Source organism: Adiantum capillus-veneris, chromosome 11, assembly GCF_014529385.1.
Source record: "Adiantum capillus-veneris isolate H3 chromosome 11, ASM1452938v2, whole genome shotgun sequence".
NCBI classification, from domain to species: Eukaryota; Viridiplantae; Streptophyta; class Polypodiopsida; order Polypodiales; family Pteridaceae; genus Adiantum; species Adiantum capillus-veneris.
Window position 1 is genome coordinate 111,032,215 of NC_140941.1, and position 144,179 is coordinate 111,176,393.

General features: G+C 41.3%; 3 protein-coding genes across 11 annotated transcripts; 1 reads left to right on the top strand and 2 right to left on the bottom strand.

The window, feature by feature from the left end:
• The first annotated feature begins 24,794 nt into the window (after positions 1-24,794).
• LOC147447821 (guard cell S-type anion channel SLAC1-like) lies at positions 24,795-29,111 on the top strand. 2 transcript variants are annotated; one of them, XM_086524415.1, is made up of 6 exons: positions 24,795-24,862; positions 25,032-25,095; positions 26,028-26,318; positions 27,126-27,896; positions 28,394-28,425; positions 28,541-29,109. In XM_086524415.1, the coding sequence occupies exons 3-6, from the start codon at positions 26,073-26,075 to the stop codon at positions 28,821-28,823; spliced, it is 1,332 nt and encodes a 443-aa protein (XP_086380541.1). In that variant the 5' UTR covers positions 24,795-24,862; positions 25,032-25,095; positions 26,028-26,072; the 3' UTR covers positions 28,824-29,109. The 2 variants fall into 2 exon arrangements, with proteins under 2 accessions (XP_086380541.1, XP_086380542.1); XM_086524416.1 differs by lacking the exons at positions 24,795-24,862; positions 25,032-25,095 and adding an exon at positions 26,426-26,546 and having other exon boundaries at positions 26,182-26,318; positions 28,541-29,111.
• A 1,119-nt stretch (positions 29,112-30,230) lies between these two features.
• On the bottom strand, positions 30,231-30,646 carry LOC147447822 (putative lysophospholipase BODYGUARD 4). Its single transcript, XM_086523537.1, has one exon. The coding sequence runs from the start codon at positions 30,644-30,646 to the stop codon at positions 30,356-30,358; it is 291 nt and encodes a 96-aa protein (XP_086379663.1). The 3' UTR covers positions 30,231-30,355.
• LOC147447823 (uncharacterized) lies at positions 30,539-78,769 on the bottom strand. Of its 8 annotated transcripts, none has more exons than XM_086523529.1 (4): positions 77,577-78,768; positions 77,096-77,418; positions 76,778-76,979; positions 30,539-30,674 (listed from the first exon to the last, which is right to left on the bottom strand). In XM_086523529.1, exons 1-3 carry the CDS (start codon positions 78,562-78,564, stop codon positions 76,800-76,802), a joined length of 1,491 nt encoding a protein of 496 aa, XP_086379655.1. In that variant the 5' UTR covers positions 78,565-78,768; the 3' UTR covers positions 30,539-30,674; positions 76,778-76,799. The 8 variants fall into 8 exon arrangements, with proteins under 8 accessions (XP_086379655.1, XP_086379656.1, XP_086379659.1 ...); XM_086523530.1 differs by having other exon boundaries at positions 30,544-30,679; positions 77,577-78,769; XM_086523533.1 differs by lacking the exon at positions 30,539-30,674 and adding an exon at positions 30,940-30,962 and having other exon boundaries at positions 77,577-78,769.
• Between the last annotated feature and the right edge of the window lie 65,410 nt (positions 78,770-144,179).

A 144,179-nucleotide genomic window follows, 5' to 3' on the forward strand; every position in this document is an offset into this window, starting at 1 on the left:
TTTACAACTCAAGAAAGAAATAGGGGGGGGGGGCAATCCCCGAGAGGGGAGAAAAAGCTTCTTGTTACAAGGACACACCTGTTCAAAGACCCTCTCTTCAGAAGCATCACCAAGAAAGTGTTGGGAAAGCTCAAGAAAGATGTGGGGATGAATAAACCTAGTGCTTGGAATGTATTTGTTCGGAGTGTACAAAAAGCTATCAAAACTTTGGGTCCTCGGGTAAAAAAAGCCAATGAGGCACATATCAAACATCTCACAGAGGAGGTAGCGCAATTAGCCTCTATGAAGGCTGCCAGACTGGCTACCGAAGATGAGCACAAGCGATGGCTTGAAGATAAATCTCACCTGGTCAACGAACAGCTGGATGAAATCAAGAAGGTGAGATTGCTATCTTGGGAAACTTTCTTGCAACCAGAGCCTTCTCACCAAGCACATTTTTTTAGGGCTCTGAAAGTGAGGAAAAGTCGAGGCCGCGTGCAAGTGCTCGATGATGAGAAAGGGAATACAATTCAAAACCAAGATGAGATGGCTGCACTTATGCTCAAGTATCTCACCCAGATTATCGGCCAACCAGAGACCCAATTTTAGGAAGTGGAAGAAGCCCGGTGTCTTCACTTGGAAGTGTTGAAAAGAAGGTTCCCTAGGAGGAAGCCAACCGCATGGAAAAGGCCTTCTCTGAGGAGGAATGCTTAGCGGCACTTAAAGCTCTTGGCAATAAAAAGTCCCCCGGCTGGGATGGACTGACGGCTGAATTCTTCAGGGATTTCTGGGATGATCTCAAGGGTCCAGTCACACGGATGGCCAATCTAGCTATTTCCGAAGAGTCATTGGATGCATGTGTTAAGAGAGGTCTTATCAAGCCCATCCCCAAACAGATTTGTTGCTCTCAACTTAAACATTGGTGTCCCATTACGATGATGTCAGTAGCATACAAAATTATTGCGAAGGCGATAGCTCTTAGACTTGCCCCCTCCTGAGTCGGATCATCTCTCCCCATCAACACGGGTTCATTAAAGGGAGATCTATAGATGACAATATCTTGGCAGCAATGGTAGGAATAGAGTATGCATCCTTCTCCAAGCAAGAGTGCATCTTGCTGCTGTTGGACCTATATAGAAGAAGTCATGGGAGCTCTGGGCTTTGGGCCTCGCCTTTGTTGCCTTATACGCACACTAGGTGGTGGCAGCCAATCAGAGCTCCTGTTTGATGACAGAATTGTGGGATCTTTTGAGGTTAAAAGGTCTATTAAGCAAGGATGTCCCCTAGCCCCCTTGCTGTTCGCCATCGGGTCGCATCCTCTCATTACAATGCTCAAAGCCAGTGCAGCGCGGGGAGATATTCAAGGTCTCACATTTCCGGAAAATGACGAGCTACTACTGGCCAAAATGTTCGCAGATGATTCGCTCCTATTCTTGAAGGCGTGCCCTCAAGTTGTCAAGAGAGCTCTGGATATTGTGCAAACATTTTCGTGGCCTTGGGATCCAAGTGCAATATAGAGAAGTCAAGACTAATATCCCTGTCGGAGAACGACTCTTTTGACCCTGCAGTCTAGACAGGAGAGATTATCTCAAAAGGGTGTATATTTAGCCACCAGGGAGCCCCCATAGGGGTGGACGTAACCCACAGTCAAAGATTTCAATGGGTCATTGAAAAAATAAGCGCCAAAATGAGAAGGTGTGAGTTTGTTCTCCTACCCTTCCAAAGCCAGATTAGAGTGATCTATGCTTTTATGGTCCCGTATATTGCTTTTCTCAGTCTCGTGCTCAAGATGGCTAAGTGTAACTGGAAAGAATTCTTAAAACCATTGAAAAGGTTTCTTTGGAAGAACAACACAAAAACCTCCCGGCCATGGCAGTGGGCTAGATGGGAGGTAGTTGCTCGCCGGGTAGACCAAGTTAACCATGTATCTCATGCTGAGGCCCTTTGTGCCAAATTTATGGTCTCATTGGCTAAATAGGACCAAGCTTGGGCTATCATGACCAAGGAAATGCTTGATGCAGCAAAACTGGGATCGAAAGGGGGAAAGTGGAAGGGGGTTGTGATGCACGACAAACTTCTCACCCTGAAGTGGTCTTATCTTAGATCTGGTGGACTCTCAAGGGAGCTGATGAGGAAGTGCAGAAGTGCTGCTGAGGTTTTGGAATGGGGGGAAGTAACCAAATACTTTAAGAACTCCATATTGAATTGGTCCCCTTGGCTCTCTAAAATATTGGGGCCGCCGCAAATCCCTTACTAGATAGAAATGGCCAGGAAGGTGAATAATAAGGGGCTCGTTCGACTAGAGAAATTTTGGGATGGCAACAGGAAGTGCTGAAAAACTGTTGACTCTTTAGCCATCCAATTTCAATCGAATGGCTTTGAGATCTTACTAGTCTATAGGGTGATTAAAGAGCTTGATAAGGTGGTGATGCCAATTTGCGAATCCAACTTTGAATGGGATGCTTGGAGATGGACCGGGAGTAGCCTCTTTTGGGAACCACACTCTAAAGGCATTTACCATGCATTAATGCACGAGGCTAATTGGTGTAGCCCCCTCAACAAATTATGGAAGAGGCACTGGATGGAAAAACGGTGGGAGGGAGTCATGGAGAACATCTGGAAGCCAAGATTGCCTCAATATATGAAGATATTTCTGTGGAAAGTGATGTGGGGTGCTCTGCCGACGGGCGTAAAGATACAAGAAAGGGGCATCAGGTCCGATTGTTGCTCGGGGTGCAGAATAGCCAGTGAAGACCTAGCCCAACTTTTCATGGGATGCCAGACAATCAGGGGCATGGCTGGGAAAATATGCAAGTGGATTCAAAAGACATGACAAATTAAGTTCTTCAAGAATGATCTGTTCTTTGGTAATAACAGGATGGGAAATCCTTCTCTTCTTGTTTGCACTCAAATAATCAAGTACTACTTCTTGCACCATACTTGGCAAGCAAGGAACAGCCGCGTGTTTGAGGGGGATCTAGCTGGGCAAGCTTTTGTGAAATCATGCAAGAGAGAAGAGTAATGATCCACATGATCATAGGCAAACAAGCCTCAAAGGACTGGTCTAGAACAATACATAACATCTTGTAATAAGTAAAGCCGAAGAGTAAGAGTGGTTGCTCTACCAAGCAGATAACTTATAATCCTTTGACTCTCAAGGCTCGGTCTAAGCTCGAGGATTGATGTATATTCCTGTTCTTAATACTATCCACTTACAATTGTGAGTTTTGCAAAAGAAAAAGAGATTGAATAAAAGGTGAAATAAAAAAAACTAATTAATATATGTGTGTAGAGAATTTATTGGAATTATGTAAGGTGAAGCTTCACTTTAGCTTCTAAAATAATAGAATGCAAAAAAAAAAACATATATGTGATGTCAAATTTATTGAAATTATGCAAAGTGAAGCTTCACTTTAGCATTCTAAAACAATAGAATGAAAAAAAAACATACATGTGTGTGTGTCAAATTTACAGAAATTATGCAAGGTGAAGCTTCACTTTAACATTTTAAAACAATAGAATGCACGAAAAGTAAAGACATGTAAAGATGTGAAATGAAAGGTGAAGCTTCACTTTAACATTTTAAAACAATAGAATGCAAGAAAAGTAAAGACATGTAAAGATGTGAAATGAAAGGTAAGTCTATGTTATGCATTGAAATAATGAAAGTCTCCCAAACCCAACACAACACCAAGGGTTTTTTTTAGAAAACCAACAAGTATACTAGAAAAGGACATATGCATGTCTTGTTTGGCACCAATTTAAATTGGTCTAAAGAGTTTCGTTTAGGCCTCATTATTCTTTCATAAGCTCACGGTACCCAATCCTTGAAAAGCAACCCAATCCTTGAAAAGCATGTCGTGCAACTCTGAGAGTATTATTAAAAGGGTTTGAGTAGGGTTAAGGCGCCAATAATGAACCAAGGTCCAAAACAAGGCCACCTTCAAAGTAAATAAAAAATAACCCAAAAAAATGAGAATTATGATTGTGAATGGCAAGAGCATAATATGAGCTATCTTTTTGTATCAATTTCATTGAAGGGTCCGAGTAAGAGAAAGGGGCCAATAACAAACCGCACCTTCAAAGTAAAAGAAAAATACCACAAAAAAAAATGAGAATTATGATGAGGATGGCATTGTGAATGGCAAGAGCTTAATATGAGCTATTTTTTTGTACCAATTTCATTGAAAACTGTCCATCCTATTAAATAATTCATATTATTCAAGATTGAATATCCCTCTATTGGGCCCCATGTTTTAAGTGGCCTTATATTGGTCCCTTTACCTTAGGGAAGTACCCACTTCTTTTGTTGTATGGGAATCTGTCGGAGATCCTCACCTTGCTTTGAATTGAAAAAGGGGAGAAGGACACGTGGAGGAGAGAGAGTTGCGGCAGGGCGGGGGGGGGGGGGAGATGGCAAAGAGATGGTATGCGTGAGTCGTGTTGCTTTGTTGGAATGCCGTACGATAACAGCACGGCATGGTGCCAGTGAAAAGTGCAGGTGAGAGACGAGCAGAAGTCGTGATAATCATGGGTGGACACTAGAGCGTTGGTGATGTCCAACGGCTATTAAGATGTCTAAACAAAAAACCCTCTGAGGGAAATACGCCCAACACATAGTATCTATACTATTATAAAAGGGGGAGGGATCCCCACCCCAACCCCCACACACACACACACGTGGCGGAAGCTCCTTTTCACTATTGCCTATGCACTCACAGAGAGAGAGAGAGAGAGAGAGAGAGAGAGAGAGAGAGAGAGAACAGAAAAAAAAAGAGGGAGAGGCGGCCAAAGGCCACCGGCCACACAAGTGATTTGATAAAAAATGTTGAGAAGATAAATCAAGGGTTGAAGTTGTCTTTGCATGGCCATCTCTAAGGACTGATTTGGTAAAATGCGTATACTTTTACTTAATTGACTTAATGGTAGACCAATTTTCTTTTGAACGACTCAAACTTCTTTGAAAATCCATCACTCTTCTATGTTGTTACATAAAGATTGACAACATTTACTACTCGCACAAATTAAGTAGTAAATTATAACTTTACGCAAAAAAGACTCTTTTAAAAGAAAAATTAGTTTTAACCTTTTTAACTCAAATATGACTCTCAGAATCTTAGACACGTCTTAATAGAATACTCAAGAAGTTTCATGAAATTTTGATGTCATATGCAAGCCACTTTAGTGGCTCCAGGCACTTTTGTAGCCCATTACAAGACTAGTGTTAAAAACATTGAGAGTGCCTTTGATATGAGATCATCAACACATGATCTTTGTGGTTTACTTGTTGATTTGATCTTTTTGAGAGCACTATTTAGATGATTTGCTCCCGATATTAGATCTACGACATCCTTTTTTTTGTAGAACTCACAATATGTGAGTATATTGTATTAAAGTCATCCAAAAAAATTTAAATCGATCCCTGATTATGCTCACGGAGCCATGGCCACCACCAAACCTAACATAAAACAAAAAGAAAATGTTCCAAGCAGTACTGAAACAATACTACAACATCCTACATAGTATTGGAGCTACTTCATTCTATGTATTGTTTCAAACACTCCTCAAAAAGAACCTTACTGTTTCACCTTTTATCCTTCAAGGCAACGTTTTTCTTTTTCCCCCAAAACTTACAATGGTGAGTGGATTATATTAATAGATCCAAAAAATTACATATACTTGCCATGCTCGTGCCGAGCCATGGCCATTTTAACAGATTATAAATACAATCGACTGGTAGGAGAGCCACTCCATGACCATGGATAAACCCATACTTTTACCTTTGCATATCCGTTAATGTGATGCCTAAGGTCCTGTTCCACTCCTCTGAGTTCCTTTGCCATCCAATGGTGATGATCGTTACCCTGTTTTCTTGGACTATCTCGGTGTGTCCTTTCAAGGCAACCTTCTTATAGAAACAAGATATATGCAAAAATCCACACTACTTATATTTCCAATGCCATAGTTTTGAGCTTGAAAATTAAGATCCACTAAAATTAAAACTAGGATTTTTCATTTTCGATTGGGAAATGTACACTCCAAAGGGGGCATATAAGCACTAGTTTAAATAAATATGAATGCTTTTGCAGTACTTCTAAGTACATAAATGCATAATGAATCCCACTAGTACAACAACAAGCAAAGTGTAATTGACTTGTATGAGTTTAAAACAAATGTGGCTAAGGTGGCCCCCTACCCCTCACCCTCTTTTAATCCTCTTGAGCTAGTGATGGAGACTCGAGCTCCCCCGATTTGCGATAGTATGATCTCTTTCTCAGTCTACGCTTCGTATGGCTACTGTTTTATCGTGCTGGTACTAATGGATCCTTGCCGTATGTTGTAATACTTTTTTATGGCTTCGTGTAATTCTTTTTTATAGTATGATCTATTGTTGTGGGGAGCTTGTAATGTTGTGTTTATGGTAATATATTGTCCACTCACATATGTGAGAGTATGGAAAAATTAAATAAATGTGGCTAAGGGCACGCTTTACTTAGATGCTCAAAAGAAACATGGGTGATGTGGTTCAAAAGAAATGTTATTCTGATTGTGCATTAGCATCTTCTACAATCTAAAGCCTCTCTGAGCTGTTCCTTTACCCATTAGATTCTGTATTGTAATCAAGGTTGGGCCATCAAGGATCAATAAGCTTTTAATACTTAGACTGAACTCAATTGGTATCTCGAAGGGTGCACCTCTAAAAAAATATAAGGGTATCTTATTTGAAATTTTTTGCAAAATTTATAGTATTACATTTACAAAAGGGGTTTTTTCTTCTTTTCTGAACAATAGTCCGTAAGTTTCTTAAGAAAAAGGCGTCATTCTATCACCTCACAAGTTGTAAGTATAGGGATTTTTTAAATATCCTTTGAACGCACATTATATAGATGTTTTCTTATAGGTGGACCACGCAAGGTTGGCATTTGTTGTACGTTCAGCTTTCTTGTGACCATTTTTTTAGTTCAATGAAAAGATGTGAGTGGATGCCCAAAAGATTACTTTTTCGGTGTGGTGATGTTAAACCCTGTAGCTAAATTGAGTTAAAGTCGCTCTTGCAGACATTCTTGGAAGGCAAAGTGAAAAAGAGAGCAACAAAGTAATTTTATAAAATTAAAAGAACCTTTAAAAGATTCATTAATACATGTGATTCTCATTTCAAAACTTTTGCCCATTGCAAATTCTCTGTAGAAGGCATACAGTTGAAATTCCTGCAACATTTTGCATTTTGCATATGGATCAACTTGAGATCATGAGCAAAAAGTTGTCCATTTTGAATAATCTAACTCCTTAAATTCCCATCAACAATTGCTTAAAATTGAAAGCATGCTATCCTAGACCTCGCATTGAAGTAGCTATTGCATAGTCACTTGCATATTGTTGCAATTTTCCTGCATTTTGCATATGGATAGTTAAACAACAGCTTGAGAGCATGAGCAAAAGGTCCATTAACTCCTTAAATTTCCATCACCAATTGCCCAAAAGTGAAAGCATGCTATCCAAAACTTCTCATTAAAGTAGCAATTGCACAGACAGCTATCATATTGGATAACCTCGAGGGTTACTACCGCGAAAGAGCATATCAATAACCAAATGCTAGCTTGCGAGCATGTGCAAAAAGGCATCAATTTTAAATAATCTATTGGCTATGAATCCCATTATCAATTTGCCTAACTGAAAAAGCATGTTGTAATGGACCTCAAAAACCCATTATGGATTTCCTGATTAAGAAAGCATGATGTCATGGACCTCTCAATTAAAATTATTCCTTACAAACACAATTTGCAATTTTGGATAACTCCAAGGGTTGCTACCTCGAAAGAGCATCATAAAGACAATCTAAACACTAAGATGCTCCCAACTTTTTGCCACTATGGTCATTCTCTTTCCGTATTATAGATAGAAAGTCACCTTTTCAATGTTCTAATTGTAGAAAAATAGATATATAGAAAAAAAAACTCTCAACTTTAAGGTCTAATTAGAATGGAAAACATCTTTTTCTTAAGTTTTAGTGTTATGTACATTCTTTTTGGTACGTTGAGGATAAATTGTAGAGCTTTAGCTCCTCATCAAAGACAATGGGGGCTATTCAACATATGATAATATGAAGAGGCAACCAAAAGCCCATAGAACTTGTTCGCGGGGCACACTGTTTGTTTGTCTTCGAAGTGAACGCCTCAAAAATTATTCTCAAACATGGAGTCCGTAAACCTCTTGATACAAATAAAGTTTCTCTACCTCCAAATTATCCCCAAAAGTTCAAAACATGCTATATTGAGATTCATGCTTTTATGGCAGAGAAAAGCTCAATGGTCAATAGAGCTTAATGGTTTGCCCCTTCTAAATATTGTTATGGGTAAAACAATGTGAAGGGTCACATTGGGATTTTAAGACAAACAAGTGATAAAATCATAAAGCCCCACCTTGGATGAAAACAATTCCAAGATTCATTGCAAACTTCTCAAGAAGGAGCAGTTGTGGAAGTAAGGCCCCTCGATGTATTTTTTATGGAGTTCCCTGTGCAAAGGATATTCCAAGGCTGCTTGTAACTTTGTTGATTAATACAATTCAAGTTCAATTGGCACATTTTAAATATATAAAAAAAGGACCCATATGAATGTAATGTAAAATTACTATGCTAGCCATTTTACATTTTTGACATAACTTATAGCCTAGTTATATGACCAAAAGCTTAAATGCACATGGAAGAAATGAACATGCTTACAATGAAAATAAATGTAGATTTTTTTATTTGAACTATATGCAATAATGCTAATGAGAACAAATAAGAAATTCACAAGGCTTTCTCACCCATGGATGCTATGTAAGAGTTATAGAAGAATTTTCATATGTGATTATGAAGTCAAAAAAGAAATTATCAAGACTTGCAATAGCAATGGCACTAATAAACTTGGCAAGAGTGAAAAGAAAAAATAACAGGTCAACTATCAACCCACAATGTTTAATAAAGTAATGACTAGTTAATCACATCCTTAAGTGAAAATGAAGAAGAAAGAATTTTCATCATTGACTTTGCCATGTGACAATACCAACAAGTGGTATCCAATGGCTTCTAATAAGGCTATCCAAGAAGGGGTCACTTTTATGTTGTGTAAGGCCACTTTACCTTTGGAATCTTGTGAGGAAGCTGTTATGATAGTTGTTTACTTGATAAATTGGCCACCTAGTACACTATTGAAGTATAAGATTTTTTAGGAGATGTGGACGGGCAAACGGCCTAATTATTCTAAATTACGTGTATTTGGGTGTGAGACATTCTCAAATGCTCCAAAGAACTTAGGAAAAATTTCGATCCCAAATCATATGAGTGTATCTTCATTGGATATGGTGTGGATGAAGAGATTGGATATCTCTTTTGGCACCCGGAATCTAAGAAGTTCATACATAGCTCACAGGTGATATTCAATGAGTCTAAGATACATAGATAGCTAGTGAAAGAGTTTGAATATCGCAAAGTAAGGTTTGAGGATATTGCCTCACCATCGATTACGCAAAATGTTGGACGTGCTAGTGATGCACGTTTCACTAGTACACAAACAAACGTTTCTCTAGAGAGAGTGAAATTCGGCAAAAGCACTCAAAAGATCTACTAGTGTATCTCGTGCACATGAGTGTTTTCAACCAGGATTGGACTATTTGTTAGTTGCTGACTGCAGTGAGCCCACTTCTTACAAACAATCTATTCAGATGGAAGATAGCGTGAAGTGGGAGTAGGCTATGTAATCTGACTATAATTCGATCTTAGACAATGAGACTTGGGAATTAACAAAGTTCCCATACGATAAACAAGGATTGCCTTGCAAATGGGTGTACAAGAAGAAGTACACGACAAAAGATCCCAAACCTAAATGTAAGGCTAGATTGGTTGCTAATGGATTCTAGCAAAAGAAAGGCATAGATTTCAATTCTATTTTCTCTCCATAGGTCAAGATGACTACACTGCATCTTATGCTTGGTTTAGTAGCCATAGAGGACATGGAATTGGTCCAAATGGATGTGAAGACGGCATTTCTTCACAGGGATGCGAAGAAGATGTCTACGTGATGCAGCCAAAAGGTTCTGAGATAAATCCAGAGAAGCCAACAAGGGTAGAACTGATGTGTAGACTCAAGAAATCCATGTATGGACTGAGGCAAAGCTCAAGTCAATGGTACATCAAGTTTTATAAGTACATTCAATCCCAAGGCTATGTACGGAGCCAAGAGAATCACTGCTTGTATACAAGGAGGTTGAATGATGGTTCCGTCATTCTAACCTTGTACGTGAATGATATGCTTATAGCCCTCAAGTCAAAAAATGAGATTTCACTTCTCAAAGATGCCTTAAGCAAGCAGTTTTCTATGACAAAGTTGGGCAATGCACATCACTTTCTTAGTATGCATAATAAGAGAGATTGTAAGCGTGGAAACTTGAACTATTACAGAAAGAGTATATTTACAAGGTCTTGCAACATTTTAACATGCAAGGGGAGAAAGCATTGAGTACCCCAATGGCTGCATATGTAAAATTTAGCAAGAATGATTGCCCCAAAACGGATGTTGAAAAGGCAAAGATGGAAAAGGTGCCATATTCTTTGGTAGTTGGTAGTCTCATGTTCACCATGGTTAGCACGCGACCAGACATTACATTTGCAATGGGAGGTATATGGAAAACTCGGGTAGAAAGCATTGGGAAGCAGGGAAGCATATCTTGAGATACATCAAGGATTCAACTAGCAAGTGTTTACATTTTGGGAACAATGATGCATCCATAGTTGGATACATTGATTCTGATTATGCGGGTTGTGTGGATATTAGGAGATCCACATTTGGATACGTTTTCTTGTTTGCTAGAGTAGTAGTCTCTTGGAGATCATGTTTTCAAAATTTCACTTTGTCTTCCACTAAGAAGACTGAGTATGTTTTAGTTTCTAGTGCCAGCAAGGAAGCTGTGTGGTTATCTCGTCTAGTTGGAGACCTTGGTATACACCAGAATCCATGTTACATTGTGACACCCAGAGAGCAATTGCATTAGCAAAGAACCCTGTGTTTCATTCCAAATCAAACACATCAAGATCAGGTATCATATGATACAAGATAATTTGGCTAGCAAATGCATTGAGTTAGCCAAAGTCCACACAAATGAGAACCCAGCAGCGGCGGATGCTCTAACAAAGGACCTATCTTTAGAGTGGTTTTCACATTGCATCAAGATGGTCATGCTTCACACTTGTATCCTTGTGCATACTAATCGTTATAGCCACTTGGGCCACGTTGGCCTTCAATTTGGAGATTGTTAGGGTTCAGACCAATTAAGAGCTCCACCATATCGTGTCTCTTGCTATTGTGGTAGGACGTTTCTGCTCGTGGTAGCACCTTGGCCTGGTGTTTTAGTTGATGCATAACTCCTCCTTAAAAGCCTGCTTTCTTCTTGTTGTATTGGTGTTTAGGATTGTTGGATCTATCTCCACGTTGAGCTTGCATTGATGGATCACATTGGATGATGATGGAGGTTTTGACTCCCCACTTACTCTATGGTATGCTACCTATATGCAGGTACCTAGTTTTTGAATCTATGAAGGTTCTCAACTTGGAAGATGGGAAGTTTATTGCAAGGTCGGCAACCTATGGCAGCCATGCAGGGTCATGGTTTGCTTAGAGTATCTTTGTATTTGATGATATTGATGGATTTCATGCTTGGTAGTGATGGGTGGCTGCCATGGAATCCTTTGTAATTTTTTTGACTACTTTTGGCCTTCATGGCTCATTGTGAGTATGGAGTGATTGTAGGGTTTTTTGTTTTCAATTTAATCTATTTAACTCTCTCCTTTTGGAGAAAGTATTCTTTAAAAAATATATATATAAGTGCATAGATGAGTGTGATATTTTTTCTTCTTAGGAATGCCATTCCTAGATTTTTATATTTGAATTGCTAGTTTTCTTGATGTGGAAGGAAGGTTTTTGTGACGAGCAATTAAGATTTGTTCTCATATTGCCTCCATTTTGTTATCATGATAGTGTTGTACAGTGTAGTAGATACTATCGCCCATAACTATCACAATGTGGTCAAGCTGTTTGCATGCATGGGATGCACTTATTTTCCAAGATTTGAATGATCTCTATACTTTCATGGAAAATGAAAAGAGCCTTATGGACCCAATCCTTTTCCACATGACCCATATCTTTCAGATGCAATAAGGGATCACATTTGTATTGCTTTTTTTCTGCTAATATAATCTATTCACCATTGTGAGTTTGGGAAAAAAAAAAGATTTGTATTCCCTTTTTTTTCCAGAACTCACAATTGTGAGTGATTGTATTAGAATTCCATCAAAAAAAATGTACAAATCCACCTCAAGCTCACACCGAGCCTTGAGTGATAAAAAGTTACATCAGCCCAGTCAATCGTACCATGTACCAAACAATTAACAAACCTTCACACATGATGGCTCTACTGGATGGCAAGAGTCGCCCTAATCCAGTCATCCGAGCTCCATCCGAGCTTTTCCCTTTTCCTACCACAAATATAATCTCCTTACTTTCCTGTACTATCTCTGAAAAGCTAGCCACAAATAGGTCGCTGTCAAAAACCTGACAATTCCTATCCGTCCAAAGATTACTGAAGAATTAGTATCTAACAATTTGAGTACATACTAGAAGCACAAGATTTCAAGATTGTTTCCCACCAAGGCACAGATCCTTCTTAAAGAATCCTATCTTCCACGTTCTTTGCATCCATTTGCACACCTTTCCTACCAGGCCTCTGGTTGCCAAGCATTCTATGAACAGGTGGGTGAGGTCTTCGCTAGCCAAACTGCACCTTGAACATTCATCAAACCCGATACCACGTGCCTGAATCTTGACATTTGTCGGAAGAGCCCCCCACATCACCTTCCACAGAAAAACCTTCATGAATTGAGGCCACTTTGGACTCCAAAGATTTGTATTCCTATAACCTATATCTTTCACAAAATTTCATCAATTTCACTGCATTTTGAAAAGACAATCTCTAATAAGAAATCAAATAAAATGACTTCCCTAGTCTTTGTTGGCATAGCTGAAATTATAAACTGCTCTCAACTGTCACCTAATGGAAAATCTAGGTTTAGTACAACCATCTATGGACAATATCTAGAGGGCTTCCTAACTCCTTATCTAAAGGCATTGAGGTCAACATAGCCTGTTTTCCATAAATGTAGAGCTCACATAAAGCAAAATCAAAGTAATTTAACACGGGGATATAGCCTGAACACTATAGTACCTTCATTCCTTTCTCACTCATATGTCCCAATCGGCTATGCCACAACTCTAGATAGAAGCTCGCCTACACAAATAGAATTCTCTTTTACTGAAGAGACATAGAGTGAATACAATGAGCCAGACTTCTAGCCTTCAAGCATGACCATGTTTCCTTTCTTATCCAAGGACCATGTGTGAAAATAGTAGTGTAACCCAAATCGTCTAAATGCCCTACAAACATCAAACTCTTTGTCAATTTGGATACGTGTTTGACACTCTACAGCATAAACTCGATGGCATTATGCATACAATCGCACATTTTGAGCTCATAAGAATTACCCACCAGCTTCATATAGCATGTGTAGTAGTATATGTGGAGAACCACTCCTTATGTTTGTCGTTTCATCTCCTTCCATCCAAGGATCAAATTGTTCTTGAAGAACTCTATCTTCCAAATTATTTGGATCCAAGCACTCTATCTTCCAAGTCTTTGGATCCATTTACATACCTTACAAGTTAGCCCTCTAATCGTCGGGCATTCCTTGAACAAATGGGAGAGGTCCTCACTAGTTGTTTTGCAACCTGAACACCTATCTAGGCTAATACCACAAGCTTGGATCTTGACATCGGTCGACAAGGCTCCCCAAAGCACCTTCCACAAGAATATCTTTATAGTTAGAGGCCGTTGAGGGTTCCAAATGTTTCTTGACACTATCTCCCATCTATCTTCAAACCATTGTTTAGCCCATTGCTTGTTGAAGGGGCCAAACCAATCAACCCTATGCATTAGCGTGTGGTAGATGTCCTTGGTTTGTGGTTTATAGAAATGGCTGATGTTGGGCAAACACCATGCTTTTCAATCAAACATGGATTTGCAAAGAGGCATCAAGATATTTGCCATCCCTTCTATAGCTCTATTGACAAGCAGCCTCTCAGTGCCATTGTGGTGATATTGGGTAGCCAAAAGGTCTGTCTCTTTCTAGCTCTTACTGTTGTTGTCCCAAAAATGGATCAATTGTTGGAGTCCTTTATTATTTACCTTTTTGGCATTCTCTCTCCAAAAAGGGTTCAATAATATGCCACCACTAGCTTTAGAGAGCCAAGGGAACCAATGTATGCATTCGTCCATGTTGGAGCACAAAAATTGCACACAATGTAAGAGCGATCTTTCTCTCAAAAAACAAGTTAAATTGGAATTTAAAATAGCTTGCCTTTTACATTTTAGTAAGAGAGAGTTAGGGAATGGGGAGAGAGAAATACTATAAAAACTACACCATTGAAAAATAAATTTTTATAGACTGTAGTTTTTGTTGAAGATGATGAAACAGGAAACAAGGAAGACAGCAACTCAGAGTAGGAAGAAGATGAAGAAGGAGAAGACACAGAGCTTGTGTACGAGATCTCTGTAGTCTATCTCTCTGTATTAGAATAATAGTGTGTACAAACTCAGAGCTACAAAGCTTATATGAAACCCTAAGAGATAAGGTGTCCTTTCACACCAAGTGTCCAGGGGGAAAAACCCAGAGGGAGAAAAGTGCCCCTGGTGAAGCGCGTATACACACTAACACTACTACATGTCTACAAATCCCCCCTGTAGTGATAGTGTGAATCCGTACAAGGTAGCAGATCATCATGTGTATGAGAGTAAGCCCAAAGCTTTTCGGAAAGCTTCAAACTTTTCTCGTGATAACGCCTTCGTAAATAGATCTGCAATGTTATCCTGTGTAGGACAGTAAGTTAGTGTGATCTCCTCTGCATGTAGCCTTTCCCTAACATAGTGGTAGTGAGCCTCTATGTGCTTTGTTCTTGCATGAAATACTGGATTCCTTGCAACTGCCATAGCACTCTGACTGTCAATGAAAATGGTAGTGGGTGTCTGTTGACACTCACAAAGATCTGCCAATAACCTGCGTATCCATACACAATCAACTGTTGCCGTGAAAGCTGCCCTGTACTCAGCTTCACAAGTTGATGTAGCCACTGTGGGTTGCTTCTTGCTTAGCCAAAATATACATGCATTTCCCAAGAAAAAACAATTGCCACTTGTGGAATGTCGTGTGTCAAAATCACCAGCCCAATCTGAATCGCTGTAACCAAGAAGCTGCATAGAACTGTGCTTTCCATACATATCCCCCCTTGGAAAGAACATGGCAAGATTAGGGGTACCTGAAAGGTAACGAAGTATGCGCTTCACAGCCTGCCAATGATGCATACCTGGGCTGTGCATAAATCTGCTTGCTTGTGAAACCCCAAATTGAATGTCTGGACGAGTGTTGCCTGCCAAATATATCAAGCAACCAACCGCTGCTGCATAAGTATGTACATCAAAAGGTTCTCCACAATCGTGCATGCTCAACTTTGATCCAGTTTCTACGGGTGTAGAGATTGGCTTACAATTTTGCATACCAAACTTTTCCAAAATTTTATGCAAATATTTTGCCTACAACATGTATATGCCATCCTCTGATTGCACAAACTAAATACCCAAGTAATAATGTAGCAAACCAAGATCAGACATCTCAAAGGTTTTTCTCAAAGTATCTTTAAACGCTTCAATTTCATTTGCATTATTGCCTGTAAGAAGCATATCATCCACATAAAGTGTTAGCATAATGAGAACTCCATCTCTCTTTTTGACATACAAAGTACTTTCTGTTGGACTATTCTAAAATCCCTGGCCAATCAAATAAGTATGTATCTTCTCATACCATGCTCTTGGAGCCTGTTTGAGACCATACAAAGCTTTACGCAATCTACATACCTTTTGCTCTTGACCTTTTACAACAAAACCACTTGGTTGACTTACATAAACTTCTTCCTGCAAATCACCATTCAAAAAAGCAGTTTTGATATCCAACTGATGCACTTTCCAACCATGATGAGCAGCAATTGCAACTAGTGATCTAACTGTGGACGTACGAGAAGTAGGAGCAAAGGTTTCATCATAATCTATGCCTTTCTATTGCGCATAGCCTTTTGCCACAAGCCTTGCTTTGTACCTGTCAACAGTACCATCTTGTTTCCTTTTTAACTTAAAAACCCACTTTGTACCAATAGGCTTTTTACCTGTAGGCAAGTCCACTAGATCCCATGTATGATTCTTCTGAATAGAATCAATTTCTTGCTGCATAGCATCTTTCCACTGAACACACTCTAAAGCTTGTTCAAATGAATCAGGCTCATCTGCATCACAAAGAGTGCTAAAGCAATCCAAATCTACTTGCTCTCTGCCAAAAGTAGTACCAGCACGTGTTTTTCGTGGCAACGGTGCATCCAACTTGCTATCCTGCAAAGTTTTCTGAACCCATTTAGGCAAGGTTCTTTCTTCCCTGAGAACTTCTTGCTCTTCACGCACAATTTCCTCTACATCATGAGGTGTCACATGCTGATCAAAAGATTGATCAAGATTATCAACCTGTTGTGATTCTTGATTCTCCACAAAAGAAGGAAGCAAACCTTCAAATACATCATGTGTCTGCATATGAGGTACATCAAAAGCAACCATAGGTTGAGCAGCAGTTTCTGCAAAAATTACATCACGACTTTCAAAAATCTTGTTTGTAGCAGGATTGTAAAGTCTATAACCTTTACTTCCACTACTGTACCCCACAAATATACATTTGATTGCCTTATCATCAAGCTTCCCACGTAACTGCTGAGGGATGTGAGCATAAGCAAGACAACCAAAAACACGAAGATAACTGACTGAAGTTTTTCTTTCATACCAAGCTTCATATGGAGTAATGTTCTTCAAGGCACGAGTAGGACACCTGTTCAAAACATGTGCTGCACAAGCAACTGCCTCCATCCATAGCTTATGAGGCAAACTCTTAGCCTTGAGCATACATCTAGTCGTCTCCATTAAAGACCTGTTCTTCCTTTCTGCAACACCATTCTGTTGTGGTGTGTATGGCATAGTGCATTGGTGTTTAATGCCTTTCTTTCCCAAAAAATCCTTAAATGCACCTGACATGTATTCACCTCCTCGATCGGTACGAAGAGTCTGTACTTTGCAACCTGTTTCATTTTCAACCATGGCGACATAATGTTGAAAAACTGCAAACACATCTGAGTTTGCTTTGAGTGGATACACCCAACAAAACCTGGAAAAGTCATCAATGAAGGTCACAAAATAAAGGCTGTTTCCTATAGATGGCGTCCTCATAGGACCACATACATCACTGTGTACAAGCTGCAACTTTCGTGTCGCTCTAACTGAACCATCCTACGAAAATGCAAATCTGTGCATCTTTCCAAGAACGCAATTTTCACATACATGTCTTGGTGGCATCTCCAATAAAGACAAATCATGCACCATATTATGACGTTGTAAAGTCATCAAACTGCCATAACTAACATGCCCAAATCTAGCATGCCACAACTCAGCATCCTGCATGGCCTGAGTCTTTGTTTCTGCAATACATACCTGAATCTGCTTTTCATAACGATCTAGCACAAATAGTCCATTTTCCAGCGTACCTGTAGTGATAAGAGAATAACCATTCTCTCGATCTCGTACAACACATCTGTCATCCTCAAAAATGACCCGAAGACCATTTTTTGCAAGAGAGGATACAGACAACAAATTCTTCTTGATCCCTGGAACATATAAGACATCTGGCAAGCATAAATCTGAACCATCTGAAATGGTAATCAAAATCTTACCAACGCCTTTGATTGGATAAGAAGCATTATTTGCACATGTCACCTTCTTTCCTGCTGGAGCTGCATCCAATGAACAAAACAAATCCTTCCTTGAAGTAATATGCCTAGATGCACCACTATCAAAGTACCAAATCATTTGTGTCTTGTCAACACTGTAAGCAGAAAAATCTGAACATACTACAAAGGATAAGAATCCTGCACAAAGTTTGCAGACTCTTCTTTAGCTGTAGAAGAATCACCAGAAGCTGAAACAACCAAACTTGACTCTTTCTTCTTTTCTTTAGCAATTCGCTTTTTACACTCACTAATGTAGTGACCAGGTTTCTTACAGTAGTGACATTTACCTTTCTTCTTGGACTTGTCGGAATCACCTTTAGACTTCTCTGAAGACTGTCCTGCACCAGACTTGGAGTAATGAGCACTCTCTTTACCCTTGTTTTTGTTTTGTACAACAAGAGCATGATCCATACCATCCACCTGTAAAGACTTGTTCTTACGTGATTGATCCTCCTGCAATAGCAAAGCCACTAACTCTTCAAAATGAAGAGGCTCAGGATTAGCTCGCAAAGACAGAGTCAAAGAAGTTTAAAAAGTCAGATAAGATGGTGGTAGTGAATTGAGTGTTTTGGAAACCAAGTCCTTCTCTAGAATCACTTCATCAATGCTAAGCAATTGCTCTTTAAGATCCCTGATTTTTGTAAGATGCTCGACAATATCGTCACCTTCGTCCATCTGTATTTTGTCAAGTTGTTTCTTCAAAAACTCTATTCTGGCAGCGTTTCTTCCTCCAAACATAGCTTGCAGAGTGTTCCAAGCATCCTCAGAAGTTCTGCAAGATCTGATATGTGGTGTGATTGTCCTCTTTATGGTTAAGGCAATCACAGCCATAGCCTGTGCATCTTTAGTATCCCATCTCTTTTGCTCTGGAGTGACTTGTGAGGGTCCTGCACCAACAGCTGCACCACGACCAGGCGTGGCAGGTGCAATGCTACCTGGACGAACTTCATCTCCAGATACATAATCCCACAATCCTTTACCAACCAAAACATTTTTGGCCATAAAAGACCAAAGAGAATAGTTGGTACCATCCAATTTGTCTTCGGATGTAAACGCACCAAAAATCTCTTTCTCCGTAGATTGAGCCATACTGTGGATGCACACAAGAGAGCAAAAGAACCTCCAAGAGATTCACAAATCTCCTCTCCAATCCAAGCAAAACTCTACACAAAATCTCAGCACAAAGCTAAGACAGGCTGCTTCCCAAAAGAACTGTTTACCTGAAGAAAATTTGTCAAAAAGCACACCCTCTTGATCTAAACACCTCCGAAAAGTAACTTCTGCTACGCTGCTCAGAACAAAATTCTGAGGGCTCGAACGGCTTCCAAAGGGGGGTAAAACCCCAGGACGCCTATTCAGAATACTTTCGGAACGTCGAGGATGCTCCCATGAGCAAATTTTCCGAAAACTGCCTGAAAACTGCGATTGCGCACGCGGACGCGAAAACGCAAGTAGAGGCTCTAGAAATCACCTTGCTCTGATACCAATTGTTGAAGATGATGAAACAGGAAACAGAAGGAAGACAGCAACTCAAAGTAGGAAGAAGATGAAGAAGGAGAAGACAGAGAGCTTGTGTACGAGATCTCTGTAGTCTATCTCTCTGTATTAGAATAATAGTGTGTACAAACTCAGAGCTACAAAGCTTATATGAAACCCTAAGAGATAAGGTGTCCTTTCACACCAGGTGTCCAGGGGGAAAAACCCAGTGGGAGAAAAGTGCCCCTGGTGAAGCGCGTATACACACTAACACTACTACATGTCTACAGTTTTTAGTAGTTTGACTCTCTTATACTAAAAAAAGAAAAATAGTATAGAATGTAGTCTTTTACTCTCTTTTCTCTCTCTCTCTCTCTCTCTCTCTCTCTCTCTCTCTCTCTCTCTCTGTGCGCATGAGTTCTCTATTGTGTGTGTGTGTGTGTGTGTGTGTGTGTGTGTGTGTGTGTGTGTGTGTGTGTGTGTTCCAATTTCAGTATAACATATACACCAAAGAATCCTTACAAATTACAAAAGACACTAGAATCTATGTCAATGAAAAGGTGGTATAATTCCCATTCATAGTACAAAATAGTCTTTATACACAAGTACAAGAGAATCAAGAGGCTGAAGATATATAAGTCTGCCATCTTCAAGCCAAGGAACTTTGAAAACCATATTGAGAAGGTAACCATCACCTGCACCCATGGAAACAACACAACATATAGTTAGCATTGGCATCGTATGCAGGTGATGCATGGGTATCCCACATGTTATAGATGTCACCCAACTAGATTGCTTTCAAAGACAAATAATAATAAAGGTAAAGCTAACCATAAGATATATTCAGAGATGGTTTCATTTACAAGGGGTTGCAGGGAAACCATGTGGAGCCCCTTTTGCTTTGCAAGCTCTCATGAGATAAAGTCGGAGACGAGTTTTATGAGGCAATTTAGCCCCGAAGTGGGCTACATATACCTGTTTCTTAACTTTACAGAGTTTGGCATTAATTGCTGCTATTTTTATGGGTCAGTAATAGTGCTCATACGTGCAGTCAATCTATACTTTGGAGTCGCCTGTAACACAAAGAGATGTTACTACACCTTCCTAGATGGAGTCGACAAAACCACATGAAAGGTATTAAGTATGAGTGCTCAATTCCCCTTAATCATAACACGTAGAGGTGGAATATTCCAAATTCTCTCGATTGTTCCAAAGGCCAAGGAGTGTGCCGCCAAGGCCCATTAAGTAACATAAAATTGATGCAATAAGCAACCATATACAGCCACATGAGCAGCCATAAGGTAACCATTTACAACCATATTCGGCCATATTTTACAACCCTTCACAACCATATTTGGCCACATGAGAAGCTTTGTCAAAGATCTATCACACAACAATCATCAACAGTCTTAGACCGTATTTGAGCAAGAAAGGCAAGCTCATGAATAACAAACCCCAGAGGCACCTCATCAGAAAAATAACCGCAACAGCAACCCCAGTAAAATAGATCAAGCCGCTTATCTTAAACCTAAGCCAATACCTACCATATAATATAGGGTCATTCACCAAGCTGTAAGAAAAAACTTCTACAATTACTTTTTTAGCTTAAAAAATTTCAAGGCAACCATTATCCAGTATTGAAGGAAAGGTACAACATTCAATGTATTTCACTTCTCATATACACGCCTACGAACAGGTCAGTGACATATAATGAAAGAATTTCCTAAACTCAAAAGGAGAGTAAAAAACCAGTGCCATAGATACCAAAGGGTGCTCATATACACGCATATGACAAGTCAGTCATATATTGAAAGCATTCCCTAAACTCGAAAGGAGAGTAAAAAACCAGTGCCGCAGATAACAAAGGGTCATTGGAAGTTGTCAACCATATAAAATTCATATTTTGACTTAGTATAGCGAAGACATGCATGAGGTCTTTAAAAAAAGTGAATCACAACACATCCAAGCAGCTCGGACAGTAGTCCCATATCAGTGTCTTAAGTCACATGAGATTCAGTCGGAGCAGCCAGCTCCACAATAGCCTGCTTGTCTTTGCCTTTTTCCATAGAGCCAACCACTCTAACAATACACACCCTTGTGGGCAAAACCCTCGCAATCCCAAGGTACAGACAACCCTTCACTAGTACACACACACACACCACAGAAGCACATAGGTACCAATGCTAAGGGAGCATGGAAGCTCACCGTTTTATAGGGTTCGGTGCCAGTAGCCACATTCCTTCCACATCAGTATGGCGGGTCTGACTTCATGAAGGAGAAGAACCATCAGCGCCGCCTCGTACACACACACACATACACACACACACAGAGCATTGTAGAGCACATGCCACCAAGAGGGAGTCATTGCGTTATCAAACAGATGAGGACAAGGTATACAAAGTCAGGCCAGCCCGCCCAAAACCCCATTATCCCACTTAACTCTTAAAGTGTTAGGTACCATACATTAAGAATCCACCCACTGATTTCCCATTTAGAAATTCACCTAGTAAATTCAAACCATTATTACAAGAAATTTCTTAGACCAATAATAGTTCCTTAGACCAGTCCCCAGCTAATTATACCTAAGAAGTGACAACAAGCCACTCGTATATATCAGAAAGAGTTAAACTCGTATAAGCAGTGGTGTGTGTGTGTGTGTGTGTGTGTGTGTGTGTGTGTGTGTGTGTGTGTGTGTGTGTGTGTGTGTGTGTGTGTGTGTGTGAGAGAGAGAGAGAGAGAGAGAGAGAGAGAGAGAGAGATGTGAACTTGAGGGCGTAAGAAAAGGGGTTTATACGAGAGAGAGAGAGAGAGAGAGAGAGAGAGAGAGAGAGAGAACTTGAGGGGGTAAGAAAAGAGGTTTATACAAGGCAAAAAGGTGCATTCTACAAAGAGGTTAATTAAAAATTAAAATGGTCATTCTTTTACATTAAAAAAGAATAAATGAATGAATTATAAATTATAAAAAACGCAAACATAAAATCAAAGCAAATAACCTCTCTCTCGTCATTGTCGTTGTCGCTCGCTCTCTCTCTCTCACACACACACACACCACAAAGAAAAGGCAACTCATGAACAAATGACAGAGAGGTAAAGCTTAATCTCAAAAGAGATTGAATAAGATCTTTTAAAAAATGTTATCAATTTTTTTAATCAAAAAGGAGTCAATTGAAAAAAGTAAGTCATTGTTATACAGCCATTTAAACTTAATCAGTAATTTGAGCCAAGAGTAGAATCTCAAAAGGTACGATATGAAGCTAACTTAATCATTAATTTGAAGCCATTAAGAGTAAATTCCTTTGAAGAGTTGGAGAAAAAGGAAGCGATGTTATTCAATGAATCTAGGCCCTATATTTTCTTGTTTAGTTTTCAAATTTTATTTGGGCTCTTTTGAATGCGTTATCAAAACAAAAAAAAGGAAATTTTCCAAGTGTCAAAATTCATATAGGAAATTAAGATTTGACCATCTGCCTCAATCTTGATCAATCTTCTGTAAGTGGGACTCGAAAGCGTCTCCTATTGCAACCTTTAAGGAGGTTCCCGTCCTCATAAAAAGGATTTAGATTTGACCAAATCCTTTTTTTTTTTTTACACGCTCACTGTGTTAATTGAGAATAAACCAAAAAAATTTACATACCAAGCCATGCTCCAACCGAGCCATCGCATCCGTAACAATAGACATCCCAACATAAAATAACCGACAACAACCATACAGCTAACACAGGAGCCACCCCAACAACATCATCCAATCCTTATTATGGATTTATAAGTTAATTGCAAATTTCCAAACTATCTAAATATCGATGTTTGATAGCTTTCTTAGCACTAAAGGATTTGATTCTTCTAATTTCCAAATAGGATGTCTCTTCTAGAGCCCATTCTTCCTCTAATGCATGAAAGGAAAGGTTCTACAAATAGGATTTCCCTTGTAGAGCCCATTCTTCCTCTGATGCATGAAAGCATAGGTTCTACAAACAATGGATTTGTGTAGAATCCATTGTCACCTCTTTGTCCATTTAAGAAAGCTACTATCGGTCCCACGTTCCACCGCGTGTAAAAGGAAACCCACTCGTGGATCTCCTTGTCTATGAGTGACACATGGACAAACTTGCCTTGCATAGGGGCCAACAAATAGATGAGGCTTAGAGCAATGTGTGTTAGTTAAAGCAATGTCGGTCTCCCTTGATTAGATGAGCATGATACAATAAATGTCATATTTGGCCAACAAATAAAATGAGGTTGATGTAATAAACAAGTGTTTGTCTCCTTTAATAAGATGAGCATGATACCATGTCCACCTTTAAGCATGCATGTTGTCCCTCTTTTTCATTGTGATGATTAATACAGGAAAATGCTCTCCCCTAAATTTTGAATGAGCATGCCCCAAAGAAGCTTACACTAATCCAATTGACTCCGGTGGATAATCTAGCTTCTTTCTACAATTTAGCACTAAAAGAGGAGTTGGGATTTGAAGTCCATAAGGCTTTCGGGAGGGAAAGGGGAACGATTTCCGGGGGGGGTGTAGCTGGGATCTCTTTCTAGAATAGTAGCCCAAAACATCGCCTGGCCTAGCTCAAAACATCGCCTGCCCTACTGAAGGCCAGGCGATGTTTTGTTTGATGGCACATGGCCTACTGAAGGCCATGTGCCATCAAACAAGAGCCAACTTTAGGGGAGTAGGCCAAGCGATGTTTTGTTTGATGGCACATGGCCTTACTGAAGGCCATGTGCCATCAAACAAGAGCCAACTTCAGTAAGGCCATGTGCCATCAAACAAGAGCCAACTTTAGGGGACAACATCCTTGTATATGCAAACATGTCTAATAAGTGACTAGTTGAGTAAACTCGAGAAGATTTGAGTGGTTATGAGGCAAAGTGCTACCATTTGGTCAACTTGGGGATGAGCATGGAAGTGGAGGCGTAGGATCCACTATGCTTTGTCAATTCGACTAGAGGCCTTTACGACGAGATGGACAAATCTAGTTCCCTAGGGGAAGCTAGTTGGCTTTACAAAATGGTGTGTGAATGGGCTTCACATTGAAGTCAAAAAGGTCAAGCTGAAGTGGATCAATGGGGAATATGCATGACATGCAAAAGAGAGCACCTAGGCCTATTGGTTAATTTAGGAGTAGTGTATTGCTTTTGAGGGTTTGTGGCGCATATTCTAACATTTTTAATTTTCAAAAAAGGTAAGGACAAGCTTATCCCGAAGGTTAGGAGATACGTTTATGTACGGTGGGTGGGTGGGTGGGTGGGTGTGTGTGTGTGTGTGTGTGTGTGTGAGAGAGAGAGAGAGAGAGAGAGAGAGAGAGAGAAGGGGACTTTACAGTGTACACGTCATTGGAGAGGGGGCCAATAAAAGGCTTCGCAATGACCACTCATTTTCCAAAGCTTCTTCTTGTTTTTACTCTCTCGGGTTTTTACTCTCTCTCACACATACACACACTAATAAGGTAAGCAAATTTACACACTCTCTCTCTCTCTCTCTCTCTCTCACACACACACACACACACACACACACACGTACACACGCACTCTTGAGGTAAGCAAATTTTGCTCTATTCTGGCACTAGTAATCTTAGATTTACTCAATACAATGAATGAATTTCTCTTGTATAACAGGACTTGAGTTCAACTCTCCTCCTCGGATAAATCTTTAAGGTCTCTTGGGATAGTTTCCTACGAGGTTTAAATTCTCTTCTTCTTCTTCTCATACAGCTATACACACACACACACACAGAGAGAGAGAGAGAGAGAGAGAGAGAGAGAGAGAGCTTTGATTTGAGAGCCTTACTGTAGAGTTCAGTGTATGGGCGGGCCTTCATCGGACTTTCGAACTCGGGCGGGCCGCCGCCATCGAAAGCCAATAGTTGGTAGCTTCCAAATTTCGATCCCGGGTAAGCCCGAGCCAAAAGCCTGGTAGCATGACCAATCGACCATATCCCATTTGATCTCGTTGGTCAATAGTGGGCAAAGTAAACACAAGTTTCAACATTGTCTAGACCTACATGAAGAATGTACCTACTACATTCTCTTCAAACTGGGAGGCTTGCCACTCTCATCAACAAAATTGCTGGTTTTCATCTATTTTCCCGTCTGTGCTATTCGGAGCTTTGTACTTCGCTAGAGTGATTCTAACACAGGGAAATGCTGAGAGCTTGCCTTTGGTGAAAAAATCTTGACCATTGCTAGCCAGCATTGAGTACAAATCATGCTATCATGTTTACCATAGACAAAGGCTTTCTCTATTATGCAAAGCCATGCAAGGATGACTTCAAATTTGCTGCCTTTGAGAGTACATGGTCTTTCTGTTACATATAGAGCCAAGTAGAGTGATCTTTCAAGTATCTAATGGACATAGTGATCCACCCAAGGAGTAGGAATTAATGCAAACCACCAATCAAGACTCAAGAAGAGTGACTTTCAAGTATCCATTGGGAACAAATGATCCACCAAGGAGTAGGAATTAATACAAACCACCAATCAAGACCCATTTAATGCGAACTAGCACGACTAATGATAGCAACTTAATCATTTTTGTAAAGATAATCTCAAATTTTAGCAAAATTCTCATAGTTTAGTATGCATAATCATTTCTCCTTCCTTTGATGTGGTTAGCTTTTGGCAAGCATACACTCAAGCTTTGACCTCATCAAACTCACAATGGAGACTACGACATGCCCCCGGGGCAACGGAGCCCAAAATGATACTATTGAGAGCTTACATCATACTCAACCACCCCAAAGTAAGTCAATTTTTATCGAGCTAAAGGATCAGCAAGAGGTAGCAACTATGCATGAAGAAAGCTACCAACTCTTTAGAACAACGGGCAATGGAGCTAAAGGAGAGACTTTGAATGCCAATAGATATCTCAATTCTCTCAAAGGACCCGAACTAGAAATACTGAAGGTAAGGGAGTTTCTTGTATTCCATCTGTTGATTTCTACTTTATAAGAATCTTAACAAGTATTAAATGATGATTAGTGTACTTATGTGTAAATTACATTTATACATAGGGACCAATACAGACAGTATGACAGCATCAAAACTGTCATCAAGTATGTAAATGTCATGATGATGGATATTGAATATATTTAAGCATACATACCAATGATGGAAAACATTAGTAACATACAAGTATGTCTCTTTCCTTCTTTTCTTGAAAATTTTCATACTCTTTTAATGCTGAGGTTATAGTCAATGTAACTTCTTGAACTTTTTTCGATTATGTAGCTTCATTATCAGCATAAGCAGATAAAACCAATTGATAATTCCTAGAAAAAGGAAAGTGTTCACTCAAGAAAGCGGTCATGACAACTTAATGGGCTCCTCAAAAAGAGACTTGTCATATCATATAATGAAAATTCCATGTTAATGAGACATTTGACCTTGAGCTTGTCCAATATAAGCATTAGGCAAAATAGAGCCCCCAACAATGCTTTGAGGTTGCTAAACAATATCTACAATGTCCTCATGCAAACCTTCTATCATGATCAAAAAGTCAAAGCCATCTATTTGTTGAGCATCGAAAAAATATCTCTAGCAAAATGCACTATACAATTCATATCCTTCGATAACATCACTCAAAAGTTTCACTCTATATGGCCATGAGAGAAACATGATGGTGAGGCTTACCAAAGGATTATAAATCTAAATTTTATCATGCATCTTTCACATGATTGGGAATTTTTTGAAAATAGGACTTTTTTGGTGCAGAATCCAAAATGCAGTGTTTTACCTATAGATAAACAATGGCCATTTCTCCTCCGATTTCCAGTTAATAGCTTCGGCATCAATCTAGGGCTTGGGAGCCAAGCCATTTTGTGGAAGATTTTGGCAAGTGGAGGGCACATTTGGTGGATGCAAGTGCCAATCATTATTAATATTGTAGTATGGAGTGTGGCAGTATTGGCACTTATTCTAACAGCTACCACCTACACTTTGAAAATCATTTTCTATTTTGAAGCCGTGCGACGAGAATTCAATCATCCTATTCGAATCAATTATTTCTTTGTACCATGGGTTGCATGCATCCTTTTGGCACTTGGGGTTCCCCCATTTCTTGGCACCCCTATACCTCAAAACATATGGATCTTATTTGTGGCACCAATCTTCGCTTTAAATCTCAAAGTCTATGGAGAGTGGATATCCGGTGGAGAAGGACGCCTTTGCAAGATTGCAAACCCCTCTACACACCTCTCTCTTTTAGGCAACTTCGTGGGTGCTTTCCTCATTGCAACAATGGGCTACAATGAGCTTGCCCTCTTCTTTTGGTCAGTTGGGTTTTTCCACTATCTTATTCTCTTGGTGACATTATATCAACGGCTAATTAGCGCAGCAATGCTTCCCAAAGAGCTTCATCCAATATACTTCTTATTTGTTGCTTTACCAAGCAATGCAAGTGTATCATGGGCTAGGATTATGGGAAGATTTGATTTAGTAGCAAAGATCATCTACTTCTTTGCAGTTTTCCTATTCTTCGCCTTGGTAAGTCTAAAAAATCTTTTTGGGTTCTCTCACATGCTTTATCTCTTTCCCGATGAATTCTTCATTGAGGAAGATCACCCCTCCTTTTCTTCCAAAGCTCTCCCCTCCTTGTACTCAACTCATTGAAATTTTGTGTACTTTTGACCACACATACACTAAATATCCAAAGTCATCACCAATTTACAAGATTACGTGTATCTTACTTTTCCTCTCCTATGTCTCAAAGACAACAAGTATATGCCTAAAGGATAGCACATTTACATACTTTATCCAACCACATAGACACACACATCATCTCTCTCTCTCTCTCTCTCTCTCTCTCTCTCTCTCTCTCTCTCTCTCTCTCTCTCTCTCTCTCTCTCTCTCTCTCTCTCATATTTGTGTATTTCTACATACATACATAAGTTGAAAGGTGGGGGAGAAAGGAAGGGAGGAGGAGAGAAAAGTAAGATGCATTACAACTTTATCACTAACATTCCCTCTTTTTTTTTTTGAAGGTAGCAAGAGCTAAGATTTTTTATGGCTTTCGGTAAGTGTTCAATTGAGATCAGCATAACTAATCATGCTTATTTAACTATTGAGTTTTCTAATCAAATAGCCGAAGCACATGTTCTTATTGTTACCTTTGTTTTGGTCATTATCAGGTTCAACATTGCATGGTGGTCATATACACTTCCTTTGACAATTTTCACCATGGCAACAATCCAATACTCCCTTGAAGTGAAGCACCCTTTGACACAAATCTTCGCAAGGTTGCTCACGATATTATCATCTATGATTGTTTTATCACTTGGTGTCATGACGATATTACATACATTTGTGTGGAAGTCCATGTTCCCGAATGACATGGCCATTGCATTACAAAGTAGTGGGATTAAAGCAAAAAGAAGAATAAAGGAGTTAAAAGAAGATATCTTACCATTATAGGGTCTCGCCCAAAAAAGAAAGTTGCCTGTGTACCCAACTTCCGAAACTCCATCTTCTGTTTGCAAACGGAAGACCCTTGTAACGGGTTGTTGAAATAGACTAAGTAATGTAGCCTATCAAAGCTAGCACTTTCTTCCACTCTGTGGATTGCATACGTTGTGAATTCTCTTTCATATTATTAGAACTTCTTGAAAATCGATACTATCAAAGCAACACATTGCCTAACAAAAACCATGATAACAACTTGTAGTTTAGAATGAGGTTAAAATACAACCTTTCAAAACAATAGAATTTTTCTCTCGCAAAGCAACATCATGTGTTCTATTATAATTGACTTACTTTGGTCATGATTTACCTACTTAGCAAGGCGTGCTAAGAATGAAATCGACCAAGCTTAAAGAAAAGGAGCCCACAAACCATTGCACCAACAATACCTTCAATCAATTATTGTCAATGGGGCAGCAAGTAGTGTTACCATTTCTTTCCCAAATGAAAGGACTCTAAAAGACAGTATGAAAGTAGGCTAACCATAGTTAAGGTGAGGCCACACTTTCAAAGACAATTCACCAGCCAAGAGGACCTCTATCCAACTTGTCAATACAAGAACTAATATGCCAACAATGTCTTCAAACAGCATGCTTGCGCTTGACACAAGTCCTCACGAGCTCACAGATGGGTGCTCTAATGAATATATTCTTCATTGCATTTCACTACTTAATTATTCTATGTCCTTTTCTCCATATGCAAAGGCAACCGAGAGAGCATAAAAAGAGTTCATGTATGGAATAACACAAATAGACAGAGCTCAACAAAATGTCCTACATTTTATGATGCTGTAAGTAGACTGACACTTGCGGTTAGACGCTTTGACTGCAGCATTCAGGCTCCTGTAATTACTCTCTTGAAGATTTATTAAATACCGAAAAAATGTACATTAGAGAACCTTCAAAGCAATCAGTAAATTCACATCGAATTTTATCAAATTGTTCACACGTGATACAATCTTCCTTCAACTGTTTGTTACAATATCTCAAACTACTAATCGTTTCTGGCAATGCAAAATGAGCTGGACTGCTGATGAAAATTTACTCCCCATTACCACATTATGCTGTAGAATTTCTGGCCTGTGGTTGCTTCTTACACCAAGGAAATCTCTCTACTACCAGACTACTGTTGAAGGAGCCATGCAACTGAATAATTTCTTTTGGAGTCGGTATTTTACCCGCAGGGAACTTTTATTTTCTTCACCTCCGTCAGTCCTAGCTTTGCTCTGGCCTTCTCTCTCCACCTGAACAATGTACAACAATGTGGCACTGTAAGAGAGAGAGAGAGAGAGAGAGAGAGAAGAAGAAGAAGAAGAAGAGAGTTTTAATGTCGTAGGGGAGAGAGAGAGAGAGATTGCAGACCTCCTGATTCTCAATGTGTGTACTTGGTTGCCTATGTCAGCATTTCTGCAACGGTAAAAACGTCTGCCCGATTGCCAAACGATAATTATGGACTTTCCATCACATCTTCCTGCTGCTTTTTGTGGATCAACCTTCATCCCTCCAAATCGTGTCTAATGTGCAAGAAAATGAAATCTCTCGGCCATAAATCATGGTGAAATGGTTCGCCCCATTCAAAACCTGTAGCTTTAAATTAGGATACCGCTTCTGCAACTGGTAGCTACAATGTACGGGTACAACCTCATCATCCTCTCCATGGAGTACATGTAGGATGCAGCCTGCTCTTTCCAATTTATTGAGATAGCCATCCATTGCGTGCGCCTCACCACATATCACGTTATGGAAAATGTGCCAAGCTGAATGATGCGTGTGTTGCATGAAGTCACGAACAGCCGCTCTTGAAATCCTGCACTAATGGCAGATAGTGAAGATACTGCCGAGTCCCAACATTACTGAACTTAAAGAAGCACCTCCATGTGATGCAAAAAATTCATACACAGGAACACTTGAAGACGAAGAAGAAATTTAAAAATTCAATTGATACGTCAACAATTGCAAGTAGTTGCAAGTAAACCTACCCTCAGGAACTTTCAAGTTGGGACCAGTCTACAAGAGGCATAGGTTGTTTAAACTATGGAAGTAGCTTCCAAGCAGGCTTTCATGATGACATTTGCTCAAGCCAAACTATTGCATCCTATAGACAAACTTTAGACAGTCATAACTTTAGAAGACACACTCCCCATTACTATAGTGGCACATACAGGAACATGCAATTTAAAGACCACAAGAGTAGCCAGAATAGACAAATGGTGATAATCATCCAAAGATGAACCTTATTACAAAAAATAACCTATGAGAGCAGAAGCATGGAATCACAAAAATTAGCATTTTCGCAGTAATGTTAGGGGTTGATTCTGCATATTGAGAGTCATGGCAATCACATGGTAGATTGCCCACCCAGTAAAAATGGCATCCCATGTGGGCAGGGCTCTACAGAGAGTAGCTAAGGCCTGTCTTTTGGATGAGGATGCCCACTTTTCTTCGGTCAGGATCAGGAGCCAACTATACACTTTGTAGGCACTGTTACAACTCAAGCTGGTAAGAGAGCCCCTGTCAAGTCACCGTGCATGAAACCAGGAAGTCACCTGAAACAGCAGTAAAACAGTGCAAAACTGACAGAAAAATAGCAAATTTGAACTGAAACAGAACACTTGAGACGAGACACAATGGAGCGGAGTTCCCCATTCAGAGATATTGGCCCCTCCAATAGGCACCCCTTGCGGTACTTCCATATCAATTCAAGCTACCGGTACAACTGCTCATGTGAGCCCACTCACACTTATCTGAGTCCTAATGGAACCCTGGCCCTCAAGTTCTTGACGCTTGGCCCCAAAAGCAACTCGCTTTAGAAGATATTTTTACAAGAGAGCTTAAAAAGCACATAAAAGTCATCTGCTAAGGATAACTGATACCAAAAAGCAAACAAGGGCAAAAAGAGTCACGTTACACTCCCATGTCAGCACGTCCATGCAATCCCACGATTCATGCCCGCGAATCATGGACCTTTCAAGCTAGGCTTTGGCTTCTCAGCTCTCCACTCCTCCAGTCATGTTTGGTAGTGACCTGTCATCCTTTTGTGACAAAAACTTGTATTGTAGCATCTTTCTGTAGGGAAACGGCCTTGCACGGTGTTGGCAAGAGAAGGCTGTGGTAATGGAGGTTTGTAACAAAGGGGATGTTACGGTATGAGCTCAAGTTCACCTCAAGGGGCTACCAATGAGGTGGTTCAAATAAATGGGAAGTTCACTCTCTCATGGAGTGGTACCTAATGTCAGATTGTGCAATGGAAGAGAGAGAGAGAGAGAGAGAGAGAGAGAGAGAGAGAGAGAGAATGTAATGTAATATTAACCTCTTCAAAAGGCCAAAATGACCTATGAGACCAAAAGGTTACATGTGGTGAATCTAATACCAGGTCTGGGTACAAAAAATACAAAGAACTGAAAAGAAAATAGTGGGTAGTGGTGGGGTGAAAGCTAATACAAAGGGAATACAAAGGGTGAGTTGATATGATGGAGCTCTCTGACAGTCGAGGCATCATATACATATACATCAATATCCAAAAGGCTATAGAGATTCAATGTCCTCCCAAGTAGGCACTCTGTCGGGACGGCTCCTAGGTCGCGCCAGTATGGTATTTGTCACAAGACGGGCACCACGTGCCAATAGAAAAGAACAGACTGAACAGACTTTTAGCACTTCAATAACAACTGAACTGAAAGAGAGAGACAACACGCGACACGGAGTGGCGGAATTCCACCCCAGAGAGTATTGGCCCCAAACCTTGGCACCCCTTTCGGTATTTCTTTATATTGCATCAACACAGTACAAGCCGGTACTCCATACTCTACACCTTCTCCAGGAAGCATGCCAGAGAATGAGCCCTAACCTCATATTTGAAGGCCCTTGGCCTGAAAAGCAGTTACAGTAAAAAGCCTTTAAAACTCAAAAGCTTCTGGTCCAAAAGCAATGCCAAAAAGCTGCCAACGCAATTTTCGGAAATCCGTACAGCCTGCCACGTCATCAGCCAGCGCAAAACGCAAAAATCCGTACAGTCTGGCACGTCACCATGTTAGCGCAATTTTCGAAAACTGCCAGCTTTTTTTCCTATGTGTGGGTTCTTCTTTATTTTAATCCTTTATGTCACTTGGGGCCCCATTGGACAGGGTCCCCATAAGTTGGTAGGACTTGTTCTTCTGTTACTTGTTCTTCTTAGGGTTTAGGCCCCTCGGCCGGCATCTTCAAGTTGCCTCCCTTCTTCAGGGCTTTGACACGTTAGCAATTTGTTACATCTTCCCTTCTTGAAAGAAAGTAATCGTTCGCAATTACAGCATATCTGCAAAACAACTCAAGTTAGCTAAAATTCCGAGGGACAATCAGTTTGTAAGGTGCAGCGGAATGAATGTTGAACTTTGCTCAAGATGAGTGCTTCAAACTGTGCTCAAGGTTCCTTTTACTTACAGAAGGGAGAGACTTCCGTTCCTTTAGTGAGAGAGTGCAATGGACACAAACAAAGTGAATGGACACTGTGAATGGAAGTGCATGAGACTGAGAGATAGAGAGAGAAGAGAATACGACACCAGAGATGTTGTCAAACCCTCCTCCGAAGGCCCCACTCACTATGGCGAGAGCGGTCTACTATTGATTGCACAAATCTCTACAATGCTTGGACTTGCCGACGATGTCGACGATGATGAGGACGACGACGAGACGGGCTGAAAACTGAAAACGCTAAGGGTTGAAATCTGCAAATCTTTATCTGCTGAATTCTGATTCTATGTCGATGACGACGATGCGACGATGACACGCTGAAAACGCAGATGCTGAAATCTGCGTTTTCTGGGCTGAATCTGCAAACTTCGATGTATCCCACCGTGCGGCAAGGACCTGTTGTGGGAAGGTGAGATCTGCGAGGTTCGGGACTTCTTCTGCGATGTCTGACTGCTGAAAACTGAAATCGCTGATGCTTGTGGGGATTCCGTCGCGAAGATCTGCAAAAAAACGCTGAAGTGTCTTGCAGATGCAAAAACGCTAGGGCTGAAAATGGTCTTGCTATGGAGAATCTGCTAACGTTGGGGCTTCTGCTTGGTCTGCTGTCACCAAGGATGTGCAAGAGCAAAAACGCTGGCTGATCTCGTCCAAAAACGCTAGCTTTCTAATGTGAAGCAAAAACGCTAGGGCATCTGGGGGTTCTGCTGAGAAGTTGTCTGTTGAGCGAGTGCTCCTGTTGCCTCTTCTGCCAGAAAGTGCTAGCTCTAGGTTTTCTTATATACAAACTTAGTAAATTTGCCCGACCTACTTTCCAACAAAAGTCACTTAAAAATAATAAGTGAAAAATGTCAAAAATAGGAAAAATATATCTATGCACAGTAAAAATGCTCCCGATGGGTTCTAATGGAAATCTCATGGTCATGTTGTGTGCAACCAGAGGATATGCATCTAATCTAAGTGTTTGGACATGCACGGTCTGCGAGCAGACTCACAAAAGTACCAGATCACTTCCTATTCTAGACTGACTTGACTGCACTGAACCCTAGTCGTGTTGTAGCTTGTCCACGGACACATTGGGTTGGATGTATCACGTGACATCCCCTCCTTTTCAAAGTGAGGATAGATACCGAACTGTATGGCGTTGAGGGAGATCGCCAATAACATCCGGAATCTTGGGAAGGACTCTTTGCCGGCCCACTCTGATGCGTGGGTCAGGCGATACTTGAACTTCAAAAAGGTCTGCAACGCTTGCTTCTATGGGCCGCGCCGAAAGCGACACAAAGTCTTATGTGGCTCCTTCGATGCTTCAACTTCGTCTAGAGTCATGCTTCTTTCTTCTTCAAGAATCTCCATGGCTGAAAATTCCTGAAACCACTTCCAACACAAAAACATGACCATACCTATTCCATGTAAAGCGACTGGAAAAAATCTTGTCTTCCTCAAAGACTGTGCATGCAATGTAGATGAACAAAGAGACGGAGTGCCAAACAGTTCACCACACACACGCAAACAATGAGATCGAATCTTTCTCTTCTGATCTAAAGCAATGAACTGTGGCAATTCACACAGAAATGCCCATGCTTGGTGCTCATACTTTCTTGTGCTCTTTCTACGAATGTGTCATGCCAAGGAAGAGACATGGAATGTGACTTCCTTGAATGCATACCTTTCAGCTTTTCATGAACAATCCGTATACATCCGTGCTCATTCATGAGTGAATGAGCACGGATGTACAATATGTCATGCCTAGGAAAAGGGATCACATAAAGACGTTGACTAAAATACAAGAAACGATCACGAATGAAACACTCGAACAATGCGTGCTGACTAATCATGCGAACACATGGTACTTCTTGTGAGGGTTCTTTGGACCTAGGCTCGAGAGCCAAGATCGGTTCTTCGTGATCAACGTACAATATGTCATGCCTAGGAAAAGGGATCACATAAAGACGTTGACTAAAATACAGGAAACGATCACGAATGAAACACTCGAACAATGCGTGCTAACTAATCATGCGAACACATAGTACTTCCTCTGACGGTTCTTTGGACCTAGGCTCGAGAGCCAAGATCGGTTCTTCCTGAGGGGGTTCTTTGGACCTAGGCTCGAGAGCCAAGATCGGTTCTTCGTGATTGATCGAATCTGCAATGAGGTTAGCTTCACTAGAAACAGTATCAACTAACCCATCATTCTTGTGAACAATCACATCGTGGTCATACAAATCATCATGCTCGTGAGAAATCACATCTTGATCATGCAAATCATCATGCTTGTCATTGTCATGCAATTCTTCATGCTTGTCATTATCATTCAAATCATCATGCAAATCTTGTGTGTCATGCTTTGGAGAAGAAGAGACTGAGAGAGTCTCCTTTTTCCGAATCTCTTGCATCTGTGCCTGCACTTGAGAAAAGAGTCGCAACATCTCTTGCATTCTTGCTTTGTTCTCGCGATCAAAATAGTCTTTCTTCGTTCTCGCACTCGTGCTCACGCTCTATGGCTTCCATTTTTGCATTGTATTCACGATCTATGGCTGCCATACTTTCTTCGTAGGCCTTTCTTTCTGCTTCTCTTGCTTCGCGTTCGAACTTGTTGTCCATCACCAACTGCGTCAAATTCTTTATAGGAGTTAGTGCAATCCTTGGCGTAGATGAGAAAGGGGGAGGGTCGGAAAAACCTCCTGGTGGGGAAAATCTTCTCGCCTCTCTCATGCTCATCACCTCCAAGCGAAGTATCCATTCCGCCTCGAGTGATGACCATCCACTAAAGTCTTGGGTTCTTGTGGTCTTGGGTTCTTAAGTTCACAAGGAACTTGGGTTCTTGGGGGTCTTGGTTCTTGGGCTTCTTGAGTTCTTGAGGTTCTTGCGGTTCTTCTTTCGCTTGCAATCTGTGTTAGAGAAGGATCTTCTCTTCACCCGAGCTCTGCTCTTTTCCGCGGGCGCACCCCTTGGCGGCCTTGCCCTCACACCAAGGTTGCTTTTTCCCACCTCACGTCGATTGGCCAGCCGCTAAGTGCACGGTCCGCTCTCAATGAGTGAAAAGAGGCACAAGGGGAGGCTGGGCAAGCCCTTCTTTCTTGGGATTCCTGTCACTCTTCAAAAACACCATTAGGAATCGACACGCCCAAGAGGTCTTGGGTTACGTGCGACCAAACAAGCAAAAAAAAATAATGTGGTTCTTTCCTTGAGTGATACAGAACACTGCCAAAGCTCTGATACCAATGTAAGGTGCAACGGAATGAATGTTGAACTTTGCTCAAGATGAGTGCTCCGAACTGTGCTCAAGGTTCCTTTTACTTACGAAGGGAGAGCCTTCCGTTCCTTTAGTGAGAGAGTGCAATGGACACAAACAAAGTGAATGGACACTGTGAATGGAAGTGCATGAGACTGAGAGATAGAGAGAGAAGAGAATACGACACCAGAAATGTCCTCTTTTCAAGTTCTGTTCAGTTGTTTGCAGTTTCTCACGTGTGTTTTTGTAGATCTTCATCTTGGAGTGTCCAAATCTATTACAATGCTATTAAAGCTCGAACGATTAATCTTCTACAAAGGATCTGATTCCCTTTTCGCAACACACGTGGATTCCAGCAATGAATCTAGCAACTAGAGTGCTTCGTTAGCTGCAGAGTCCGAGGGTAAGAGAAAACAAGAACCTCTAGAAGACAAACTTGGGGGGCAAGGAGAGACCCATATTGAAATCCTAGCAAGCTCTTTCAAACCAAAAGGCAGCTGTCGATATTTGGTAATCACAAGGTACCTCATAGCGATCCATAGTTACATGCATACGTCCCCCTCCAGATGCCAGTGAGGCATCCTCTCCTTGTTGCCGTAACTCTTCTAAATCTTTCTCGAGCAAAATATTGAAAACTATATATGCCATTTCAGAATTTCTCGAGTAAAAAAATTTATGAAAGGATGAGAGAGAGAGAGAGAGAGAGGCCACCAATTGCCGTCGTTCAAAGGTGTACCTCGAAAGAACGAGATACCGATCGTATTGCTTCAGAGGGGTACCTTGCAGAAAACCACGAGGAGGGTTAGAGGTTTGTCAAGCTCAATGTTCGTAAGCATACAAGATGTCAATGTTATTAATTGTTTGTTGTTCCAGTTTTTATGTTTCAAAAAAAAAAAAAAACATGCAAGTTTCCTTGCACGGGGGAGTTTGCACAGTCCTCCCCAATTTTTATAATGCGAGGGAATGTGCCATTCCCACGGCAGCGTGCAATTCTCAGTGTGTTCATTAACTGCATTCGCAGTGTCAAAAATGTCAAAAACCACAGAACGATAATGCTTACTCACCGCGCGATTGAATGTCTGTCGTCAATGCACCTTGCATCAACAATGCTTGGTATCTCCTGCTCTTAACCCGCTGCAAGAGACGACAATGGAGGATGAAGGAGATAAGCTTGTGACTATTTGGGTGGAGGAACTTTAGGAAGAAGCGGGAATTTTTATATTTCAGCTTGTGTCAATTCAAAGCCTATCAAAGTTCACTCGTCGCTTTATACGTCCAAATATGGTGGAAGCAAGAACGATGGTGCTCAATTGTGAAAGGCACTTTGCATCTGATGAAAACAGCCAAGCACTTCCTGGCCCTAATCTTGTTGGGCATATCCTGCAGTCAATGCATTCCAAGAGACTGCATCCCAGACATAAAGCTCGTCAAGAACTTGTTGTGCTTCGAAAAGTACCCTACACTTGGCATACATGTCAACCAAAGCATTACCAAGCACGACATTTTTGTTGAGCAGTCCCCGACTAACAAGCTCATCATGAATTTGTTTTCCTGTGTCGACGTCTTTCAAAGTGCCACATGCCTTCAAAATGCAAGCATAGGTGACTGCATCTGGAGAGAAGCCCTCGCTTGGCATCCGTTGGGAACATCCCAATGCTTCATGGTCCTGCCCCTGTTGGGCATAACCTGTAATCAATGCATTCCAAGAGACTGGATCTCGATCAGGAAGCTCGTCAAGAACTTGTTGAGCTTTCAAAAGTACACCACACTTGGCATACATGTCAACCAAATCATTGCCAAGCATGACAGTTCTTTACAACAGCCCTTGATTGACAATCTCCATTCTAAAGAGAAAGCCCTTCACGAACTTTCCATGCTTTCGTGAGACAATACCACATTTGGCATACATGTCAACCAAAGAATTGCCAAGCATGACATCCTTCACCAAGCGTGCTGGATCAGATATCCTCTCGTTAATACGCTCACCTATGTCAACGGCTCGTGGAAGGCCACTGGCCTTCAAGGTGCAAGCATTTGCATTCAGATTGAATTTGAAGAGATGCATCCGTGAAAATGGCATAGAGCTTTCTGGCCCTGCTCCTATCGCGTGTATCCCACAATCAAGGCATTCGAAGACTTGCATTTTAAATAGGAAGCGCCTCAAGCACTTGGTGTGCTTTCTTAAGCGCACCACATTTGGCATACATATCGACCAAGGCAGTGCCAAGCACGATATCTTTTTTCAACATCAGCATCTTTGTGAATTTTTGTGCCCACATCAGCATCTTGGCGTAGATCCACATGCCTTCAAGATGCATGCATATGTGATTGCCAACTGGAGAGATACACTTGCTTTGCATCCATTGAAAAGAGCCTAGAACGTTTTGGTCCCGCTCTTGTTAATCATGTCCCGCAATCATTGTACTCCAAGAGGCGACATTTTGGACAAGAACTTCCTCAAGAACTTTTTGTGCTTTCTCAACTGCATCACATTTGGTATACATATCGACCAAGACAATGGCAAGCACGACATCTTTTTTCAACATCAGCATCTTTGTGAATTTTTGTGTCCATATCAGCATCTTGTGTAGAGCCACATGCCTTCAAGATGCATGTGTAGGTGATTGCAACTGGAGAGACACCCTCGTTTTGCATCTGTTAGAGCTTTTTGGCCTTGTTCCTATGCGGCATATCTTGCAATCAATGCATTCCAAGAGTCCACACTCTGGATGAGAAGCTCCTCAAGCACTTGCGTAGAGCCACATGCCTTCAAGATGTAAGCATAGCCTTCAAGACCAAAGTATAGGTGACTAATCTTGCTTTGCATCCACTAAAAACGGCCTAGAGCTTTCTGGCCTTGCTGTTGTTGTGCACATCCCGCAATCAGTGTATTCCAAGGAGGCGACATTCTCGATAGGAAGCTCCTCAAGCACTTTCTGTTCTTTCTCAATCGCACCACATCTGGCATACATATTGACCAAGACAGTTCCAAGCACGACATCTTTTTTCAACATCAGAATCTTTGTGAATTTTTGTGCCCATATCAGCATCTTGCATAGAGCCACATGCCTTCAAGATGCACGGCATTGTGGCAAGGGAGGTTTGTTATTACAGAAGGTTCTTGATGGGTACATCATGCAATCAATGCGCTCCAATATTTTGGACAAGGAGCTTTTTGTGCTTTCATGAGGACATCAAGCAAAGCACTACCAAGCTGTTTCCAATAGCCCTTGACTAGTACTCTTATCATGAATTCTCTCACCCATGTCAACGTCTTGCATAAGACCATACACCTTCAAGGTGCAAGCATAAGTGATTGCATTTGAACAATTGGAAAGAGGCCTTCATTTCTCATGCGGTGAGAACAACATAGTGCTTTCTTGCAACAACCATATTGGGCTTATCTGTAATAGTGAAGACAGTTCGGACATGAAGCCGATCAAGAACTCCTTATGCTTTCGTGAGTATACCTTGGCTGGGGTGCTCATGAGCTTGACAAGCTTGAAAGTTTGTGATGTGTCCAAGATGTGTGCTTGAGGAATTGAGGCTGCAAGAGGATTTAGAAGTAGATTGTTGTTCAATGCTGCATACCAGCACTTGTACTCTCATTTGTTTGCTTTGCTTGGAAGATCTCAGTACATGTATGCCAAATGTGGTAGGCTAGGAAAACCTGGGTTGAGGATTTAGAAGTAGATTGTTGTTCAATGCTGCATACCAGCACTTGTACTCTCATTGGTTTGCTTTGCTTGGAAGATCTCAGTACATGTATGCCAAATGTGGTAGGCTAGGAAAACCTGGGCTGTTCTCAGGAGATGCAAAGCCAGGAATCGCTCCAGATGGAATAGCCCATGCTTTCATCTTTAAGGCATGTTGCACTACGCAAGAAGATGATAGGGGCAAAAAATTTCACGAGAACATTGTTAGTTAGGGACTGCTGACAAAAGGAGTTGTGCATTCATCGGCCTCTGCCGCCTGCATCGCCAACAACCTAATAGCATCAGCTAAAAAATGTGTTGATGAACGGTCCTTGCTCATCACGTCGGCAAGCATCCAAAGTACCCTCCAGCTTGATGATCTGTAGAATATAACCAGGGTTTGAAAGGTGTTCTCAGGAGATACAAAGCGAGGAATCGCTCCAGATGGAATCGCCCATGCTTTCATCTTTAAGGCATGTTGCACTACGCAAGAAGCTGATAGGGGCAAAAAAATTCACGAGGATATTGTTAGTTATGGACTGTTGACAAAAGAAGTTGTGCATTCATCGGCCTCTTCCGTCTGATCGCCAACAACCTAATAGCATCAGCTAAAAGATGTGTTGAACGGTCTGTGCTGATCATGTCGGCAAGCATTCGAAGTATCCTCCAGCTTGAAGTTCTGCAGAATATAACCAGGGTTCGAAAGGTCTCCAGTACTGGTTACTTCATTAGTTTCTGGTTCTTCCCGGCTTGCTGCTGCAAGAGCGAACTACGCGGGAATCCCGACCTGCTCACGGCCCTCCGTCCCTGCTGCATCGCGTTTCCCTGCGCGTCTGAGTCTCTCGCTCTTTAAATTGGTCGTCCATTTGCTTTTCTACGAACGACCCAGATTTTGATTATGGGCTTGATGCCAGGTGGACGAACCTGGAGCCAGAACTGAAAATTTGCCTTCTACGCTAACGAAGTAACAAGGAAACTGTCCTACCTACTCGCACAAGTAAGGAGACCAACGGAGGTTCTATGTTGCTAAATAAGCTTCATTTTAAGGAAATAAGATTCACTGGATGTCACAAATTGATGACGTGGCAGTGCCCAGACACAAGCACACTCAAAAACTGATGATGTAGCTGACAGTACGGACGCCTGGATTATGCGTTGGCAGCCAGTATGGACGCCCGCAATTCACGCTGAATGGCTGGCTGACGTGGCAGCGCATGAACCTCCGCATTTTACGCTGACAGTACGGATTTCCACAGTCTACGCTGACTTACTATCGTGACAGTGCGTACAGATTTCTGCAATTATCCCTCGCTGCTTTTGCTAGCAGATTTTGAGAGAAGATGCTTTTGGAGCTCATTGCTTTTGAAGTTTAATGCTTTTGGGGCTCTGCTTTTAGCATCCCTTGTAACTTATAAATTGAACCCAAGGGACTCACTCTGTAGAGCATCTGGACGCAAAGTCAAGAGCGAGCACCCGCGGGCTATTGTACTTTGCTCAAAGATTAATATAAAAGAAATATCGAAAGGGGCGCCAGCCTTTGGGGCCAGTACCTCTTGGCACGGAACTACGTCGGGCCGTGTCGGCTTTCTTTTGATTTTGTGAAGTGTTTTGAAGTGAATCACTGCCGTGCCGCGGTAAAATCTTGACTTGGGGTGTCCAAGTTTGTTACAGTGGTATCCGAGCACGACTGATTTCTCTTCTACCAGGAAATCCGATCCCTTTTCTCGCGACACTTATGGATCCAAAAAAGAACCAATCGACTTCCTCTGCAACCATTGAGACGGGAGGAGACAACGCAGAAGATTTAAGACTTAACAGAAGATGAGTACGGGCCACCTCGACCTACATAATATGAACTTTTGGAGATGCAACGTTGACAACAGGTTGACGACTGCGGAAAACAGATGCTTCAGTTTGCTAAAGATCCCCAGTTTGCAAAATTTTTGTCTCAACAGTCCATGGCTGAACTCGAGCGAGGAGGATAGAAAGGGCAAAAAGCAAAGCCTCGGAAAGAGCAAGAAAAAGGCAAAGAAACTCAGATTCCGACCAGTTTCTGATAGCTCTACGGCGGAGTCATCCTCTGACAGTTTGGACTCCGATGACCACATGTTTTATGCGAAGAAGAAGCACTTCTACAGAGCCAACCAATATGACTTCCTCGAAGACAAGAGCAAGAAGACAAAGGTATTTAAAGGTGGACAGTCAATAAAATTTGAATCCTTTTCTGGATTCCAAGATGCTCCGAGGGCTTTGGCCTTCATCCAACAGTTTGACATAGCCTTCTCTGGAGGGCATTACTCAGAGCACTCCAAGATCAAGAGGGCTGCATCTTTTCTAAAGAGAAATGCTCGAACTTGGTGGTCCACTCTTCTTCTGAGGAAAGAAGCTCCAATCAAGTGGTTGAAATTCAAACGGCTCTTTATTTCTTCTTGGCTGACCCAAGTGTACGAATGGGATGTAAGAACCGCTTGGAACCATCTTCGGATGACCAAGGGATATTCTTTGGACGCTTATTGCAAGAGGTTTTGTGACTCTTTTCCACCAACCTCTTTATTTAAGATGGTCACCTTTAAGGAATAGATTGAGCGGTTTTGTTGCGGACTCCCTACAAAGATCCGAGATTACTGCCTTGAATAGAAGTCAGATTCTATTCAAGAATTAATGGGTCATGCGAAATGGGATTTCTCGATACATTCGGGGAATTTGACTTACCCCACTAATGAAATTTGACTTACCCCACTGATGAAATCTTGACTCAAAGGACCAAACAAACCTCCAACAATGAAAGTAGAAAGAAAAAGAGTTCCCAGGAAAAGAAAACGACCCTGACTGACTCTAAGAGAAAGGGCTAACTATCTCAAAGAGGGAAAGTGTTTTGGTGGCGGGGAACAAGGGCACATCTCCGCAAAGTGCCCCAAAAAGGCACAGCAAGGACAGACTAAAGACAAGCCAAAGAGTTCTAGAGCAACAGAGGAACATGGCAGAAAAGGTAAGATGAAAGCAGGACTGGTACCGGATTGCACGGGAATCGACCCAAGCCAGATAGATGAAAGTACAGAACTTTGCTGAGATTGGGGCAAAGTGAAAGGTCAAGAAGCCCTAATCTTTTTCCATGGAGGAGCCAAGGCCAACTTCATTTCACCTGAATTGGCGGCACGGCTCGAGATTACGCCCGACAGGATGGGACCACCAGCAGAGGCAGTTCTAGCGGCACCCAGATGGGATGTAGCCATTACGCTTGTCATTCGTTTGCATTGTCAAGGGTATTTAGGGCACGAGGCCTTTTACATCATGCCTTTGGAAGGGTGTGACGTCCTCCTAGGACTCCCTTGGTACCATAAGAACAATGTTGTGGTCGACGTCGGGCCAAGAAAGCAACTTTGACAAATAAAAAGGGTAGAAAAATTTTTACTAGACGTAAAACTGAAGAGCGGTCCGTCCTTATTGTATCGGCTTCGGCCATTTCAAAATTAATGAAATCCACTCTTTTTTGTTTACTCGATCTATTTGAAAGAGTTGAATGATGAACACAGAACGAACATGTCTGAACTTGGCAAAGAACGCTCCACACACGTGCTGATTGTTTCTCTGAAGGCCTGTCAGACGAGTTACCCCCATCTCGTCCTGAAGATCATACTATTGATCTGATTCTTGGAAGCACACCATGGAACCGGCCACCTTACTGTGTAAGCCGAGCCCAGCATGAAGAAATCATGAACCAAGTGAAAGACCTTGAAAAGGGTCTTCCAACCGAGTACTTCACCCCACTGCTCTCCGCTTTTGTTGATATTAAAGAAAGACGGATCTTGGAGAATGTGCATTGATTATAGAGCTCTCAATAAAATCACTATCAAGAACAGATTTCCGATTCCAAGGATCGATGATATTCTTGACCGACTTCAGGGATCCTCGTGTTTCAGCAAGATTGATTTGAAAAGCGGATATCATCACATTAGAAATGCTCCAAGAGATGTCTACATGAATTTTTGGTGATACCTTTTGGAGTAACCAATGCTCCAGCGACTTTCAACCGAAAGATCGACAGAATTTTTCGAGAGCATCGATCTTTTGTCGGCACTTTCTGTAATGATATTGTAGTTTTCTCCAAGGATGAACCATCTGCTACACGTCTTTCAGGCATTGCATGATCACAGATTAGTTATCAATGCCAAAAAGAGTGAATTTTTCTTGCCGGAGACACTTTCTGAGACACATCATCTCGGCAGCAAGAGTATAGATGGACCCGGCCAAGATTGAGACTATCCGCGATTGGCGGATTTGAAGAATGTTCATGAAGTTAGAAGCTTCTTGAGCTTGTGTTCTTACTACCGGCGGTTCATTCGAAAGTTAGCAGAGGTAGCTTCCCCTTTGCACATATTGACTTAGAAAGGAGTTCCTTTCTCGTGGGATCCGACAAAGGTAACTGCCTTTCAAACACTTCATGAAAAACTGACTATTGGACGAGTGTTGGCTTTGCCAGACTTGCAAAAGCCATTTGAAGTATATTGTGATCATGAAGTTAAAAGCTTCTTGGGCTTGTGTTCTTACTACCGGCGGTTCATTCGAAAGTTTGCAGAGGTAGCTTCCCCTTTGCACATATTGACTCAAAAAGGAGTCTCTTTCTCATGGGGATCGACAGAGCTGACTGCCTTTCAAACACTTCAGAAAAAATTGACTACTGGACCAGTGTTGGCTTTGCTAGACTTGCAAAATCCATTCGAAGTATATTGTGATGCTTGTGGTCGTAGTCTAGGAGCGGTCTTAATGCAAGAAGGCCATGTGATTGCCTATGAAAGATGATTATTTTCAAGGCCAGAATTGACAGCACAGATTTATGAGAAAGAGCGATTGGCAATAATCCATGCTCTTACTCAATGGCGACATTACCTACTCGAAGTCGATTCCATGGTCTTTACTGATCATCAGAGTTTACGCTACTTCTTGTCATAGAAGCACCTTCCGGAAAAGAAGATGCGGTGGGCTAATATCTTGTCACAATTTCACTTCCAGATTGTCCATGTGCAACGACAAAAAAACTTGGTGCCAAATGCATTGTCTCGGAAGCCCTTAGTCTTGGCTATTTCCGCAATTCATCATAGAAGCTTCGAGGATATGATTGATCAATACGCCACCAATCCGGATTTTTCCGATGTATTCACTAAGATACAGAATGGGGAGATAGTAGCAGGATATTCCATACGGGATGGCTACTTGATGAAGAAGACAATGTTGTGTGTCACACAGCTGTTGAGGGAAAAGGTTTTGATTGAGTGCCATTGTTCACCTTTTACGGGTCGCCGCAACATCGTGGAGCGTTATTTCTTTTGGCCAAGACTCAAGAAGGATGTGGACGACTTTGTTCGCAGTTGCTTAGTATGCCACAAGGTCAAGTTTGACAAGCATAAGGCACAGGGAATACTACAACCTTTACCCATTTCCACCCGCCCTTGGGAAAGCATTTCCATGGACTTCATCTTTGATCTCCCGAAGCCACAGAGTGGGCACAATGGCATTTGGACTTCATCGACAGATTTAGCAAGCAAGCTCACTTCATTCCAGTGAAGACTTTTTTACTTTAGCGAGCCGGGTGGCCGGGTAAAATGCCCGACCCACTCTCGCAAGGTGAAGCTTTTGTCACTGATTTCAGTCCCAAGTTGAGACCTTAGACACCGCATTGGGGATGGAGAGCCCGTTCAATCTTTTAGAACTTGTGTCCTTGTTAGTTTATCCAAGGGATCCTTGGCAGACCTACGTGAGAGCGCCCAAAAGTCCCGTAGGGCCCCAAATACTGCGGGACTTGGTTTCCCTCACCCGCCAAAACCTAGAATTACCCCGACAGGTTTTCAAAAGAAATTGCCATACCCAACTTGGGCGTGGACTCATAGGTGGAGTCCCGATCCGGCAACAATTAGAGTCTCCAACACTCCGGATCATTTAGCGAGATTGTTCATTGCACAGATATTTCAATTACATGGCATGACAAAGACAATAGTCTCCGACAGAGATCCCCGATTCACAAGTTTGTTTTGGAGGGCTATTTGGGAGAACATTGGCACACGGTTGCAGTTCTCGTCATCATTCCACCGGCAGACAGATGGGCAATCTGAGATTGCAAATTCAATTGTTCTGGATTTATTGAAGTCTTACATCTCTGATCAAAAGACTCAATGGGAAAAAAATTTGCCTTTAGGGTTGCTGCTGCCCGCATCGACGTTTCTCCGCCTCTTCTCCACAGCAGCAGACACAGATGGAGGCTCAAGCTCAACCACACAGGAACTCCACTGAAGTCCCCTCGCCCGACCCCGTTGAGCCCACCATTCGACTTGCTCTTTCACCGACAGAGCAAGCGAGCCTAGCCGCAGAGGTGGAACGCCTACAGGCAACCTCCATCATCTGCAAGATTCTCGGCACCAGACCCAGCAGAGGAGAGCTGCGTGATCAGCACCAAGCCCGCCTTCTCGTAGAGGTGGGCAAAAGATCTTGGACATTCAGTTCCTCGGACCCGGCTACTATCAGATAGAGTTTGAGACCTCCGAGATGGCGTCCAAGGTCATCGCACTCTGACACAAAAGGATAGAAGGTGTCACGGGGACGTGGCAACTGTTAACTATGTCACGAGGACGTGGCAACTGCTAACTTTAGTTGTTAGTTTCTTTCCAAGGGGTTTTGTTTTATTTTTGAGACCCTCTTCTTGAAGTAGCAAACGGTCGGACATTGCATGGCCAATCTGAACGGTAGTTTCACCCGCAGATGGGTAGTGGTCGGCACTGGAATTCGTATGGTAAGAGGATGTCTAGGCTCAGAGCAAGATCATATAGGTCCCTCCGTCGCACTTAGCAAGTTGGTGGATACTAGAAAGCGAACTCAATAAAGGCCTAAAGTCAAGGTGTGACTACCAACTAAAAGTATCCGATAGTTGGGCCACATTGCATTTTTGGATGCGGTCCCAATGAGGATAGATGGTCAGAAGACAAGTGGGAGCCCAACGAAAGCATCTCCTAAAATTTAGGGAATTGCTATTTTGGGCCGAGAAATGTGTTCGCGTCATTACCTCCGGTATGACTAGGGAAACTTTTTACAACTCTGTCAGGAAGTCAACTGGGCAACCGGTCAGGATATTTTTAAGCGGCGAACCCGAAACGGAAAATTCTTGTAAATGCGCCAAGTGGCACATTTCTATGCACTTGCCTCACAAGGGAAAAATGGGCGCTGATTTTTTAGCTGGGAGGAGGCCTCTTTTGCATTCTGTCACAGGTTAAGAGCTATGGAGTGCTTCCTTTCCCTCTTATGTACAGTGCGGTGCCAAGAGTGATGCCCTGCACGCTACGCACTGCTCTCTCTCTCTCTCTCCCCTACGAGTAGTATGTTATGCCCCACTAGTGGGCTTTTCATTTGACCAATGTACAGTTATGTGGGTTCATGCGCGATTGCCGAGGCAAGAGCCTCTTGCACAGGTACTGGATTAGCTAGCGGCTAATCCCCCGAAGGTACACGTGAATTCGGAGAGGTTTCACATCAGAAATCTCGTCCAATTCAAAGGGCAAGTAGCCCTACAGGTGCGGAGCTCGAGGTCTTGCTACAGATGCGACCGGCACGCGAAACGGAGCCCAAAACAGGGAATTACAGCCTGCTGTGTATTTTTGCAGGTTTAGGGTTTTGGCCCTAAACGGACACTAATAGCCCCAGGAGGTTCGGGGACGCGAGGGGACCGCTGTACAAGTGAACAAGCGCATTTCCGGGGCAGAAAACAGAGAATTCAGCGTGCTGCAGATTCTCGCCAGGTTTTGCAAAGTGTCCGTATGCGTCGGGAAAGTCACCTATTGCGTGGGGATACTGACTATGAAGCGTCCTAGTACAGTTATGCTGTCGAAATCGGGCCTGAACAGGTGTTTCTTAGCCTAGATTGTGCAGGGCAGCTTGTAGGAGATCACAAGTTTTATTCCCTCTGTTAAAGAATAAAGAAATACCGAAAGGGGCGCCAATTTTGGGGCCTACAGGTTGTCGGTGTCTGCTCGGAGCATTCTAGCTTCCGAGCCGTGTGTGTACTTAGGTGTTAATCCTCGTTACAGGTTACCTTTGCAAAGTGCTCTGTGTGTGTGTCTAAAGTAAAGAATTTCGGGTGAAAGCCAACGTCTACCGCCCTACGGGCCGGTTTCATGGTTCCGTTGCCGGGACATCAATGACTTTTTCCTTAAAGAGTGAGCCTGGATTGTTTTGGGTAAAGACACAGAGTGCAGGAACGCGGGGATTACACTATGGGCGACAAGGGGAAGGGAATTATGGAAGAGGGTTCCTCTTCAAAGGACAGGCAGGAGATTCCTATGGTTTTTGAGATTGGCGAGAGCTCACGGCCACGTCAGTCTGTACCTCCTGTCAACGTGAATGTCCCTCCAATAGTACAGGGCTTTATGACTGGGCAACTTGAGGATGATGCGTTCAAGATTCAGTTAGTTTCCGCGGTGAATGTTTTTTCGCAACTGGTGCAGAATCCGAGGTTTATGGAGTTCTTGCAAGCGCCACCAGTGCAACAGCAAAATAGGCAACCTACGCCGCGTACGGAGCTTGTTGATGCTCAAGCCCAGGTACTTCATGTGGCGCAGGAGGAAACGGAACACTCGCATGTTGCGGAGTCAAGGGCTCCAAAGCAGGTTCCTCCCGTGCTTGAACAGGTGGCTAGAACGCCTATTCCACAGGTTATGCGAGTTCAGCCCACCACCTTTCAGAGCCAGCATGCTGTCTTGAATGGACAGGGAGCTGGATACCACGCAATGCACTCAGTTTTTCCACCACCCACGGTACATCCTGGGTATTTCGGGGGTGGATCAGTGTTCCAAAGTATGGCTGGTTATGCGCCTGGAAGTCAGCCGTACATGCCAGAAACAATGTTCGGGGGTATGCAAGGCATCATGCCAAACCCCATGTATGGTAGTATCTGCATGCAGCAAGGTTTCCACTGCAACCAGGGCCAGTTTGGGGTGCCACAGGGTCATTTTGGCATGGCTGGTTTTTCTGGACAGCAACCAGATATTGCACCTCTAACGCAAAATGTGAATGGCCAAGATGTGCCGATCATGCCTACTATAGTGCCCATGTTGCAGACCATTCCATATGACAACTTGGGGGCACTAAAGAAGCCGAAGGCTTACAAAGAAGGTGGTGCAGCTGTAAAGTTCAGTACCTTCAGTGGTTTCGAGGATAAGACAAAGGCCCTTACTTTCCTCCAGCAGTTTGATACAGCTTATGCAGGAGGGAATTTTACAGAGGCCTCGAAGGTTAGGAAAGCTGCCACTTTCTTAGAGGATAATGCGCTTACATGGTGGACGACATTGTTAATGCAAGGACAGGCACCCGCCACTTGGGTTTACTTCAAGCAAATGTTTGCATCTGCTTGGCCTATCAAATGAATTTGAAGCTGACGTCATGACAGATTGACACCAGCTTACTTCAGCTTCGTGCAAGAGCTTGCTGGAGTACAATAGGAGGTTTTGTAAAGCGTTACTCTCAGTGACCTCCTACAGATTTGTGCCATTGACAGAGCAGATAAAGAAGTATTGTTGTGAGCTGCCTAAAGGGCTTCGCGATTACTGTACAAAGAACAGAGTGGCTACCCTTACTCAGCTTATGGAAGTTGCGAACACTGGTCTTGCCTTGTTGAAAGAAGAGGACAGTGGATTTCCGAGGAGTAACAAAGGAGGGCAGCAAAAGAAAAATTCAACGAAGAAGCCCTTTGTGAAAACGGCTCCTGATGCGTCACACAGGTCAGAAAAGGCCACCAAAGACAAGGATTCAGTCGGGACTTCTGGAGCGCAGGCAAAGAAACAGAAAAGGAAACCTTTTGTGCGCAAGTCGCTCGAGGAAAAGAAGGTCCTAATGGCTGAGAACAAATGCTTTATATGCGAGCAGCCTGGTCACTTTTCTATCAATTGTCCACAAAGGAAAAGACCAGCTGACTCAGAGGATAAAGAAGAGCAAAAAGGCAAGAAGCCCAAACCCACGACAGGTTTAGTGCCAGACATGGTGGGTGACAGGCCGAGCACACATGCTAGTGAGTATGCAAGGCATGGAGTAAAGTTAGGGATCAGACGGCACTCATCTTCTTTGATCCAGGTGCCAAAGCCAACTTTATCTCACCAAAGTTAGCTATGAAGCTGGGCATCACAGCTGAAGAGATGGGATACACAGCAGAGGCAGGGTTGGCATGTCCTGGCCACTCAGAGTGTGTTACTCCCATCATTGGAAAACTGCGTCTGCATATTCAGTCATATGTGGACACTGAAGAGTTTTACATCATGCCACTAGAAGGTTGTGACGCCTTGTTGGGGATCCCGTGGATGTTCCGAGTGCATGGAGTCTTGGATGCCTACAACAAAAAGATCATTGTACAGCATAGGGGCAAAACTCACATCTTGGATGTAAAGCTTAAAGGAGAGTCAGTCCCTATTGTATCTGCTTCTGCTATCACTTCTGTAATAAAGAATCATCTTTCTGTGTACTTGATTTTTGCACGTGATGTCTCAGATAGTGATCAGTCAAATTTATCTGTGTTAGATAAAGAAAGGTCAACATTTTGCAAAAGTTTAGTGACTGTTTTTCTAATTCATTACCGTCACAATTGCCGCCAGAGAGACCTGAGGACCATCGGATAGATTTGGTGCCAGGGTGTAGCCCACCAAATAGACCTCCCTACAGGGTTAGTGCGGCGCAGCAGAAAGAGATTATGGGCCAGGTTGAGGAGTTATTAGAGAAGGGGGTGATTCAGCCTAGTTCTTCACCCTTTTGCTCCCCATTGCTCCTAGTGCAGAAGAAGGATGGCTCATGGCGCATGTGTATTGACTACCATGCGTTGAATAAGAATACCATCAAGAATAGGTTCCCTATTCCTAGAATTGATGATATTCTCGATCGTTTAGAGGGTGCTGCAATTTTCAACCGGATAGACCTTAAGAGTGGGTACCATCAGATTCGTATAAGGCCAGAGGATGTGCACAAGACTGCGTTTAGAACGACATTTGGTCTTTATGAGTTTCTAGTGATGCCGTTTGAGCTAACAAATGCTCCTGCCACGTTCAATAGAATGATGGACCGGATTTTCTGCTCGCATCAACAGTTTGTTGGGACGTTCTTCGATGACATGATAGTGTATTCGAAGAATGAAGAGGAGCATAGGCGTCACTTGACCATTGTGTTCGAAGAGCTGCGCAGTCTCACAGGTTACTTGTTAATCCTAAGAAAAGTGAATTCTTCCTTGAAGAGATCCACTTTCTTGGCCACATAGTCTCAAAGGATGGTGTTAGAATGGATCCCGCAAAGGTCGAAGCTATCAAGACATGGCCAGACTTGAAGACTATACACGATGTCAGAAGCTTCTTGGGATTGTGTTCCTACTATAGAAGGTTTATCAAAAAATTTGCAGAGATAGCATCGCCTCTTCACGCTTTGCAAAAGAAAGAGGTCACTTTCAGATGGACCCAAAAAGAGATTTCAGCTTTTAGTCTCTTAAAGGAAAAGTTGACTTCAAATCCAATTAGTGTGACGCATGTGGCAGTAGCATCGGAGCAGTGCTAATGCAAGATGGACGGGTAGTAGCTTATGAAAGCCGAATTTTGCAAGGGCCAGAGAGGACTATGCAAGTCTATGAGAAAGAGATCTTGGCCGTGATTCATGCGCTTTCTAGTTGGAAGCACTACCTCTTAGGTGCTGATTTTGTTGTCCAAACAGATCATCAGACCTTGCGATACTTCTTGACACAGTCAAAGTTATCCGAAAAGCACATGCGATGGGCAAACATTCTTATTATGTTCCACTTCCAGATTATGCATGTGGAAGGCAAGAAGAATGTTGTGGCTGATGCATTATCAAGAAAGCCACAAATTTCAGCTGTGTCAATTCCTTATCATCATGAGTTAGATGACATGAAGGAATAGTATACTGTTGATGAAGATTTTGCAAGGATCTTTGAACAGTTACAAGAGGGGCAACATCACGAGCACTACCTCCTCAGAGATGGTTTTATGATGATGCATGGCAGACTTTGTGTCACTAGGCCACTGCGACATAAGGTCATGGAAGAGAGTCATGTCCCACCATATGCAGGGCATCATGGCATTGATGCAACAGTTAAAGCGGTAGAGACATTTTTCTATTGGCCTATCTTGAGGAGAGATGTGGATGCCTTTGTGCGAGCATGCATAGTTTGCCAAAAGGTCAAGTTTGACACACAAAAGGCACCAGGGTTGTTACAACCACTGCTGATTCCGGATAAGCCATGGGAAAGCATTGCTATGGACTTTATCTTTGATCTTCCAAGAATGCCAATAGGGAATGATGGTATATGGACCATTATCTGCAGGTTCAGCAAGCAGGCCCATTTTGTCCCTGTCAGGAAGAAGATAAAATGTGACCAGATGGCACGCTTGTTCATGTATAATGTGTTTAAGTACCATGGTATGCCACAATCGATTATCAGTGATCGTGATCCTCGCATGACCAGTTTGTTCTAGAGAGGATTGTTTGAGAACATGGGCACTACGCTCAATTTCTCGTCTTCATTTCATCCACAAACTGATGGACAGTCAGAAGAGGCTAATTCTACTGTCTTAGATCTGCTGAAATGCTGTGTGTCAGATAATAAGGGCAAGTGGGAACAGTATTTGTCTATGCTTGAGTATGCTACAATAATACGGTGCATTCGTCTACTGGCAAAGCACCTTTTGAGATTGTTGAAGATGGCAAAAAGGTTCCTCCCATTTTGCATACAAAGGACAAGATCTTTGAGGCAGATCGATATGTTGAGAACATGGATGAGATGTATAAGAAGATTAAAGTTGCCTTGGAGAAGACTCGGGCAAAGCAGAAAAAGTCTGCTGATCGTCACCGTCGTGAATTGTTGTTATCACCTGGTGATTGGGTTCTGTTAAGGTTCGAAAAGGCAAGGTTAAAGAAGGTGAAGGGCAAGGAACGGCTGTTTCCTAAGCTCAGCATGCGTTACTATGGGCCTTTTCAAGTGCTTGACAAGATCAGCGATGTGGCTTACAGGCTGAAATTGCCTAATGCGTGGAAGATTCATAATGCGTTTCACGTGAGTCTTCTAAGACCCTTCGTGGGTGATGTGCCAGAAGATATGCCAGATGAGGATCAGCCAGAAGTTGAGGAACTTGATGAGATCCTGGTTCCTGAGCAAGTTTTGGCACATAAGGATAGAAAAGTTAAAGGACAAGTTGCAAGGCGCTATTTGGTGAAGTTCAAGAACTATCCGCCTATGGATGTAAAGTGGATGGAAGAGCGTGAACTATCAGAGTCACCAAATGTATTGCAGCTTTACCTTGAAGCCTTTGGGTTACAGCCTACTTATGCCCCAACCCAACGTGTGCAAAGGAGGGCTAATGATAGAGCTAGTACATCAAATGTACATATGAATTCAGTGTAATAGATGGAAATGACAAAAGTATGAAGGCCTCATTTAGTCATTTGTATCTATATGTTATGACCTTTCTTGCGGATACATGCGATGATAAAAGAGCGTTAATAGCACAAGATCATCAGTGGCGTGTATTTACGGTATGCAATCGAGGACGTTTGCGATTTCAAGAGAGGGGTATGTCACGGGGACGTGGCAATTGTTAACTATGTCACGAGGACGTGGCAACTGCTAACTTTAGTTGTTGGTTTCTTTCCAAGGGGTTTTGTTTTATTTTTGAGACCCTCTTCTTGAAGTAGCTAACGGTCGGACATTGCATGGCCAATCTGAACGGTAGTTTCACCCGCAGATAGGTAGTGGTCGGCACTCGAATTCGTATGGTAAGAGGATGTCTAGGCTCAGAGCAAGATCATATAGGTCCCTCCGTCGCACTTAGCAAGTTGGTGGATACTAGGAAGCGAACTCAATAAAGGCCTAAAGTCAAGGTGTGACTACCAACTGAAAGTATCCGATAGTTGGGCCACATTGCATTTTTGGATGCGGTCCCAATGAGGATAGATGGTCAGAAGACCAATGGGAGCCAAACGAAAGCATCTCCTAAAATTTAGGGAATTCTTATTTTGGGCCGCGAAATGTGTTCGCGTCATTACCTCCGGTATGAGTAGGGGAACATTTTACAACTCTGCCGCGAAGTCAACTCGGCAACTGGTCAGGATATTTTTAAGCGGCGAACCCGAAACGGGAAAATGCTTGTAAATGCCCCAAGTGGCACATTTCTGTGCACTTGCCTCACAAGGGAAAAATGGGCGCTGATTTTTAAGCTAGGAGGAGGCCTCTTTTGCATTCTGTCACAGGTTAAGAGCTATGGAGTGCTTCCTTTCCCTCTTATGTACAGTGCGGTGCCAGGAGTGATGCCCTGCACGCTACGCACTGGTCTCTCTCCCCTACGAGCAGTATATTATGCCCCACTAGTGGGCTTTTCATTTGACCAATGTACAGTTATGTGGGTTCATGTGCGATTGCCGAGGCAAGAGCCTCTTGCACAGGTACTGGATTATCTAGCGGCTAATCCCCCACAGGTACAGGTGAATTCGGAGAGGTTTCACATCAGAAATCTCGTCCGATTCAAAGGGCAAGTGGCCCTACAGGTGCGGGAGCTCGAGGTCTTGCTACAGATGCGACTGGCACGCGAAACGGAGCCCAAAACAGGGAATTACAACCTGTTGTGTATTTTTGCAGGTTTAGGGTTTCAGCCCCAGGAGGTTCGGGGACGCGAGGGGACCGCAATACAGGTGAACTGGCGCATTTTCAGGGCAGAAAACAGAGAATTCAGTGTGCTGCAGATTCTCGCCAGGTTTTGCAAAGTGTCCGTATGCGTCCGGAAAGTCACCTATTGCGTGGGGATACTGACTATGAAGCGTCCTAGTACAGTTATGCTGCCGAAATCGGGCCAGAACAGGTGTTTCTTAGCTTAGATTGTGCAGGGCAGCTTGTAGGAGATCACAGGTTTTATTCCCTCTGTTAAAGAATAAAGAAATACCGAAAGGGGCACCAATTTTGGGGCCTACAAGTTGTCGGTGTCTGCTCGGAGCATTCTAGCTTCCGAGCCGTGTGTGTACTTAGGTGTTAATCCTTGTTACAGGTGTTGTGTGTGTGTGTCTAAAGTAAAGGATTTCGGGTGAAAGCCAACGTCTACCGCCCTACGGGCCGGTTTCAGAAGGCCAAGGTGGTAAACCGGTAAACTCCAAGCCAAAAAGTGATCTCAATCATAAGAGGGAAGAAGGAGGTGGATGAAACTAGAGGGTGAAGCCATCGGCCTATGAAGGGCTAGAGATGGCGATGGCAGACGTCTGTCAAGAAGCCCTTCCATTATCAGGATCTGAATCCTTCCTGCGGTCCCGCCGTCATTTATAACATTTTGTTGCAAAATGACCTTTCTTTCCACAATAGGTACAAGTAATGTCAGGACGAGAAGGTGTACAACCAGCTCCAGACTGTCTGGGAGCACTACCACCCCTACTCCATGTAGAAACCAATGCAGTACAGCCCGCAGAGGCGTCTGAGGTGGCTCTGTCCTGAATGCGCGAAGCTATCTGCTGCATAGCGGGTAAGAGCTCCTCCCAAGTGATAGGAGAAGGGCCCGTGGAGGTAGTAAGTGACTGGAATAAGGAATCATAAGTGTCGGGAAGCTTGAGCAGCAACCGAGTTGCCATGCCCGCGGAAGAGATCTGTTGTCCACAAGCTGCTAGCTCATCACGGAGCAAAAACATGCGGGATATGAACTCCTCGATAATCGAAAATTACGAGATTGTAAGTCCATCAAAGTTTTTTCCAGAGCGAGGATCCTTCCGGGTGTCTTCCATCGTACATGTTGCAAAGGAAACCCCATACCTCATGTGCAGTGGTGTGAGAGCGTAAAGACAACACGCTATGCGCACAGTTGATGAGTAAGAAAGAGTAAACTCTACGATGGTTCAGATTCCATTGATCCACCATAGCCTATGTAACCACAGTACCTGATCCGCCAGAAGCAGTACCATGAGAAGAAGTAGATGAGGATCTAGCACGTGTAACTACAGAAGAAGTGATAGCTGATGATGTCGATGTACGAGCACCAGATGCAGGAGCAAGGCCGGGACACACGGCATTGGCAGGATCAGTTAGCCAGTCCCAAAGGTCAAACTGCATAAGCATCACCATGATCTTCATCTTCCAGACGACAAAGTTGGAGCCCTCAAGCTTTTCGTCGGGAGGAAAGATGGGCATGGCTGGGAGTGTTGCCATAGGTACAGACAAAAAAATCAGCAGAGAAGTTTCGTGTGTAAAATCAGAAGCAAAGGTGAGGATAGGATTGGAAAACACCGCCGGATAGAACGCCAGAAGACCGCGAAGTAGAGGGTAAGTGATGGGAGAGGCAAGGGAAACCCGAAGGGATGCCGATGAAGCAAAGTCGAGGTGCTGTCCAAACCTGAAATCGCAGCAAAAGGGAGCTCGAAACACCGCCAGAACGCAGGGGTTTGATCAAAAACGCCAGGTGATGAACACCAGATGCTGAGGTTGGTAGGTGAGGGCTGTCAATGCACCAAAACAGGCTGAAAATCTGGAGGTAAGTGATCGGGAATCGCCGGCAATAGTCACAACTGTTCACCTTCCAAGCGGGAAGACCAAGGGGTAAGGAGCGGGGCTCCAACTGTCCAAGATCTACAAGAAGAAAATGCTGAAGTAGAGGGTGAAAACGTTGGTCCAATGCTGCTGCTGTCCTGCTCAAAAAACGCTAGGCAGATGGCTCTCCTACAACAAAAACGCTAGAGCAAGCTGGCTGAAAAACGCTGATGCAAGGGAGGGGCAGTAAGTGGCGATCAAGGTAGATGGAGGGAGGTCGCTAGCAGAGGGTGCAGAAGAAGGTACCATCCACCACAAACGCAAGGGCTGAGAGTAAAAACGCTGGATCCCAAGAAAACGCTGATGGGGAAGAGGTGATTCTTCGCGATGGAAATCTCTGCAGAGTCCTCCCACGGGATGGCGATGGCTGATCCAAGCCTAGAGCTCTGATACCATGTCAGAGTGAGCAGCGGAAGGTGGAGAGAGAGAGAGAGAGAGAGAGAGAGAGAGAGAGAGAGAGAGTGGAAAAGGCTAGCAAGCCCCAATAACTCCAGATGGCATAAACTGTTGTGTACAAGACAAGATGGCAAGATATGAATGGGAGAGTGCATCCCCGCCTCCTATATAGGAGAATAGGGAGTAGGTAGGGCAGATCAGAAGCCCCAACAACCATGCACAAAAAACCCATAAATGAGGAAAAAATGGAAAAGGACCAGAATAGGTCCGGCCGGGCAAAGTGCTTAGCAAAACCCTAAATGTGCCTGAAGATCCTTGTCCAGCAGGTGTACGGGTGGCCAACCCACAACCAAGGGCCGCAAGTGATGTGTGTGAAGCCTGTAGGCAGGGTGCGAAGCATCTGGAGATGAAGAATCTAACAGCCCGCAGATAAAAGAAGCCTCAAAAACCCAGACCCCCTCTTCTCCCTCTTGATAGCCAGAAACAAAAGCGATCCCTCTCTCTCTAACTGAGGTGCCCCTATCTGCTCTATCTTTGCAGGGGAAAAGCGACCAGAGGCCCTATTCTTGTCAGGCTGTCTAATGTCAGGAGCTTTAAAAACGATCTTACTCGCAGGTATCAAAGAAAGCCCAGCGCTAAAGATCAGCCCCTGCTGCTGCACATTTCAGCCCACAAAGATGACGCCATCGGTGATTCCCATGGCTGTGCCAAATGTCGCCAAGACCAAGTAGGCGACTTCCATCGCGAAGAAATGCCTACGGAGATTGTTTCCATCGCGACAAGCTGCTGTTTTTATCTGTTTTCAGCCCATAGACATCATAGACGAGGCTGATTTACAAGAAGGAACCCGAGAACATTGTTAAGAGTAATGGCATCTCAAGTAAATAGCCCAATGTGATCCCAATATTTATTTTGGCTTTAGGTATTTATTTTACTTATTTGTCAAATCTTGGGTAGGGAAATTTGCCTAGGTGACTATATAAGCAACCCATTGAACCCATTGTGAATCATCTAATTCATTGCCCAGGTTGATTGGCTCAGAAGTCTCTCTCTCTCTCTCTCTCTCTCTCTCTCTCTCTCTCTCTCTCTCTCTCTCTCTCTCTCTCTCTCTCTCTCTCTCTCTCTCTCTCTCTCTCTCTGCTCCGTTCAGCCGCTTCCGCATCATCAACTTTGGCCTGGTGTCAGAGCCTTGGCAGAGAGAGCTCGTGTTGTGAAGAGACCCCCCCCCCCCCCCCTCCTGCCAGAGGCGCCCTTCTCTGCACCTTGCGTTTGAAAATGATGGTATCGGAACTCTTGACATTTTTCTCCCCGTCGCACCCTTCATTGCCAGTTGTGCTCGCCTTGCAGGTAACGTTTCGAAACGCCACCCCCTTGCAACCCTGGACGCAGAGTTTGAGAGCAAAGGGCCCTCGAGAGTTATACTTTGCAATGATTAATGACACCGAAAGGGGTGCCACACTCTGGGGCCAATACCTTTGGGTATGAAAGACGTCGGGCCGTCTCTCTCTCTCTCTCTCTCTCTCTCTCTCTCTCTCTCTCTCTCTCTCTCTCTCTCTCTCTCTCTCTCTCTCTCTCTTAAAGTTCAGTGATTTTTAAGTTTTTGTTCGTGTGTTGCTATAGCTTTCTCGCCTGGAGCGTTCAAACCTGTTACAGTGTGGGCACATTCTGGGAGCTTAATAGGAGGGCCATGTTGTCGCTTAAAAGAGTAGAATGTCCTCGCAGCCAGAGCGAGTTGCATAGATCTGTAAGTGTAAGGTGCAGCGGAAGTGAATGTTGAACTTTGCTCAAGATGAGTGCTCCAAATTGTGCTCAAGGGTTCCTTTTACTTACGGAAGGGAGAGCCTTCCATTCCTTTAGTGAGAGAGTGCAAATGATCACAAACAAAGTGAATGACATTGTGAAAGAAGGTGCTGAGACTAAGAGAGAGAGAGAGAGAGAGAGAGAGAGAAAGAGAGAAGAATACGACACCAGACAGTTGTCGAACCCTCCTCCAAGAACCCGCGTGAGAGGTCTATGCTATTGATTGCACAAATCTGGTACACTGGTCTAGATGCAATGGACTTGCCGATGATGTCAACGACAATGACGATGACGACGAGATGGGCTGAAATCTGAAAACGCTAGGGACTACAATTTGCAAATCTGCTTATTGCTGAATTTTGACACTGTGTCGACGAGGACGACAACGCAACGAGGATGCGTTGAAAATGCAGATGCTGAAGTTTTGTGGACAACGGGCTGAAACTGAAAACGCTGGCTGATCTGACCGTGCGGCGAGGATCTGCTACGGGTAGGTGAGATCTGCGAGGCTAGGGGCGGGATCTGCTGAGTCTAAGTGCTGAAAACTGAAAACGCTGATGCAAGGGCTGATTTGACACCGGAGAATTGCAAAACACTGATGCTATCTTCAAAAACGCCAAGTCTGATCTGCTGAAAAAACGCTAGGCTGATTCTGTTGCAAAAACGCTATGCTGATCTGCAATCTACAAACACCATCTGCTGGGATCTGAAAACGCTGGCTGATTTGGAATCCCAAACGCCAGGCTGTCTTGTGGCTGAAAACGTTGAGATCTGAAAACGCTGGCTAATTGGAATCCCAAACGCCAAGCTGTCTTGTGGCTGAAAACGTTGAGTCTTGTGGCTGAAAACGTTGAGTCTTGTGCCGGTCTTGCTGAGAAGGTGCACTGCCAGTTGCTCTGCTGCCTCTTTTGCCAGAAAGTGCTAGCGCTAGGTTTCTTTTATAGAACTTAAGCAAATTTACCCTACCCAGTTTCCCAATAAAGTCACTTATTAAATAATAAGCGAAAAATAGATAAAATAGGAAAAATGGCTTTTGTGCACTGTAAAATGCTCATGATGGGTACTGACTGTCATGCTCATGATCATGTTGTGTACAACCAGAGGATATGAGTGCCTGGACATGCACGGTCTGCGCACAGGCTCACAAAGGTGCCAGATGTCACGTGACACATCCAACCCTATGTGTCCGTGGACAAGCTACAGCACGACAAGGGTTCAGTCAGTCCAGTAAGTCTAGATTTAGAAGTGATCTGGCACTTTTGTGAGTTTGTTCGCAAACCGTGCATGCCCAGTCACTTCGTGTAGATGCATATCCTCTGGTTGCACGCAGCATGATCATAAGCATTCCCATCAGAATCCATCAGAATCCTTCGGGGGAATTTTCCAATGCATTTAGCCTATTTTACCTATTTTTGACATTTTTCACTTATTATGTTTAAGTGACTTTTGTTGGAAAGTAGGTGGGGCAAATTGAGTAAGTTTGTATATAAGCAAACCTAGACTAGCACTAATTGGCAGAAGAGGCAGCAAGAGCACACGCTCAACAGGCACCTTCCCAACAGAACCCCCCAAGAGATCTAGCGTTTTTGGAGCAGATCCAGTACCTAGCGTTTTCAACACCAGGTCAGCCAGTGATTTGCACTTGCAGATTCCGGCGACAGCAGAACATCAGACCAGCCTAGCGTTTTGCATTTGCAAGGCAAACGGCGAAAGATTCCAGATTTTCAGCCCTAGCGTTTTTGCATCTGCATCCAACCCTAGTGTTTTGCAGATTCTCCGCGAAGGAAACTCAAGGAACATCAGAGTTTTCAGTTTTCAGCCTTTAGACATCGCAGAAGCACCCCCGAACCTCGTAGATCTCACCTTCCTGCAGCAATTCCTCGTCGCACGGTCAATTTCCGCAAGGTTTACAGTTTCAGCCTGGAAAACGTAGATTTCAGCATCTGCGTTTTCAGCGCGTCGTCGTACCGTCTTCATCGACATCGTCACCGACATAGAGATAGAATTCAGCAGATAAAGATTTGCAGATTTCAGCCCTGAGCGATTTCAGTTTTCAGCCGTCTCATCGTCGTCCTCATCGTCGTCGACATCGTCGTCGGCAAGTCCAAGCATTGTAAAGATATAAGTAAACCGCTCTCGCCATAGAGAGTGGGATCTTCGGAGGAGGGTTTTACAATGTCTCTGGTGTCGTATTATCTTCTCTCTCTATCTCTCAGTCTCATACACTTGCACGCACAGTGTCCATTCACTTTGTTTGTGATCATTGCACTCTCTCATTAAGAACGGAAGGCTCTCCCTTCCATAAGAACAAAAGGAACCCTGAGCACAGTTCGGAGCACTCATCTTGAGCAAAGTTCAAACATTCATTCCGCAGCACCTTACATTGGTATCAGAGCTTTGGCAGTGTTCTGTATCACTCAAGGAAAGAACCACAAGAATCACAAGATTTTTTTTTTGCTTCTTGCGGTCGCACGAACCCAAGTTCGCTTGGGCGCCTCGATTCCTAGTCGTGTTTTTGAAGAGTGAGAGGAATCCCAAGAAAGAAGGGCTTGTCCAGCCTCCCCTTGTGCCTCTTTTCACTCATTGAGAGCGGACCGTGCACTTAGCGGCCGGCCAATCGACGTGAGGTGGGAAAAAGCAACCTTGGTGTGAGCACAAGGCCGCCAAGGGGTGCGCCCGCGGAAAAGAGCATAACTCGGGTGAAGAGAAGATCCTTCTCAAACACAGATTGCAAGCCAAAGGAAACCTCATGAACCTCAAGACCCACAAGAACCGCAAGAACCTTAAGAACCCAAGACCCGCAAGACCCCAAGTTCCTCGTGAACTTAAGAACCCAAGACCACAAGAACCCAAGACTTCAGTGGATGGTCATCACTCGAAGCGGAATGGATACTTCGCTTGGAGGTGATGAGCATGAGAGAGGCGACGAAGAATTTTCTCCACCAGGAGGTTTTTCCGACCCTCCCCCTTCCTCATCTACGCCACGAGTTGTACCAAATCCTATGGAGACTTTGGTCAAGTCGATGATGGACATGATGACAACGTGGCACGAAGCAAGAATGGCAGCCATGGAGCATGAGCGCAAACAATTACGCTTGGAGGCCAAAGAATTTGATCGCAAGTACGCAGAAAGAAAAACAGAATTGGATCACAAGAACGTGGTTCATTCTTCCTCTCTCATTTCTAATGTGCAGGCGACGATTGAAGAGATTCGGGAAAAGGAGACTCTCTTAGTCTCTTCTTCTCCCAAGCATGACACAGAATTTGCATGATGATTTATATGACAATGATTTGCATGATGATTTGAATGACAATGATATGCATGATGATTTGGATGACAATGATAAGCATAATGATTTGGATGTTAATGATGAGCATGACGGTTTGCATGATCAAGATGTGATTTCTCACAAGCATGATGATTTGCATGAAGATGACGTGATTGTTCACAAGGATGATGAGTTAGTTGAGCTTTTTCTAGCAAAGCTAATCTCGTTGTAGATTCGATCAGTCACGAAGAATTGATCTTGGCTCTTGAGTCAAGGTCCACAAAAACCCACAGGAAGATCCGATCAAACAGGAAGAACCGATCTTGGCTCTCGAGCCTAGGTCCAAAGAACCCTCGCAGAAAGTATTATGTGTTCGCATGATTGATACACACGCATTGTACGAGTGTTTCATTCATGATCGTTTCCTCTATTTTCGTCAACTTCTTTATGTGATCCCTTTTCCTAAGCATGACATATTGTACGTCGAGCACGTTTCGCTCATGAATGAACACGAATGTATGCGGATTGTTCGTGAAAAGCTGAAAAGTATGCATTCAAGGAAGTCACATTCCATGTCTCATCCTTGGCACAACACACTTGTAGAAAGAGCACGTGAAAGTATGAGCACCAAGCATGGGCATTTCGGTTGTGAATTGCCACAGTTGATTACTTTAGATCATAAGAGAAAGATTCGATCTCATGGTTTGCGTGTGTGTGGTGAACGGTTTAGCACTCCGTCTCTTTGTTCATCTACATTGCATGAACAGTCTTTGAGGAAGACAATATTTTTTCCAGTCACTTTACATGGAATAGGTATGTTCATGGTTTTGTGTTGGAAATGGTTTCAGGAATTTTCAACCATGGAGATTCTTGAAGAAAAAAGAAGCATGACTAAAGACGAAGTTGAAGCATCAAAGGAGCCACAGGAGACTTTGTGTCGCTTTCGGCGCGGCCCAAAGAAGCAAGCATTGCAGACCTTTATGAAGTTCAAGTACCGCACGACCCCCACATCAGAGTGGGCCGGAGAAGGGTCCCTTCCAAGATTCCGGATGCTATTGGCGATCTCTCTCGACGCCATACAGTTCGGTACCAGTACCTCACTTTGAAAAGGAGGGGATGTCACGTGACACATCCAACCCTATGTGTCCGTGGACAAGCTACAGCACAACAAGGGTTCAGTCAGTCCAGTAAGTCTAGATTTAGAAGTGATCTGGCACTTCTGTGAGTTTGTTCGCAGACCGTGCATGCCCAATCACTTAGTGTAGATGCATATCCTCTGGTTGCACACAGCATGATCATAAGCATTCCCATCAGAATCCTTCAGGGGAATTTTCCATTGCATTTAGCCTATTTTACCTATTTTTGATATTTTTCACTTATTAACTTTAAGTGCATTTGTTGGAAAGTAGGTAGGGCAAATTGAGTAAGTTTGTATATAAGCAAACCTAGACTAACACTAATTGGCAGAAGAGGCAGTAGGAGCACACACTCAACAAGTACCTTCTAAGCAGAACCCCTAAGAGACCTAGCGTTTTTGGAGCAGATCAAGTACCTAGCGTTTTCAACACCAGGTCAGCCAGCAATTTGCACTTGCAGATTCCGGCGACAGCAAAACATCAGACCATCCTAGCGTTTTGCATTTGCAAGGCAAATGGCGAAAGATTCCAGATTTTCAGCCCTAGCGTTTTTGCATCTGCATCCAACCCTAGCGTTTTGCAGATTCTCCGTGACGGAAACTCAAGGAACATCAGCGTTTTCAGTTTTCAGCCTTTAGACATCACAGAAGAACCCCCGAACCTCGTACATCTCACCTTTCTGCAGTAGTTCCTCGCCGCACGATCAGTTTCCGCAAGGTTTACAGTTTCAACCCGGCAAACACAGATTTCAGCATCTGCGTTTTCAGCGCGTCGTCGTCGTACTGCCATCATCGACATCATCACCGACATAGAGTCAAAATTCAATAGATAAAGATTTGCAGATTTCAGCCCTTAGCGATTTCAGTTTTCAGCCGTCTCATCGTCGTCCTCATCGTCGTCGACATCGTCGGCAAGTCCAAGCATTGTGGAGATTGTGCAATCATAAGTAGACCGCTCTCGCCATAGAGAGTGGTGCCTTCAGAGGAGGGTTTTACGACGTCTCTGGTGTCGTATTATCTTCTCTCTCTATCTCTCAGTCTCATACACTTGCACGCACAGTGTCCGTTCACTTTGTTTGTGATCATTGCACTCTCTCATTAAGAACGGAAGGCTCTCCCTTCCATAAGAACAAAAGGAACCTTGAGCATAGTTCGGAGCGCTCATCTTTGCATCTACATCCAACCCTAGCGTTTTACACATTCTCCATGACGAAAACTCAAGGAACATCAGCGTTTTCAGTTTTCAACCTTTAGACATCGCAGAAGAACCCCCAAACCTCGTAGATCTCACCTTCCTGCAGCAGTTCCTTGCCGCACGGTCAATTTCCACAAGGTTTACAGTTTCAGCCCGGCAAACGCAGATTTCAGCATCTGCATTTTCAGCGCGTCGTCGTCGTACCATCATCATCGACATTGTCACCGACATAGAGTCAAAATTCAATAGATAAAGATTTGCAGATTTCAGCCCTTAGCGATTTCAGTTTTCAACCGTCTCGTCGTCGTCCTCATCGTTGTCGACATCGTCAGCAAGTCCAAGCATTGTAGAGATTGTGCAATCATAAGTAGACTGCTCTCGCCATAGAGAGTGGGGCCCTCGGAGAAGGGTTTTACATCTCTGGTGTCATATTATCTTCTCTCTCTATCTCTCAGTCTCATACACTTGCACGCACAGTGTCCATTCACTTTGTTTGTGATCATTGCACTCTCTCATTAAGAACGGAAGGCTCTCCCTTCCATAAGAACAAAAAGAACCTTTAGCACAGTTCGGAGCACTATCTTTGCATCTACATCCAACCCTAGCGTTTTGTAGATTCTCCGCGACGGAAACTCAAGGAACATCAGCGTTTTCAGTTTTCAGCCTTTAGACATCGCAGCAGAACCCCCGAACCTCGTAGATTTCACCTTCCTGCAGCAACAGTTCCTCGCCGCACGGTCAGTTTCTACAAGGTTTACAGTTTCAGCCCGGAAAACGCAGATTTCAGCATCTACGTTTTCAACGCATCGTCGTCGTACCGTCGTCATCGACATCGTCACCGACATAGAGTCAAAATTCAGCAGATAAAGATTTGCAGATTTCAACCCTTAGAGATTTCAATTTTCAGTCATCTCGTCGTCGACATCGTCGGTAAGTACCAGCGCAATCATAAGTAGACCGCTCTCGCCATAGAGAGTGGTGCCTTCGGAGGAGGATTTTACGTCTCTGGTGTCGTATTATCTTCTCTCTTTATCTCTCAGTCTCATACACTTGCACGCACAGTGTCCATTCACTTTGTTTGTGATCATTGCACTCTCTCATTAAGAACGGAAGGCTCTCCCTTCCATAAGAACAAAAGGAACCTTGAGCACAGTTCGGAGCACTCATCTTGAGCAAAGTTCAAACATTCATTCCGCTGCACCCTACACTAGAACACTTTCTAAGCTGACCTAACCCTAGACCTGAAGTAGCTTGTCCACATGCACATAGGCTTAGATGTGCACGTGACATCCCCTCCTTTTTAAAGCAAGGTATTGGTACTGAGCTACATGGCTTCCTTGTAGTCGGCCAACAACTCTGGGTAATCTTTGAAAAACTCTTTATCGACTCACACTGCCTCGTGGGTTCCTCGATCCTTGAACCTCAAAAAGTACTGTCCGATGCAACAACACTTGCTCTGGCTCCATGACTTCAGCTTCATCGATGATCTATCATCTCGGGCTCTTCTCCTTCGGAGTTGTTCCATGAAACACTTTCAACCAAGAAACATGGAAAATGTTGCGCATTGACCATGAGTTAGGCAATTGCAATTTCATCGAAACCTCATTTATCTTTTTAATGACAGAAAATGGACCATATATTCTGAAAGACAACTTAGGACATTACTTTCCAACTTGCTTAAGTCGTTGCTTCATGATTCTTAAATAAACCCAATCCCCCTTTCTTGATAGAAACATCCTAATGATGCTTGTTAGTTTGTCGTGAGTAAGACTCCTGAGCCTTGCTTAGCCGAAGCTTCACACTCTCAAAAATCTCATCCTACGACTGACTTTCAGCATTGGCATCAGGCATTTGACTGACCGAGCGAGTCAAAATTGACTGGGACGGACGGCCAAAAGCTGCCTCATACAGAGTTCGACCAACGGCAGAGGAAAAAGAGTCATTCAAAATAGCATGAACCAATGGGAGATAGAGCTCCCAATGAGACTATCGATCATACACATAAGACTTCAAAACATCAAAAACCAACTGATTGTAAATCTTTGTTTGACCATCTGATTGTGGATGAAAAGCCGATGAAAAATTCAACTTAATGCCAAAATTTTCGAAGAGTGCGCGTCAAAAATTGGATGTGAACTTAACATCCCTATCTGAAACAATCGATTTTGGCAAACCACAGTGGGGGTACCAATGCTTTATGAACAACCATGCTACATCTTGTGCGGTGATTGTGGCCTTACAAGGAATCAACATGCAAAACTTGTTGAAACGATTAACAATTGTCAAACATTGAGTGTTCCTTGAATGCAAACTAGGTGGAAGGTTAGTCACAAAATCCATGGAAATATCTTGAAAAGGTCCATCTTTGGAATAGGAAGCAGAAGTAAGAGGCCTTGCTGCTTACCCCGAGAAGCTTTTACCTTTTGACAAATAGTGCATTGTGTTACATAACAAAACACATCCTTTTGCATTTTAGGCCAATAAAAGAATCTTTCTATTTTTTCCAAAGGTGTTCATTCCCCTGTGTCCACCCGTGAGAGTCATGTGCATCGTGCAATACAATTGTCCTGAGAGAGGGCAACACACATAGACTGTGACAAAAATACAACAAACCATCACGAACTGAGATAGTTGTTAGGCCCTTGGGAAGCAAGAACCTGCAACCATTGCTTACCAAACTCAGAATTTGCTTACTGGTTCTTCATGCTGTCGAAAGACACACCCTGAAGAGAAACTGTGGATCTAGCTAGGATCTGTCCTTTGCGACTTAATGCATCTGCAACACGGTTAGCTTTTCCAGGCACATACTCAATCAAACCTCCAAATTGCTCAAAAAATTATGACCTTCGTGCTTGGCGATCACTCCAATGTACACTAGGCATAAACTGGAGCCACTTGAGGGCTTGGTGATCTGTGCAAACTGTGAACTCTCTACCATACAGAAAATGCTTACAATGCTTAAGAGAGTGAATGACAGACAAAAGTTCTTTATCATAAACTGAATAGTTCTTTTCTGCACTATTTAGCTTCCGACTAAGCAATTCAACTGGACGGCCATGCTGTTGAAGCACAGCGCCTATGGCGACATTGCTTGCATCCGTCCATACCTCAAAGGGGTCATCCCAAGAGGCAAGGATAAGACACGGTGCTTCTGTCACCGCAACCTTGAGAGCTACGAAAGCCTCAATAGCTGCTTCGAGTAAATCCACGCGCTGTCGACGAGTCTTTATCCCTTTCAAAACATCTGTCATGGAAGCGGCAATGCGTGCAAAATTCTCTATGTGCGAACTATATGCTTGACATAAACCAAGAAAAGAACGCACATTATATGCAGTTTTGGACAAATCTCAATTACGTACCTGTTCCACCTTCGCGAGATCTAGCTTGACACCTTTTGCAGAAATGATATAACCCATATAAATAACTTCAGTGAGAAAAAACTCACATTTCTTAGCTGCAATGTACAACTGACACATCCAAACGGGTTAATACCCTCTCTACATCCTTTTCATATTGTTCACACGACGCAGAAAAAATGAGAATATTATCAAGAAAGATGAACACGCATACACCAACCATATCATCAAGAAAGATGAGCACACATACACCAACCATATCGCCAAAACTGCCTATCATGAGACGGTTAAATGTACCCACGGCACCTGTCAATCCAAAAGGCATGACCACCTACTCCCATTGACCTCGCTTTGTGCGAAAAGTTGTCTTGTAGATGTCGCCTTTGAATACCCTTACCTAATGGTATCCACTTTTGAGATCGACCTTACTGAAGATCTTTGCTCCATTGAGCCTATCGAGGATATACTCAATGCGAGGCATCAGAAACTTGTTCTTGACGGTCATCTTGTTCAATGCCCTGTAATCAACACAAAAACGAGACCAACAATCCTTCTTGCAGACAAACAAAATAGGAGCAGCAAAAGGACTTACACTAGGACGTATGAATCCTCTGGCCACCAACTCCGTGAGTTGCGCTCTAACTCTTCCTTCCTGAGTCTTGTTCAAACGGTAGGGAGCCTTACTAACAGGCTGTGCCCCCTTCGTGAGTTCGATGTCATGGTCGTCCGATCGCTTGGGATGGAGACGGGGTGGAAAACATCAAAAGAGATACTTAAACTTGGTAAACAGAGTTGAATACCTGTCTGGAGTCTGAATGCTCTGGGTAACTGGAGAGGCATAGATGAATGATGCTTACGCTCCTCTTCGTAATTCACGCTTCGCCTGCACATGAGAAATGAGAGGCAAAGAATGCAGACCCTCCTCACCACAAATGATCATGGGAGAGTCACTTTTGGCATTTAAAGTGAGAGTATTGTCTGCCCAATCAATGAGAGGGTTATGCTCACGAAACCATCTAATGCCCAAAAGCATATCACATCCTGAGAGAGGAGACACGACAAATTTTCTACGGAAGACAGCCTGTTGAATTGTAAACAAAGGCACTCTTGCCTAATGAGAGAGTCCATACCGGGAGCAAAGCCCGGCACCTCGAGACGAGATGTCTGACTAAGCTCTAGGCACGCTCTCTCTACAAGAGAGGCACTAATCACACCATGCATACTGCCTGAACAAAACAATATGACAAAACACTGACCCTTCATGTGACCATAACACTTAACGAGAGACTTATCAACGTGTGTGTCAGAAACATGTGAAGACTCCAATTGGTTCATTGAAGTGCTTGTGGTAGCTGTTGGTGCTTTGGGTTCTTTAGGTGGGGCTGTCGTAGGACAAGCCGCCTTAATGTGACCCTTGACGTGACATTGATAGCAACGACCTTCCTTAGCATAAATGACTTGTTCTTCTACCGTTATGTATCCTCCTATAATTCCTTTTGCGGCTTTTTCATCCGGGGTTAGCTTACGTTTAGCAAGTGTTTTAACTTTACCCTTAGATTCATTTGTGAGTTCTTTTCCGAAGTTAGAGGAAGATTGACTAGAAGAGTTACAGTTCTTACCGTTCTGTGGGTTCTGAGGTTTCTGAGAGGTACTTTGAGAAGAGTTGTTCTCCTTAGGCTTTCCCTTATTGTGCTTCATCTCTTGCGCGAGAGCAATCGCCACCGCCTTGTTGAGGTCTATTGGATCAAGTACTTCTACATCATACTTGATATACTCGTCCAATCCATTAAGGAATGCCTCTTTGCGCTCATCATCCGATTTGCGTAATTGAGTGCCGAGCTGCAAAACACGATTAGAGAAAGACATAACTGACATACCATTTTGCTTGAGACCGCGCAATCGTCTTTCAACCGTGCTAGGTACTTAGGTGGCATAAACCGCGCCTTAAGCTTGTCTTGGCAGTCGGCCCAATTGAAGGAAAGGGGCGTGCCTTCTTCGGCTTCCTCTAGGTGCGCGATCAATTGTGCCTCTTGCCATGCGTGATACCAATTAATGGCATCACCAGCAAGGTACATGGCTGCCGTCAAAACCTTGCTATTTCCTGTCTTCTTAGTTGTCGCAAAGTAAGCATTAAATTGATGCAACCAAGAGTGAGTTATAGTAGTCCATCTTACCGTCATACTTACTGAACATCAACTTCTCACTGACGGGGCTGTTGGAGTCCGAATCTTTGCTTGTGCTACTTGATGAACTACCAACATCTTTGACCGGCTCGGACTTCGAGGTGAGTACCTGTAGGATCAACTCTTGCATGTGTTGGTTTCTCTGCGTCTCACGCTCTTAACTCCAATGCTGCTCGTCTTTCTTTGGCCGCCAAGCGCGCTTGCTCACGTCCATGCTCCAAGGCTACCTTTTGTCTTCGGCCGCCAAGCGCGCTTGCTCGCGCTCGCGCTCACGCTCCAAGGCTAACCGTCTTTCTTCGCGCTCCCAATCCAAGTCTGTCTTTCTTTCTTTGAGCTCGCGATCTAAGATTGCCTTTCTTTCCTCGGCCACCAAGCATGTCACAATACGGGCACCACGTGCCAATAGAAAAGAACAGACTGAACAGACTTTTAGCACTTCAATAACAACTAAACTCAGAGAGAGAGAGAGAGAGAGAGACGACACACGACACGGAGTGGCGGAATTCCACCCCAGAGAGTATTGGCCCCAAACCTTGGCACCTCTTTCGGTATTTCTTTATATTACTGCTGATTCGCAAAGTACAACAGCCGGGGAGCACCTGCTCTGCAATCTACGCGCTAAAAAGTGGAAGAGAGGGCCCCCAAGGCTCATATTTAAAGGCCCATAGCCTAAAAGCATCAAATATGAAAAGCTGACCCCAAAAAATCACTTTCCTAAAATTTCGGGATTTTCCTAAAAATCCGCCGCGAATTCCAGAACGTCCGTACAGATGCCACATCATCATATTTTGATGTGCAAAGTCTTTTGAGTGTGTTCTACTTTATTTTTAATGTCTTTATGTCACTTGGGCCCCATCGGACGCGGTCCCATATAAGTTGGTGAGAACTCATCTTTAAACATAGGCCACTCGTCAAGACTTTGTAAGTCTGTAAAACTTTTGCTGCTTCTTCGTAGGGTTTCTGATTTTAGGGTTAGGGTTTCGGGTAGAATTAGGGTTTCTGATTTTAGGGTTAGAGTTTCAGCAAGATTAGGATTTCATGCAGAATTAGGGTTTTTGATTTTAGGGTTAGGGTTTCAGCAAAATTAGGGTTTCGACACATCAACAGTTTGTTACAAAGCGCACTTGATCACGTTAGCGACACAAGGTGGCGAGTTGCGCCTCTTGTTGTAACATCATGTCCATCATCATCTTGACCAAAGCCTCCGTAGGATTTGGTGCAACCCTTGGTGTAGATGGGGATGGGGGAGGGTCAAAAAAACCTCCGGGTGGGGAAAATTCTTCTTCACCACCTCCATGCTCATCACCTCCACGCAAAGTATCCAATCCGCTTCGGGTGATAACCATACACTGAGATCTTGGATACTTAAGTTCACGAGGAACTTGGGTTCTTGTGGTTCTTGGGTTCTTGAGTCCTTGAGTTCTTGAGGGTCTTGAGATTCTTGAGTTCTTTCTTTAGCTTGCAATCTGTGTTAGAGAAGGCCTTTCTCTTACCCGAGCTCGACTCTTCCCTACGGGCGCACCCCTTGGCTGCCTTGCGCTTACACCAAGGTTGCTTTTTCCCACCTCACGTCGATTGGCCAGCCGCTAAGTGCGCGGTCCGCTCTCAATGAGTGAAAAGAGGAACAAGGGGAGAACGGACAAGCCCTTCTTTCTTAGTTACCTGTCACTCTTCAAAAACACGATTAGGAATCGACACGTCCAAGTGGACTTGGCTACGTGCGTGCAATGTTGCTTGAAGAGGAGCTGCGACTCAAGAGCAGGGATGGTGGAGGTGATGATGCCTTCACAGCCAATGCAAAAGGCAATGGCGACGATGCGACGACGATGCGCTGAAAACGCAGATGCTGAAATCTGCGGACAGCGGTGAAGATCTGCCGCGGGTAGGTGAGATCTGCGAGGCTAGGGGCAGGATCTGTTGTGTCTAAGTGCTAAAATCTGAAAACGCTGATGCAAGGGCTGATCTGACGCAGGAGAATTGCAAAACGTTGATGCTATCTGCAAAAACGCCAAGTCTGATCTGCTGAAAAAAAGCTACGCTGATTCTGTTGCAAAAACGCTATGCTGATCTGCAATCTACTAACGCCATCTGCAGGGATCTGAAAACGCTGGCTGATCTTGAATCCCAAACGCCAGGCTGTCTTGTGGCTGAAAACACTAAGTCTTCTGCCAGTCTTGCTGAGAAGGTGCACTGCTAGTTGCTGGAACTCTGCTGCCTCTTCTACCAGAAAGTGCTAGCGCTAGGTTTCTTTTATAGAACTTAGCAAATTTGCCCCTACCCAGTTTCCCAACAGTCACTTATAAATAATAAGTGAAAAATGGATAAAATAGGGAAAATGGGTTATGTGCACTATAAAATGCTCATGATGGGTACTGACTGTCATGCTGATGATCATGATGTGTGCAACCAGAGGATATGCAACTACTCTAAGTGCCTGGACATGCACGGCCTACGCACAGGCTCACAAAGGTGCCATAACACTTCCTAAGCTGACCTGAAGTAGCTTGTCCACATGCACATAGGGTTAGATGTGCACGTGACAATAAGAAGGATCTATTGGCGATTATTCATGCTCTTACTCAGTGGCGCCATTTTCTACTTGAGCCAATTTTACAGTGTTCACCGATCACCAAGTTTGGATACTTCTTGTCCCAAAAAGAGATCTCGACCAAACAGATGAGATGGGAAAATATTTTGTCGCAGTCTCATTTTCAGAGCATCCATGTTAAGGGAAAGAAGAACTTGGTGGCAGACGCATTGTCTCGCAAGCCACAAATATCGGCTATTTCAACGGTTCACCATCAGAATCTAGAGGATATGGTCGATCAGTACGCCACAAATCCAAAATTTGCACACATTTTTGACCGGTTGCAGAGTGGGAAGACAATTGCAGGCTATGCTTTGAACGAAGGTTATTTGATACGAAAGACTATATTGTATGTTACTCAAGGGTTGAGTAACATACACAAGACTATATTGTATGTTACTCAAGGGTTGAGGAACAAGGTTTTGCCATAGTGCCATTGTCCACCTTTAGCGGGCCATTGCGGAATTCACACCACTGTGAAAGGTTTAGAGAAATATTTATATTGGCCCAGGTTCAAAAAGGATGTGGATGAGTTTGCTTGTAGTTGTGTGGTGTGCCAAAAGATCAAGTTTGATAGGCATAAGGCATCTCGTCTATTACAACCTTTACCTTTTCCTAGACGACCTTGGGAGAATATAGCAATGGACTTCATTTTTTATCTTTCCAAGACTCAGAGTGGGAATGATGGTATTTGGACAGTCATTGATCGATTAAGCAAAGAGGCCCACTTTGTTCTGAAAAAGAAAAAGGTTAGAGTTGACCATTTAGCTAAGTTGTTTGTCTCACAGATTTTTCAATTACATGGTTTTCCTGAATCTATAGTCTCACACAGAGATCCCTGGTTCATAAGTTTAATTTGGAGGGCAATCTCGGAGAATATAGGCACACAGCTATTTTTGTCCTCCTTTCATCCACGAACAGATGTGCAATTAGAGAGAGCCAATTCAACGGTCTTCGACTCGTTAAAGTTGTATATCTCTGACCAGAAGACTCAATGGGAGGAGTATTTACCCTTGGCAACAACACAGTACATACGTCCACGGAAAAGGCGCCATTTGAGATTATCGAGGGTGTCAAGAAGATTCCACCTATTCTGAGCACCAAAAATAAGATTTTTGAAGCAAATCAATATACACAAGATCTGGACATTGTTTTTGACAAGGTATGGGAGGCTCTAGAGAAGTCTCAAGCACGGCATAAGAAGGAAGCAAACAAGCATTGACATGACTTGCAACTGAAGGAAGATGATCAGGTGCTAGTATGGTTTGAGAAGGCACACCTACAGAAACGGAAGAGTAAGGAGAGACTTTTCTCAAAGCTAAGTAAGCGATACTATGAACCTTTCCAAATCCAAGAAAAAATAAACGATGTATCCTTCAGATTGAAGCAACTATACTTGGAAGATTCACAATGCATTTCATGTGAGTCTATTGAGACCTTTCGAAGGTGAAGTGCCACTGGACAGGCAGCCAGAGGAGCAGCCCGATGTGGAAGAGATAAAGGAGATTCTCATTCTAGATCAAGTCCTTGCTCACAAGGAAAGGAAAGTAAAAATTAAGTTGACACGCCGGTATTTAGTCAAGTTCAGAAACTATCTGGATCTGGATGCCAAGAGGATAGAGGAGGACCTAGCAGATACTCCTCAGATATTAGAGCTTTACCTTGAAGCTTTTGGTTTAGCACCGACTATTCCAAGAGTTACAGATGGATCAGCAGGTTGAATCTAATGCGGTGTGGATTGCACAAGATGGGAGTTACTCTGCTCCTTTGTCATACGTTACCTCGATGGAAAATTTCTTTTGATATTTCAAGAATGCTGACAGACTGACAGTATTCTATTGGATGTGATTGCTAAATAAGTTACAATGATCATGATTCTCATCTAAGATCTCGACATGGATAGTGATGTGAATGTTCAATGACCGTCGTCTTCATGCTAGTGCTAGATATATGTGGTCTAGTACATCGGTGTCTACTGAACAAGTTTTTGTCCCCTCTTAGCAGGCGTAATCAAGGACAGTTACAATTCTTTCAAGAGGGGGGTATGTCACAAAGTGATGACGTGGCATAGCCAAAAAACACTCAAGAAGAAGCTGAAGAAGTTTAACCAGCTTATGGAACCTATCTGAGTGGCCCAAGTTAAAGGGAACTAATTTATTAAGTTTGTACCAACTTATGGTGCCCCGGCCGAGGGGCCTAAAACCTTGTAAATAACAGCCGGAGGCCCAATTTGCGTAATCGGCTACGTACGTGGCAAGCTGTACGGACCGCTGCAAATCGCAATGACAGGCTGACGTGGCATGCCGTACGCACAGCCCTTGGAGCTTTTGGACCTTAGATGCTTTTGGAACCTAAGCTTTTCATGTAACTACTTATGAGCCACGTCAGGGGCCTTTATAAGTATGCCAAGGCTTCCTCTTCTCGCATATTTGCTTGGGAGCACTGCAGAGAGAGAGGATCCTCGAACATTGTACTTGTTGAAGCATAATAATAAAGAAATACCGAGAAGGCGCCCGTCTTTGGGGCCAGTACTTCTAAACACAGAACTCCACCATGTCGTGTCCCCTCTCTCTCTCCCTCTCTCTCTCTCTCTCTCTCTCTCTCTCTCTCTCTCTCTCTCTCTGCTTTGTTCAGTTATTTCAAGGAAAGTGCAAGGTATGATAGTCAAGACAAACTACTCTCTCTGCTTTGTTCAATTTCAAGGAAAGTGCAAGGTATGATAGTCAAGACAAACTAACCGTCAGCTCCATCATGAAAATGTTTGAAACCTTGAGGAAAAAGCATCCAGTGATCAACGGCAAGAAGAGTGAATTCTTCAGGGAGGAGATTCACGTCTTGGGACACGTGACATAGTCTCAAAGGATGTAGTGTGGCCAGGTCCAGATGGGGTGAAGGCAACACAGGATTGGCTTGAGCTTCAGAATCTTCATGCAGTAAGTAGCTTCTTAGAGCTCTATTCTTGATACAAGAGGTCTATAAGATTCGTTACAGAGGTTGCTTCACCTTTCAACTTTGCATGAGTTGACCAAGAATGAGTTGTTTGGCCCTTTAGTACAGGACAAAAGAAAGCCTTTGCAGTACTATGGGGAGCTCCTCGCAAGCATACACCAATATGAAGGTCTTCGTATAGAGTTTCTTCAATGGCACTAGAATGAAAGGCAGACTCAGCCATATTCTGGCACAAGCATTCAACAGGAATAAAAAAATACAATGAAAAGATAGTTGATAGGGCATGTGCACCACTAAAGATAAAGAATTGAATCAATGCTCACTTGGCTAAGACTTCACAATGTCAAATCTACGTGTCCGCTATGTGACTACAACACATACTTGAATGAAAAACTCAGGCTTCACCTTTAAAAGAAGGCCTGAATTATAGACTCATAGTAGTCATTGAAAAGACAATGTAACAGTAAGCTTCATCGTGCACACTATTGACTACAAACTATCACATCCCCACTAACGTCGTCAATGTCCAATTGTGGGTATAGAGTAAGGGGGCCAATAGCATGACGGTATACTGGCACAACCTCGTGTTACGGGCTGGCGCCAGAGACTGCACACATGGTGGCGTTTTGAGTGTCTGAGATTGAAAGAGCCTATTGAATCAACAGGTCGTAAAGGCATTGTCTTACTGGTCCCTACCTACAATGTACTTTTTCTCTTGTGAACTAAGAACCCGAGTCAAGCAAGCAATCCCTACATGCCAATGCTCCAATAATTTAATGGAGGTCCTCCTAGCATGAGCAAAAACTTTTTCTGCAGACGGCGCTCCAAAAAGTCGCTTTACCTTACTAGGTATTGATATAAGCTCCCATGCTGCATAATCTATTCCAAGGTCTGCATAATGAATCTCTGTCATGGCTTTAGAGATGAAGAGCAGACTTGGCCATAGTGAAGCCTAGCACTGAAGGAGCATTAAAAGGACCACTCCACACATTAAAAAAAGTCGATCGGGCAAGGAAAAACATGATATAGAAACAGTAAAAACAGGCAGGTGGCAAAGCAAAACACCAAAGAAGAAGGGCACACACCTGTTCCATGTTAGGAAACTTATCACATATTCCCATGTGGTGTGTTGCTTGCAGAGAACAAAACAAACTCCTCTTCCAACGTGCTCATACCCCAAGACATCACTGATGCACCAAATGCTGTAAGGGGCCAGACTCTTCGTGGTGCCACTTGTCCTAAAACATAGGAGGCCCCTGCTTCATTTGCAGGAGCAGGAAAATAAGGCTGACGTATTGATACGCCAAGGAAAAAAAACAGGCGAAAGATCTTAGGGACATAAAGACGATCATATTTAGCAGAAGATAGTAATGCCACACAATCTATGCATTGAATGAGCTTACCGGAGCAACAAGAGTGATTGTTTTCACAGAATTCACATGAGCTGCTGCCAGGGCTACTGCAACTAGGCAACCCATGGAATGAGCAACAAGATGAAATGACTCGATCTTGTATCGATGCAAAACAAATTCTTCTATTTTTTTGATGTGATCTTCCATTGTATAGTGACAACTTCTTGGTTTTGGGCTTCTCCCAAACCCGAGCAGATCCACAGCAAATAGTCGGTATTTTGCTCTTGCTGTGCTAGAAAAAAATGGGATGACTTTCTCAGACCAGAGAAGAGAGGATGACAGAAAGCCATGGATAAAAATGACATTCTCATGCCCTACATGTAATTAAAAGATTGTTAGTACACCAGTAACTGCTTCCAGGCACAAAAATTCCACCATTTGACATCCATTATTACCTATGAACAAGTAGCTTATGAACAGTACATCTTCACCATCACATTATTGATACTCACAGTACTTCAATAACCCATACCTTTGCCTTCTATGTGAACATAGAGAGACTCCTTTTCATCTTCTCGCCAGGATATACATGAGGAGCAATTGCAGTCTGACCATCTTGAGATCATGCGATGTGAAAAGTGACCACTGCCCTGAAGAGATGTTGCAAGTTTGTTTCCATCATCTATACCTGTAAAGCAACTGGGACTATCATGTATTTTCCATTGAGGTTGGATCTTTCCCACCGTATCCAAATGCTGGATGTCTGATGCACAGCTATTATTCGCATTGTTGAGGACATAATCCTTCAAGCCTGATGGTAAGCATTCATGCCCATGACTGCCAAGGACATGCTGATTGTGTATAGAGAGGTCTCCGCCTTTACAGCAACGGTGGACAAACTCTGCAGCAAAGGGTCTTTTCCTCATGTGCATGCTGCAATCAGCATGTTCAGCTTGATTTTCACTGTGAGCACAATGATTGGCTTGTATCGATGTACATGGGCTACAATGTAGATCCTCAGCATGTGCTGGCTGGCTATCTGCCTCATAAACTGCCAAGGAAGGTAATGGGCATATGTCACAACATGTCGATTGCAGAGGCCCGCTTTTGCTTTCATAAAAATCTATCTTTTCTGGTGGGTTGTCTGCAATTCTGCTCACACAGGTGGCGAATGATAGCCCATTTGTGTTTTTGGGCGGTGGGTCTGCACTTCTGCTTGCATATGTTGTAAGTGATGACTCACCTGTAGATTGACCACCTTTACCACCCTCATCCAAAAGAAAGCTGCGTGCAGGGTTCAGGCGAATCTCTGGCAGGGCGCCATCAAGACGCTGCTTACAATAACAAGGAGCGCTGCCGGGATCCAAAATAGAGTCCAAGGCCCAGAAGACGACGCACAAAATACGGTCTACAAGATCAAGAACGGTGAAGATGATGAAGCTCAACGAGACAATGAGGAGCTCCGCCATGCAGGAATAGGCCTGGCTGCAAACTCGCAGTGCTCCGTCATGGAGCTTCATCTTCTTCGAATCTTTACTCTGCTACAATGGCGCCGCAGTAATGAAGAAACTTGTCAGGTCTAGACTGTTCGTGTGCTATCATGATTCACTAGTAAAACGGCGTCAAACCAGCATCTCTCTCTCTCGCAACATTGTTCCTTAGTCAGCCCCACAGTTGCACGAAGCCTATGGCTTTGCTTGGTAAGCCTATGGCTTTGCTTGGTTGACAAAGGTCACCCGATTTTGAGAAAAATAGTGAAAAAATAGTACAATTTTGGTCTGTTTTTCAATACTTCCTCTCTGAAAATCCATAAAAAGGTCATGAATAGTTGTGAGAATGATTCTGAAAACAAAAATGTAGAGATAATAGAATTTTGTTCTATTTTTCAATACTTCCTCTTTGAAAATCCATTAAAAAGACTCGTGTTTGGTTGTAAAATGATTTTTCTTCGAACAATATTATTGCTCACTCGTCAACACCTTGTCTTTTGCCTCGTCCCTTCATCTCCCCTTTCTTAGCTACCCGATGGCCAGTCCTACACATGTTCGTGCTTCTGCCTCCTCTTTTTTCTACGTTGCTCAATGCCCAGCCCTATGCATGTTTGTTCTTCTATCTCCTCTTCTTTCTATGTTGCCCAATGCCCAGCCTTGTGCATGTTTATATTACTCCATGATTGAGGCTTTGAACCCCTATACGTTTTGCTACATGATCGAACCCTTGTGTATCCTCGTACTTGTCGTACTTATTGTCTCTCCCTCTCTCTCTCCCTCTCTCTCTCTCTCTCTCTCTCTCACACACACACACATGTTGAGCCCTTGGCGGGAGGATCCTCTAACTCTCTCTTTCTCTCCATGTTCCATCCCTCCTTTACTCTCTCTCTCTCTCTCTCTCTCTCTCTCTCTCTCTCTCTCTCTCTCTCTCTCTCTCTCTCTCTTCCTTCTTGTTCTTTGCATCATCCTCTTCACTTCTATGCAGTGTTCAAGAAAAGTGTGCCTCAATGTAGCCTTGAGCCAATTGGAAAATCAAATCAACGGATTGAAGAGAGGTTGAGAAGGAAAAAAATCCGATTGGAAAATTTAACAAAATAGAGTTAATTGTAAAAAATGCCAATTATTTTGGAGAATTTTCTCTTTGAATCTTAGAGAGAATTTTCTATGTTTCTGAATTAAATAGATTTTTTCGAGCACTGCTTTCGTGTGAGCGTCGGTCTCCCTCCTAATGAGCACTACCCACGGTTTCCCCCAGCAACACGGGCAATTGTTCCGACCCCAGTGTTCGGGGAAAATGTGTCTCAACTTAATATGTGACGTTTTCAATTTCAAAATTGTCAATTGAGTGTAAGGGGAAAAGGAGAAATTCCAACCCAAAATAGAGAAAAATAGTGTAAAACCGCAAACAAATAACCTAATTTTCTACAATGGTGAGGCTTCCGGTGGTGCTCACACATGCCAACACTATCTACATAAGCCCTATGTTTAGAGAGAGAGAGAGAGAGAGAGAGAGAGAGAGAGAGAGAGAGCTCATTTGCTATCGCCCATATCCCACAATTAGTGTAAGCGCTTTATGAAACGCACCACATTTAGCATATATGTCGACCGAGGCAATGCCAAGCATGACATTTTCCTTCAACAATGCAAGACTACCAACATCATCTTTTGCCCACATCATTTCATTTGGAGAGGTGCCCTCACTTTGCATCTGCTCAAAATAGCCCAAAGCTTCCTGACCCTGCTATTGGACATATCTTGCGATCAATGCACTCTTGTGAGGCCCCATCGCAACAGAAAGACAGCCCAGAGATTCCTCTCTCTCTCTCTCTCTCTCTCTCTCTCATATCTCGGACAGGAAGCTCCTCAAGCACTTTTTGTGCTTAATGAAGTGCACCACATCTGTCATACATGTCCAGCAAGGCATAGCCAAGCACAACGTTTTCTTTCATCAACCCCTTGACTAACCATATCATCACGTTTTGCATTTGGAGAGATGCCCTCTCTTTGCATATGCTAAAAATAGCCCAGAGCTTCCTGATCATGCATGTCGACCAAGCAATGCCAAGCACACTGTTTTCTTTCAATAACCCCTGGGGAACCATATCATCGTGAATTCCTTTGCCCATATTGTAATAATAGATTCTCAGTAATAGTTAATAAGAGTCCATTATTTTCTTGGGCAAATTATCAAGATACCCCTCTAATTTGTGGAAATTCCCAAAATACCCCTTAAATTTCAAAATTCCCAAAAATACCCTTGTACCTACTTTGGTTGGGTTGTTCAAGATTTTCTAATCTTTATTCTTTTGTGACAATTAAGATCCATTTTTGAGTGCTTAGCGTGTAATTTGTCACAAATTATCCCACGAAAAAAGGCAATCATGTCTAAAAATAATGAACCAATTCATCTCCAAAGCCTACTAACCAACGCAAATTCTAGTTTTAGCATCTTGTACTGATAGACGATCAACCTTCTTATGGAAAGCTACAATTTTTGTGTATCTCTAGAGATATTTAATCTCATAACCACAGGTATTTTGAGAATTTTGGAAAATTTGAAGGGCGTTTTGGGAATTTATGACAAAATATTGGGGGTATTTTACGAATTTTTGAAATATGAGGGGTGATTTGGGAGTTTTCACAAATTAGAGGGTAATTTTTTGTATTTTTTTTCATGGCATTGTCGACGATAAAGCGGGAGATGCACATCCGCTTTGGCCAGGCATTGTTGTTGTGCCCTTGGCGCCTGTTTTGAGGCTATCGACCCTTTGGTCCCTCCGTGGCTCAAAAATGAAATCTCTTCAAATTCCCTTGCCTTACCTTTTTCCAAAGGGGTCAACCCTCCCTCTGTTCTCATCATGGCAAGTTGCACCACGTTGCGAGCTCCAATCCTGCAACCACCTGCGTCTCCTGTAGGATGTACTCTTCAGGCCACCTCCGCTAACAGGTTGAGAGAGAGAGAGAGAGAGACCCTGCGCAAGCCAACTCCGTTTTAGTTGTCGCCTGGTCTGGTGCCACTCACCTCGAACCAGGTGCCTACCTCTTGCCACTTGCTCCAACCTCAGATTTCCCCTCGTGCCATGTGCCATGAGCTAAACCATCACCGGAGCTGGCACACAACTATGGGCATCACCTCTAAGCAAGGACACGAGAATATGTATCTCTCTCTCTCTCTCTCTCTCTCTCTCTCTCTCTCTCTCTCTCTCTCTCTCTCTCTCTCTCTCTCTCTCTCTCTCTCTCTCTCTCTCTCGTTGTTTTACTGTTTGTGCAGGGCAATCTGCCTGAATGGGCCAAAGCAAGCAGGTTCCACCACATGGCGGGGAGGGGCCCCGGAGTTCCTCCGTCTATTATAGTAGTATAGATTACTTCGCATTGTTTACTTGGTGAGCCAAAGATCCTTTTTTCAAATCAGGCCAGGGTATTGAGCCACTTGGGTCAATCCTCACCATAGAATAAACAAGAACATCGATAGAACATAACATGATACACAGAGATTGACACCAGGTATTCATACTCGCAAGTCGCTCTTACTTGCTCAACTTTAAATAAAATCCCATAAGTTGTATGATTCCCCCAACATATCCCCCCTGATCTAACGACTAGGAGCGGGTTGCTCGCATTCAGCCACCTGCAAGACTGCATGGCAGGGTTAGCAGCCCCGTGAGAGGCGCGATAGGAGAGGACCTTCTGCCCACCAACCATAGAGGTCAGCAAGATTTCATCTCATATTCCCCCCCTTACTTTTCCACAAGCCCGACAGCTTGCCACCTTTGAGTGTTGCCTCTACTCGCCATCCTACGCTTGCTCCGCGTCCCCCTCCCAACGCTCCACAACTCAATTCTTTGAGCACAGACTTCGTGTGACACACACACACACACACACACACACACACACATGTCTCGTGCTCTCTTGCAGTCCCTCTTTGTGTGTCCCTTGATCCTCATGCAATAGCCATCACCTCTGACAGTAGGGCAGGAGCCTATAGTAGCAACTCGCTCCTCTCCCCCCCCCCCCCCCCCCGCCCCGCGCGCGCCCCACCTCAAAACTCCCGCTTGTGCTTCGCCTACTGCCCTCGCCTACTCTTAACAAAACAAAAATGAAAACATCGAGAGTACGATCATATCGTATCATGGGTAGGATAAAAGGGTTAATGGACGAGTTAATGATATTTAATCTTTGTTGTCCAAATAAGCTACGGATTGCTCTTTGGAACTGTAGCTTTGTGCTTACTATAATGTATATGTTTTGTCTAGCGATTGGATTAGTTGTGAGTACAAATCCTCTTGATTCATAATAAAATAACCACACTCACATCAAAAGAGAAGTTATAGTCAATAATAGGTAGTATGATGGGATCTGGTGAGAGAAGTATTTCGTTGAGCCTTTTAGGACCAAATAGAAACACTATGCGTTGCTAAAAGTGAATCTTTCGACTAATCCAAATGTTGACCCTTATAGATTGCACAGAATGGAAATGAAAGAAATCGCCTCTATGTGGATTATGGTTATTCATTGATGATATACTTAGTATGTTCAAAGATAAAGGTGTGAAAGAAGTGAAAGGAGAAGAAGAAGAGAGTTTCTCTCCCAAGCCTTATTGTTGCCCTTAGGCAATAAGGATACTGCGGGGAGAGAAGTACCTGTAGCAAGGAGATTCTAGAGTTTGTGGAAGAGAATGAAAACCTTAAGAGAGAGAGGTGCTTGTGAAAGATGAAGATATGGTTACTAACCTTGTGCACATAATTGTTTCCCTCAAGAAGGTTGTGCCCGTTACATTGACAAGATTGCTACTTGAATACCTTCCAATGAAACAATTAGGACACAACAAGAGAGATGAAAGGAGGAGTAAAGATAGAATTAGAGATAGATCTAAGTGTGGTGGTGGTATTAAAGATAAATAATGAGAGATAGAGAGGGAGTTAAAGACAAGTATTGGACTAGATATGCAAATGAAAGAAAAACTAGCAACATATATCTTACATGAGAGCAATTGCCACCACCTTAATGGAGAGAGAAGGTGAGGCAAGACTTTCAGTCTTTCTTCAAGAGAAAGTGTGGCACTAAGATGAGTGTGACACTATGGAATTGAGCTATTCTCACTCACTCATAACTTGCCTCAATGAAGAGAAGGTTGCCCTTTTTATAGGTGAGGGAGCCATGTTTTACACAATCACTTGATTAGGCTAAACAGTTAGCCCAAATCAAATGTTCTTTGGATATTTATTAAAATGGGCAATAGTAGGATTCAAAATATCATGAAATTCAACATTTTTGGTCGTTGAGGCTCCATGTGGGTGCATGATGTATGTGGGCCCCACCTAGGCATCTTTTGTGTGGCTCCAGCAGGGGGTCCCAACTTGTGTGTCTTGTCCTTCAAGGCATCTTTGAGGTGTTACATTCACATGCTTATGTATTTTATCCTCCAAATATCTTATTTTATGGAAAAAGACCAAGATTACCTCTTTTCACTTGATTCACCTGTTTACCATCTCTTCTTGCAATGTAGTTGTGAGAGGGTTTTTCACTGGTTTCCCTATAACTTTTGACCCGTAACTCGGATTGACATGCTTCAAAAGGCAAAATTGGCCTACTAAAAGAGCTTGACTTGGTTTTGGCCTTTTCTCCACGCCCTTAGGTCGGGATTTTTAAATTGGGATGGTCCAAGAAGCTTTGGATCTTCCTTTTCATAAAGTCTTCTAGTAGGCCCTTCCCTCTTGTATGTATCCAAGAAGGTATGCATTATTAAAGGGTTATATTATTAAACAAATGTGAAAAGAAGAAAATAGTTTATATATGGTAGGGTATAGCTGAGATATTAGAAGAAATATACAAATGCTTTTCCCCTAGACAAAAAGAGGCACAATCATTGATACTTCTTTTGCAGTACTTTCTAATAGTAATGTACATTTATATTACTTCAAAGGTAATACTAAGGTATGGTAGAAAGCTTTTATTTATGCATATGAGTATTATATGAAGTATACTTATGCGTCAAAAAGTCACAAGATAAATCGTTTAATGCCCGTTCCCACTATATACGTGTCACAGCACGACATCCATCCCCTCTAAACTTGCACATCCTCCGGTATGTGCCATATTGTCTCTTTGTAAGATCAGACCTCTTGTACATATTCCTTCCTTTCTTCTTCACTGGATGATTCTAGAGCTTCATGTTCACTTTGATCTTCACCTGCGTTTTGCTCTTCTTCCTCATCAACATCTTCTAGATCATTGTCTCCTCTTCTCTTAAACATTTTAATCCTTTTTCCTGCAATGGGAATCTTTACTTCTGTACCATCTAGTTCAGACAAGCTATAAGTAGCATTTTCATGCACATGCTTTACAACATACAGTCCAAACCATCTTTTTGAGAACTTACGCATGACTGTGTATTGGTTATCAAGGCTACTATCATACACTAAAACACAGTCACATTTGTCAATTGCTTTGCTCCTGAGTCGATGTCACTTATCAAAGTAGTCCTTGTTTTTCAACCTTGCATTTTGAGTCGTTCTTTTGCAGCTTCAATGTCTCCAGGTCTTCTCTCTAGTTGCCTTATACACAGTGCAAGGAGATCTTCCCTGCTAAGCCCCTCTTGCCAAGGTAGTACATTCCATGTGGGAATTGTATCTTCAATCGGCACCACTGGCTTTTGACCATACATTAGCTCTGCAGGCATGTAGCCAGCTACTGAGCTATGTGTTGTACGATCAGCCCATAAAGCATATGGTAACAGTTTTGGACACTCACCAACTCTTCCTTCACAAGCCTTGGCCAAAGCTTTGATGATAGGAGGATGCCTCTTTTACTCTTTCCATTGCCTTCAGGGTTGTAAGCTGTAGTAAGAGAAAGCTTGATTCCTAATCTAGAAAAGAACTCCCTTGCTTCTTCGGCATCCAGTTCACCTCTATCTGCAGTGATTTTTCCCACACAACCATAACGGCAAATTACCTCTTCAAGAAGGAATTTGCACACAGCTTCTATGGTTTTAGCTCTTAATGCTCTTCCTTCAACTTGGTTAGTTAGGTCCTCTCGTGCAAGAACCAAGTATCTCATCTGCCAGAGTCCTAAAGGCATTGTGACTAGATCCACAACCCATTTATAGTGCATGGCTAGTGGATATGTAGGGTGCAATCCATCACGATGTCGGACATTTGAATATATTTGACAAGTTACACACGACTCTACAAACTGAGATACATCTTTATACATACCCTTCCACCAGTATTTTTCTTTCAACTTGGAGAAGGTTGCCCACACACCTCTGTGTCCAGCCCATAGACTCTCATGAAACTCTTGCATAAGCTTTACTTGAGTCTCTTTTTTACATATAACCCTTTGTGGTGTAGCACCCTTTTGTTTAGGATGCTTCCACAAGTACCCATATGCTTTCCTGCGTATCCTCTTGAATTCTTGTTCATACCAATCATTCATTTTTGTTAGAGTACTCAAGTAGCTTCCAATAAGAAGCCAATCACCTTCATAAAGATCTTTCAAGAACAATTCAAGTGAATTAGTCATGTAGACATTGTTACCTTTGACATGAGAGATAGAATAGAACTTTGTGCCTACATCATCTCCCTCATCAATCATTTGTGACTCATCTTCATACCTTGCCCTTGATAGCATATCTGCCACTTTATTGTCTTTACCTGCAATGTGCTTAAACTCGGGATTTAAGGACTTAATGTAGGCAATCCACCGCAACATAGCAATGTCTGGTGTTGAGCAGCTTGTAATCATCCCAAGAAGTGGTAGACAATCTGTTTCTACAACCACACATGCACCAATTAGGTACTCTTTCCCATTTTTCAAGGCTGTAACCATACCCCATAACTCTCTCTTTATCTGTGGATAGTTTCTTTGGCGAGCACTTAGTACCTTTGCTCCAAATCTTACCACATACCTGTGTCCTTCTTTGTCATCTTGCCCTATTGCCCATCCAATCCCTGTAGGACTGGTGTCTATTGTCACAATTACTGGCCTTTGACACTCATAGTCTACCTTTCTCAAAGTTGTTGCTGACTGGAGCAACTCCTTTAGCTTTTTCATAAATTTTTCATGTGCTTTTGTCCATTTAAACTTTTGATTCTTTCTAAGTAGCTGATAAAGAGGATCAGCTACATGTGCATAATGTGGAATCCAAATAACATAAAAGACACATGCTCCCAGAAACCTTCTAACCTCAATGATGCTAGTGCATGTTTCTTTCATTCTTTGGATGGCATCTACCTTTGATGGACAAGGTTTCCTGCCATATGGCCCGCACATGTGCCCCACAATGAGCACTTCTTTGACACCAAACATAGACTTTTCCCCTGACAATGTAAGATTCACTTCTTCCAACCTAAACAAAATTTTATCACAATCATTTATGTGATTTACCACAAACCTGCGACATCCCTTAAGATCCAAAGCTTCATCTTTGTCACTTTCTTCACATCCTTCGATAGGCAAATCATCAATGAAAGGCATTGTGATTTGAGGAATAAAGTCATGTAAGACTTTATTCATCCCATTCATCATATGTGCAACCAATTTGGTTGCTCCCTGTGGCAAGGTACACATCCTTACCAAACCCAAAGGTGTCCTCATGGTTGTCAAGTCTCTGCTTTCGATTGCAAGCTGAAATTGATCATACCCTGAGTAGAGATCCCCCATTGAGTAGATTGCCCTCCCTGTAAATGCCTCTGCAAACTCATCCACAATTGGACCTGTACCTACATTTCTAATTGTCACTTTGTTCACTGGTTGCATATCTTGGATGAAGCGTAGAGAACCATTCTTCTTTGGAACTGTGAACCACCTGTTTGAGTATGGAGCACAAGAAGGCTCCAAGATTCCCATTTTGATTTTCTCATTCAGTAGCTCTACTAACTTTGGCAAATGAGCCTTTGGAACTGGAATAAGCTACAGATTCCAAGGCACATGAGGTATTGTGAAAATTACCATAGGAGCTACAATAGAAGGATCAACACATCCTATCTCATGTGGCTCAAATGCAAAAGCCTTACCATGCTTTAAAAGCATTTCTTTGAAGCATTTTGTCTCCTCTTGTGTTAGAAACTCCTCACAACCAATCTGCAACTCTTGGAAAGACTCCTTTGTGAAGGTATGCCCAATCTTTTTAGGATTCTTCAAACTTGGTTGTAAAGAAGCCTACTCAATCTTTTCCCTATTGTTGGGTGGTAAGGGTGAAGCTATTGGTTTCACCTTCTTTGCTACACTCTTGTATTTAGTTTCAACATGGACTTCTGGGCCAACTGTTTGATTTTCTTTAAAGGCTTCTATTACTTGATACATTTCCATAGAGCAAACTTCCACAACTTCATTTTCAAGATGCAAACTAGACCCCATTATAGCATCAAGCTCACCCATAGTATCTACAAAAGAAACTTGTTCACACAAACCCAAAACATTTTCAGTAGGCTCTAGTAACCCACTCTTTTTCATGCCTATTTGTACATTATGCACATATTGCCTCTCACATCTCTTCAAATCTTCAAGTTTTGTAAAACATACTGATCCATTCCTTGTTACCAAGGAGCTCGTTGAAAAAGTTTCACCTATTTTTGGATCAGGCGAGACCTTTTTTCTTTCTGTACCACTGCAATCCCGCTTTACAATGGTACTTGGCCAAAACCCATCATTTCCCTATGGTCATGAAACTCTTTGCTCACCTTTGGTAGAGGATGTTCTCTGAGGTTGTCACGATTTCTTTCATGGTTCACACAAACTGTGAGAAATTGGACAGCTCGTTTACCATCTTTGCTACGTATCCTAGCATGCGCTGAACCATCATCCATTACCTTTGTTTCCATTCGAACTCCCACAATGTAGGGTTGTCCAAGGATGAGATGATATGAAGATGTAGCCTGTACAAAGAAGTTTTGGTCAATCTTTACATCAGCTATTGTCACCTTCACACTTGGACATGCTGCATACAATTCACCGGATGAATTGTTTCCCACTTTTACCATCCAACCATGATCTGTGTCCATTGGCCATTTGCACTTGTTGTAGAGACTCTTTGACATTATGTTTATTTCTGAAACATGGTCAATCAAGGCAACAAATGGCTCTTCAAGATCACCTACCTTGACCAAAGTTTCTGTAGTAGCCCTTGCCCAGTGACTTCGTGAATAGAAGCTCCTAGGAATATCTTCAACTTCTTCATCATCATTTGAGAAATGCACTTGCTTCACTCTCCCACTAGATTGGTAGCATCCTACCACAGCTCCAACATCCTCCTCATTTTGCAGATGCATCCCTTGTGTCTTCGAGGTTTCCCCTTCAACCTATGGACAAGAAACTTCAGCAAGGGTTTGCCTCTTCCTCTTGATGCTGTCAATGATCTCCTCATGGAATTCACGCTTTGCAGTGCCAAGAACTTCTCCCAGAGTAAACTCAATCTTGCTATTCAAGATCCTTTCCTCCAAGACTTTCTTTAAATCTGTAGCAACCTCAATATCAAATTGTAGTTTATAAGTTGGGCCTTTTGTCTTACCTTTTGCTGGCTCTTTCTTCTTTCCTGTTGTAGACTCCTCCATTAGTACTTCAGGTGGAGATGCTCCTTGTGTTGAGGGTGTTTGAGAAGGCATTGAGTCGCTTCTTCCCCCACTTCCAGAAGCTCTTTTTGATGGTCCTTCATCAGCATTCTCACGCCTGCACTTCTCTTCTACAATCGCCTCATTTTGTTGGCATTTTGTAATGTAGGCATGCACTGACAATGAGTCCACTGGATCATTCCATCCTGTTTCTAGATGTATGCAATCACCTGCTTCATGTAGAATCTCTTTTGTAAGATTTCCCTTTTTAGCTAATTGCATGACATTTGGCCAAATTTGACCATGATGGTCACTCGCCTCTTCATCAGTAAGATGCTCAATTTTTACTCCATAAGTAGCTGCCTCAACTGAAGAGGTGGCATGGTTAGTTGCCATATCTTCAACTAAGGTTTGCATTCCCCCCTTCCCAAAGTTAGTTCTCAAGGGTAGACCTGTCTCTCTTAAGTGGATTTTACCATCCTTTAAAAAGACAACGTCTTTTGACAAAGCATCACGAAAATCATCACAATCCCTTCTTACATGGTCTGTACTATCACACCAAATACATCTATTAACAAACCCTTCCTTGGGTTGTATCTTTGCCTAAGAAGTGACCCTGATGGTGTGCCTTTTTCTTCAAGCTTTGCAAGTTTCACCTTCAAGTCACGCATTCCCTTTACAAGTTCATCTAGCATAGACTCATCAAACTTAGGAGCTATATAAGTAGGCTTTACCATTTTGTCAGAAGTTGAGATTGAAGGACTTGTAGTGTTTACTACCATCTTGTCCCTTCTTCTTTGGCAAGCAACGAGACAACACCTTCAACTTCATTCCAGTCGGTCTTTAGTCCTTGCTCAACATCTTTATCTTCAAGGAGAAGCTCCAAATTTTCGTGAAACTCTTTACCTGCGGATTGTAAGAAAAGATATGTCTTCTCTGCATCTAGTGTGGCCTTTTCTGTCCTGGTGAGTTGTGCATAGCGCCGCTCAAATTCCCTAAGTAGCTCTGTTATTCATAGTCCTTGATTTGGCTTGACTACCCATTCTAAGAATGTCCTTTTGGTCACTCTCTCCGAGTCCTCCATGAAATATTCCTTCTTTAAAGCTACTTTGAGCTCTTCCCAATTTCTCCCATGCCCATCTTTAATTGCCCTAACATGCTCCCTAATTTTTGGAGCAACAACTAGCTCAAAGCTTTGAATCATCTCACCTTCTGACACGCGATGCAGCTCCATCTCTTTCACATACTCGCGTAAGTACTTGGTTACATATTTACCATTGAACTGATCCATTCTGTTGACGACCGCTTGTATGGCCTTCGTTGTTGAAATCTCCCTTCTTTCAGAAGCATGTTGTTGTTGCATGAACATTGCAAATGCTTGAAACATTTGCATTGTTGCTCGGTCAAAATGCATACCATGTTGCTCAACATGATCACCCATGGTTACGCACAAACTCTCACCCTGGCAGTTTCACGTCGGGTTCACCAAAAAATATGTCAAGAAGTTGGCGGTCTTGCCAGGAAGGCACCGGGCCTTTTGCTGTGAGAGTTTGTGAGGAAGCTCAAGGGTTATGAGAAGGAGCTAAGATGTAGATAACATAGCTTCTAGAGCTAAAGAAGAAATGTAGCCAAAGAAGCCACTACAAACACATACGTGATGGAGAGAACTCATGAAAGATAGTCAAAACAAAACAAAAATAAAAACATCGAGATTACGATCATATCGTATCATGGGTAGGATAAAAGGGTTAATGGATGAGTTAATGATATTTAATATTTGTTGTCCAAATAAGCTACGGATTGCTCTTTGGAACTGTAGCTTTGTGCTTACTATAATGTATATGTTTTGTCTAGCGATTGGATTAGTTGTGAGTACAAATCCTCTTGATTCATAATAAAATAACCACACTCACATCAAAAGAGAAGTTATAGTCAATAATAGGTAGTATGATGGGATCTGGTGAGAGAAGTATTTCGTTGAGCCTTTCAGGACCAAATAGAAACACTATGCGTTGCTAAAAGTGAATCTTTCGACTAATCCAAATGTTGACCCTAATAGATTGCACATAATGGAAATGAAAGAAATCGCCTCTATGTGGATTATGGTTATTCATCGATGATATACTTAGTATTTTCAAAGATAAAGGTGTGAAAGAAGTGAAAGGAGAAGAAGAAGAGAGTTTCTCTCCCAAGCCCTATTGTTGCCCTTAGGCAATAAGGATACTGCGGGGAGAGAAGTACCTGTAGCAAGGAGATTCTAGAGTTTGTGGAAGAGAATGAAAACCTTAAGAGAGAGAGGTGTTTGTGAAAGATGAAGATATGGTTACTAACGTTGTGCACATAATTGTTTCCCGCAAGAAGGTTGTGCCCGTTACATTGACAAGATTGCTGCTTGAATACCTTCCAATGAAACAATTAGGACACAACAAGAGAGATGAAAGGAGGAGTAAAGATAGAATTAGAGATAGATCTAAGTGTGGTGGTGGTATTAAAGATAAATAATGAGAGATAGAGAAGGAGTTAAAGACAAGTATTGGACTAGATATGCAAATGAAAGAAAAACTAGCAACATATATCTTACATGAGAGCAATTGCCACCACCTTAATGGAGAGAGAAGGTGAGGCAAAACTTCAGTCTTTCTTCAAGAGCAGGTGTGGCACTAAGATGAGTGTGACACTATGGAATTGAGCTATTCTCACTCACTCATAACTTGCCTCAATGAAGAGAAGGTTGCCCTTTTTATAGGTGAGGGAGCCATGTTTTACACAATCACTTGATTAGGCTAAACAGTTAGCCCAAATCAAATGTTCTTTGGATATTTATTAAAATGGGCAATATTAGGATTCAAAATATCATGAAATTCAACATTTTTGGTCGTTGAGGCTCCATGTGGGTGCATGATGTATGTGGGCCCCACCTAGGCATCTTTTGTGTGGCTCCAGCAGGGGGTCCCAACTTGTGTGTCTTGTCCTTCAAGGCATCTTTGAGGTGTTACATTCACATGCTTATGTATTTTATCCTCCAAATATCTTATTTTATGGAAAAAGACCAAGATTACCTCTTTTCACTTGATTCACCTGTTTACCATCTCTTCTTGCAATGTAGTTGTGAGAGGGTTTTTCACTGGTTTCCCTATAACTTTTGACCCGTAACTCGGATTGACATGCTTCAAAAGGCAAAATTGGCCTACTAAAAGAGCTTGACTTGGTTTTGGCCTTTTCTACATGCCCTTAGGTCGGGATTTTTAAATTGGGATGGTCCAAGAAGCTTTGGATCTTCCTTTTCATAAAGTCTTCTAGTAGGCCCTTCCCTCTTGTATGTATCCAAGAAGGTATGCATTATTGAAGGGTTATATTATTAAATAAATGTGAAAAGAAGAAAATAATTTATATATGGTAGGGTATAGCTGAGATATGAGAATAAATATACAAATGCTTTTCCCCTAGACAAAAAGAGGCACAATCATTGATACTTCTTTTGCAGTACTTTCTAATAGTAATGTACATTTATATTACTTCAAAGGTAATACTAAGATATGGTAGAAAGCTTTTATTTATGCATATGAGTATTATATGAAGTATACTTATGCATCAAAAAGTCACAAGATAAATCGTTTAATGCCCGTTCCCACTATATACGTGCCATAGCACGACAGCGTAAAGAGTTGGAATCGCAGATTATGCATGAGGAAGATGAAATGGACACTTTCCTTACTGGTGTCAAGGATGTTAATGGGCAACTAATATCTGCAGGAGAAATCATTTCTGACAGTTGTCTTGGCAGAACGTTCTTGATGCTTTGCCATATTCTTACCAGACTTTTGCTAGTACTTGGATATGACCCATGGAAACCGTGAAGTTGTCAAGTTTGATGCATTATGCACATTGTTGTTGCAAGAGTCACTTTAAAAAAAAAACAAGACTAGGCAACGTGCAATTGAACAGGCTTTTATTGTAGCTCAAAGAAAAGGTGGGAACAGCAATGTAACCACTTCTTATGGTTCTGTTGCAAGTGGAAAAGCTTCTGTTCCTAATGCTTCTGCTGGCAGCACTTCGTCTGGCAATTCTGGTGATAAGGGCAAAAAGAAGATGCATTGCCATTATTGTAAAGCTAATGATCACTTGATCAAGCAGTGTCTGAAATTGAAGGCAAAAGAGGCTAAGAAGAAAGAGGCTGGATCCACTACAAGGTCCAATACAAGTGCAGCGATTGTAGAGTCTTCTGCCAAAGGAGATTGTGAAGTTGATTGTGATGTTGATGTTGATGTAGAATGGGCATTTAGTGCAGAGTGCACTTATGATCCTATTGTCCATGATGCATGTATGTCAGGTTGTTGCAGATTCACATGTGTGGTATTTTGACAGTGGTGCTACAAAGCACATTACCTCACATCGTGATTTGTTTACGTCTATTGAGTATGTCCCTCATGGAAAAAGGGTGACTTGTGCCAACAATGCCTCTTATCCTGTTCAAGGAGTTGGAAAGATTGTGCTTACTGCTGTAAATGGCAGTTCTTTCACACTTGTTGATGCAGTTTATGTACCTGGGATCAAGAATAATCTTCTGACTGTATTTGAACTTGCTAGACTTGGACTTGCAGTCAAATTTTTGTGGATCACAGATGTACCGTTTATGATCTAAGTTTTGGTGATGAAATTGTTGCATCTGGCCTTTTGTGTCGTGGGCTGTATAAGCTTACTTTCTATGAGAAGTGTGGACAAAATTTTGCAAATGCAGTTGCAGATTCAAGGGTTGTTTTAGATGCAAAATTGTGGAATGCACATTTTGGGCATCTGAATTTTGCCAGTTTGCTGCGTTTGCAGAAATCTGATATGGTTGCTTCTTTGGCGCCTCTTGAAGCACCTGTCAAACATGTTTATGAAGGCTATATTTTCGGTAAAATGCAGCGTGCTAAGTCACCAAAGGATGGGTCGATTCATGCTACATACAGATTGCAACTTGTGCATAGTCATGTTTGTGGGCCTATGCAAACTCCATCCTTGGGAAATTACTTGTACTTTGTGACTTTCATTGATGACTACTCCCGCCATGCATGTGTATACTGTTGAAATTTAAGTTCGAAGTGTTCATGTGCTTTAAGAAATTTATTGCTATGGCTGAAAATGTCTTGAAATGTACTATGGGCACCCTCCATTTTGATCAAGGGGGGGAGTATATGTTTCATTAATTTAATGCATTTCTGGCTAGTCGTGGGATAAAATACCAATGTACAATACTGTATACGCCTTAGCAAAATGGTGTTGTTGAAAGGAAAAACAGGTCTCTTACAAAAATGGCAAGATGTATGTCAAGAGTCAAGCTTTACCACATTCATTTTGGCTCGAGGCTGTCATGTGTGCCACTTATGTACTCAACATGTGTCCTACAAAAGCATTGCAGTCTATGACTCCATATGAAGCATGGCAAGATAGAAGTGCCACAAGCGTAGCGCGGGAAATTGGATGATAAGGATGTCAAATGTATTTTTGTTGGTTATAGTGCTGGAAGCAAAGGTTACAGGTTGTACCATCCACAAACAAAGCGTATTTTGGTCTCACGTGATGTTGTGTTTGTGAAAGATTTTGTTCAGCCTTTGCTGTCATGTACTAGAGAGAAGAATGTAAGCTCACAGGACATTCATGACACTTTGTTGCCTCTTTTCAGTGGTGGAAGTACGAATGTAAATTCCAATGAGACAACTGTATAGCCTATGGGGGTTTCTAAAAATGTTACAGATCAGCCTATTACTGATGCAGATGTACACGATGTACTTAATGAGGAAAGGGCTGAAAATGCTACAGATCAGCCTATTACTGATGCAGATGTACATGATGTACTTGATGAGGAAAGGGCTGAAAATGAGCAAGCTAGAGGTATGCCAAAATGGTTGGTGCACACTTTGCGTGACAGTAAATTGGATGCACCTTTGTCTAGTCGTACTCGTTCGGGTTCTCGCCATGCCTCTTATGCACCGGATTGTTATGCTTTGGTTGTGTCTAGCTTACATGATGTTGAGGAACCTTTGTCTTTTGATGAAGCACAAAATTCAAAAAATTGGATGGTCGCCATGCAATCAGAATATGATGCACTTTAGAAAATGACACATGGAATTTATGTGATTTGCCTCCTGGCAAAAAGGCCATTGGTACGAAGTGGGTTTACAAGTTGAAACACAAGCCGGATGGTGAGATCAATTGCCATAAGGCTCGACTTGTTGTAAAAGGTTATGCACAGCAAAAAGGCATAGATTATGAAGAGACTTTTGCTCCCACATGTCGTATGACTACTGTGCATTTTCTATGTGGATTGGCAGCTCATTTTGGTTGGGATGTACATCAATCATACATTGTTATTGTTTTCTTGAATGGTGACATATTTGAGGAAGTTTATGTAATGCAGCCTCGCGGTTTTGTCAAGAAAGGGCAAGAGGACAAAGTGTGCGGATGTAAGAAGGCTTTGTATGGGTTGAAGCAATCTCCTCGTGCTTGGTATGAGAAAGTTGACACTCATTTGGTCAAATGAGGCTTTCGTAATAGTCCAACAAAAAGTACATTGTATGTCAAGCGTGAGAACTATGTACTTCTCATTGTTGTTCTTTATGTGGATGATTTGTTGATCACTGGTCCCAATGAGGCACATATTACTGAATTTAAGGCTGATTTGAATGCTACTTTCAGGATGAAAGATTTGGGGTTGTTGCATCATTACTTGGGCACAGTTTAAGTAGTGTGATGGTGGTATTGCCTTGTGTTAAAAAAGTTACATAGAGACATTGTTATGTAAGTTTAGACTTGAGGATTGCAAACCTATTGCCACTCCCATGGAAACATGTTTGAAGTTGAGGCTACATGATGCTAGTGATCCTGCTGATGTTACTCTTTACCAAACTGCTGTTGGCTGGCTCATTTACGTATGAAACACGAGGCCGGATTTGCAGTTTGCAATCTTACAGGTTAGCAGATTTATGCATAGCCCAGGGTCTAAGCATTAGCAGGCTGTCAAGAGGATTTTCTGCTACTTGAGTGGCACTTTACATCTTGGCTTGTTTTATCCCAAGGGGGGATCATTGCCGCCAGACTTATGTGCTTTTTTGGACCCAAATTGGGCTGGTTGTTTTGACATGTGAGTGTCCACAAGTGGTTTTTGTTTCATGCTTGGCAATTCATGTATATCATGGTTGAGCAAGAAGCAACCTATTGTGGCCACTTCTAGTTGTGAGCCTGAGTAAAGGGCTGTCTTCACAGCTACAGTTGAGTGTGTATGGCTCAGACACCTTATGGCTGATTTGGGTGTAGGCCAGGACACTACCAACACTATCTACACTGATAGTCAGAGCGCATTGGCAGTTGCGAGGAACCCAATTTTTCATGCTTGCACAAATCACATTGAAATGCATGACCACTATGTCAGGGAGAGGCCCTCAATAGAGGAGATAATCTTGGCTTATGTGCCACCACAGGACAACCTTGCAGATATTTTCACAAAGGCATTGTCTCATGAGAAGTTTGAATCTTTCCGCAAAGCTTTGGCTTACTCCCCTTTGTGGATTGATCATGTCCTCAGGGCATGACACTTTTCTTTACTCATGTGCCTGCTTTTGTTCACTACATCACTCCAGGGGAGATTTGTTACCATACATGTGTGGTAGTGATGTGTGTGAACACACTTAGGACCTCCGAGGCATTTTTCCCTCTCTAGGAGGTTTTTTCCCCCATGCATTGAACATATGCCCATTCATACTAGGGCTATCTATCTTTCCATTGCACACTAAGAAATATACTCTCTGTTGTGTGCCTTGAGCTTCCTTCATCTTCTCCAAACAAGCTGTGTATGTCTCCTTGCAACCCTAATTTCAACAACCACCAACTTCTAACCCCCTCCTCTTTCAACTCCCCCCCCCCCCCCCCCCTCTCTCTCTCTCTCTCTCTCTCTCTCTCTCTCTCTCTCTCTCTCTCTCTCCATTTTTGTATGTACCTATCATAGGTAGCACCGTTTCTATCTATCCATCTCCATATCTCTCCCTAATTTTTTAGTAGGCAATCTCTCTCTCTCTCTCTCTCTCTCTCTCTCTCTCTCACACACACACACACACACACACACACACACACACACACATACACACACACACACACACTATCTCTCTTGATTTCTCTTTCCTCCCTCTCTTTCTTTTTTTCCCCTTCTCATACCCTTTGTCTATTCGCCCCCCCCCCCCCCCCCCCCCCCCCCCACACACTCTCTCTCTCTCTCTCTCTCTCTCTCTCTCTCTCTACTTTCCTCTATCTTTGTATGTATTGAGCACCATTTCTTGTCCATCTCCATCTCTCTCCATAATTTCTTCAGCAATGTCCTTCTCTCTCTCTCTCTCTCTCTCTCTCTCTCTCTCTCTCTCCTTTTCTTGCAAGGTCAAAGGCCGAGTGGCATCCACGCTACTCGAATGACAACAACAAGAGGATATTGTCCTCAATGTTCACATTGGCGGGCTCCCAAGCAACTGGAAAGGGGAAGGGGACCTAAGTTTCACGAGTCCTTTGCCCGTGTTCAATCCATAATCCACTTGGTACAATGAGATCTATTAACAATCAATTCTCTTGCACACAAGCATCATACCAATCATGCAATCCTCACTTTCAAAACCAAGGTGGACTGAATCAAACTCCGTAAGCAATTGAGGCTTCTCAAGGACACCAAAATGTGGTTTGCACAAGGTCTCACACCGGCTAAACTCAAGCAAAAGAAGGCAAAACTCCAAAAGATGCAAGAAGCATGCACAATAGGGAAAGGGTAGTCTATCATGGAGGTAAAGCCATTATTCAAGAGTTCCAAACTCCCAAACTGGGTTCCTCCTCACCCCCCTCTCTATAGGTTTTGTTCGTCTTATCTTTACCCCCTTATTGGACCCTCAATCCTTAACTAAGGTGTATCCTGCAACACCCCACATTTTGCAAAACCCATTGTAATGTTTTTTAATCAATCTATCCATCTCTTGCTCTTCTAAACCCTCTCTCTCTCACCTTTGTGCATTACATCTCTCTCTCTCTCTCTCTCTCTCTCTCTCTCTCTCTCTCCATCTCTTTTATTTGTGTGCATTAAAGGGGGTGGATATGGAATGAGCATGGGCATTTGGCACACTACATCCCTTGTTTTAGCCTTTCATATTCTATCATTCTAAACGAAACTAATAGCGATAACATTTGGCATTCTGTTCTAAGAATCACACATGAAATTATGTTTCCTAGATTTTTGCATGATCTCAATGTCATAATTAGCTAAGAAGTATTGCAAGAAACTCTATTTGGTTGATAGCTTTGGCTACGTTTGAACCTATTCCGAGGAGGTTTGTGTGTGTGTGTGTGTGTGTGTGTGTGTGTGTGTGAGAGAGAGAGAGAGAGAGAGAGAGAGAGAGAGAGAGAGAGGAATAGCATGAATAAAAGGAGACCAAGAGAGAGAAGTGATAGTGTGTGCATCATTAAAAGAGAGAGAGAGAGAGAGAGAGAGAGAGAGAGAGAGAGAGAGAGAGATTGAGATTGTGTGTGTGTGTGTGATAGAGAGAGCAAGAGAGAGATAGATAGATAGATTCTATCATCATCCTCAAAGGTCAAATATGACCTATGGGACCAAAGATACATATGTGCTTTGTATGGGGTTCATAAGTGATTCTCTATGCTCTAAGATCCTGGTGATGAGAGTCACATGGAAAGCCCACGCTGTGGCTGGCAGAGGAAAGTGTGTAGGTCTAAGTCATGGAAAAAAAAGGGAGGGAAGCAAGTCTAGATGTGAGAAAAAGCTAAGCACTCTAGTAGTGTGTGGTACTTATACTCACGAATTGTGCGGTGAGCATATTATGCATAATTGATGTGACACTTTTCCATTGCCCTAATGCACTATCTCGCGTCGTGGGGAGTGGGAGCTAAGCCAAATGGTTGAGATAGTGTGTATCATTGACAAAGGGATATGCTCAAACATATAAGGGCGCGTATGGTTTCTATTTTTAGCAAAAAAAATTGTGTGTGTGTGTGTGTGCGCGCGCGCATGAGAGAGAGAGGGGGGGGGAGGGGGGGCGATGGAGGAATATGGGGTGGGAGGGGCCAAAGAGAGAGAGGGTAGTGGGCAAGGAGGGGGCTGGAGAGAGAGAGAGAGAGAGAGAGAGAGAGAGAGAGAGAGAGAGAGAGAGAGAGAGAGAGAGAGAGAGAGAGAGAGAGAGAGAGAGAGAGAGAGAGAGATCAAAGTGAGGAATAGGCTCAAGCAAATAAGGGTAATTATGGTTTCCTTTTCTAGCGAAGAACATGGTATAGTAGTTGGGGGTAATATGGGTAGTATAATCTATGAAGGGCGAATGATAGGATTCCTCCAAAGCCAAAATACAATGGTGGGTGTGTATGTGTATCTATGTGTAAGTGTGTGTGTGTGTGTGTGTGTGTGTGAGAGAGAGAGAGAGAGAGAGAGAGAGAGAGAGAGAGAGAGAGAGTCTATGCCCACTTTACTTCAAATAAGGGTGATTATGATTTCCTTTTCTAGCGAAAAACATGGTTTAGTAGTTGGGGGTAATATGGGTAGTGTAATGTATGAAGGACGAATTACAGGATTCCTCCAAAGCCAAAATACAATGGTGGGTGTGTATGTGTGTGTGTGTGTGTGTGTGTGTGTGTGTGTGAGAGAGAGAGAGAGAGAGAGAGAGAGAGAGAGAGAGAGAGAGAGAGAGAGAGAGAGAGTCTATGCCCACTTTACTTCAAACATTAAAGAAATTGGGCTTTTTCAACTAAATGAAACAAGGTGAAGAGGCACGAAGGCCTGCTAAATTAAGAGGGGACGAGGGTCAAATAAGCGCCTACAATCATTTGGATTTTTTATTGTGTTTTAATATAAAATTGTATTATTTATTTTTAAAAAGTGGCACCTACTAGCTCGCCTAAAATAAAATACATTCAAGATTCCCTATGTCCTCATCGCCTAGCCCTCACCTCCCGCTCGTGTCGCCAAAACCTTCTCTCATATGTGTGCTGCCCTTCCCTACCTCTCAATGCATCCTTGTGCGCCTGTGAGCTTGCACCTAAGCTTCCCCCACCATTCATGGACTTGCACCTATGGAGTTGTCTCCCCACATCATCTCCACTATGCCTGTGTTGAGGAAGAACATAACAGACGGAGAGCGCGTGCGAGAGAGAGAGAGAGAGAGAGAGAGAGAGAGAGAGAGAGAGAGAGAGAGAGAGAGAGAGAGAGAGAGCCCTAATTGGGAGGCATGGCCTCCACGTGGCTTGCCTCCCCTTCTCACCCATCTACCTCTAAATATCCTCAGGCATCTTCTCCTTATGTCCACTAATGGGCCATTTTTTGATTTTTTCCAGCTGGTGTCCCCTACTCACAAATGGTTTATATATTATGAAGGGCCCCAATTAAATAATAAGGTAAAAAGGTGCACATTACACATCAACATTTTGAAATAAAATAAAATAAAAAGGAGGTAAAATAAAAATACACATTAAAAATTACAACAAAATAATATTTTAATGCTTTTGTATTATAAGAAAATATAGATTTAATAAGCATTGAAAATTTCGTAAAATGATTTTTTTTTGAAATTCTTAAATGAAAGGACCCTTTATCAATACATCACATAGTATTCGCGAAAGTCTTTTTACCTAAGCGGTGACTTTCTCCTTATATAGATGCAAACTAGAAATACTAGTTTTCCAAATTTGCAAGATGTTTGAATTGTTTTCTATTATATTTTATTGATTTTTTCTCCCTTTACCATCCTTTGCAATCGATTAATCTTGATCTTCAACCAGCTCAAGGCTAAGCTTAGGCATACCCTTCTCGAACACTGAGGTCCTCACATCATGGGATCAAACTTGAATGAATATAATGCTTAATCTTTTGTTCTCTTAAGCCTTTTTCAAGCATGCCAAAAAAGTAAATGCACCTTTGGAGAATATTCCACAAGACTTTTGAGGCCCCTTAGGGACACTTGGCTTACAAAGAAAATAGAACTAAAATAGCTATTTATATAACTAAAATTTTGATCGGAAGGCCACCACCCCTTCCGATCCAAATGTCACATTCGCTGTTTTTGCTCATAGAGCATTTTGTGTTTAACCCATCAATTTGTGCTTAAATTTTTGCATGCATAGGTCTTTTGAATGAGTCATGTGGTATTTAAAAAAAGAACTAAGAATAATCCATTCCATAAAAACCTTACAAAGTGCACAATTAACACAAGTAAGGCACCACGACCGAGTGCAGCACATCCAAGAGCAAAAAAAACCCATTGTTTAGCTACGAAATCCACATGTCATTATACCCATGGTCCAGATTGTGCCAAGCCAAAGGAGACAGAATAACTTTGCCCACTCGGGCAAAAGAAGGGTAAATCAAAAGGTTACGGTACAGTTTAAGGGAATGCTTAAAGCTTAATCCAAGTTAAGGGGAGGGGTACATGTAAATAGAGTTTAGTAAACTTTAGATATCAATAAACAAGTTATAGAATATTCTAACATCATACAAAGAATCCCATATTATTTCAAAGATTTGAAGAATCTTATTAAACTGGAATAATACAAAGATGACACACATACGTTGATCTCTCTCTCTCTCTCTCTCTCTCTCTCTCACACACACACACACACACTCTCTCTCTCTCTCTCTCTCTCTCTCTCTCTCTCTCTCTCTCTTAAGTATTGATACAACAAAATCTCTCTACCTCTTCACTAGGCGGATCAACTTACTACACTCTCTCACCTTCTTAAAGCCGGATATGATCAGAAATAGTGCACCAAGTTGATAGGTGATCTTTTACCCCATTAAAAAGCTAGTTGTCACCTCCTTAATGTATTCTCCCCATGGGAATGGACCCTTGAATGGTTGCACAATTGAATAAGTCCTAACTTAAGTGGACCAATGAATGGGTGCATAATAAAGGGTGTGATTTTATTCACCTCTACTCAAGGCCCTGATGATTACATATAAAAATTCAATAGAATTTCTATTTAAACATGTATATACATAGCAATTCACAGGGTTTGAGGCACTTTTTTATAAAAATAAAGGTATAAAAAATTCTCCCCTTAGGGCATCCACTAAAGCCCCCTGGAAAAAGGCCCTTCACTAGGGCACTCGACCTCCTCTGGTAAAAAATATGTATAATTTCAAAACCTACCCCCCAAATGGGGCGCATGGCGTATTCATGTGACAAATTTAATACTTGTTGGAGTGTGTGCACTTTACACCCCACTCCCTGCCTCACGCTTTAGAGCGTCTCTCTGCTATACATGCGAGCATCGTGCTCCATAGGTCTCTCCCACTGGAGCTTCCTTGGCAACTGCCAGCTGAAGCATCAATCTCAGGATTCTAACCTATTGATTCCAAGCGTGGAGTGGATCCTCCTTGTTGTTGGCGCTACTGAGTACATCAACCGGAGGTGCTTCACTATTTAAATGAGGTGAGGGTTGCTCTATGCCCCTCACTTAGCCTTGTCCTTTGCGTATCGTGTGTGTATGTGAAAGAGAGGGTTTTTTGAGGGCTTCCTCTACTCGATTGCTTGTTGTGTAGCTATGGAATTGGTGAACATGGGGGTACTTCTCAGGTCGGTACCTTAACGGAACTATCTCACATTTTTTGGTTTTCAAACATAGGATCTGCTCTCATGATGTGATGAATTGTTTTTTGAAAAAAAAAAGATTAGAATTGGACTATTTTGAATGATTAAGTTTTTTTGTTTTAGAGGAGTTGTTGGCATCATGTATTGGAGGTTGTTTGTTTTGGCACCCAACACAGGCAACTGCCGTTCCATATTGTTTTTTTAAAATTTGTCGCATAACATAACTGTACCATACGATGTGTTCTTTGAGCTTGATGGTTCATTGTGATTGAGGTATGTTACACCATTTGAGGCGGATAACTTTGGGTCTGGTTTGTTTCTAATGAAATTTTTTTAAGTACTGGTTGTAAGAATAAGGGTTGTAGGTGAGTTACAATCCCATGGATGTTTTCCCTCGTCATGATAATATTATGATGGTTTTTTAGGTTACCGCACAATGATCTAGTGTCTTTTTACGGTGTGGAGTAAACTACCCGTTCTACTGCACATAAATTTGGTGTAGCTTAAATAGGTAATATTGATATGATTGAGTTGAGTTGGTTGTTAGTTGGAGGATTTGGCACTGCTATCTTTCTAACAACCCTTCCTCTTGACCTAGTAAACTAAAAGGTTATTTTTTTTCCAGACACGACTAGTGCCATGGATGCAATAGCATGTAGGTTTTGAGGTTTGACTTGGTTTATTTCTGCTCTTGGGTAGACAACACCCTGCCGTGATGACTTATTGGTTTTAATCGTGTAGATTATAGGTTTTTTTTGGAATGGATGGTACATAGTTATTTTGGGATAATTTTTTTGGTATGTTTTGACTATGGCAAAAGACCTTTACATGCAAAAAACTTTGGGTATAAAAGATACTAATTTCTTTATGAGCAAAAAGAGGGATTATGACACTTGGATCGGAAGGGGTGGTGGCCTTCCAATCAAAATTTTAGTTATTTAAATAAGCTATTTTTATAGTGAAAAAAAGGGTATGGAATAACCTTATCTATAACCTATATTAACACACTTGTATCTTAAAGAAGTGATGACCTTTTTCATTACAAGTTGAAAAAGAACAAAAAATAACTCACATCCAGAGATTTTTCTTTTCAAACAGAGAAGTAAATGATTGGACATTGGTTTTAAGTTAAGAAAGGTTGTAAGATGGAAATGGATAACAATTGATAAAGTCCAATGACACCTATAAAACGCATTCAAGGCTAACCATTATCTGTTGTCTTGTTTGAATGGATGCAGGTGAGGACTTGATCCTTTCTTGGAATTTTTTGGCTTAAAGAAAATGTCTGTCCTTGACATACCAGGCTCTTTCCACTTCATGGAACATAAATTTTAGATTAACCATTTTACTTTTACACTAGAATGAGACCTCTTTCTTACAAAAATAATTCTAAGACTGAGTTGTTATCATTGTCACTTGTCTAAAGCCAACAGTCTTTTGAACTAAAATGTTCATTTATGTTTTATTATATAAGTAAAGAAAATATACACATGTCCTATACATAAGGCTTTCCCCTCTCTTTGGAAAAACCAAGACGTTGGCTTTAGGTTCTTGCTTGAATTATATGCCTATAGTTCCTATTTAGGTTGGCTGGTCTTTAGGCGGCGGTCCCTTTTAGACTATAATTCTGAATACCTGCTCACAACTATCGTATTCTTTTTGACTTTGTCGGTTTAAGGGTTGCAGGTCCATCCTACAATACTAATGTGGACTTTGTATAAACTTTCTGGAGATCACACACTATAAATTGACTGCTCGCATGAGAGTAATCCAGGACCCGGAGAAGCATGCAAGAATTGTAGAAAAAATTATATTTTACGTAAAGGACCATCCTCCTAAAAAAGCCTTGGCCATTAGAACTAGACCTTTTCTTACTCGAAAGGCCAAAAGCGTGGTAACCTCTTACCCTAATTAATCTCTTCCTAACTGGCCATTTTGTCAATTGAAAACCCTTGCTCTTTCGCAAGACCTGGCATTAACTTCTTAACCTCTCTCTGTGGCAACCTCCCTTGTCCTCATATGTATTAGCATCTTGGATGCTTCTCAACTTATTTTTGAATCAGCCTTAGCTACGGATAAAAAGTCTTCTATCTTTCACATTCTTTCTTTTAATGATTGGGTCAAAATCTTGGCAACTTTAGACAAGGAAACCAAAGATGGGTTAGCTATGATTGCCCAATACATTGCCCAACTACCCATACTTTCTCTACAATACTAGCAAGAGTTGGCTCACTTCTCTTCGTCGGGGGCCGAGCTATCCACCTTTCTCAAGAAGTTATGTGGTCTGAACCCAACTTTCATCAGTGCCCCCACCACTCCAGCTATCCCTCAAAGAGGGGGCTTCTTTTGTAGAAATAGTGCTTCTCTGGAAGCCGTCAAGGAATTTCAAAATAGCCTCTGCTCCCTCAGTGATTCTAACCTTTTAGAAATGGTGCCCAAAGTTTTTAAAGTTTTTTCTTTTTACCAGTTAAAAAAATCGAAGTTGAGTCCTTTAGTGTGGACCATCAGCTCTGGATCCTCCCCAACAAAGCCTTTTTGGCACCAATCCTTAGCAAAACTTGGGTTAATTTGGCTAATCTGCTAGCATCCACTGTTGAAGATTGCAGACTCAAAATTTTGAAAGAAGGAAAGTTCTTAGACAAAGGAGAACTCATCAAAGCGCCCTTCAACCTTAACTTTGTTGACCATTCTAAGTGCTCCTCTAATGTAGGGTTATACATTCATACAAAAGGTAACATAGAGTTTGCTTAAAGCAATCCTGAATTCTAAATTGAATCTATCTAGAATGTTTTCTGGCCCTATCTAAAATGTGCCTGCAAATTTAATTTCTTGACCCCAAAGCCTCTTGTGAGTCCAACATCATGTGGTTTGACCATGCTATCTGGTATATCATCAATCATCTAGATCAACTCTTCCCTGAGAAACTTGTGGACTTTCATTTATCCCTCAACTGTTATTGGTTGGAGGGACATGCCAAACAATTGGTTGTTGCTCAAATTGCTTCTAACATTTTTTGTGGGCTAATGCTTGATATCATTTAGGAGTTTAAATCTGATGAACTAGGGACTTATCTGACTACTTATGACAACTATAAAGGTGTCAAGATCGTCACTAGTTTACTCAAGCCATGTATTGCGAGTGAGGATTCTCCTTCACTAAAAAGACCTAACTTTTAACGACCCCCAATAACTCTTTCACATCTTTTTCAACCCCTAGTACTTCCTTCAACTTTAATAGGGGAGAGTCTTGTAGCTTTACTAGAGGAAGAGGTAGAAATACTCCCATTCGGCACCTCCTTGACTTATGATCATCTATACTGTGTAGGGATCTTTTGGCCCTTCTGGAAGGATGCATCTCACAAAGAAGACCTCTACTTTGAAGTTTATCTATTTACACTGTCTTTTCCAAAATGGACTTTTGGATCGGTTTCCCCCAAAACAATATTCTGTGACTGCTTTGACTTACTTTTTGGCAACATGAAAGGCTTTATAATGTCCTTATTGGCTAGAGGTATCATCAGCCTATTAAGAGTCTTGTCTACAATAATGATTTTTTATGTCACAACACTGTCGCGGAATGGAATTGTGATAAACATAGCACTTTTTGTAAATATTTCTGTGATTTGGGAAAACATGTTGTTACCATATACATGTGGTAGTGATGTGTGTGAACACACGAGGACCGTCGGGGCAGTTTTTCCCTCTTTAAGAGGTTTTTTCCCCCGTGCATTGTATATACAACCATCACTCTAGTGCTATATATCTTTCCATTGCACACTAAGTAACAAACTCTCTATTATGTGCCTTGAGCTTCCTTCGTCTTCTCCAAGCTGTGTGCATTTCTCTGTAATCCTAATTCCAACAATTGGTATTAAAGCACGTTACGTCCTCTAGGGCCTGCTCACTTTCTCTGATTACAGTGAGGATTGGCGAGTTTCGCAGGTCGACAAATATTTTGGGCTCATTTCGGCCTCCATTTCCACTACAAGCAGGCCTACACAGGCAATTTCGTCATTTTGTGCAAAATTTCTGTCAGTGCCGTTTTCTGCATAACATGTGCCTTACAGTCTTCCATGGTTTGTGCTATATAGCACGTGTTGTTCCCGCTCCGTTTCTCCTCTTTTCATGAAATTTTCACATTAGGTGCAACATTTACCATGGCTGACAGCAACACAGACATGTTCAAGATGTTTGCTGCTGAGGACAGGTTGGATGGGGACAAGTACCCTATGTGGGCTTATATGATGCAACACGTTCTTGTGTCAAAGGGCGTCTGGAATATTTTGCAAGGCATTGATGTACGTCCTGGTTCTGAGGATGTAGGCGATGTTGAAGATGTTGAGGTCTTGCTGCAAGGATCGCTGCTATTAGAGTTGTTTTGCCTACGACAGAAAAAGCTCGTTGGGATGTAAAGGATACACAGGCTCATGCATTGATTGCATTGTCTGTGAAGAGCACCATTGTTCCTCACATTCGTTCAACAAAATCTACAAAACAGGCTTGGGATATTCTAGCAGGTCTTTATGCAAGCCGCAATGAGGCTAAAATTTCTTTAATGCGTAAAGAACTGGAGTTGAAGATTATGCATGAATAGGATGATATGGACACTTTTCTTGCTGGTGTCAAGGATATCAATGAGCAACTTATTTCTGCAGGTGAAGTCATTTCAGATAGTTCCCTTGTGCAGACTGTTCTTGATGCCTTACCAGATTCTTACTAGACTTTTGCTAGTACTTGGAGACTTATGACCCAAGGAAATCCAGAAGTTGTCAAGTTTGATGCATTGTGCACATTGCTATTGCAAGAGTCACTTTCCAGAAAAAACAAGGCTAGATAGCGTGCAATTGAACATGCTTTTATTGCTTCTCAAAGAAAGGGTGGTAACAACAATGTAGCCACTTCTTATGGTTCTATTGCGAGTGGCAAAACTGTTCCGAATGCTTCTGCTAGGCAGCACTTCGTCTGGCAATTCTGGTGATAAGGGCAAAAACAAGACGCATTGCCATTATTGTAAAGCTAATGATCACTTGATCAAGCAGTGTCCTAAGTTGAAGGCCAAAGAGGCTAAGAAGAAAGAGGGTGGCTCCACTGCAAATGCTGATTCCACTACAAATGCAGCCATTGTTGAGTCTTTTGTAAAAGGAGACTGTAATGCTGATGTTGATGTAGAATGGGCTTTTAGTGTAGAGTGCACTTACAATCCTGCTGTCCATGATGCATGCATGTCAGTTGTTGCAGATTCACATGTGTGGTATTTTGACAGCGGTGCTACAAAGCACATTACCTCACATCATGAATTGTTCACCTCTCTCAGTCTGTCCCTCATGGGAATTCAGTCACTTGTGCCAACAATGCCTCTTATCCGGTTTAGGGAGTTGGAAAGATTGTGCTTACTGCTGCAAATAGTAGTTCTTTGACAATTGTTGATGCACTTTATGTACCTGGGATCAAGAAGAACCTTTTGTCTGTATCTGCACTTGCTGGACTTGTAGTCAAATTTGTGGATGACAGATGTACAGTTCATGATCTCAGTTTTGGTGATGAAATTGTTGCATCTGGGCTTTTGTGCCGTGGGCAGTATAAGCTCACTTTGTATGACAAGTGTGGACAAAACTTTGCAAATGTAGTTGCAGATTCAAGGGCTATTTCAGTTGCAAAACTTTGGCATGCACGTTTTGGTCATCTGAATTTTGCCAGTTTTTTGCGTTTGCAGAAGTCTGATATGGTTGCTTCTTTGCCGCCTCTTGAAGCACCTATCAAACATGTTTGTGAAGGCTGTATTTTGGGTAAAATGTAGCATTCAAAGTTTCCAAAGGATGGTGCAATTTGGGCCACATGCATGTTGCAGCTTGTGCATAGTGATGTTTATGGGCCGATGCAAACTCCGTCCTTGGGCAATTACCTTTACTTCGTGACCTTCATTGATGATTACTCCAGGCATGCATGGGTATTTCCGCTTAAAGTGAAGTCCGAAGTTTTTATGTGCTCCAAACAAGGGCTGAAAATGTATCGAAATGTATTATGGGCACCCTCGGTTCCGATCGAGGGGGGGAGTATATGTCTCATGAATTCAATGCATTGCAGGCTAGTCGTGGGATAAAACACCAATGTACAGTCCCTTATACGCCTCAGCAAAATGGTGTTGCTGAGAGGAAAAACAGGTCTCTTACGGAAATGGCACGATGTATGGTCAAAAGTCAAGCTTTGCCGCATTCTTTTTGGCTTGAGGCCATCATGTGTGCCACTTATGTACTAAACAGGTGTCCTACAAAAGCTTTGCAGTCTATTACTCCATATGAAGCATGGCATGATAGAAAGCCTTCTATTGAGCACATGCGTGTTTCGGTTGCCTGGCATATGCTTTGGTGCCACAAACACATCACAGAAAATTGGATGATAATGCTGCCAAATGTATTTTTGTTGGTTATAGTGCTCAAAGTAAAGGTTACAGGTTGTATCATCCGCAAAAAAAGTGTATTCTGGTTTCACAGGATGTTGTGTTTGTGGAAGATTCTGTTCAGCCCTTGCTGTCATGTACTAGAGACATAAATGTAACCTCACAGGACATTTATGACACTTTGTTGTCTCTTTTCAGTGGTGGAAATACGAATGTAAATTACAATAATATAAATTCCAATGAGGCAAATGTACAGCCTATGGGGGTTTCTGAAAATGTTACAGATCAGCCTATTACTGATGCATATGTACATGATGTTGATGAGGAAAGGGCTGAAAATGAGCAGGCTAGAGGTATGCCAAAATAACTGGTGCATACATTGTGTGACAGTAAATTGGATGCACCTTTGTCTAGTTGTACTCGTTCAGGATCTCGCCATGCATCTTATGCATCAGATTGTTATGCTTTGGCTGTGTCTAGCTTACATGATGTTGAGGAGCCTCTGTATTTTGATGAAGCACAAAATTCAAACCATTGGATGGCTGCCATGCAATCCGAATATGATGCACTTATAGAAAATGTCACATGAACTTTATGTGATTTGCCTCCTGGCAAAAAGGCCATTGGTACGAAGTGGGTTTACAAGTTGAAACGCAAGACGGATGGTGAGATTGATCGCCATAAGGCTCGACTTGTTGGAAAGGGTTATGCACAACAAAAAGGCATAGACTATGAAGAGATTTTGCTCCCACTTGTCGTATGACTATTGTGCGTTTTCTATGTGCATTGGCAGTTCATTTTGGTTGGGATGTACATGAATGAGACATTGTTACTGCTTTCTTGAAAGGTGACATAATTGAGGAAGTTTATGTAATGCAGCCTCGCGGTTTTGTCAAGAAAGGACAAGAGGACAAAGTGTGCAAATGTAAGAAGGCTTTGTATGGGTTGAAGCAATCTCCTCGTGCTTGGTATGAGAAAGCTGACACTCATTTGGTCAAACAAGGCTTTCGTAACAGTCCAACAGAAAGCACATTGTATGTCAAGCGTGAGGGTGATGTACTTCTCATTATGGTTCTTTATGTAGATGATTTGCTAATCACTGGACCAAATGAGAGACATATCGCTGAATTTAAGGCTGATTTGAATGCTACTTTCAAGATGAAAGATTTGGGGCTGTTGCATCCCTATTTGGGCATACAATTTAAGCAGTGTGATGGTGGTATTACCTTATGTCAAAAAAGTTACATAGAGACATTGTTATGTAAGTTTGGACTTGAGGATTGCAAACCTATTGCCACTCCCATGGAAACAGGTTTGAAATTGATTCTTCATGATGCTGGTGATCCTACTGATGTCACTCTTTACCAAACTGCTGTTGGATGCCTCATTTATGTATGCAACAGGAGGCCAGATATTTAGTTTGCAGTCTCACAGGTCAACAGATTTATGCATAGCCCAGGGTCTAAGCATCGGCAGGCTGTCAAGAGGATTTTTCGCTACCTTAGTGGCACTTTACATCTTGGCTTGTTTTATCCCAAGGGAGGATCATTGCCGCCAGACTTACATGCTTTTTCAGACTCATATTGGGCTGGCTGTTTTGACACGCGAGTGTCCACAAGTGGTTTTTGTTTCATGCTAGGTAGTTCATGTATATCATGGTTGAGCAAGAAGCAACCTACTGTGGCCACTTCAAGTTGTGAGGTTGAGTACAGGGAAGTCTTCACAGTTACGGTTGAGTGTGTATGGCTCAGACGCCTTATGGCTGATTTGGGTGTTGGACAGGACACTACCAACACTATCTACACTAACAGTCATAGCGCATTGGCAGTTGCAAGGAACCCAATTTTTCATGCTTGCACAAAGCACATTGAGGTGCATTACCACTATGTCAGGGAGAGGCTCTCAGGAGGAGAGATCAGCTTGGCTTATGTGCCACCACATGACAACCTTGCAGATCTTTTCACAGAGGCATTCTCTCGCGAGAAGCTCGAAGATTTTTGCAAAGATTTGGGCTTACTCCCCTTTGTGGACTGATCATGTCCTCAGGGCATGGCACTTCCCTTTACTCATGTGCCAGCTCTCATTCATTGCATTTCTCCACGGGGGATTTGTTACCATATACATGTGGTGGTGATGCGTGTGAACACACTAGGACCGCCGGGGCATTTTTTCCCTCTTTAGGAGGTTTTTTCCCTCGTGCATTGTATATACGTCCATCACTCTAGGGCTATCTATCTTTCCGTTGCACACTAAGTAACACACTCTCTATTGTGTGCCTTGAGCTTCCTTTGTCTTCTCCAAGCTGTGTGCGTTTCTCTACAACCCTAATTCCAACACATGTTTGCACTTGTGATCTTAATTTAATTGATGACACACGCTCCAGAAAATCTTGGCTAAAGGACTGATTCACATCCCTAGTTTTCCAAAAAACCCATATCTTGCTCTATCAACTTCACTTAGCTGCTTAACTGACCTTGTTAGTCGGCAAAGAAATTCCTACTAGACTTAGCTAAATTGGTTCAACAAATTTTTTTCCAGAAATCTCTTTCCTACCATACAAATGGTTGTCCACTTATAGTACTTGGATCACACCGTACCTTCGATTTCAATTTCAAAAACTCGCGGTTTGTCATAGGACTTGATAAAAGCGCCAATTGTCCTACTCTATGTGCAAAAACTTGGCTTGGAAAGTGGCACATTCTTTGTCTATCTGGGAGAGAATTTACATTGCTTAACCATTCTCCTAGTATGGTTACTGATGGATCACTAATCATATTAATAATCTTGGATATTCTCTTGAGACAGTCAAGCTTCTGGGCTATTTCCCACATATAAACATCATAAACTTAAATTTAGATGGATATCTAATGCTTTGAATGGGATATTTACCAACATTACTAAAGATAACACCCTTTGCCTTTACCTTATAATTTTTGAGGTTGAATCCGTACGTGCAATTAAGCAAATAATTTGTTCAAACTTCCTCAAGATACACTATAACCCCTTTTGGCTTGTAAAAAACTTTACTGAGGTCACTCTCAACTTCCCTAGTCAAATATTCCGTCTCTTTACTGCAGACATCACTCAATGTTACAAAAATATACCCCTGAAAAAAATGATCATGATAGCGTTTAAGCACGCTAGGATAAGAGTTTTTTTCTACATGTCCCTCATGAGTAAACCAAGATGGATTAATAAACCCTACTCATCTCACCCCTTCCACTTTAATGAGGAAAAACCGGTGAATAACATTACCTAGATTCTTGAAAACTATTCTATCCTCTTTGGAGGCCAATGTTTTAATAAGCACAGTAACTATTCATGAGTAGATCAAGGCATTCACACCTGTCGCTTACAGGTTATTCTACACGCGGAGCTCTATGCATCACACTCATTGCCATAATGTGCTTCACCTCCTCTCTCCCACTTAATCTCACTATGAGCCTAGGTGGCCGCTTATAGGTTTGCGGTGCTAATCATGCCTATCGCTTATTGTATAGCGCACACATAGGTACCCTATACTAGCTTACTATGTAGTGATGATCTTCTTCTCCTCTCAATCCCCCTATGGGACGAAGGAGGCTATTGCTTAATGCATTATACCTTTGGGAAGGAACTGGCTGCTGGTTTGCATCATTTTCAAAAACCTCTATAAAAGGTGAAGATTTTATCATTTCTTGGAAATTTTTAGCCTGAAGCAATTGTCCGTCCTTGATTACATTGGCTCATTCAACTTGGGAAGTACATCTCTAATGGGCTACTATCATTGCATACTGGAATGAGGCCTCATTTGTGAGATCCCCAACCCGCCAATACCAAGATCGGGATGGGATCCTTGACAGGTCTCTAGGTCTGATAAAAACCAGAGTCTCTAAACAAGAAAAATCCAAGGAATAGACCTTTACCATTGACAATGGCTTGGGTCTATAGCCTTAGAAGAAGATCTAGTCTTGTCTCGCAACGGAAACGGATCAATGTATCAAAAGTCTAGAAAACTATTTCGGCCTTATAACTTCCACAAATTGGGCTAAGGTATCCTCAACCAACGCTTTTCCCCCCCTAACATATGTGAGGGCACAGCCGTTGGTGGACTTCTCTTCCAAGTGAAGAAGTTTTCTAAACGTTTTAGTGCGCAGGGATGGATAGTTACCTGACTAATAAGGTCCACCCGTCCTTGATTGGCAACCTTAGTCAATCCCCACTTACCACCCCGCACTCACACATGATTCATTTGTTATTTAATTACTATCACATTCTTATCACAATTAAAATAATGATTTTTTAAATCCTTCATAACCAGATTTCATTAAAACAGCCCTTGAAAACAATATTGAAAACATTCTTTTTGCAAACAGACATCTTTAAACTTAAGACAGGGTACTGTCAATCAAAACTTTGTCCATAATAACCATGACCAGTACTCTTCTTGTCTCAAGACCACCTAAGGGTGAAAAAAATGGCACCCATTCCTTATTCATAATCCGGAGTGGATAAACCCCCACCCAAGGTTCCGGGTGCCCATACACTAAACTAGTTGCCCATACAACCGGGCGGCTCCCTAGGATAAAAAAACGGTATCCTAACTTATGTAGAAACATCAAGACATGACACGGAGTTAAAACCCATCATTCATGGGGGTAACCGACTTATCCGTGGCTGGAAAGCCATCATTATCATCAATTTATACCAAGGAGTCAAAAGGTGTCTTGAGACAAGCTGTCTTAAGGATGATCAATCATACCTTTCCTAATTCAACCAATTTTAACCCAAACAATTCTTTCCTACATTATAAATAAATGCACGTTGGAATTTACCTTCCGTTTTTTTGGTCAATTATTCCTTTCCTGATTCTCTCTCACTCTTTACGTATGCAATGCTAGCTTATAAAAGAACTTAAACTATTTAAAGACTTAATTGAATAAATGGGAAACCCACCTGGGATTGATCGGCCATCTGATGCTGCACTGGCGCCTGAAGACTCTCCTCTATAGGTCTACTGCTAGGCCCAGCTTCATCGTCGTGCGACGCTCTAGTTTCTTTTAGAGCTCTGCCCTCATCATTAGATGTAGGATTGGCTTGGGTCCTTTTAGGTGCCATAACTTCTTATCCTTATAAAAAGGAAGTCTAATCATTAGGTAAATAATTCAAAAGCTAAACTTAACCTTTGTATCCAATTTTACCCAAATCTAAGTTAAATTTGTAGTCTTAATTGGTAGATTCTTGACCTAGTAATTTTTTATTCACCTATATAGGCATGATAACGTTTTTCACAGCTTTCCTAAGGGTTTTCTAAGCTATCCTAATTTTCTTATAATTTTGTATATCTTTTTCCTAAATTTTCCATCGAATTTTAAGCTTGAAATCTGCTTATTTTAAGCTTAATATTTATTCTATTTATTTTCTCTTAAAGATTTCAAGTTCTCAATTTTATATCATAGGTTTACACTTACTATAATTTTTCTAAAAACTTTTGACCGCAGAGTCTATTTATTTTAATTAATCTTCTGCTAAAAATAGGACTTTTGGTCAATTATAATTTCCTAAACTTACTAATTAACTATGGTATAATTATCACAAGTAGATAAAGATATTTTTGACCTTTGGCAATTATCTTATTATTTTTCAACTTAATTATATAATTTCCATCTTCAATTTTAGCTAAAATTAGGATAAGTTGACTTAAATCAATATCTATACTACATTTCTAACCTTGACATAATTATCACCATCTTGATATTATGTAATCTAGCTTTGATAAATAGAATGTAATCATATAACATGATTTACTAATTTTCCTCTTTAAACTTCAACCAGAATGAGTATATTTTGACTCAGATAAATATCTATACTAAGTTTCTAACCTTGACATAATTATCAAGACCTTTTCATCATGTAATCTATCTCTGATAAATAGCATGTAATCATATAGCATGATTTACTAATTTCCCTCTTTAGTTTTTAGATAAAATTACTATAATTTGACTTAGATAAATATCTATACTACTTATCTAACATTTATATAGTTATCATGGCCTCTTTATCTTGTATTTTAACTCTGATAAATCGCATGTAATCATATCACATGATTTACTAATTTTTCCCTTTAATTTATCCTCAAAAATAGTGTTTTTCTACTAAGTAATTATCCTAACTAGCTATTTGTGGTTAAGATAATTATCATGGGTTTCTTAAAATGTGATTTACCTCTGATAATTATCTCAAAGCTTTTTTAGTTTAATTTACTATTTTCTCCATTTAATTTTCTCCTAAAAACAATGTAATTCTACTGAGATAATTAGTAATACTAAATTTCTGAAATTAAGATAATTATTATGGATTTCATAAGATATGATTTACCTTTAATAATTATCTCCAAGCAATTTGGATTAATTTTCTATTTTCCCCCTTGTAGTTTCCCCTTAAAACATTGTAATTCTACTGAGATAATTAGTTACACTAATTATTTGAGGCTAAGATAATTACCACAGATTTCATAAGATGTGATGTACCATTGATAACTATCTTAAAGCATTTTGAATTAGTTTTCTATTTTTCCCATTTATTTTCCCGCTAAAAATAGTGTAATTCTACTCAGATAATTAGTTAGACTAATTATCTGAGGCTAAAATAATTATCACGGGTTTTGTAAGATGTGTTTTACTTCTAATAATTTTTTCAAAGCATTTTAGATTAGTTTGCTATTTTCCCCTTTTATTTTACTCTAAAAATAGTGTAATTCTATTGAGATAATTAGTTAAACTAATCATCTGAGGTTAAGATAATTATCACGAGTTTCATAAGATGTTATTATCCTCTAATAATTATCTCAAAGAATTTTGGATTAGTTTGCTATTTCCCCCCTTGTATTTTCCCCTAAAAATAGTGTAATTCTGTTGAGATAATTAGTTAGAATAATTATTTGAGGTTAAGATAACTATCACGGGTTCCATAAGATGTGATTTACCTCTGATAATTATCTCAAAGCATTTTGTTTTGGATTAATTTGATCATTTCCCCCTTTACTTTTCTCTTAAAAAAGTGTAATTTGTTGATTAACCAACTAGAGCTTTGATCTCTAGTGATTTCTGCGTAGAGGTCTCTCTAGATGAGAGAGAATGTAGCAAGGCTGCGAGTCCGTTTGAAATTGTGAAGCAAGGGTCATCTTTATTTGGTGAGCCAAAGGCTCTTTTTCTAGTATCTAAACGCAGAAGCCACCACATGGCATTAGATTTACACTTCAAAAAAGACATCGCGGCCATGAAAATCTCTGAATAAAAAAAACTCCGCGTAAAGCATCTACCAAGTGAATAAAATAAAAAAGCACTCTGCGTTGCTCAATTGCTCTCAGAAGTAGTTCAATCTACTCCACAAGTAGTAGTTCGCAGGTTCCCCACAAGCAGCTCGGAGCTTGTCTGCAGGTTTGTCTCTGTCCACTCTTTGAGAGAGAGAGAGAGAGAGAGAGAGAGAGAGAGAGAGAGAGAGAGAGAGAGAGAAGGCTATGACTCTAGTAGGCGATGACGGCTTTGCTCGTGCATGAGCTTTAATGGAACCATCAAACACAGACCCTACTGCCTTCTCACCCTCTGCTCTATGGTGCTGGAAGTGGAAACACGCTCATCAATGATGTTGGAAGTGGCAACGCCCAACCAACTGATATTTCGTGTGATCAAGCCATGGCAGAGCTGGTTATATTTCGTAGATCATCAAGCTGGAAGGTACTTCTGATGCTTGCCGGCGTGATGAGCACTCTCAAAGTTCAGATATTTTGTGCGATCAAGCCATGGAAGAGCTCTTGATGATGAGACCATTAAAAATTAATCATTTATAGGGAAAGTTGCAATTCAGTATTCTTCAGGTATGTAGTCTTTGAGAGAGAGAGAGAGAGAGAGAGAGAGAGAGAGAGAGAGAGAGAGAGAGAGAGAGAGAGAGAGAGAGAGATTCCATGCTCAAGACGGTCGGAATTTCCTTGGTGAATTGCCTCGATCATCATTTGATCCTGAGGTGTTGGTTGGTGAGTGTATAACTATGAGGTAGGATGAGTTGGAGTGGATGGGAAGATGGGTAGCAGAGATGTGCTGAAGCCATAGTGGCTTTTGTTCGACGACAATTTAACAAAGAAGAGTCGGTAGCAGATAACAAATGGGGAGCGTATTGAGATGCACTCCTCTTCGTCCTTTCTCTATAAACCCTCGGCTCCTATGCCTCACACAAGCACACACAATAGAAGTTTGAATTATTTGAAAGCATTCAATCTCATGCCTCTTGAAATACTAATCCAGAAGTGACTACAATAGTTGGTATACCATCTTAGAAGATATGGGTATGTGCACGTAGGTATGATCATACACACACCATGTACATAGCATGCTTATACACCACGTACATAGCTTATCAATTCCCAAGTAACAAGTAAATATGTTCCCTCAAATGCGCGAGCTCACACATAAACTACAAGAGCGTGTCGTGTGATTTGGGAAAGAAACTTAGCCCCCCAAAAAAATCTTCATTGTAGCAAGTAACAAGTAAAAATACATATATCTTGAATAACTCTTGGAGGATGACATTAATTGAGGACTAGTTAAAAAGGTAAATAACTCCTCGAGCTTGAAAATAACCAAGGACAGAAAAAAAGTAGCAAGTGATAGTGAATATGGTGCCTTCTGCTATGGGATGCCGAACTCAAGACGACCATTATCATGCGGACTTGCATACAAAAATCAATAGACGAGCATGTAGTCTGATCGATGCAAGCTCGCTTGAATCTAACCTTGGCTAGGGCGAGCACTCCGATCGCTCCCATGAGCATAACGTTGTGATTGGAAAGACCCCTAGAGTTTGTGAGGGCAAACCGACCGCTCCCACGAGATTAGAAAGACCCCTAGAGTTTGTGAGGGCAAACCCTATGTATGATAGCATGCTATTTCACGGCCGAGGAATTGCATAATTGAGAGGAAGCCCTGCGTGGTCTACAAAAAGAAAGTGCACCGCAAACAGAAAACCACCTACAACATAAGGCAAGACAAGGAGTTGATGACCGAGAAGAGGGAGATAGTGAAATTTGAGCAAGGAAAAACCTCTCGAAGATCACCCTTCACACTTTATGTAGCAAGCCTTCGACATAGAATACAAAATTAGATCAATTTTAGCAAGGAAAAACTTACCGAAAATCACTCTTAACTCTTTATGTAGTAGACCTTCGACATAGAATACAAAATTAGATTTGCTTCTCTTTAAGCTTAATCAATATGCTATATTTTTTGTATTTATCTTGATGTGTGTTTTGTATCTGGCAGGCGAAACGTATATTCACAACATTGGACGTTTTGATTGCACAAGCGCGACTCTAGCTCGACAACACTGCAAGGTTCGTTATCTGCATCCAGCTCCCCATGACTATGCGTTTGCTTGGTGTAACACATAAACGCTACGGGGCAGGGCACGACTTCCGTTTCCTATAATTTTTGGACAGACCACAGTGCTAGCTCTCCACCATACATTTGTATAGCACTTCTGCATGACGTGCACTATATACTTTGCTATTTCAATTTGTGACATTTCATTGCATGACACAATGTTTAACTATTCGCAATACTTTCTTGTAGCCTGACTCAAATATCAGCTTGTGGAGTGGACAATTGAAAAGCGCCAGAACAACATTGCAAGTTAGTATACCACTTCATTTCATGTTGCAGGTCATTAAAGCTTTGTCCATTTGCTTGTTATAAAAATTTTCACGTTACTCTGTTTGGTTCTCTTCGAAACTCAACTAACTCTCTCAAAAATCATCCTTGCAATCCCTATTGATTGAAGCACTTAACTTTGCCTCCTCCCATGAATATAATAGAATATTTAAAATGTATTGACCCCTTCACTCCGTGCCGCTATTGCAAAATTACTCATGCTCTTGCTCCCTTTAGTGCGAAATGCTAAATTTCAATTTCCGTATGTCTTGTTATATTCTATGGATGTTACATAGCGAGGCCCACCAAGCACGACTAGTTATAGGTTTTTGGGCACTCATAGGCTGGAAAATGGCAGTAACTTGCATCCTAAGCAGCCCTACAGCTCCAAAAACGCCCCCTGCTCTGCTGCTGCTAAATCTAGTCTGGGAAAGTTCATCATTACCCCACACAGTCCCCTAGATACACAGAATCGATTTTTTGCTTGGTTGTTGACTGTTAATGATTAATTTTGGAAATATATGCAATTTCCAAAACTTAGGATAAAAGTCTTTAGCAGTAATAATTACTGAAACCATTCAATTTTACTTAACTAATTAAATTCATAGTGTAACCTTTCAAAGCCCATAACTTTTTCAGATTTTATCGGAATTCGGTTCTAAAAAATTCTAACCCTAGTAAAGCTCTGGTTACGGTTCCAAAAATACCAATATTTACCATAGTTGAATAATTCTGTAGTGTTTTCTTAACAACCAATTTAATTTGATCAGGCTTTGTACAATTTCTAAGGTTTCAGAAACTAGAAACCTTACATCATTTGTATATACCATGTACAAAAATAATTCTAAGACTGAGTTGTTTTTGTACTAATCTTTTCCCTTTCTCTAAAGCTAGCTGTCTTTTGAATGATAAAGTTTATTTATGTCTTATTATTTAGAGTAAAAACAACTACATACACATACACACACTTAAGTAATGATACAACAAAAGTTCTATACATCTTCACTAGGCCGGATCAGCTTACAACACTCTCTCACCTTCTTAAAGCTAGATATCATTAGAAACACTGCACCAAATTAATAGGGGATCTTTTACCCCATTTAAAAGTGGATTTCCACCTCCTAATTGGTTCTCCTCATGGGAGTGGACCCTTGAATGGATGCACAATGGAATAAGCCCTAACTTAAGTGGACCCGTGAATGGGTGCATAACAAAGGGCATGATTATTCTAAGACTGAGTTGTTTTTGTACTAATCTTTACCCTTTCTCTAAAGCGAACTGTCTTTTGAATGATAAAGTTCATTTATGTCTTATTATTTAAAGTAAAAATAGCTACACACACGTCCCGTATACATAAGGTTTTTTCATTCATCCTGAAAAAACCAGGACGCTGGCTTTGGAAACTAATCTGAATCTTAGTTCTAGGTTAGACCCACTGCGTATAAATCTAGTTTTGATTGGCAGGTGGTCTTGCATAGACTAATGTTTTGGTTACTTGCTCACAGCTATTATAGTCTCTGACTTTGCCAGTTTAAGGATTGCAGGCCCAACCTACAGGACCAATTGTATATTTTCTCTCAAGATCACAAACACTTTAAATTGACAACTTGCATGAGAGTAAACCACGACCCAAAGAAGCATACAAGAATTTTAGAACAAATTAGGTTTTACCTAAAGGACCACTCTCCAAAGAAAGTTTTAGCTATTAGAACTAGACATTGTCTGGCTCGATGGGCCAAATGCTGTGTTACATATTACCAGAAATAATCCCTAACTTACCTATAATTTTGTGTATTGCAAACCCTTGCCCTCTCAGAGGGCCTGGAACTATCTTTTGAGCCCCTCTCTATGGCTACCTCTCTTATTCTAAGATGTATTGGCAATTTGGATGCTTCTCAATTGATACATGATTTGGCTTTTGCCTCAAATAAAAATCTATCCATCTTACATATGTTGTCTTTCAATGATTGGGTCAAGATTCTGACCACCTTGGACAAGGATCCCAAAGATGGGGTTAATATGATTTCCCACTACATAACCCAACTACCTATACTTTCTTTACAATATCAGCAAGAGCTGGCCTTATTTTATTCACTTGGGGCCGAGTTATCTAACTTTCTAAAAAAACTATGTGGCCTTAATCCCTCTTTTCTCAGTACCCCTGCTGCTCCAATTGTCCCTCAAACTGGTGGTATCTTTTGCAGAGATAGTGCAACACTTGAAGCTGTCAAGGAATTCCAAAACAATCTTTGCTCCCTTAGTGATTCTAATCTCCTGGAAATGGTACCCAAGTGTCCAAAGTCTTCCTTTTCTACCTGTTAGACAACTAGAAATTGAATCCTTTGGTGTAGACCATCAGCTCTGGATTCTTCCTAAAACAAAGCCTTTGTGGCACCAAATCTTAGTGAAACTTGGGTCTATTTGGCTAATCTCCCCGCCTCCACTGTTGAGGATTGTAGACTCAGAATTCTGAAAGGAGGGCAATACTTAGACAAAGGAGAACTCATAAAAGCCCCTTTTAACCTTAACCTTATTGACCATTCCAAATGCTCTTCCAATACAAGTTTTTAATTCGGACAAAAGGGAACATGGAGTTTGCAAAAAAGTAATCCTGACTTCTACACAAAATCAATCTGGAATGTTTTTTGACCATATATTAAATGTGCTTGCAAATTTCTCGACCCTAAAGCATCTTGAAAATCTAGCATTATGTGGTTTGACCATGCTCTCTGGTTTATCCTCAACCATCTGGACTAGCTCTTTCTTGAAAAGCCGGTGGAATTTCATCTATCCCTTATCTGTTCTTGGTTAGGTGGCCAAGCTAAATGGTTTGTGATTGCTCAGATTGCTTTCAATATTTTTCGTGGGCTTATTCTTAAAGAAGTGAAATCAGATGAACCTGGGACTTATTTGACTACATATGCAAATTACAAAGGTGTTAAGATTATTACCAATTTACTCAAGTCAAGTATTGAGGATGATGATTCCCCCTCACTAAAAAGACCTAATTCTCTTGCCACCCCCAATTCATTCACGTCTTTCTTAACACCTAGCTCTTCCTCTAATTTTAGTAGAGGAAAATCTCGAAGATTTACTAGGGGAAGAGGAAGAAACACCCCTATCCAACACCTTCTTGACTTATGATCGCTTATGATGTGCAGGTTGCTACTGGTCTTTATGGAAGGAAGCATCTTATCAAAATGGACTTTTGCAAAGATTATATTTACAAACATTGCATTTTTCAAAATGAACTTCTAAATTGGATACACCCAAAGACACTTTTTTGTGAGTGTTTTGACTTATTTTTTGGAAATCATGAACTACTTGATAATGTACTGATAGGCTGGAAGTATCAACAACCTATTGAGAATCTTGTTTACTGTAATGATTTTTTAAGACACAACACCATTCCTAAGTGTACTTGTAATAAGTTTATCCCTTTTCGTAAGGATTTTGATACTTATGGCAAGCCTGTCTGCACTTGTAATCTTGATCTGATTAAGAATACCACAATCCAACAATTTGTAGCTAAAGGACTTAACCATATACCCAATTTTCCTAAAAACCCTTATCTTGCTTTATGAGCTTTACTTAGTTGTCTAACTGACCTTGTTAGAACTCTCCACCTAGAGAAGGCAGTCCTACTGGACTTAGCAGATTTCTTGAAAAATGCTTTAAAAAAAGATCTCACTACTACCTTATAAATGGTTATCTATTGAAAGCACTTGGATCACACCACAACTAGATGCTGAATTTCAAAAGCTTTCAGATAACTGGTTTGTAATAGGGTTGGATAAGAGTGAAAACTGTCCCACTCTTATATGCAAAAACTTGGCTTGGAATATAGCCCACTCTCGAGTTTTTGGAAAGGAGTTCACACCACTTAACACCTCGTTGTATGAGGTTACTAACACTATTCTAAAACAACTAGATGTATTAGGCTATTCATTTCAAGATACCAAACTTCCAGTACTTCTTTTTTACCTATAAATTACACAAACATACATTTAGATGGATATCTGATGCCTCGAATGGTATTTTTACTAGCATTACAAAGGATATCACCCTTTTCCTCGGCTTAGTACTTTTAGAATTTGAGTTAGCGGTGTGCCTGTAAACAAAAAGTCTACTCTAACTTTCTCCAAATACATTATAATCCTTCTTGGCTAGTAAAAAACTCCATAGAAGTTACTTTTAACCTCCCTAAATATATTTTTCATCTCTTCACAATTGAATCACCCAATGCTATGAGAACATACCCCTGAATGGAGTATTAGGACTGAAAGATGTTCTATTACAAATGATTAGGCTTGCCTGTAAACATGCTAGATTGAACGGTTTCTTCTACATGTCTCTCTCCAAGAAACCTAGATGGATTAGAGAAAAACAATCTTCTCATCCCTTACACTTTGATGAGGATAAACTGTTTAAAAATATATCTTGGGTCCTTGATATTGCACCTTACTTTTCTTGGGACAATTTTTTTAAAAGCCTAGGCATCACCATGGGCTTTTCTTGCTCACCTCTTATGTGTAATGTATACCTAGCCTTCTTTGAATACAATTGGTTTCTCTAAACCATGGGTGACAAGGACAACTATACTAAACTTTCACTATTTAAACACACTTATAGATATACGGATGACATACTAAGCCTTAACAATAATCCTTCTTGTATGAAATCTGTCACATCTATCCTAACCGCCTAAACATAGAACCAACATATGGACAAGGGTTTATAACATCTATTGGCTTCTTTTCTACATTGATACAATTCTCAATTTTACAATTACTTTCCATAAACCCTTGGGTCGGAGGATATGACCAACGGTTTACTCGAAAAAGAGACATTTTAGACATCCCACCCATAGAATTTGTTAAAAAGATTAGTAATTACCACGTAAAGTCGCTCTTTGTACTTGCATCGACCTCCTATACCTAATCATGTACTCCTCCTCCAACTGCTTCTTAGCATGGGAAGATGTCAGGTTACTTATACACAAGTTTTGCCTTAATGGATTCAAGAGAAGTGACATTGTTAACCAAATCTCAAAATCACTTTCAAAAAATGAGTGGCCTAGCTTACTTTTTAACCATACTAACCTCATTTCTCTGATAAGGTAGTAGGCCCATTCACAATGGTCCTACTATTGACCCATTGTGTATGGTGCCTGGGATAGGGTGGGTACACACACACACACACACACACACACACACACACACACACACACACACACACACACACACACACACACACACACACACACACACACACACACACACACACTCTTAAGTTATCTTACAGCTAGTATTTTCTTCTATTTTTATAAAAACATCCCCCAAACTTTTTTACAATAAAAGAACTTCTCTTTTTAAACACAAAAAGATGAATTTTTATAAAAACAACCCCCCCCCCCTCTCTTGCCCTGTGGGCTTGACCCCTTAGAGCATAAACTGGTGCATCAAAAGTTAAAATAATGGCCTTAATGCACTAGCAGACAACACTGAGCAACACAGTAATAAATATTCTTTGAGTAGATCAAGGCACGCCTGTCGCTTACAAGTTATTCTATAAATGGAGCTCTGTGCATCACACTCATTGCATGATGCACTTCACCTCCTCTCTCCCACTTAATATCACTATGAGCCTAGGTAGCCGCTGATAGGTTTGGGTTGCAGATAACGTTGTCGCTTACTGTATAGCTCACACATAGGTACCCTGTACCTGCTTACTATGTAGTGATGATCTTCTTCTCCTCTCAATCCCCCGATGGGGCCGAGGCGGCTGTTGCTTAATGCATTATACATTGGGGAAGGAACTAGCTGCTGGTCTACATCATTTTCAAAAACCTCTATAAAAGGTGAGGGTTGGCCCCACGAGCCCGTCACTTAGTCTTTTTTGCGTTGTGATAGTGTTGGTATAAAGAGAGATTGAGGGTTTTTTGAAGTTTGTGTACTGCATAACCATGGAGCTTGTGAACAAGGAAGGCGTCTCTCACGTCTGTACTCTGTATATTTTTTTAATTGGCACTCTGGTTTTTTTATATAACCATCTAAATGGTTTTGCTTAGCAAACATACTAGTAATTTTTTGAAAAGAAGACTCGTGCGTTCTACGCTCTGGTTTTTTAAAGGCAGTATCGTAGTAAACTAACTTCGTTAAGCTTTTAAAAAAAGAGCAGGTTTTATTTACCTAGCATATTGAACTATTGGAATGGGTTGCCTTACACTAAAGCTTACGCTAGCAGTTTTTTCGCTTAGAGTCTCTGTTGGTTTGGAATGACTGGCATTAGATAGTGCATGATTACATCTTGTACATACCTAGCATTATACACATGACTATAGTTCTGGGCTCGGTTTCCCATGTACTGGTTCATAAGATTTAGAGGTTTTTGTACTACAAGGACAGACCGCTAAAGCAATGAACATTCAAAGATATATATTTTGTTCTAAAATGTAACATCTAGTTTAAACGGCTGAACCCGACTCACTTGAGATTGCCTTTAAAAAAAGGGGTTTTTTTGTTTTATAAAAGGAGTGAAACTGCTAGTTTGATCTTGATGTCACTTTAATGGTAAAATATGATGAAGTTACATTGCAGTCCAGGATGGGGATGACATGACAAAAGTATGGATGTCATGACTTAAGGCATTGTTTACTTACACTACTCAGATCAAATTTTGGAAACAGGTTTTTTGATAAATGTTTTTTTGCTTGAAACCAAGCGGCAACTAAATTTTTTGAAAGAAGTAATTAAAAGAGATCATATTTTTACTAATGGTTCTAAAGGTAATGTACCATTTACTTGATTAGTTTTAGGATAGGTATCTGACTTAATAAAAATCTTTGTAAAAATGGGAAATAAACTTTGAATTTGAAGATGGTACTAGATCATTTATTCAGAAAAGAAAGGTGGACTTCAGATAAAAGAAACACATAGACTAAGTGAATTATTAAAAAATAGGTTATACACATAATTCATAGGGCTTATGATTTTTGTACAAGATCTAGATTGAAAGTTGGACAAAAATGAAGGCATTTACACTTTGGACTTTTGCTTAAAGATAAAAAGTTGTAAGATGGACATGGATAACAACCGATATAGTCCATTGACACCTGTAAAATGCATTCAAGTCTAACATATCTATTGTCTTGATTGCATGGATGCAGGTGAGGACTCTATACTTTCTTGGATTTTCTTTAACTTGAAGAAATTGTTTGTCCTTGAGTACATTGGCTCATACCACTTGGGAAGTACATCTCTAATGGGTTACTATCATTGCATACTGGAATGAGGCCTCATTCGTATATACCATGTACAAAGATAATTTTAAGAGTGAGTTGTTTTTGTACTAATCTTTACCCTTTCTCTAAAGCTAGCTGTCTTTTGAATGATAGAGTTCATTTATGTCTTATTATTTAAAGTAAAAACACCTACAGACACGTACACACACTTAAGTACTGATACAACAAAAGCTCTATACCTCTTCACTAGGACGGATCAGCTTACAACACTCTCTCACCTTCTTAAAGCCTGAGATGATCACAAACACTGCACCAAGTTATAGGGTATCTTTTACCCCATTAAAAAGTTGATTGCCACCTCCTAATTGGTTCTCCCCATGGGAGTGGACCCTTGAATGGATGCACAATGTAATAAGCCCTAACTTAAGTGGACCCATGAATGGGTGCATAATAAAGGGTGTGATTTTATTCACCTCCACTCAAGGTTATGATTATAAATAAAAATTTAGTAGAAACTCTATTTAAACATGTGTATACATAGCAATTCACACAGTTCGGGACACTTTCTAATAAATATAAAGGTATTAAAAATTCCCCCTTAGGGCATCCAGTAAATCCCCATGGAAAAAGGCCGTTCACTAGGGTGCTTGATTTCCTTTGGTAAAAACTGTGGGTAATTTTAAAACCTACCCCCCAAATGGGGCACATTGCGTATTCATGTGACAACTTTATTACTTGTTGGCATGTTCGCACTTTACACCCCACTCTGTGCCTCACGCTGAAGGGCCTCACTTTGCTATACATGCGAGCTTAGTGCTCCATAGCTCTTTCCCACTGGAGCTTCCTTGGCAACTACCGCTTGAAGCATAAACCTCGGGATTCTAACCTATTGATGACCAAGCGTGGAGTTGGATCCTCCTTGTTGGCGCTACTGAGTACATCAATTGGACATGCTGCACTATTTAAATGAGGCGAGGGTTGCTCTATGCCCCTCACTTAGCCTTGTCCTTTGCGTATTGTGTGTATGTGAAAGAGAGGTTTTTTTGAGGGCTTCCTCTGCTTGATTGCTTGCTATGTATCTATGGAATTGGTGAACATGGGGGTACTTCTCAGGTCGGTATCTTATCGGAACTATCTCACCTTTTTGTTTTTAAACATAGGATATGCTCTTGCTTGGGTGGTGATGGGATGAATACACTGTTAAAAAAAGAAAGAAAGAATAGAATCGGGCTTTTCTGAACGATTAATGTTTCTTATTTTAAAGGAGTTGTTGGCATCATGTGTTGGAGGTTGTTTGTTGGCACCCAACATAGGCGACTGCTGTTGCATATTGGTTTTTTTTGGTTTTTGTCGCATAACATAGTTGCCCCATACGGTGTGTTTTTTGAGCTTGGTGGTTCATTGTGATTCAGGTATGTTACACCATTTGAGGCTAATAACTTTGGGTCTGGTTTATTTACGATGGAATTTTTAGGTACTGGCTGTAAAAATAAGGGTTGTAGGTGAGTTACAACACCATCATGGATGTTTGGTTTCTAGCCCGTAGGGTCCTGATTATGATAACATTCTGATGGTTTTTTATGTTACTGCACAATGTCTTTTTATGATGTGGAGTAAATTGCTTGTTCTGCTACACAAAAATATGGTGTAGCTGAAATAGGTAGTACTGATCTGATTGAGCTGACCTGGTTGTTAGTTGGAGGATTGGCACTGCTACCTTTCTAACAACCCTTCCTCTTGACATAGTAAACTAAAAGGTTTTTTTTTTTCACTGGACACAACTAGTGCCATGGATGTAATAACATATAGGTTTCAAGGCTTGACTTGGTTTATTTCTGCTCTTGGGTAGACTACATCCCGCCGTGACGACTTATTGGTTTTAATCGTGCAAATTATAGGTTTTTTGGAATGGATGGTACATAGTTCTTTTGGGACAATTTTTTGGTACAGTTTGACTATGGCAAAAGACCTTTACATGCAAAAACCTTTGGGTATAAAAGATACAAAATGCTTTAGGAGCAAAAACAAGGATTATGGCACTTGGATTGGAAGAGGTGGTGGCCTTTTGATCAAATTTTAGTTACTTAGATATGCTATTTTTAAAGTGATTTTAATAAAATGGGTATGTAATAACCTTGTCTATAACCTATATTAACACACTTGTATCTTAAAGGAGCGATGAACTTTTTTATTATAAATTTAAAAAGAACAAAAAATAACTCACATCCTGAGACTGTTTTTCAAATATAGAAGTAAATGATTGGACAAGTTAAAAAAGGTTGTAAGATGGACATGGATAACAACTGATAAAGTCCATTGACACCTGTAAAACACATTCAAGGCTAACATATCTATTGTCTTGTTTGAATGGATGCAGGTGAGAACTCTATCCTTTCTTTGATTTTTTTTGGCTGAAAGAAAATGTCTGTCCTTGACATACCAGGCTCTTGCCACTTCATGGAACATTAATTTTAGATTAACCATGTGCTTTTGCTTTAGGATGGGACCTCATTATTATAGTAATGTACAAAAATAATTCTAAGACTGAGTTGTTTTTGTACTTATCATTGTCGCCTGTATAAAGCCAGCTGTCTTTTGAACTAAAATGTTCATTTATGTTTTATAATATAAGTAAAGTAGCTATACACACATACAGATATATTCATATATGCACAAAGATATATATATATATATATATATATATATATATATATATATATATATATATATATATATATATATATATACATGCACTTATTGTATATACATGTAGATATATATACACTTATATGTATATATACACATAGATATATATATATATGTGTGTGTGTATACACACACACACACACACACACACACTCTCTCTCTCTCTCTCTCTCTCTCTCTCTCTCACACACACACACACACACACACACACACACACACACACACACACACACACACACACACACACACACACATGTCCCTTTCACATGTGGCTTACTGTTTTGAGAATGGATACTTGCTGATATTTAACACTATATGGATGGTAGGTATAAGTTAAAAAGGTTTTTAGTAGGACATGGATAACACATGATAGGTTTGTTGACACCTGTAATACGTATTCTTGTTTATATGGATGTAGGTGAGGACTCTATCTTTACTTATGATCTTTTTGGCTAAGCTACTGTCCATCACTGTTGAACCTGATCTCTTTCACTACAAAATAAGTTATTCTCCACTATCTTATGTACAAAACACTAGAATGATACCTCTTTGACTATGATGTACAAAAATGAATAAAAAATATTGAGTTGTTTTTGTGCTAACCATTGTCCTTTGTCTAAAGCCAGCTATCTTTTGAAATGTAATGTTCTTTTGCACATAAGTAAAAGTCTAAAAACAGCAACGCGCACGTCCTAAACACAAGGTTCTCCCAAAAATCTGGTCTTGGGTTCAAGGCCCTGACCATAGGATACAACCCCTATTTTACAATTGATAAGAGCCACCCTTTTTAGTTTGCATGGCAACTTTTTACTTTTATATGTAAGACTTTACAAGCAAGAAATATTTGGCTTGATGTGTCGAATATCTCTCTCTCTCTCCCTCTCTTGTTATGCATGTTTTCTATCGCCATGACTGACATCCATCACCCTCCATAGCCTTCCCACCTAAGATCTAGGAAACTTGGACGCTGGCTTTGGAAATGTTTGTTTATAGTTGTTGATGGACGCACTGTCTATAATTCCTTTTTAGGTTGACAGGTGTTAGTAGCTGGTCTTTCCTTGTCTATAGATCGGATTCTTGCTCACAACTATTGTAGTGTTTGACTCTGCTAGTTTTAGGTTGCAGGTTAATCCAAAATTACGTACCCTTGTGTAATTATTTTGATTCTTATGATTTAAGGAACATTTTACCTATAAACGAACTACTCTTGGATGGATGGTTTGTTTGATAACTATCCATAAACTGGTTTAAGCATAGAAAACATGTACGAATGACTACGAACGACATCCATACTATTCTTTATTGGATAACAAAGCCTTACAAATCCAATAAGAGTATAATCCTCTCCATTAACATTGTCACTTACAGCTCCAATGAGACCCATGGATTTTTTGATATGATACATCTCTTTGACTCTAGACTTCACTATTCTGTTCTCATCAACTCGATGAGGTAGTAGGACCATATTCAATGGGCCTACTGCGGACTCATTGAGTATGGTTCCTGGGTTAGGGTGGGTAGTGGCTTACTATTCTGAGAATGGATACTTACTGATATTTAACACTACATGGATGGTAGGTATAAGTTAAAAAGGTTTTAAGTAGGACATGGATAATAACTGATAGGTTCATTGACACCTGTAATACATATTCAAAACTAATGAATCTGTTGTCTTGTTTATATGGATGCAGGTGAGGACTCTATCTTTACTTAGGATCTTTTTGGCTAAGCTGTTGTCCATCACTGTCGAACCTGGCCTCTTTCACTTCAGAATAAGTTGTCTTGACTATCTTATGTGCAAAACACTAGAATGATACTTCATTCTCACTATGATGTACAAAAATGAATCAAAGGCTGAGTTGTTTTTGTGCTTATCATTTTCCTTTGTCTAAAGCCAACTGTCTTTTGAAATGTTATGTTCTTTTGTGTATAAGTATAAGTCTAAAAACAACAACAACAACAACAACAACTCACACACACACACACACACACACACACACACACACACGTGTGTGTGTGTGTGTGTGTGCATGTGCATGTGTGTGTGTGTGTGTGTATATATATATATATGTATGTATGTATGTATGTATATGTATATGTGTGTGTGTGTGTGCGCGCGCTTAGATTAAAAAATCCCATCAACTTGAATTATATATTGAGCTACTTAGGTATGGTTGAGAATTAAAGTTAATCAATAGTCCATGTTCATCATAAACTTCAACTTCTTATGAAATGCCTATCAATTAACACATTGCATTAACATGATACATATGATATACTGGCTATATCATGGACTTGGAGGATAAGTGGAAACTCTTGCTAGATGAAAGCGAGGACCTTTACCTACCAACCAACCATCATTATAATTAATAAGCACTAAGCTGTACATAATGGGTGATAGGTATCCAAGCAACCCCCACTTCTTCCTATTGCTATCATACTCCAAAAGTCCCTCACATCACTCCATTTTATAATATACAATGTTTTATTTTGCTTGCCTATAGAGGTAAGGCATGGTAGTGTCTTTGAAAAACCTACGAGGTTTACTAGGTTTAAAAATAGGATCCCTTATTGCTATAGGTTTGGAATTATTTTGCCTGTTTTGTGCAACGTTAAGCTTGTCATGAATAATCTGCAGCTTACAAGTATCCCAAGTAACACTTAGCCAAGCAGTTTGTCTGTATTCTTGGTAATAACTTAGCTAGATGAGAGCTTCTAAGTGTAGGCTACAACTAGTGAACGTGCACTTAAATTGTTGTGGTGAGCTATAGTGCCTCCTTGCTAAAAAAAAATTATATTGTCCACCATAGATTCTATTCTAAACTTCCTTTATCATAGGAATTTTGGAAATACTTCAGCTATACTTTACTTGTGCTTTAATACAAAGCTAAATCTCATATTGGAGTTCTTAAGACTTATAGGTGGGCTTCTACCTAATACTAGGATGTCACTTGCTTCTACCTTGTTTCTGCAATGGTAGTGCCCCTTTATACCACTAATGGTGGTTATCGTAAGTTTTTCATTACATTGGTTTCTATTTTCAATAGTGTTTTGCGTTTGAAAAAAATTCAGCTGTATTTTGATGATTTTTCAAAGAAAACCTTTACATATACTCCAACGGAGACCTCACATGAGTATTTTGATCCCTATTTTTACTTTCATTATGTCTATTATGGTGAAAAAGATAATGTCTTAATACTGAAACTATTGGTTTTATACCAATGAGATGAGACCTAATTTCTTAATGACCATCTGAAAACCAAATCAATTAAATTCACCATATTGCATGCCATTTAGGGTATGTAAACTGCTAGCACCCCAACTGAATCGAGTCTGTTTGTAAAATACTAAAGCTTAAAGAGTGTATTTTTTGTAAAGGAAACAAAAAGGAAGTTATTGTACTACTTGCATACATCTAAAAATTGAATAGATCTACTTGAGTAGTCATAGCCATCATCATTGTGTCTATACTGGGAGTGGTGTCGGTTGCATAGTGAATGTAGTCACCTTCGTACATTGTACATGACATTAGATATGGTTTTTGTGAAGGAAAAAAAAGGAAGTTATTGTAATGCTTGCATACATTTGGAAATTGAATAGATCCACGTGAGTAGTCAAAGCCATCTGAGCCATACAGACTCAAATGTAACTGTGAAGACTACCCTATACTCAGCTTCACAACTGGAAGTGGCCACAATAGGTTTCTTCTTGCTCAACCATGAAATACATAAACTGCCAAGCATGAAACAAAAACCACTTGTGGACACTCGTGTGTCATAACAACTAGCCCAATCCGAGTCCGAAAAAGCATGTAAATCTTGTAATGGAATTGATATTTTATGCACTTGATAGGTGGCAAAAGCATCAACAGCTATTGGACTATGCGAAATGATATGCAGTTTATGTACATTTTATGATTTAAGTGCTCTTTATGAGCTTTGGCTATTTATGACCGACCGGCCAGTTTGTACTCATTTTGAGCATTCAAGAAATCTATAAGTAAATACGTGCAAGAGGGAAATGCTTACTCTTGCTCGCGTGGAGATTGCACCTAGCGGCTATGTCTTTCTTCTCCTCCCTCACGTCTCATCTCACCATGCTGATGTAGCGCTCCGCTCTAGGAGGTGCACCTGCACGTGCTCTCTCGCTCTCTCTCACTCTTTGTCTCTTTTTGTTCGTGTATATCGTCAATTATGTGCTCGTGGGTGTGTCAGGTATGCAATTTTATCGATTTTATGGCTTGAAATGTGTTCCTTTTGGTATTTTGCAGGGCAATTACACCTCCATTTGTAGCAGTGATATTAGAGCACTAGGCTATGCTCCGGTGTTTATGAAAATCTTGGTTTACCACAATCAAAGCTAAGTGTGATCTCTTCTACAAGTTAATTTTTTCGTTTTCTTGTTGGCATGATTGGTTGGATGTCAACAAAGGGTTTGTATTTGCATATTTGTTTGTTTTCTCTTTCATGGAGAATAATAATGAAAGATAATAGGGATAAAAGCTTAGGTTAAGAAAAGTAATGTTTGCATAGATTAGAGATTTGGCATCTATAATGGTTAACGCAATAAGATTATGTAAGTTAGTTAAGAGAATGCTTGTCGTATTATGATTAGAAAGGTATCAATAATTAGCAAAAGAAGAGAAACAATAAATTAATCACGTACAATCATTTCATTGAATTGGTTTTGCCCTCTTTCCATAGGAAGAAACTCTAGGTAAGTATATATTTAACAGGGCAGTTTTGACCCTATGAATGCTCAAAGATCTCTTGCACGAGCTTTGCACTCAGGAGAATGAACATCAAAACATCATAAACAAACCTAAGGGATCCGTGAAAATTATAAGCTCATAGGAAGGAAACCCAAGAGATCTCAACCAAATTGGAGACTCGTAAGAGCTCAGAAAGACTGTAGAGAGATAACTCGAAATGCCTGTCATAAATGGAGACTTCTAGGAAGAGCAACTATGATTGAATCATTTTTGCATTGTTTTTTATATACTGTTTATAGTACAACCTTTACATGATGACTAAACACTAGTCAATGCCCTATAAACAATTAAAATAATAATAATTTTTTAACAAAATATATTAAGCATTTTAGAGACAACAATTTGCCATATCAAGAGGATTGCTTCATTTAGTAGATGTCTATAAGTAGTTCGTGTAATTTTGCCTCTTACATTGAGCTATACACTCAAATCGAATATGGTTTCTACATTTTTTTGACTCTACTTTATCTATGCTACTAAGTTAGAACTGCAAATTTTTTTCTTCTCGATCAGTTGTCTCACATTTCTTTTAGTTGTATACTAATCCCCTCTGTAGTTGTCATTGCACGTTCATGACTAATTATTACTCCACACTAACACATTTTGGATTGTTATCTATACTGTGATGTAAGTTTGCTAGTTGCAATACTTGTACCTCTTCCCACATGCCAACAATGGCATAAATATATTTTTTCAAAATACAGTATACGCTCTTGGTATGTGCATCAAATACATCAATCCTCTTTTCCTAATTGATTTCTTTGCATTGTGTTTTAAGCTAAATACTCAAACACTACTAAGGTCATCACTTCTAATTGTATTGAATTTATTTTTATTGAGATGATTTGTCTATAAGCTATGCAGCTACTCATGCGAGCTAAGGTGCTATGGATAGTCAACAACAATTTGTAAGTACTTTGATATACTACACACTGGTGTCAATCACATAGTAAATATTTTTTTCTCCTTTATGTTTTGTCTAGTCCATTGGTCATAAGCACACAGATTCATCGGTTTAGGTAGTGTGTAAATGCTCATCCTGGTGAGATTCATCAATGTTCGTGCAGATCCGTTGATTTAGGTAGCACACCGACAAATTAGAGACTCATTATTTTACACAAAATTACATGTAGATTCGCCAATTTAGGCAGCATTAGTGCAGATTCACCGATTTAGGCAACACGTCTTATTGGTGTAGATTTGCCGATTTAGGCAACACTGATCACACAATCATGCTGCAGTTGACTGGCCACCACTGTCCTTAGTATGATTTTGTTACCCGAGTATACAAAATGAAGGGTATTTGGATTTGAATGTGAAATGGGTATATGTTGGCAGATATTTGGATTTGGATGTGAAATAGGTATATGTTGGCAGCTATTTGGATTTGGATTTGGAATTTGATTTGAAATTGATATATGATATTTTCCTGTCGTCGACAGTATTTATGGAGTTGGACTTGAGATTGATGAAAATTGATTATTGAATGATGAGTGGTTCCAATAATACCTTGATTCATCAGGGTATGACATATACTGCTTATTCTCGTGGTATGGGACACTAGAATAGGTAGTATATGGATGATGGTAGGCATAAACAATGTTTTTTAATTTTGTAAATTTTTCTTTTGCTATGTAAAATACTAGTCACTGTTTTTGTCAAGTATGGTCTACAAATACAATTGCTTTCTAATGGAGAGGTATGTACTGGAATTGATAATTTATGCAACTGATAGGTGGCAAAAGCATCAACAATTATTGGACTATATGAAAGGATATACAATTTATATATATTTTATGATTTAAGTTCTCTTTATGAGCTTTGTCCATTTATGACCGGCCAGCCAGTTTGTACTCATTTTGAGCATTCAAGAAATCTATAAGTAAATACGTGCAAGAGGGAAATGCTCACTCTTGCACACAGGGAGTTTGCACGCAGCGTCTGTGTATTTCTTCTCCTTGCTCACGTCTCATCTCACCATGCCGGCGTAGCACTTCTCTCTGCACGTGCTCTCTCGCTCTCTCCCGATCTCTATCTCTCTCTGTTCGCATATATCATCGATTATATTCTCGTGGATGTGTCAGGTATGCAATTTTATCGGTTTTATGGATTGCAACATGTTCCTTTTGGTATTTTCGAGGGAAATTGAACCTCCGTTTGTAGCAAATCTGGCGGCAATTATCCTCCCTTGGGATAAAACAAGCCAAGATGCAAAGTGCCACTCAAGTAGCGAAAAAACCTCTTGACTGCCTGCTAATGCTTAGACCCTAGGCTATACATAAATCTGCTGACCTGTGATAATGCAAACTAAATATCCGGCCTCTGTTGAATACATAAATGAGGCAACCAACAATAGTTTGGTAAACCAACAATAGTTTGGTAAAGAGTGACAGTAGCAGGATCACCTGTATCATTGCCAGTATCATGTAGACTCAACTTCAAACTTTTTCAATGGGAGTGGCAATAGGTTTGCAATCCTCAAGTCCAAACTTACATAGCAATGTCTCTATGTAACTTTTCTGACACAAGGCAATACCACCATCACACTGCTTAAACTGTATGCCCAAGTAATGATGCAACAACCCCGAATCTTTCATCTTGAAAGTAGAATTCAAATCAGCCTTAAATTCAGTAATATGTGCCTGATTGGGACCAGTGATCAACAAATCATCCACATAAAGAACAACAATGAGAAGTACAATGCCCTCACACTTGACATACAATGTGCTTTCTGTTGAACTATTACAAAAGCCTCATTTGACCAAATGAGTGTCAGCTTTCTCATACCAAGCACGTGGAGATTGCTTCAACCCATACAAAGCCTTCTTACATCTGCACACTTTGTCCTCTTGTCTGCAAGACTGCATTACATAGACTTCCTAAAAAATGTCACCATTCACGAAAGCAGTAACAATATCGGATTGATGTACATCCCAACCAAAATGAGCTGCCAATGCACATAGAAAACAAATAGTAGTCATACGACAATTGGGAGAAAAAGTTTCTTCATAATCTATGCCTTTTTGCTATGCATAGACTTTTGCAACAAGTTGAGCCTTATGGCGATCAACCTCACCATGCGGTTTGCGTTTCAACTTGTAAACCCGCTTTGTATCAATGGCCTTTTTGCTAGGAGGCAAATCACATAAAGTATATGTCATTTTCTAAAAGTGCATCATATTCTAATTGCATGGCAGCCATCCAATTTTTTAAATTCTGCTCTTCATCAAAAGATAAAGGTTCCTCTATTTCTCTATATCACATAAGCTAGACACAACCAAAGCATAACAATTTGATGCATTAGAGGCCTGGCAAGAACCTGAAAGAGTACAACTAGACAAAGGTGCATCCAATTTACTGTCATGCAAAGTGTGTACCAACAATTTTGGCATACCTCTAGCCTGCTCATTTTCAGCCCTTTCCTCATCAAGTACATCATGTACATCTGCATCAGTAATAGGCTGATATGTAACATTTTTAGAAACCCCCATAGGCTGTACATTTCTAGAAACCCCCATAGGTGTACATTTTCCTCATTTGAATTTACATTTGAACTTCCACCACTGAAAAGAGGCAATAAACTATCATAAATGTCCTGTGAGCTTACACTACTATCTCTAGTACTTGATAGCAAAGGCTGAACATAATCTTCCACACATGCAACATCACGTGAGACCAAAATACACTTTGTTTGCAGATGGTACAACCTGTAACCTTTAATTTCAACACTATAACCAACAAAAATACATTTGAAAGCCTTTTTTGTGCTACGCTTGTGGCACTAAACCATAAGCCAAACAACCAAAAACACGCATGTGCTCAATAGATAGCTTTTTATCATGCCATGCTTCATATGGAGTCATAGACAACAACGCTTTTGTAGGACACCTGTTGAGTACATAAGTGGCACACTTGATAGCCTCAAGCCAAAACAAATGTGGTAAAGCTTGACTCTTTACCATACATCCTGGCATTTTCATAAGAGACCCGTTTTTCCTCTCAGGAACACAATTTTTCTGAGGCGTACACGGCACTGTAGATTGGTGTTTTATCCCACGACTAGCAAAAAATGCATCAAATTCATGAGACATATACTCCCTCGCTCGATCAAAACGGAGGGTGCCCATAGTACATTTCGAGACATTTTCAATCATAGCAAGAAATTTTTTGAAGCACATAAACACTTCGGACTTAGCTTTCAACGGATATACCCATGCATGCTTGGAGTAGTCATCAATGAAAGTCATGAAGTACAAGTAATTTCCCAAGGACGGAGTTTGCTTAGGCCCACAAACATCATTATGCACAAGTTCCAATCTGCATGTATCACGAACTGGCCCATCTTTTAGAAACATAGCATGCTGCATTTTACCCAAAAAACAACTTTCAATAACATGTTTGACAGGTGCCTCAAGAGGCGGCAAAGAAGCAACCATATCAGATTTCTGCAAACGCAGCAAACTGGCAAAATTCAGATGCTCAAAACGTGCATGCCACTGTTTTGCATCTGAAACGGCCCTTGAATTTGCAACTGCATTTGCAAAATTTTGTCCACACTTGTAACATTTAATGGCCTAGTAACTTGTGTGTAGCGGAAAATAGCATAGACACAGTGAGCATTTCATTAGAATAGATTCCTAATGAGAATAGCAAGAGTGCTTGGGTGGAGAGAGCAACAAAAAGCATAACACCTAGTTAGATAGGCATGAATAATACTTCAAAAGAGAGAGAAATTAAGCTATTGACAATAGTTGAGGACCGGATTTTCATGGAGCCGGTCCCCCCTCCAAAAGGCTTTGTATTATAGGTTTCCCCCATCAAGGGAGACATTTTACAATACAATTCTTTGTGTTCCTTCAATAACTAGCTAGTGCAATGAAGACGGAAACTTCAAGCACTAAGAAAACACTTATAAGACACAACATCAATTCCCTCACAGTCTCAGGCCCAAGACCTCACACACCTTCGAAGATGGTCAAAGCTAGCGGGGTATGAGAGTAGATTGAGAGGAAGAAGGAGTAGTCCTACGAGAAAGAAGTACATCTCCTCACATAATCACTCATATTAGCATAGCATAGCTTAGTAATTAGCATGGTAGAGGAGATGAGCATGCATTAAAGCTCGGATCTTGGTTGTATTTGCATCACAAAGCCAAGAGTTGTTGGTGTAGGCCTCCCTTCTCACAAGCTTGGAATAGGTGATAAGCTTTCCATTAAAGCTTGAGAAGAGGAGAGAGAGAGAGTCTTCTTACTTTAGCATGAGCTCACATGAGCTAGTGTGAGTGTGTGTGGAATAATGCCTTGAGAAATTCAGTCCCCCTCTCTCTCTCTTGGTCGACCTCTCATGCAAATACTCTTGCTGACACCCCATTGGACCTCTCCAAGCTTAGCCAATGAGAATTAAGTAGCATAAGTGATAGCCTTCTGACATGTGTCCCCCTTTCCCCTTTTGTGAGAGATTTAGGTAATTAATTAATGCAAATAAACTCTCATTGGACCCCTTTGTCTCTTGGACAATAGGAATCAGGCAAGCCATTGGGTTGTTGAATGCTCATTGGACCCCTTTGGAGACTGTCCAATAGTCTTCTAGTGAGCTTAATTCTTATTGGTTCTTTTATTAAGTGTTTTTTAATGAATTAAACTAGAGTTACTCTAGCCTAATTCTCATTGGTCCACCTCTATGGACATCCAGTATGATTTGAGTGCACCTTGTGGGCATCTGGGCTAGGGAGCTGACATGTGTCCCTCATTCCCTTTGTGTAAAGGAAGCTTGTGAGAGTGTGCGTGTGTGTCCTCTCTCATCCCCTACTTGCAAGGATAGCAGACTTTTTGGCACACTCACTAAGCATCCAATTTAACTAAGATTGACCATTCGACACAACTTTGAATTTTGGAACCTTAGCATTTTGGAAGTCTTAATGGGCTGAACCTTAGGGTCTTTAAAGCCCATTGATGTACATTGCTCTTTTGCAGATGCCCCCCCCTTTGGATCCCTATTTTCCCTCCTTTGGATCCCTACTGTGGCCCGTCTGCCAGCTTAACCAATATTCTAGCTTTTTCTCCCCTGGCACTTCCCCATATTAAATGATCAGTTTAACATGAGAAAATCATTTAGGAGAATTAGATATTAGTTATTATGACATTACCTCTCTCTTGAAATCATAGTCGTCCTTGACTATGGGGTAGGGAAGATAAAGCCTATTCATTAGTCCTTTTTCTAGCGGGTAGAGGATCCCTATGTTACCCTATGACATCGTTCCAGAATGGATGACTAATCCATTTGGCGCTTGAGAGGCTAAGGCTACCACAAGCATGTATGCACATTAGTCCTATCAATCTTCCGTAGTAGAGTGACAAGCTCTACTTGGTGTTTGAAAAACGTCATCTCCACAAACTTGATTCTAATCATGCATACTACTTAACATTTGTGCACAATAAAGAAAAAGAGAGTCTTATAAGACAAAAAGTGTTCATTTTATACATTTGTACATTTTCTTACTCTAGGGAAGGATTGTAAGCATTGACAAGGTTTAGGTTATCCTTTACTTGTATGCCTTGCATCCATCTAGCATCTTCAAAAGGATAATTTTTAAACTTAATAAGATACCATCGGATAATCTTACCGCCTCTTAATACCTTGTCTTCATGTCGAAGAATGGACTCGGGTTGTAACACCTCTTCTTGGTCCTCGATCTCCGGTGGATCTTGATCTTCAATAGTTGGTTCTTGAGGTGGCTCTCCTTTGTAAGGCTTTAGTAGGCTCACATGGAAAGCATTGTGTATGAGCCAGTGGTTGGGCAACTTGAGTTGATAGGCCATCTCATTGATTCAACTAAGAATCTGGAAGGGACCATAGTACCTTTTTGCTAACTTAGCATAATACTTTTGGTGTCCCGTAGGATTCTTGCCCGTCGTGCGCCTTAATCGATCCTTGGGAAATTTAAGTAAGACCCAATCATTTTCCTTAAAGGCTTGGGCTCTTCTATGCTTATCAACAGCTGCCTTTTGCCTTTGTTGTGAGATAGAGATAGCATCCTTAATATTTTGGAAAGATTCTTGTAGGTCGTGGCTATAATCATCTACAACGAAGATCTACCCGTGTACTTTAAGTAGTAGGGGACTTTTGGATCTTCCCTCAATTACCTCGAAAGGTGCTTTTCCCGTGGAAGTATGTACAATGTTATTGTAGGCATACTCCACTAAGGGTAAGTACTTGTCCCATTAGGACCTTTGATCTACTTCCGTTACATAGGCTTTTAGTAGATCAAGAATTGTTAGGTTAGCTATTTCACTTTGGCCATCCGTTTGCGGGTGATAGGCCGAAGAGAAGTTTAGCCTTGTCCCTAAATTCTCAAAGAGACCCTTCCAGAAATTAGTGGTCATTCTAGGATCTCTATCCGACACTATGGACATTGGCAAGCCATGGTACTTGAAGACTTGTGAAATGAAGAGGGCTTCCATTTAATGGGCTTTGATAGTCTTTTTGACAGGTATAAAATGAGCTTGTTTACTAAACTGTCTACTATCGTCGATATTCCCGTATTCCCATGGATAGACTTAGGCAATCCAAAGATAAAATCTATGAATATGCTCTCCCATGGTGAATTAGGTAAGGATTGGCAAAGGTTGAAGCAATCCAGGTTGCTTTCCTCTATCAAACTTCATCTTTTGGCATACCACACATTGAGAAACATACTCTTGTATGTTTGCTTTCATGGTAGGCCAATAGAAATATGTTTCAATTCCTTTTAGGGTAGACTCAATCCCTCTATGCCCCGCATAAGGAGAAGCATGAGATTTATACATTACTTTCTCACGTAGTGAGCTAGTAACACATAGTCTGTTGACATAGAGAAGATAACCATCTTGTAAAGTAAATGGTTCCTCTTTCTTCCCTAGTGGAAGGGCTGAAATCACCCCTTTAAAATCGGGATCGGTAGCATACTCATCTATCGTAGAAAATAGATCATTGTGAGTTGCTATGGAAACCGCGTTCACTCTCGGCCGTCTTGAGAGTGCATCGGCTACTTGATTATGCTTGCTAGCAATGTGAGCATTATGACAATATAATTGCGGAAGAAAATTTGCCCACCTCATTTGTTTGTCGGAGAGCTTGGTCTACGTCATGAAATACTTAAGGCTTTGGTGATTCGTTCGCAGAATGAAAGGAGTCCCCAATAAATAGTCGTTCCATGAGTCTAAGGCATGTAGAACTGCGAGGAGTTCCTTTTCATATATGCCTAGAGCTTGCTCAACAGGGTCGAGCCTTCGACTTTCATAGGCTATGGCGTGCCCTTCTTGGAGCAAGACAGCTCCAAGGCAATCACCACAAGCGTCACATTGTACCTCAAATGGCTTTGAGAGATCCGGTAGTGTAAGCACATGTTGAGAGATAAGCTTTTCTTTAAGCTTTTTGAAAACATTGTTCTCCTTGGAAGACCATGTATACCTAACATTTTTCTTTGTAAGGTCATGTAATGGTCCCGCAATTTGTGAGAACTTTTCTATGAAGCATCTGTAGTATGCACACATACCTATAAAGCTTCTTAGTTCATGAAGATTCCTTGGTTTAGGCCATCCTTTTTTTACCTCTAAATTTGATGGATCCATTTGGATGCCATCTTGAGAGATAATGTGACCTAAATACTGAATCTCTTGTAAGAAAAACTCACTTTTCTTTTGATTAACATAAAGTTTATTCTCTCTTAAGACTTGAAATATAACGTGGAGGTGTTGCTTGTGTTCGTCTAATGAATTAGAGTAGACGATGATATCAACAAAGAACACTCCAATAAAGGTTTTGTGGGGCCTGAACATCTTCTCCATCAAGTAGTTGAATGTGGCTGGTGCATTGGTCAAGCCAAATGGAATGACAATGTATTCGTAAAGACCAAACGTAGTGCAAAATGCGGTCTTTACAATGTCTTGATCAACTATCCTTATTTGATGGTAGCCACTTTTTAGGTGAATTCTACTAAAGTAGGTCGACCCTTGTAGCTTATCAAATAGGTCTTCTACCCATGGAACGGAAAACCTATTTTTGATACTGATCCTATTTAGTGCTCTATAGTCGACACACATGCGATATGTGCCATCTTTCTTTTGCACTAATAGCACAGGTGAACAAAATGGAGATGAGCTAGGCCTAACCATGCCCTTCTCAACTAACTCATGCACTTGCCGCATAATCTCCTCTTGTTGAGCTTGAGAAACTCTATAAGGAGGTTTATTAGGTGGTGAACTTCCTGGAAGAAGTTCAATTGCATGGTCATCATTGCCTCATTTAGAAGGTAGTTCACAAGGGATGTCATCAATAAAGACATCTTGAAACCCCTTGAGAAAATTGGATAACTCTAATTCTTTGTGATTGTTTATATTTTCTTTTGTTAAAGCATAGGTTCATTTTGAAAATCTTTAACAAAAATCATGTACACAAAAATAGAGCTCTTTATTGACTTGTTGAAAGCTTGCGTATGTACAATGGGTATGGTGTTACCCAACTCCTTGGCATTTATGTACATATCTTTTTTCCTGAACCTAAAGTAGATTTTCCTTTCAGGGAATTTAACATTGGCAGCCATGCGATCAAACCATGGTGACCCTAGGATTACATCCTCATGCTTGAGAGGAGAGATAAAGAAGTCCTCTTTGTCCACATAGCTTTGGACATGGAGCCTCAATTTCCCAATTAAGGGAGTGACAAAAGCTTCTTGTCCCTTGAAAGCACCATCTACAATGGGTAGGACATCTCCCATCTCATAGGCTTGGATGCCTAGCTTGGTGGCCAACTCTGTGGATATAAAATTGTGAGTAGAACCAGGGTCAAAGAGAATAAAAGGATCATGTTCTGTTACCTTTCCCCAAGCATGGCATAAAGGAGATCCTTTGTGGTGAGCTTCCTCTTTTTGGATTTCAACCAAGGTAGCTCTAGGAGGCTCATGGCGGGTGTTCTTTTGGGGACAAGCGCAGTACGCATGCCCTTGCTCACCACACTTGAAACAACGGTTATCCTTGCAATAACGCTCAAGATCTTCAAGAGAGAGTTTGTTTTTGCCTTTGTAAACTCCCTTCTCCTTAGCTTTGTTGTTATTGGAATTGCCCTTAGGAGACTTTTGGACATTTTCCTTCCCCTTAGGCTCATTGGAACCCTTTTTTTTGTGGGCTTAAGATTTCTCTTAGCCCCTGTTTGAAAATTGATTCGAGAAGCCACCATAGTATGGTATATAACCGCAGATATAGTGCGTGGCCTTTGGGAGTTGAAATACTCTACCGTTTCTTCAGTTAAGCCCGCACAAAATTGTTGTTTTTGCTATCCAAAATCCATCTTTGTGAAGACAATGGCTTTGAGATGTAAGTCCCAAAACTTGTCTACATATTTGTGAATGGATTTGTAGGGAGAGAGCTTTAAGCTTCTCCATTCGATGAGTATTTTGTCTTTGGCATTGGTGGCCAAAAACTGCTTCATAATGGAAGCTCTTAAAGCTTTCCATGTTTGTGGAGCTTCACTGTTGGCCCGTAGGCAAGGACACCATTGCCTGGTGGACTTTTGAAAAGGCATAGCTACATGGCGTAGCTTAGAGGACTTCGTGAAGCCCTCGTCTCCAAATGCCGCATTGAATTGTTGGATGAAAGCCAAGACTTTGTCTGTAGCACCAAAGGTGCCATCATAGGTAAGAAAAGAGATGTTCTTTCCTCCCTCTTTGAA

What these genes read in the sequence shown, in the direction of transcription:
- LOC147447821 (XM_086524415.1), top strand. Translation starts at nt 26,073, where the DNA reads ATGGAGACTACGACATGCCCCCGGGGCAACGGAGCCCAAAATGATACT. An exon ending in CCGAACTAGAAATACTGAAG is followed by an intron (nt 26,319 to 27,125) that starts GTAAGGGAGTTT and finishes TTTTTGGTGCAG; the next exon opens with AATCCAAAATGCAGTGTTTT. An exon ending in AAGATTTTTTATGGCTTTCG is followed by an intron (nt 28,426 to 28,540) that starts GTAAGTGTTCAA and finishes GGTCATTATCAG; the next exon opens with GTTCAACATTGCATGGTGGT.
- LOC147447822 (XM_086523537.1), bottom strand. Translation starts at nt 30,646, where the DNA reads ATGCAACACACGCATCATTCAGCTTGGCACATTTTCCATAACGTGATA.
- LOC147447823 (XM_086523529.1), bottom strand. Translation starts at nt 78,564, where the DNA reads ATGAAGCTCCATGACGGAGCACTGCGAGTTTGCAGCCAGGCCTATTCC. An exon ending in TGTTCACATAGAAGGCAAAG is followed by an intron (nt 77,419 to 77,576) that starts GTATGGGTTATT and finishes AATTACATGTAG; the next exon opens with GGCATGAGAATGTCATTTTT. An exon ending in CAATCACTCTTGTTGCTCCG is followed by an intron (nt 76,980 to 77,095) that starts GTAAGCTCATTC and finishes TCAATACGTCAG; the next exon opens with CCTTATTTTCCTGCTCCTGC.